This window comes from Fringilla coelebs (genome assembly GCF_963513975.1).
Source record: "Fringilla coelebs genome assembly, chromosome: 14".
In the NCBI taxonomy this organism is placed as follows: domain Eukaryota; kingdom Metazoa; phylum Chordata; class Aves; order Passeriformes; family Fringillidae; genus Fringilla; species Fringilla coelebs.
The window spans coordinates 19,744,551-19,869,758 of NC_140040.1; the positions used below are offsets into that span (position 1 = coordinate 19,744,551).

Here is a 125,208-nt window from a genome sequence, read left to right on the forward strand (position 1 = left end):
GTTTATCTGCCGCTGAGTGTTTGCCTGAGGAAAGGGAAAACAGAGGCTGGTGAGCAGAGGTGCTTCCCAAGGGCCAGCTTGCACCTGAGAAAGGATCCCACCCCGCTCTTGTTGGGAGGGAGTGTGGGGTCCTCCTGCCTGGCTGCTCAGTGCCTGTGACACCTCCTGCTCTCTTAGCCAGGACCTCATCTCCAGAGAAGTAACTCCAGCATCTCTGCCTGCCCAGACACTGTTAGCAAAGCTGATCTGGCCAGGCAGACAGACAAACCAGGAACCTTCCAGAGCTCCAGATACCTGCCTGCGCCCAGCCTGTACCAAGGCAGCTTGGACAAAAACTGTCTGGAAAGGGAACTGGGACCAAGCTGGTGCCTCTTGGAGATGAGCAGTGCCAGCACAGCCCCGGGGCACAATCAGACAGCTGCTGTTAAAGTCTGTAAATCTGGCAGGGCTTGGGCTGGGACCGATGAAATCCCCAGCAATGACCTGCATCTCCTTCAAAGCACCATCAACTCCATCCCTGGAGCATGGCCTTCAGGATCTCTCCCTGGGGTAGCCAGGAAGCTGGTGCAGCCCCAGAGGAGACCATGACCAGAGTGGCAGCCCTAGGGGCAATGCTGAGGTGACACCTGGTTGTCAGTGGGCAGGGAGGTCCCAGGTGCCATCAGGGCACCGGGGAGCTGCTGTGGGCTGCAAGGGGCTCAGGTGACATGGAGAGAGGATGGCATGTGCCAAAGAGGGCTGCAGCTGTTCTTACTGCAATGCCAGACTCAAGCACATCGGGACTCAGATTCTCAGTCTTCGGAATCGGACTCTTTGATTTTCGGGTCTTCAAGGTCCCAGTCTTCAGGCTCTGACTCCTCTTCCGAGCAGCTGATTTATTCCTCCGATTCTTTTGTTGCAGGCGTTTTACAAACGGTGTCAGAGGCTTCTCATCTTTTTCATTTTCTGAAGGAAGAAAACACAAAGAGAAGTGTGAACAAAGTGCCAGTCTTATTTAAGCTGGGAAGTCCCCGCCTCCCAACACTGGTTTCTTCCAGAAAGAAATCTCTCAAGCCATCTATGGAAAGTGGATGCAGCTGCTCCTCTCTGAATATCTTCATGTTCACGCCCACCCATCTCCCTCCCCACTGAGGAGCAGCTCATCCCCTGCAATGTCACACAAATCCAACCCTGCCAGAAGCCCTGCCAGCCTCTCTTACAGCCTTCCCAAGCCTTTCAGTCCAGCCATCACCCTTCAGGACTCTGCCAGATGTGCTGGCAAGCTGGTTCCTGGGACAAAGCCCACATGGGACCCTCTGCTCAAGACTCATGAAGCAACCACAGGGCTTGAGTTGGTCTGGGAGTCCTGCAACCCTCCAGGCTCAGTGGAGGTTGGCATGAGCTGCCCTATGGGTACATGGTAGGGAACAAAACCAGAGGGGCCCTTCCTGGGGGCAGACAGGCAGTGCCCACCTTTGATGTTCCAGGGCAGGTTTATACTGATCATTGGAAAGGATGCTTCTCCTTTCAGGCAGATATTTTCTGGGTCCAGGTCACCCACTTTAAGCTGATAAATCCTGCTGAAGGCTCCTGGTAATCCTGGCATGTAAGAGAATTCCAGCACTTGCATCCCACCAGGTGCAATGGAGCCCTGCAGGGACAGGAGAAGAGGGAGGGAATGCAGCAGAGTGTTTGATGGGGGATGGCTCAGGGGACAGGAGAGGAGACAGGTTCTCATCTAGAGGAGAGGAGACAGGTTCTCATCTAGAAGAAACCATCAGACAAGATCACCCTTGTGATAAACATATTACAGTGCTGGCTTTCACAACTGTTAGAGTAAATACTATGTGTTTTATAATGTTGACTTTTGTAAAAGAAGTTTTGCTAAAGTTTAGAGTTCTTTTAATGCAAATGTTGTGTTGTGATACCAATGCTAGTGAAGAGTTGTTGTAATATTAACATTTAACCAGTGAAGGAATGGAAACCTGTTGAATGTGTCAAACAGTAACAAATGACCAGGACTAGGACAACTGCACATGCTCCAAAAAGGCGGGATGGAGGAGGAACTGTGTTAAAATGTTTCAAAATGTAAAAGCATTTGTAGATATGGATTAGACTGATGCAATACCCAGGGTATATAAGGGGTGTTCCTGTGTTGACTGGTCTGTGCCTCAGGCTAAGCACCCAAGCCTAGCACCCAGCGCTGTTACTTCTGCTTTGTTGACTTCGTCCCCTATTGTCTCTTATTAAATTTTCTTTAAATTTTAACTGAGGAGTGGCCTTCATTTTTCATACCTTCTACCTTCCTTGTGCCCAAAAAGTCGAGCCCCTGACCCCGGGGTGCCGTGTGTCCTCCCCAGGGCTCATAAGGCTGCAGCCCCAGCACAGCCCAAAGTGAGCACAGCCCGATGTGAGCACAGCTCTGCTGCTGCTGCTGGGGTTTGCCCTCTGCCAAAAAGAGCCTGCTTCATCAAAAAAAGGCTCTTCTGCTGCCACTGTGGAAGGGAAGTCCCTGCACCAAGCAGGACCAGCAGCTCCTCTCATCCCTTGCAGGAGACAGGCATGAAGAAATGGGAAAGACAAACACTTCCTCTTCCCATTGCAAGGAGGGACAAAGGCAGGAGTGCTGTTTTGGCTCAAAGACATGCAGGCAGGACCGAGAAGCTTGGACAGTGGTGGGATGCTGCCAATTTTTCTCCCTGCTCTTCCAGCCCCGCTGCTCCCTGGCCCCCTCACTGCCCCACAAAGCCGCTGCACAGCAACAAAGCTGGAGGAGGCAGGGAGCAGCAAGCCTACGTAAGGGATATGTGACCACACAGCCCGGGTAAGGTGACCCTCAGGAACGCTGCAGTGCCAGCACAGCCTGAGATCTCAGCCGTCGGGGTCCCCAGAGTGACTGTGAACAATCAATTAAATTTTAAGTTATGCCACAACATATGTTATAAATCCACTTTCTGACATGGGGTGAAAAATTACTATAGGGGTTGTAGACGTGCTGGGAGCCTTAACACATGCCAAGTGTAAAGGAGATCGCTAGGAGCAAGGCAGGCAAGCTCCGTGTCTGCGGGGCTGCAAGCGACCACCCCCTTGGAGGTGGGCAGACCCCGAAGCCCGGGTAAATTTTTCCCGTCTGACCAACAGACTTCCTAAACGGGCTGTTATGGGAGGAATCTTAGCGTATACAAGCAGTTAACACTGCCAGTTTTTCCCTGCCATTTTTGTTATTTTGTTGGGCTGGGAGCACCCGCAGGGTCCGGCTCCCTGCAGAGCCACTTCCTCCCTGTCTAAGCTGCCGTCGCCGCTTCCCCGCTCACCACGGCAGCCCAGCGCTCCGCTGCTTGCCCGAGGGAGCAGCCGCCGCGCCCCGACCCTGGCAAGCCGCGGCTGCTGAGCCCGGCCCGGCCGCGGCCCGCGGGACAGCCGGCCCGGGGACAGCCGGCCCCAGCGCCGGCCCGGGGACAGCCGGCCCGGGGACAGCCGGCCCGGGGACAGCCGGCCCCACCGCCGGCCGATGGAGCCCGGCCGGCCCGGCGGGCACACACCCTGGTGCGGCTGGCAGCATCCTTGCTCCGTCTGCCGAGCCGGACTTGGCAGAGCTCCCCAGGGCTCTAGCAGTGACGCTCTGTCCCTGTCCTCTGTTGCTCTCTCCGTTTCTCATTTTCTCTCTCTGCTCTGTTTTCTATCCCCACTCTGGTCGGGACCATGCCTTTTCTTTATCAATAAACAGTTTTCAGATACAATACTTGCTCTGTTTGTGCCTTATTTTCATCTGAGAAATCTATCAAAAAGAATTCTCCTCTGCTCCCCCTACAGCAGGACGGACAGTGACCCACACACCTGTGCCTCCCAGCGGTGTCTGCCCTGTGACAGAGAGCCACCCACCAGCCAAGGCCGTGGGGGAGTCTCTCAGGAGAGCACTTGTTTGACCTTCTCTGCCCCCAGCAGAAATGGCTTACAGCTCTGTCTCTCTCATGGCTGGGTTTGGGCTTTTCCCCTCCCCTTCTTTCCCCCTTCCCCACCCCAGATTTTTTCCCTTTAACACTCTCCTGGGCCACCTGACTCAGGGCTGGGGTCAGTCACTTGTACTACTTACAGTGGTGGGGTTGACCACAAACACACCAGGCAGATGCTGGTCTTCAGGGCGAAGGTTTAGCACCCAGTTGAATTCAGCCTTGCTAGTGTTCTCCAGGGTGATCTTACTGTGATGAATTTCATTAAACATCTGGAGAGAAGGCACAGGAGAGGGAAGTTACAGAGCCAGGCCTGCTGCTGGGAATCTCCTTCCTCTCTCCTGGGGTTGAAAGCAGACACATCATGGGAGCAGGGACCAGAGAAGAGATATGAGTATTTGGGAACCTGGGGAGACCCAGGCACAGGGCACCTGCACAGGACCAGGGAGCTCTGGCAGCACACAGAGGTGTGGTAGCAACCATGTGAGGGCCAGCAATAAATGAAGCAGGGGACACAGGCCCTCTGCACTCTGAGGGGTCACCAACAGCCAGGAGAAACTGAGACAGCACTGAGGCATTCCAGGAGAAAAGGCACCTGCATGCAAGTATTGGCAAACAACATGCATGCAACAAGGGAACCACACAGGGCAACACAGACAGGGCCAGCAGCTGGAAATATCTGTGGGCTTTCAACTGGAAAAGATGAAGTGGGGATTATTCTGGGACAGTCTCTCCAAGTATAGTGACTGGAAGCCCAACTTCTTCCCTTGATTATTGTGTGGATTAAGCAAGAGCTTTAGACAAGAGCATCTCCTTGGAGGTCAGGCTTTAGGAGTGGATCAGCAGAGCGATGTCTCAGGGACACATCCCTCAGAGCAGCCCCACTGGGACCCTGCCTGCCCCAGGAGGCAGTGTCAGGTATCCTGAAAAAGAGGCATTCCCAGCATTGTGGAGAGGGTTGGAGATGGCCATTTTAAACCAGCCTGGATGCCAGATGTGTCCCTCAAAGGTTGTACTTCCAAGCCCCAGAGCCAACAAAGGGGCTGGGAAGGGAAGGGAGCCCTGAGCGAGGTGGGCAGGAACCCACCAAGGCAAGGAGCTGTGCCAGGGGACGTGTGTGGTACCTGAGAGCCACAGTTGATCTCCCTGGGGCTCAGGGAGTAGCTGATGCATGAGATCTCCCCAGTCATCACCACCTCGTAGGTGGGGCCTCCCTCCACGTGGCACAGCGCCGTGACATTCGAGGTGGTGTTGAAGCGGCTAGAGAAGGTGAAGGAGACCTGCTGGCTCTCTCCTGGCTGCAGCACACCTGACAGGGGCATGATACTGAAAACCTGGAGGACGGGAGAGATTGAGATGTTGAGCATGGAAATGGATGCAGAAGAGCATCTAGGAGCTGCAGCTGTAGCCAGAGGGGCCTATTCCCCAAACACTGCCAGAATCATCCTAATCTCATCCTGCATCTGTGCCACTGACCAATGAAGGGACCATGGGGAAAATCTTCTCCCATACTCACAGATCAACGCATTAATTAATACACTACACTAAAGTAAAAGTCTCCTGGCAGTAGAAATTCTCTCTGATGCACAATTTGCCTTTGAAAAGCCTTTCTTACTGCTTTTAGAAGGTGGACACTCAGAGTGAGAGCTCTTGGAGCTCAGGGAGCTCAGAGAAGAACTCCAGCCCAGCTCATCTGACTCCTGAGGCTTTCCCCCTTTCTCTCTGATATATATCTTGCGGTGCCTCAGCAAAAGCTCCTGCAAAAATTTCCTACGAGATGAGGTCCAGGGGAAGCAGTGCCCTCCATAGGTGCTGCACAGCGTCCTTGGGCAGCCCTACAATGTATTCTGCACAGCCTCTCCAACAACCAGTTGCGTCAGCAGCACTTTGGGATGGGCCTGGAGGGATGGGAGGTCCCTCTGTGGCCAGTGCTGAGGGCCCCCAGTAGCACTGGGAGCTACAGCCACACTGACAATGTGCAAGTGAGACAGATTCCCTCTTACCTCCTCCGCATCCAGGGGAGTGTGCATTACATCCGTGGCGGTTTTGACTCCCACTAACCCTAGCGGGATGTAATAATGTCCACGACTTTCTGGTGGTACCTGAAAATAAAGCCATTTTCTATGCTAGGAGGAAGAGACAGCCACTTTGCAAAGTCCAAGTTTATAAGACAGCTCCAAGGCCACCAATACCAGCTCTTGGGTGAAAGCAGAGACCTGCAAACAGGTAGTCTGGGTTGGGTTGGGAAGAGGCTACATGGAGATCAGGATTCATCCCAGCTTGCTCTGGGAAGGAAGCTGGAATTCTTACCATCATGCTGCAGATAAAAGCCTCATCTTACACTGGGAAGGAAACAAGGCAAAAAAATCCCACACTCAACAGAGGTCTGTAGGAGCGAGCTTCTCCAAGGAAAATTCTCCTATTTCTCCCTGCCACACACCCCATATCCAGCCACCGGTCCTGCTGCCCAACCAACTCTCAGGGCACAGGACAGCAGGGCAGCAAAAAGAGAGGTCAGCAGCATGAGCACGACTTGGTGCTGGCAGGCTGGGGAGGCAACACAAGCACAAGGTGTACAAGAAAATCTACCTCTGCTCCTAAAGATTGGGCACGATCCCGTGATTCTTTCAGGGCTGTGACTGGCTCCTCTTTTCTGATCTTGAAGCGTCTCCTTTGAGCTGTCGAGGAATCCAAACTGATTCTCCTCTCCTTTGGTGGTTTGGGTTGCAATTTAGGTGGTTGAAGCTCATATCTGGAATATAACAAAACTATGAACAGGGACCTACAGTGGGAGGGAGGAACACCTGCACGAGCAGCTCCTGGTCAGGATGCAGCCCCTGGGTGGGTGCTGATACATTGAACTGAGAAATGGTTTGATCCAGCCCTTTCCAATCCAGGCCAGAGCAGGTCTGTTCTAAAGGCAGCCCAGGGATGACACTGAGGTAGCAGTGGTGCAGCAGCTGCAACTGCTTCCACTGAGGAACTACAGAGGACAGGCATTAATACCTTGTGGGGAGGCAAAAAGCACAGTGGGAGCAGAAAAGACAGAGAAGGCAGCAAAAAGGTGAGAGCGAGGGGCAGACCTGGCCACTGATGAGCCAGCACAGCTCCCAGCCCCAGTGCCCAGCACCAGAAACTCTGCAGCTCTACCAGGTATTTATCAGGAATGTTTCCCTGACAGTGTTGGGGGACTTGGTTGACATTTTCCAACACTCCCAGGTCACTCAGGTCACCTTCCCCATTTTAAATTGAAGCAGGTGCTCATGTTTCTAATGCCACCTGAGTGAGCCATGCCTGCCTGTCACCCTGCAGAGCTGCAAGTGCTCCCCACACCACCTGGATGCTCCATTCCCAGACAGGCATTCAGGGCCTGCAATGACCTGCTCCCCAAAGAATCACTGCCTTCAGCTTTGTAGCTTGTTACCTAAGGCTGGGTTTCATTTCTGGATGAGGTGCTCTCTCATCATAACCCCCAAGAGATCCCTAATCATCTATTCCACTGTCTTTAGTTTTAATGAATGGTTTGAGGCAACTTCCCAGGACCATGGTGCCCAGACAATGACATTTTTCACTCTAAAGTAGAAACTCTGTAGGAGGCAGGGATAGGAGATGATGTGATGAACGAGTCCTGCTGCCAAGCTGTACAGAACCCATAGGGGACATGTTGCAGTGAGGAAAAGTCCAATGAGTAACAAGTGTCACAAAAAAAGGGAGTGAAGAATCCAAGGTGTCCACGGAAAGCTGACCCCTGGGAAAGAAATCGTCCTGGCAGTAAAGGAGTTGTCTCAGAAAAGAAGGAAAGGGAAGGCTGTTCAGCTGGCTGTTCAGCATCAGCTCAGCACTAAGTAGCTCTTTGCCTGGTTGGGACTTTCTGGGCATCCTCCAGCACAATGCCAGGGAGGAAAGCAAGGAGCAGAGAGGACCCAACCCAAAGCAGAGGGGCCAGAAGGGCCTCCAGCACTACTGTGGGAGCTGGGACTGGAGCCCTTCATCAAGGTGGACATTGCCTCAGGCCACAGAGGTCTGAGAAAGCAGCTTCCACCCCAGCTTTCCTTCCCAGGGGAAACCACAGTGGGGGCTATGCAGCACCAAATTGGCAGAAAACCTATTCCCTGAGCATCCAGCCTGAGCACAGCTGCTCAGTGTTATTTGTCAGATCCCAGGCAAAGAGCTTTCTTCTTTGCCAAGTACAAACAGGACACCAGCAAGAAGAGCTTCAAGGAGAGGGCAAAGGAGCACAAACCTCAGCCTGTGAACCTGGCTCTTGGAATGGAATGCCCAGCGGTACTCCACGGGAAGTGGGCTGCAGTTGGTCATCTCTAGAGAACGCACTTCTTCAATGCCAGCCAGGATGTGGCCAAACTCCAGGGAGCTGGGCTGGATTTGGAGATTTGGGAAGTGCACTTCTCCCCGAAGGACAATACGCTCCACAAAAGGATGGCCCCTGACCATGTCTATGGTCATAATCTTCTCTTTTTTCCAGCTCTTAAAATCCAGTTCATAAGCTGGGTCAAATGCGATGTAGAGATGACGGGTCTCCCCTACATCCACTCTCACAGGCTGCAAGGACATGAGCAGTAATTAATCACCTGTAGCATGATGTCCCAAGGTCTGACAGCATGAAACAGTAAATGCTCAAAGTGACCCCAGCATGGGCTTCTCAGTTCATGGCTCATTTCTCTACAGCAGGGGTCTGACTGCAGGCACCACAGTCCAGTCCAGGATTCCCCTCAGGCTCAGGTTTCTGTGCTCAGCTCAATACAAGGTGGCTGTGGAGAGCTGGCATGCTTTCCAGGAGACACCTTTACTGCATGGCATTCCCAGACCCAGCTGCCTGCTCCCTTCTCCCTGTGCCTTAAAGCCAGGATGGATCTTGTCAATTCAGATACTATTTGGATTCCTTCAGCAGCTTTGCTGATGCAGCTCAGGCCAGCCCACTGCTGCTGCTACAGAATAAACTTCTTGACTCAAGGAGCTCCCAACAGAAAGGCACCACCACATCCCTCCTCTTCAGACCCCACTGGAGGAGCCCAGGGCTGCTCACCTGGCCATCTGGGAGGGGCTGCTGGTTCTCATCACAGACCAGGAATGGCAGCTCCCAGTCCAGCATAAGGTCCAGTGGCAGCAGGCAGGTGTTTTTTAAAGTCAAAGGCTGGTACTGCATTGTCAGGACATCACTGGGTTTCTGTGGAAACAGGAGAAAAGGAAAACCAGCCTCAACTAGCCATAGACCTTCTTCTGCTTCTGCTGCATCTCACATTCTTCAGCCCCAAAAGTGCATACATCTCTATTTACCCTTTCTATTTGTTTCTACCCTTCCAAGAGATTTTTCTTTATATCAGATGCTTTTCATGTTTAGAAACCACAGCATCATCTGGGGGACAGGGAAACACTCCCACGTACAGATGAGGGAATAGGCTCCTGAGAGAAGGTGGCTGCTGAACAAGATCTAAAGCAGAAAATGAATCCAGACCATTTGTCTCCAGTTTTGTCTTTCTGTTGGGCCGAACAGCACTAGATGGTCCTCACTCACATACAGTCATCTCTCACAACCTTATTTGCTCTAGCAGCCTCATAAAAGCCCAGGCTCTTCCTTCCTGTCTATGCATTGTGCTGGGCTTCCTGCATGGTTTAGAGAAACCAGAGACTTTGCTAAGCTAGTTCTGCATGTACTGATATCAAACAGGTGCTGTGCCATAGTATGCCATAAATCAGTTTGTGTGTGTGGCATCGAGCAGAATTCAGGCAGAATCAGGGAGAGCTGAAAAGCTCCTAAATTACATCTGAACTGCCTGTTCCAGGGATTCTGTACTTCAGTGGAAGCCTGGGAACCAGAGGAGAGGCCTGAAACTACAGAAACCAAAGGATGAAACATCTTCTCTTTTCCAGACAACTTGCAGGGGAGGGAAAGGTAATGCTGGAGTTGGGATCCAGAGACTAAAGGGCACCTGCTCTGCCTCAGTGTTACCACTGCAGCTGCAGGATGTCTGAGGGTCCTTTGAAGCAGAGGAGGCTTAGGGAAATGCACAGGGCTGTACCATATAGCTATACCATAAAGCATCCATGCCAACAGCAGAAGAGACAAAGAGACACAGGAGATGATGAGTTTTTCCTTGTCAGCCTGAGGAACTCACAGGAATCTCTAGTTTTCCCAGCTTCCCCACAGCATCAGTGTACAGACATCACTGTGCCTTGGAGCATCCTCCAAAACGTCCCTTTACAGTGAGCAGAGAAATTGGCATTTCTCTGGAAGTGGCCATGATCCTCCTTGGCAGTGCAGCTGTAACTGCAATTTTACTTTGGGGAAATTAAATACCAGTCTCATCTCTAAAAGCATCTTCACTCACTTTACAAAGTGCCTCAGGAAGGGTAAAGAGGGCCTTTAACACAAGCACACACACCCCTCAGCCATGCTGTTAAATGCCAGGATGCAATCCAGACTTACCTTGTTCACCCGGAAAGAGAATTGTCTGGCTGACACTTCTATAGAGGGGTGAATAAACTCGCAGGTAATGATTGTTTCTAGTATCTTCTCTGTCCTGACGGTTACCCCACTGACAGCTTCACACATCACATAATCCTGCACCACCTGCATGCAAGAGTCACTTGTCACCAGTAGGTGGTGGCAGGGCATCCAGCAAATGCCCTGCTTTGGCTCAGCACCCACCACCCACCCCAGGCCCTATTCCTGCCACAGAGTTATGGTCACTGCCCCCTTTTCTTCCAGTGATGCAGCTTATCTACTCTGTGCTCAATTGTCTGTAACACTGCACCCCAATAACCACAAAAGGCACTTGTGAGATACTCCCGCCCTTCACATGGCTTTTGTTTTACTCCGTGTTTACTCCAGATAAATCCCTCGGCACTTGTTTAATTCACTTTCTTTTTGGGCTCTTAGTCTAAGTGTAACTTATTTTTCTGCCCTTCTTTGCTGACTAAGCATGCAGTACTGTTTGCCCCAAAAGAGCAATATTTCCTCTCATCCCTGCTTTGGGATCAGCACTGCATTTTGGTAACTGTGGAATCACAATAAAGCCTTAGCTGGTCTGTTGGTGGCCAGCAAGGAAAGCAATTGGTGCTGCCACAGTTTTGGTCTTACATCAGTTTCTTGACGGCCTCTGCTCATTTCCCCAGGCAAATGCCAAGGGACTGTGGAAGAAGCCCAGGGGAGGGGATCTGATGGCTCCCCAGGCTCAGCCCGTGGTGGGGACCTCACCTGTGGGATGTGGGAGAAGCCTCGCAGCACCATGTCCTCAGACTGGCCCGGCTTCAGGTCCATAGTCAGGGGCTCCAGCCCAAACACGGGGCTGTCACGTCCGGGGCTCTGGGAATCATCCTTGGGGCTGCTGAGGGCTGAGACACTCTGGCCCTCCTCCTCAGCTGGGCTGTGGCATTCCACACTCCAGAAGAGCCGATAGAACTGGGTGCCCTTGTTTGTTACTCGGAACTGACGATTACAGGGAACGAGGCTAGAATAGAAGGCAGGATGGAAAATCTGCTATTTCCCTGGTCATCAGATTGCTCCCAGTGAGCAACCTGAGGTGTTAATTGCTTGGAGACTGTCTACATTTCCAGCTCTTAATGTGGGCCAGAAATAGTGTCTGACAAGGTGCCCTTTTGATGTCATTATTGCAAAGGGAAATATGTTTATAATGGTAATGTAACATTTGCCAGGTGAGGCTAACAGGAGGTGGTGTTTCCTCCAAAATGTTTGTTCTGGGGTGATTCATACTCTTACTGTATTTTGTATAAATCTGTGCCTGAAACTGCTACTGAATCTTTGAGATGCTGCCCTTGGGGACCTTGTGTGTGGGGGTATGATTGCAGACATTTCTAAAAGCCAGCTCAGAGGCAGTTCCTGGATGATCCCAGCAAGATGGTAAAAATCATCTGCCTGCCCCAGGAGAGGACACCAGGGGAGCAGAGCCTCTCTCGTTCGTAGGAGCTTTAGTTTTGCACTGATAGCCATTTGTAGAAACTTCATTTTGCATTAGAAACTGTTTGGAAGTGAACTTTGCAAACTCTGCTGGCAGTCGAGCGAGGTCCTGGGCAGAGCAGGGCAGCAGCAGAGCCCACGAACAGCACAAGAAGGCGGCGGCAGCAGCAGTGCAGACCCCGCACAAGCCAGAGAGTTTCCATCTGCCTCTGGAACTGCTCTGTGGGCTCCTGCCTTACCGGTGGGGGTTGTCACCCTCGTGTCTCTTTGTTCCCAGAGCCCCTGCTTGCCATTTTGGAAGGGAAGGGTGTGATGCCATCTTCCCTTGGTCCCTCAGCCCAAGGAGGGACTGCCACATCTGAGCACCATTTCAGGAACCTTTTGTTCTGGGGCAGCCGGTGAGATCATTACTTGGTCAAGTGAGGACATCAATGTATTAGAACTAAAGACAATTCAGTGGCAATTTAGCAATTGATTTCCCTGTCAGTGGCTTTTGAGGGTGGCTAACAACTCTCAACTGGCCGTCACATGTTTCTAAAGGAATCTCTGCCTTCAGGGAAGGAGTCAGGGCTTTGGACACTGAAGAAGAATTTGCCTGAAGGACTGCAGCAAAACTGTGTTGAGACAGGGGGAGAGGCAGGAGTGGAGGGATCTCCTACCTGAATCGAATACCAGGTTGAGCTCTGGGGCGAATGGCTTGTCTATGACAACTGTGGTGCCAGTGCCCAAAGCCACCAGCCCAAAGGCACTCCGAAGGCTGTTCCCAATGAACAGCTGGACAGGGACAGCAAAAAACCCTGTGTCATCCAGGGTTGCTGTGACAGACACAGGCATCTCACTCCTAGGAGGGATCACTCCTTCTCTGGGTTCAATGGCACAGCAGTGGGGTTTGCGAGCCTGTAGGACAAGCATAATATGCATTTAGGAAACCATACACCCTGGTCTCTTGTGGGGTACAAGAAAAGAAAGACTAAAGAGGGGATGATAAAAATCATAAAGGCTTAAAATCCCTAAAATATAGTATTGGGCAACAGTGGAGGTCATACAACCTGTATTTTCCCTTCCTTTAATGGACTCACCTAATTAACCCAGTTTTGCCCAACCCAAGGATGCTTATCCTCAGGTGAGTGTTCCTTCCCCAGCCTTTCTCTGGAGTGTGTGCCAAGGAAAGCTGCTTTCTCTCTCCTGGCTTCTCACAAAGGCTCAAGGCCAGAGGAAGCCAGGACTGCTCAAATCCCACTGCAGAAACCATGCAGCTGGAGGATACTGCTGAGAGCCTGAAGAATTACTCTGCAAAACCAGCAACACCAAACTATTCTTTCCCAAGGTGCCATCAGTGCTTCTCCACATCCCCTGAAGGACTGAAGCTCTCAATCCCCACTGATCATCAGTTTTGAAGAGGTGCCCCAGTGCCCTCTGCTTTGGAAAAGTCACCTCCAAATGGTTAGAGCAGAGCAGGAAAGCAGGAAGCAGAAAGAAAACTGGACAACGTGTGCTCTGTGGTCATGGCCCACTCTTCCCAAGAACTCTTGTCATCTGCTTTCTCATGGACTTCAGAGACTGGGCAAGAGAGCTGGAAGCTGCCCAAAGGAGGGAGGAAAGGCCTTGCACCAGCACAGCTGTACAGGCACAGCTCTGCACATCTGGCCCTGGTAGGAGCATGTGAAACCCAACCTTTACACACCATGACCACCCAGCCAAGGTGCATTGCTCCCTGCAGAGGCTGAAAGCAGAACTCCATTGCGGAGTCAGGAAAAGCTGCCCTGCTAATCCTACACTTTCGGATAACGTTTATCCCCTAAACAGCTGGAAAAGCAGCAAGAGGAAAATTCACACCCCTCCTCCTCGGCCCAAGAGGCTGTGGCTGGACTCTCACACAACACCTGATGATCTATCCACAAATACAAACAAGTCCACAATGTCAGGGTTGGCTTTAACCAGCTCCACAAGTTGAACCCACCCAATATACAGAAGATCAAATCTCTTTTCAAAGCTTTTTTCAAGCCTTTCACAGATGCCCCCTTCAGCAGGGAGCACATCCCACTCAGCCCCAAGCCACGTACCCTTCCTGGCTGCTCCTCCTGCCAGAGGAGCAGCTGCAGCTCCAGCCCTGTGGCTTGTCCCCCTCTGTAACCTCCACGAATGAAACAACCTTCCTCTGCAGGTGTGGTCTCCAGAGACATTCTGCAATGCTACAGAGACCACAACAGGCTCTGGGAGTGCCCAACCCCCCCAGGTGCATTTGTTTGCAACAGCACTACAGTTTGACGGCAGATCTCACACCCTGGTTTCTGCCATTAACACAAGTTTGGCACAAAGCAAAGGCAGATGGAATGGGGAAATCCATGCCCTCTGAGGAGCAAAGGGCCACAGGCTTCTCTTGATCTCAGAGCTTCAAAAACATGACTTGCACAGCTAAGTATCTTCCACAAAATAAAGAGAGAACTTGGAAACATGATCCAGACTCATTTCTGCTCCAATCTCTCTGCATACTATTTCACAGAGGCGTGCCTGAGATCCTGGCTCCTTTTGCTTGCACTTGGATGGAATATCTTGCTCCCACTCACACAGAACAATACAGAAACTCTGCATACAAAAAACAAGTCAAGGGCTGCTAGCAACCAGCACTTGTCCCTGGAAAACAGCCCCACAGACACTTACCATCTCTACCTGGAAGTTTGCAGGAATGTCACTCTGATTGGCAAGGTAGAGAGTTTGGAAACAATCTTCTAAGACTGGGATAGAGCCAAACTTCATCTCCCTGGGATGGATGTAGATAATGGGTCCCTGGCCAATGAACTGTAAACAGATTTCCTGTTCCAGGAAGAAAATAGGAAAGGTCAAAAAAAAAGATGCAACAAAGGCAATTTTAAAAACACAGCCAGCTCTAAGAGCATTCCTAGACTGGGGATAATGATGGCCCTTTGAAGTAGTCAGTGATGCAGCCAGAAACAGAAGGCCTGGAGCAAGTGTGGGGTCTGCAGTGATCCCACCTGAAAGCCACAAGCTCCCATTATCAGAGGACAAGGAACTGCTGTTTGCCATGCTTGCTTCTTCACACCTCTTCCACATGGCTATTTCCTTTACCTCCTGCCTGTTTCTTGGCTCCATCTTGGCCCAAACCCCCTTCCTAACTTTTGCTGCTGCACAGCCATCCTTGAACATTAAGTTCTTGAAAATTCAAAAAGCTACACTGGTGAAAGCAGCACGAGTCAGAAGCAAAGCAGGCTCTTCAGAGGGGGGAGGCAAGTTAGCTGCCTTCAATTTGTGCTTTTGTGTAATCTTCATATATATGAGTAAGGGGCGTTAATTAGTAATTGCATCAGTCAAGCAGTATTTTTTCCTTAAAAAAAAATCTGAACTGACTTAATAGTAGTCTAAAACTCAAAAGGATTGTCCTTGCAGAACTGGCACATATGGTGGGACAAGGAACATGGATCACTTTGCTAAACTACCTACTCACACCAGTGGAAGCCGGGACAATTTATTGGATTTCACTGCTCCTACATACCTCTTACACAGGACTTGAATGCATAAAACTCACAACATCAGTAAGAGTCACGGGAGGGCTTGGAATATGATTTAACTACAGAAGAAACCAGCCTCTATGATGTAAAACCTTTAATGGGATGGCAGTCACAGCTGCCAGAATTACCTTCAGTCAGAAGGAGCAGCATCCAGAAATGCACATCATCACTTTGGGACATACCTGACTGTGCAAACAAGAGCCAGAAACTCTGTACCATGGCTGGTGCCTCAAGAATAAGGAACTAAAGCCCTTCATGATGATGACAGATCTTTTATTCCTCTGGGAGAAGGGAGGCCCAGGGGACTGCAGCCTGGCTGATGCTGCCCAAGGCTCCCTGGAGGAAGAAACTGGAGGGAGGAGCTGTGCCTCCCCAGCTTTGCTTCTAGGTGACAGTGGGGCAGAAGCAGCAGAGGCAGGGCAGAGCCCTCTGGAGAGGGCAGAACAGCACCTGGAGGATGCCTGACCGGGCTTGTGACAATGGGATAGATCCTCACTGAGGAAAAGGCTTATAAAACTGCTTTTAAGGAGGGGTTAACAGCTGGATGTGGGAGGAAGGGGTTTGAAACTTGGCAGAAAAGCAGCTAAGTAGCAAAGAGAAAAACCGACACCTGGCTCAAGTGAATAACAAAGGCAGGTCTGTGTCCCTCTAACACAGGGGGAGAAAAAACCCCAAAAGGACAAATCAAACAACATCCTGCAAAATAAAAACACAATGCAACATCTGCCAGGTTTTTTTTACAAAAGTAAGGGAAAAAGTGTCGAAGTTTAAATGAACTTGCGAAAGATTAATACTTCACAATGTAAGATGCAAACAAGTAAAAGATTTTAAAACTATTGAGAAAGGAACAAATTATTTCAATGTGTCCAATTTTGATAACTGCTGGGAAAATAATTCAATGAACCTTTTGTAAAACAAAGTAAAGTTTCTAGGTAACTGGTTACAAAAGAAAATGAATTGAAATTTTTCTAAAACTTGAAGCTGCTTTGGGGGGTCAATTGTTCTTACAGTTAACTTAAAAAATTGGCTCTGAAAAGTCTAAAAGCAATAAACTTAAAAAGAGTTAATCTTTCATAGTATCCATGAGTTAAATATATAAAACAAATAAATTTTTTTAATATTAAACAGTCCCTAATTTTCTTTTAATTTTGAGTTGAATTTATGATTTAAAACCAAAACATGTAGTATTAATGTGACTAAAAATAAACTGGCTCCTGGTTACTATTTTTTTAACAACTTAACCTTTCTTCATTGTTAATACAATTACAGATTATTTTTTAATACAAAGTAAAACAGCGAGGTGTTCATCACATTAATTTGGCTGATATTTCTTGGCTGATTTTCTGGACAATTATCTTCATGTGCACTTCAAAAACTTCAGGTACCTTTTTCATCCCTGGGAAAACATTGAGTTTGAAGGTTGTTTTCTTCAAAGAGTTCAGTTCAGTGGATGGTCAAGATTAAGTTCTTTCTGTAATATATAATTCAACAACTGGGTTAATTTCACAATTACTCCAAATATGACAGGCAATTGTTTTTAAAACAATATAAAAACATAAATTTGGGATAAGAAAATTGCTTAATTAATAGCTAAATCAAATTTAATAAAGCATGTAACATTTTAGTTTTGAGATTAAAGGAATGTATAATTTTTCAAAATTTAAAACATTATTAATAATCAAATTTTTTATAAATTTTATCAAATTAACAATTTAATTTTTATAAAAACACACTGTTCAAAAATCCTAAAAGCATTATGTAACTCGAAATGAAATTGGCAGCTCTTCAAATTAACAACTTTTTACTGAAGGGATTAACTGTTATAGAATTTATGTTCAATTTTAAAATATAAGACTTAATTTTTAAGTTCACCTTTTATTATCCCAACCATGAGAATGGCCTTTCTGCAGGGCCCTTTGCAAAAAAGGCAATGCTCAGGGTATAAAAGGCAATTCTGTAACTTAATTTTTGAACTCATCAAACTTATATAAACAAAATTGATATGAATGTCTTTGCCAATTCATAGTAATATGAAAATTAAAAGGGAAACTGGGTATGGAATGAACAGGGAGATGGACAGGGAACCTGAGCAGTCACTTTTACAATTAAAAGGTTAAAACACTTGAATTATTAAAAACATGTAAAAAAATCACTAAAAAGATGATAAACACTCTTTGTTTAATCTGTCTCTTTTCTTTTAATCAAAGCTTACAAATCTATAATTTAGAACAATTAGATGTCAATCAAATCTGAGTTAGTTCTAATTCACGTGAAATGATGGCACAGATTGATGACTGCTGCAGGTGACAAGGGGAGCAGGTAGGGGATGGATCCAGGCACCCCCATCTCATGGGGCAAGGCGGCGGTTTCTGGATCTGGGTCTCCAGCCCCCTCCCCCAAGGGAAAGAGAGCCCCTCCAGGACGAGGGGCATTCCCTCGAGGAGGAACGTCTGCCACTGGACACCCTCTCCCCAGAGGAGGGACTGGGAGAAGGATTAGGATTGCTGCAGTCCCGGAGGTCTGGCCTAGCACCCGTACTGTGGGTGGTGGCCCTTGCAGAAGGGGTGGGCTGGGGGCAAGATCGGGACCGGAAAAGAACGGGGGGGTGAGGGAAGTGTTATGAATGAACAAGGCCAGATTTCAGAAAGAAAATGAAAAAGGCTCCAGTTTTATTCAAAAACAAACCAGACGGAACGGAGGGTCCCAGATAAGCTTGGACCCCCCTCACAACAGCTCAAAAATATCAGCGTGTAATGAAACACACTGGGTTCTTTCCCACACCGGCCGACACCCTTTCCACAGAACAGAACAGAACCCTGCCCCCCCAGAAACCCTCCCTTTATAGCACCCCTTGGCCCAGGATTGGTGGGATTTGGATCCTTGCCCCCATTGGCGGGATTTCGGGGCTCCGATTGGCCCTTTTCGGGGCTCATCCTGCGCCAATCATTTCCCCAGGATGTCGAATGATTGGACGATATCTCCGCCCAATCACCCTTCAGCCGGGTCCGCTCACCCGCCCCCACCAAACCCTGGACCTCCTCCCCACCCACAACAAACGAAACCAACAGAACCGAGTCCATAACAGAAAGCATGGTCCAAGCAGCCTGGCCATCACCATCTGGGACAAAAAAGGGTGTGGGGGGGCTCGGTACACTGCAGTTCACTAGTGAGGTCTGAACAATGTCCGATTGGGCACCCGGAGCAGCGCAGCCAAGACTGGCCCCAAGGGAGGACAGGGAAGGGCTTCAGGAAGTCTGAAGGACAGAGGGTATAGGAATTTAAAGGTGTTGCTGCTTGATGGAAAATTTTTTTGCCCTGCTTTGGTGTTCTCTGCTCCCTCCTCCTCAAGGGATGCACCAGGTCTCTGGGAGAGAGCCCTGACTTTGGGGAGGAAAAAACAGAGCAGACGGAACACCTCTCTGATAAGTGAGGGACGGGAATGACCCGACGTGGAGGTACCTGTGGGCTTGGCCCACAGCCCTCAGGGACAAATCCCACCTGCCAGGGAAGAAAAAAAACCCAAAGAAAACAAAGAAATCCCCTCTCTGACTCGCTTACCCTCCAAGTTTGGGTGTGTGGTCTTCCATCTGACCGGCAATCTGCCTTCACCTGCCCCTCTCTATACCAGGACTCGCAAAATGGGTCTGATGGTTGCTGGTAGGCTGGGGACTTTCTCGGCACACCAGTGCCAGGGACTTGGGTGTTCCCGGTGCTTCAGGGCTCATCCTCGAAGCCCTGGGCATGGCCACCGTGGGCCCCTGGTGTGCCCATCCCAGTGCAGGCACCTTCCCCTGCTTGCAGCGGCCACACAGCTCTCTGCTGCTGTCAGCTCCGGGTCTTCTGGTGAGCTTTCTCTCTCTGCCTCTGGGTAAGCGTCCCAACACCAGGAAGGGTGGGAGAGAGCCCAGGAGCCTTTTAAATTTGCCACTCAGCTCCTCTTAGAGTCACAGGCAGTCCCCACGTTGGTGACGCCAACTGTTGCACAGCCCGGCACGATGGTGACAGTGGGGAGGCGACAGTCCCCCTTTTCTGGGGGGAGCTGGCAGGGAGTCCTCACATACCAGTGCTAGCCTGTTCCAGTGCCACGTAGGAGATGCAGTCCCTGGCTTGGCTGGGCCAAGGCTGCCAGCCTTGCAGAAAAGGCTTCATATTATGGGAGGTGGCACCTTCTGTTCATACCAGTCCTGGAACTGGCTCACACTGTGGTGGAGAAGAGCAGCCAGGAAGCCAAGGTGTTCCTCAGTGCCATCGTTACTTTTGCCCAGTTCAAACTAAGCCTGATCGTGGTTCAATTCAAGGATACCTTGACAAGGTATCCTTCAAGGATTCCAGACAAGGATAGCCACGTGAGTGCTGGAGGCCAGGCAGGGCCCTGCCGAGCGGGGGCTGCCTTTGCCCAGGGCTGGCCCAGTGCCTGCTTCCCAGAACTCTGCCCCAGCCCAAACCAGCACAGGCCCATTTATGTGCACACAAGGCCAAGCAGGACATGGTGGTCAGGAGAGCCTCAGTGCTGCCACACCTTTCTGCTGGGTTTGCTCTCACTGCACGTCACCTGCCCTCATCTGCTCAAGAATAAGTTTGCAGTCAAACCAAGACCTAATGTCCAAAGTAAGCCCCTTAACTTCAGTGTCCTGGGCACCACGTTGGCCCTTTCCTCTCTAACTTCCAGGCTTTAAAATACTTTCTTGGGCCACCTGGGACAGCAGTCTGAGCATGGCAGGGTTGCCTGGGGAAGAAGATGCTCCTCAGCAGAAAGTGGTACCAGGAGTCCATCAGACAACATTACTCTACTATTTGCTTTCTATTTATTGGACTTTTTTTTTTATTCCTCCTCCTTGCTTTTCAGTTTCAGGCTATCCAACACAGGGAAGGTGGCCCTGGAATACTCCTGGGAGGAAGCTGCAGACAGCGATACAGTGAAGAAGCAATACGCAACTACTGTGATGCGTAAGGGCGTTTCGCTTGGTAGCTGAGGGCCTGGGGAGAAGACCCTGCCACTTCACTCCAAAACATGAATTGCTTTTTCATCCTTGTCCACACGTCCACTTTCATCACCATCTTCCCAGCTGCAGCTGGAGAGTTTTCTCCTTGTCCCCCTCTGCCTTTCAGCCCCTTCTGTTCTTGCTCTGCCACTTCTGCTCTGCAAAGGAGCTGAGCCAGGCTCTGTGGAGAGGCACGTGCTGGGTCAGGACTTCTCTCTGAGAAGTCTGAGACTGGGAAAAGCAATGGTGTAACTAGTGAGCTGCCCTGCAGCCACTGCCTTGTGTGCAGTTCCCCACTCCAGGGCAAATGCAAAGTCACCCTCTAAAACCAACTCTCCTGCTTTGGCACAGGAGTTTGTGCTGCAGGCAGAGACCCTGCTCGCAGATGCTCCTGCTAAAAATAATTGGCCAGAGATGCTGCAAGTGCATCCCAGCTGTCTTCCAGCTACTGCAGCAGGGGGCAGAGCTGCTGGGAACACAGGATTTTGTCTTTGAAAGGTGTCCTCTTCCTCCCTGCAGGTCATTTCCTCTCCTCTGCTCTGCTCTGAAACTTCAAGGTGTTGCAGAAAGCTGCTGCATCATTCTGGGTGGCAGCAAGAGCATCCTTTTGAAACTTATCCTTCTGGGCTGCAGCAGCTGGCCAAGCAGCAGCAGGATTCTGAGCAGTGGCTGCAGCAGCCCATGCAGTAGGACTGTTCCAAGAAGCTCTGCCACTCAAACGATGGTGGTTCCTGCCCAGAGATCTTCCCAGATGCCATCTGTGACCTGTCATTGTTCTCCATCAAGCCCTATCACATCACCATCCACCCTGGCCAGAAGCAGACCTTTCACAAGCAGTTCTCCCCAAAGTGCACAGGGATGTTTCAGACCACCTTGGTGTGCAGGTGGGAAACGTCAATGCGCTTGCCAACTCATGCTTCTGATGGGTACCACTGGGTGATCACAAGGTGGGACAGGGTGGAAGGGACCGCCTCCCTCCTCAGCTGGGGTCATCCCAGAGCACATGGCACAGGGTTGTGTCCAGAGGGCTCTGGAATAATTCCAGTGAGGGACACTACACACCCTCTCTGGGCAACCTGGCACCTGCACAGGAAAGTTCTTCCTCAGGTTCAGGTGGAATTTCCTGTTCAGGTTCTGCCCATTGCCTCTTGTCCTATTGCTGGGCATGGCCAAGCACAGCCTGGTTCATCCCCTAACACCCTCCCTTCAGTCCCTCTGACTGGGATGGGGCGGTGGGCCTGGAGACAGGCAGCCCCAGAGATGCAGCAAAAACACCCCCAGGAGCACAGACAGATCATCAGCTGGCCTTGGTAGGGAGACACTGGGAAAAGACACTGTATGAAACATCACACTCCTGGAAGGTTGCAAAATCTGGAAGAAGAGATCCAGGAACCAGCAGGTCCCTAGCTCTGCTTCCTTTTGAGACAAGCAAGGCCAGCTTCTCTACATGGAACCCTGTGTGCTGTAGTTGGTCCCCAGGCCCTTAACTGGTCATGTTCCTGCCCTTGCACCTCTGCAGCCTCCATGCAGCCAGGGCACTTGTTTAATTTGCTGCTCGCTGCTTGCACAGAGAGAGGATGCAACACTGTGCAACTGGCTGGGACTGTTTGTCTGGCTAATACCAGTCCCTTTCTTCCCAGGATTCCTAACATGAAGCCATCTCAGAAGATGAGGCAGGTGATTGTGAAAGGTAGAGCCTTTGAGCAGAACACTCTTGATAAAGAAGAAAAAGAAAGGCCAGGGAGCCAAGAAGCAGGTGCTCAGGAAACCAGCACCTGAGGGGCAGCATTTGTGTCAGCTGGAGCCTCCTGCAGGAGCCTTGCAACATCAGCAGCAGCTGCAGCAACATCAGCAGCTTTCTGCTGCTGATGGTCTCCCACCCTTCACCACAGACCTCAGCAGCCCTCACCTCCCGGCCCACGCCAGGAGTGGCTGCCCCCTCTCCGCCCCACAGGCCGGTCTGGGGGGCAGCAGAGCAGGGCTGCCCAACTCCCACAGGCAGCAAAGCTGCTCTGTGCGGCTGCTGATACGAACCCCGAGTCAAGGAAGCGAGAACAAAGGAGACAAGGGGCCCCTTGTATTGTTCTCAAGAACATTTAACCTCCAAGAGACTCCACAGACAAGAGACAAAGCCCCAACAGCGTAACAGCAACTTCAGAACAGGGGAGGGCACGAAGGGAGGGTAACCAATAGTAGAACAGCAGGGAGGAACGCAGGGCGGGGAACAGATTCTGGGGAACCAATAGGGGATAACAGGGGAGGGAATTGGGCTGGGCACACCAATGGAACTTCGAGAGAAGGGTGAAGGACAAGGAAGGTTCTAGAGAAAGGGGTGGGGATACATTTGATGAACAAGGGAAGCGGGCAGTACTTCCAGGATGGGCAGGGAAGGGTCTGGAAATCAGGGAGCTGCAGGGGAGATTGACATGGGGGCTGACAAGATTATGTGGAAAAATATTAGTAAACAACTTCAGGGCAAAACCACTGGGGAAACCCAACAGGGTACATGGAAAAAACCACTATAAACTCACAATAAGGAACACCTTAAGATTACAACAGAAAAAATTTTACATTCTATGGGTTGTATTAGACATAAATTGGAAATTCCATACCCCGTGGCACCCTCAAAGCTCTGGATGTGTGGAGAGAATGAATGCTATCCTTAAGAACCATATTACCAAATTAATGATTGAAACCAGATTAGCATTATTACGGATCAGAACTGCTCCAAGAAAGGACAGAGGAGTTCCTCCCAATGAAATGTTAGTTGGGTTACTTTATCTGGAAAGGGAGGAACTGAAATGAATTGCTAACATCTCAGAAATTATTTGCAGGCAACTACAGCTGGTGCTTTGAACAGTTGTTTTTTCATAAGAAGTTTACCAAAGGGTGTCTTCTTAATTAGCAGATGTTGTGAAAAGATGTTGATTAAATGACCAGTCAGGTCCACCTGTATCAGAATGGTGTATAAAAGAATGGGTTTCTAATAAACTCAGATATTAGCCTTCTGAAGAGATCTAGAATCTACGTGTCACCTCACTTCCATTCCTGACTCAACTGTGACATGGAGAGAGAGAGAAAGGGCTGCAACACAGAGATAGCAGGACTCGTGGGGGAGATTTGGGAATGTTAGCCCTTTTGCAGTCCAGTTCATTTTTGCTCATTTGTGCAAGCTAAGAGCAAACCAACCACAGTCAGCAGCAGACAGAACAGCCAGGGTCAGAAACAGCTACTGACTCTAGTGTGAGGAGATCCAGTCCTCACAAGATCCTGTGGGATGAAATGAAATCATCTCCCCCATACTCTGTATCCAGCTCTCTGCAATGAGGCTCAAGGGTCATTTGCATCTTGCTTACCTTCATCAGGCATCAGCTCCCCTATTGACAGAACTGGGCAAAAGTTATGGCCATGAGGATACCAAGGAGCAAGTATTCCTGACATAATTTAGAAACACAGCCAACAAAGTGAGAAAAGCTGGCAATTTTGTGACCAAGTCTCTCAAAGCACCGTTCACCTGCACTTTTGGTAAATGCTGTGTGCAACGAGGCTGCAATCTATTTCAAGTCCCATGGTACAGTTATCCCCTATAGCCAAACGTTCTTTTGTCCACTGGTGCCTTAACTGCCATCATTAAATTATTTGATTTTGGAAGAATTGATCTGATTAAAAGCAGCCTCCCACCCCAAGGAAGACAGAAAAATTACTGCTAATTGAATTGCCTCATTTTTCCACTAACACCTATTGCAGGAAGAAACCCAAATATCATCAAATCTTAACATACATTACTTTTTAGTGATGGTGTAACAGCTGAAATCAAACAGCAGTAACTATTCTAATAAATCCAGTCTGTTAGGTCAAAGCAACCATTACTCCATCTCTGTGCTGAAAAATTCTGTACAGAGTCAGCAGCTTACAAGCTCCATCTTTCCCTCTGTCACTGCACCCAGGCTCTATTTCATCTACTTCAGTATTTAATTCCTGAAGTTCAGAAACTCTTTAAATCCCTATCAAGCAGGTCCAACATGCTCTGTAGGACTCTGGCAACAGAGAACAGCTGGCAAGCACATTGCAAAAGGATACCAGACTTTACTAGATATTTATTTTGGTAGTGTTGGTAGAGACACAACCAGGTCTGGAAATCCCAGAGAAAAACTGTGTGTGGATTTACAATTTCCTGCCTACATATTTGCACAGTCAAAAGCAGCAGCCTGTTTGAAAATCATCAGAGGAGACTGCTTAAATAGCTTTGGCAGGCTTTGGTGGAAGCTCCTCTCAGACCTTGCATTTTACAGAAGAAAAGTCAATTTGCCTTTTGACCTCTGTTTTTCCAGGGAAAAAATCAAAGCCACTCAGCTGCCCCAGGTTAGACAGCAGGTCTGTGCTGCATTCCTGACCTCAGCTCCTACACCAAGACCTCTGGGATCAAGTAACCCTCAATTCACCACCACCCAGCTGAACTGGTTTCCTTGCAGATACGGTGTCAAAAATGCATTAGCCTCTCCAGTTACTAACATTGCAAACCAGCAGTCTTCTGGGTGCTGTAGTTGACTGGACACACTGGGAACTCCAGCTGGTCAGGGAAGTCCAGGATAGCTTGGGCACTGGTGGCCCAAATTGGCACAATGAACTCTTCCCTGAGCTGGTGGAAATAATCCTGCAGTGAAAGAAACTGTCTCAGCACAGAGCATTTATCCCCATCTTCAGCATGCGCAAAGAGTATCTCCCAGTTCTAGATTCAGTGCAACTCCACCAAAACCAGCAGAGGTCCTCCAAATCCAGGCCAGATGGCCTGAATCCAGCCTTGCAGGTCCACTTTCCACTGAAGACACCAATCTCTTGGGCCCTCCAGACTCACCTTTTTCTGCCCAGGGGTGAAGAGGACACGGACAGTCGTGTAGAGGCCTGGTGGCACCTTGCAGCACACGTCATTGGGGCCCACCAGCTGGAAGTAAGGTGAGATCTCCAAGGTGACCTTCAGCAGGTGATGAACCTGCAGGAGAGACGTGGAATGATGGTTTTGCCACTTGTGGAGACAGGTGGACATGCCCTGGTGCCATCCTTAACCACCCTTCTCTGCTCCCCTCTTCCAGCGCAGCGTTAAACCTCCACGTCCCAGCACTCACCTTGTCCCTGTTCCTCAGAACCACCGGCACTTCACAGACCTCACCAGGGCTGTAGTTCTGAAACACCACCTCTGGTGGGCAAGGCTGAAATGAGCTCTGCTCTGGGTCAGCTGCCGAGACCTGCAAGGAGAGGCCAGAGAGAGCAGAGCCAGGTTCAGCTGCTGGGAGGAAGATTCATGAAGGAGAATCTTACACTGATCCCCAGTGAAGTTCAGACTCTGGGTGAGTACATCTGCCCAGCCCACACTGGGCAAACAGCGGCTGATCAAATGCTCCTGGACCACACAGAGCAGCAAACCTGCTCTTTTGGCATCCTCCTCAATTAATGCTTGTCTTGAGGCTGGAAAACCTGAGGCAGACTCAGCTTCTTAGCTCTGGCCAGCCTCTGCTTGTTGCTGAGAGACATCTCCTTCTGGAAGGCAGAGAGAGTCAGCATCAAAAAAAACCCCAAAAAAACCAGCAAGAGCCTCAGAAATGCCCTTGTTCATGGAGGCTTTTCTTGCTCATTTGCTACTGATGAGTAATTTCATCATCACAGCCACTAGGACAGTTCTGGAAGCCCTGGAAGTTTCCTACTGAAAGACTTAGCATCAATAAATTAATAATACAGAGTGTAATACACATACTCCAGCCACATGGCTCTGTCCTATTGGCTTCTCCATGATTTGATGTAACATGTATGGGGATTTCAGCTCTTTGGGCATTTGTTTCCTCTTATGTTTCATTGGATTGAGGCAGTTGTTGCATATAAGTTTTATGGGTAATTTTTTTTCCTCCATAGGGAGAGTAGAAAAGAATACAGGGAAAGTTGAAGCAACAACTAAGCAGCATGCTTAGTTGGTTTATTAAAATCAGCGAGTTAGAAAGCAGTAAGCAGCTATGGAACTGAGGAAAAGAGAATATTAACAGAACATGATAAAACACTGTGGATGTGACAGGATGGTCAGAGAGCGGTAAGTTTTCCCAGAATTGGTCTGAGAGACTTTAGGGAGTTGAAGATAAAAAATGACAGCTTATTATCATAAACAACCTGCAGGTGGTGTTTTCCTAGCCTCTGTTTTTCTTGTTTTTCTCAAAGATTGTTTATAAGAAAGGCGTCTTGTTAATTAGCCAGTCAGGTGAAATGTATTGACCAACCAGGTCTATCTGTATCAGAACAATGTATAAGAAAAGGATCCGAAGTTAAGATGCGCACTTTATGCAAACCAGCCTTCTGGAGAGTCTGTGTCATTTCAATAGCGACAAAACACTCCACAAAAAACCACAACTATGCTAAAGAGTATCCTTCTCCTTTCTGCAAAAGGCCCATCACAGAGGGCATAACAGAAAGCTGCATCAAGAGCTTGTAGGGGAAAACAGACTTCTTTGTGTTGTAATGCCTATGGAAATTCTGTGCAGTGACAGAGCTCTTGTAAGAGCTGTAAATTGGTACAATGCCTTCAGGCTTAAATTCAAGCTAGAAGCATCACTGCTCCCAGAGCAGCAACCTTTCTGTCACTGCTCTTGGACTGAAGCTTCAGAAACAGGCAAAACAGACTTCAGCTTAGAAAACCTACAAGTTCATTTTGGGTTCCTTGAGCAGATTCAGGAGCCACCTCTATTATACATGTAAATACTTAACACGAAAAAAGCAAGAGCCTCATAAAGAGAAAACAGCTTGGTAATTTGTAGAAAGTAACTTTTACCAAAACATAAAATGTGTTACTAGATCGGTCTGAAGATGACATTCACAATTTCCCTGGTGATATCGTGCACTGTACTGTAACAGTGGATAGTAACTGGATATGCTTTTCAAACTTGTTCTTGGTATTCATTGAATTATTAGTTGAAATCTCATCCTTCTGTACACTTCAGCTCTGCTGTAAATTTCAGAGACATTTTTTCACAATCTTCCAACAAGTTACTCTGGATCCATAATTACTGAGACCAAAGGGAGTCCAAATGCCAGGTGGGATTACTCTTTCTCAAAGCCTGGAGTCACACAGAATAGAGCAGTACTTAAATCATCCTGTGCATCCCATACACGTAACAGTCCAGTTAATGACCATCTGCAATAATTTTTTGACTTTTGTTACAAATTACCTTCAAGAATAAGCTACAAATAATACCTTCAACCTGTTCAAATTCAGGGATGGCATTGCAATAGCCTAAAAAATCCCAAGGGTACCTAGTGCTGTTGCAGTGATACAAGAAAACTGTAAGTGTATATTACCAGTGTTATTCATATTAGGTAATAATGGCTCAACTCAGCTTTACAAAGCAGGAATCAAGTCATGGAGAGTTGAAATGTTGGAGTTGGGACAGTGTAGCCAGTCTGCTTTTTGTGAGAGATGCTCTTAAGCAGTAGCAGTAGTAATGTACTCATCTCCTGTAACTTTGCTCCTTGTGATCTACTATCCATCTCTGCAATTTTTTCTCCTATTTTTTTTCTTTATTTCTTCAGCTGAGTACCAAAGGGAAACTCAGAACTGCCGTGTTACTACTAAAATAATATATATTTTTTCAAACTAAAAAATACTCAGAGCTTTTAGAAAACACAACAGAAGTGTTGGAATGTATAAACAATACAAGATATTGAACAGTATTTTTACATTAAACTACACCAGCCAAACAAATGGGTAGTAGGACTTGAGGAACAAGGATATCAATGAAGTTTTATTAAAGGGGCTTATTTTGGTCTCTAGGTGGTAACTGTCATCACCGTGATGTAAATACTTCACAATCTATTTAAATTTTCCTAAGCTGTATTATTTTGCAATCAGCTATGATTTTTTAAATTTCTCTTGTACCCACCACTGAATTATCTGAGCACAATCTCCAAACAAGACAAATGTTAAAGTAGCAAAGGACTGCAATAACTGAGCAGCCAACAGGATAAGCCCCATTGGCATCTCTTGGCTTTGCCAAATCCTCTGTGAGTGCTTTTGTTTCTTTCCTATTTCGTTTGAAGTGTAACTCGTTTTTATTACTTCTGATGATCCACCTCTGAAAGAAAAAGGCAGTAGCTGTTTTTGGCAGGATAAGTTGCATTTGCAAATTGGCTCACCTCGTTGGGAGCATAACTGCAAATTTTTTTACTAAAAGCTGCTCATCAGCTTGAGAGGGGAGAAGGGACAAGAGGATGAGAGAGAGGCTGGTGGACCTCTGATGGTCTGGGGATCCAATGGCGCAAAGAGCTGGAATATAAAATACCTTTTATTGAGTTCAGGGTCATTAGGGAAAGGGAGTGTGTTCCTGAAAGCTCAGTTCTGTCAGCCAGATTCACCTAGTAAAAGGTTTTTTCCCTGCACCTGTGTGTGTGTGGCCAATGCCAAGGGATGGCAGCTCTTTGTGTTGTGGGGGCATTGCAGCCTCCAACTGCAGAGCATGCAAAATGAGCTGCACTGAAATGTGTTCTCCAGGGCTCCGTTTTGGGGCTGGTCCTGGTTAACATCTTTTTTCATGATATGGAAGGAGGGATTGAGAGCACCCTCAGTAAATTTGCAGATGCCCAGTTGGGTGGGAGCGTGGATCTGCTGGAGGACGGGAAGGCTCCGCAGTGAGACTTGGACAGACTCGATCAATGGGCCAAGGACAAGGGCGTGAGGCTCCACAAGGCCAAGTGCCACATGCTGCAGGTCACCAGCCGCCCCAGTGTGAGCCCAGGTGTGCCCAAGGGGGCAAGAGGCCGATGGCACCTGGCCCGGATCAGCAGCAGTGTGGGCAGCGGGACCAGGGCAGCGCCTGCCCCTCTGCGCTGGGCACTGCTGAGGCCACAGCTCGAGCGCTGTGTCAGCTCTGGGCCCCTCAGAAAAAGGACATTGAGGGGCTGAGTGTGTCCAGAGAAGGGCAGCAAGGCTCACGAAGGCTCCTCATGCCCTGTGAGGAGTAGCTGGGGGAGCTGGGTTTGTTCAGTCTGGAGAACTGAACAAAAAAGGCTCCGGAGGGACCTCACCGCTCTCTCCAACTCCCTGACAGGAGCGAGCACTGAGGGGGGGCTGCTCTCTTTGCTGGGCCTGCACTGAGAGCCAGAGGAAGTGTCCTCACATTGAGAGGAAGTTCAGGTTAGACTTTAGAAAAAAAATTTCACTGTTCAGGTGTTCAGGCCTGGGAATAGGTTGGCCAGAGAGGTGGTGGAGTTGCCATCCCTGGAGCTGTTAAAGAGGCCTCTGGATCTGACACTGGGAATGGTTTGGTGGTTTAGGGTTTGCAGTGTCAGTGCTGGGCTGACGTTGAACTGATGGTCTTAAAGATCTCTTTCACCCCTGACAGTTCTACAATTCCAAGTGCTTCCCGCCCGGGCCGAGGGGAAGGCTCAGGGCTGTCCCGACCGGCGGGACAGCTCTGAGGGCGGCCGCGCCCTGAGGCGCTCGGGCGGCGCTGCGGCTGCGGCGTTTCCTGAGGGGCCGGGCCGGGCTCTGCCCTCAGCTCCGCGAGATCCCAGCCCTCAGTCCAGCGGGGCCTCCGCTGTCCTTCAGCCCGCAGATCCCATCCCTCAGGCCAGCGATCCCATCCTTTAGCCCGCAGATCCCACCCCTCCGCCCGCAGATCCCACCCCTCAGCCCGGCGGGGTATCCGCTGTCCCTGAGCCCGGCGATCCGTCTTTCAGCCCGCAGATCCCTCCCATCCCTCAGCCGGACAGCGCTCGGCAGCGGGCACCCGCCTCGCCTCAGGGTCTGCCCGGAGCCGCCCGCGCCAGTGGATCACAGGTACCCGAGCCGTGCCCCATTTCCCCCTCGGGACTCCCCAGCCTTCCCACAGAAGAATGCAGCTGCTGTTTCGTCTTTAGACTTCTGCCTTTCAACCTCCCAACCTCCCCCCCTTTTTTTTTAAATTTTTATATGTTCTTTCCCTTTTATATTTGGGCAGATCTGGAGTGCTTGGTAAGATTTCCAGAGTGGAGCTCTGATAACGAGCTGTAAATCCCACACGGCTCACATGAGGGAGGAGGGTGCGAGGCAGCTGGAATAGGGCAGGACAGCCCCGAGTCCTGTTCCACAGCTCAGGTTCTCACGGCCTCAGCTGCTGCTGTGGGGTTTGGTTTCCATAGGACACCAACAACCCGCACTTCTCCCCTCTGGGCTTTGCTCCCTGGGTTTCGAAGGGTAAGTCCTGCCCAGGCTGGCTGGTCTGCTCCCCGTGCCAGCCATGTGCTCTAGTGCTGCTGAGCACACACGTTGGCAGATCTGCACTTCTCCAGGAGTCGTTTCTGATGTTTGAAGTGATGTTACTGGGTTATTTTCCATAATTGGAGGAGAAGAGTTTTATATGCAACATTTACTAGCTGTTTGTTGAAGCAAATACAGTTGCTTGTCTTTCCACCTTGCTCTGTGATGCAACAACTGAGGTGAGCTGTTTGCATCTAATTAATAGATGGCTGGCTTATAAATACTATTTTGTGTACTTCTGTATGTGGCAAAAGTCAAAAAGATCCAGGTAAAGGTCAAGATGTGTCCTTGTATACATACAGTTTTAAACCCCTTGTGCTTCCCATATTGTGTAATTGTATAAACGTGTATGAAATTAAGCTCTTCTGAAAAGCAATTAGCTCCAGAGCAAACTCATTTTTACAGCCTTCCTTTTGTTTGGGTGTGTTTTGTTTTTTCTTAGGCTGGTGGGGTGGTGTCAGTAGGACAAAAAGAGGTGAGGAAGGCTTGCAAGCTTTTCCTTGTTGTGGCAGGGTTGGATTTGCAGGAAAATGAAATGCATGTCTGTTATCACTTCTGAAAGGCTGCAGGGAGATGAACTCTGTCAATTCTCCCTCTCTAAGGGAAGCAGCAAAGGAATGGGGGCGATCAGTAACTCCCAAGAGAAAGCAGGGTTGGCTGTCTTCATTAAGATGACAGTGATTCTGCTTTGAGCCTTTGCTCCACTTGGAGAAGGAAAACGAATCCGTTATTAAGCTGCATTCGCCACTGATTTAAAGTTTCTACATGGAGTGAAGTAATTTTTTGAGAAATTGTAAGAGGTTACTGTGATCAACCTTCTGTGTTTGGGACTTGGGGCACGTTTGCGGGAGCATCTTTCTGCCTCCAAAGCGGAATGTCACTCTGCTGCTCTGCTCTCAGAGGCTGCCCCGTGGGGTTTGTGAAGAAGCAATGCTGGGGGGTTTTGTGGGTTACACGGTTCATGGAATGTGGCAATGTCTGTGGTGAATTTCAGGGAGTTCTCACTGTAGGAACATGTCTCTGTGCTCACTGCCCTTGGTTTGATCAGTGCTGCCAGAGCAATGCCGATGGTTTAGTGGCTCCTTGAGCAGCAGAAGGCCGAGTGTTTTAGAGTGTTCACCACCTAAGTGACATGACTTGGTCTTAGTGCCCGTTGTTGGCTGGTGCCAAAGTTGGCCGCTCTTGTAAGGAGAGTTGGATCAGCTTTGTTGTGATCAGTGAGACAGAGCAGGGGATTTTCTTTACTCACAGTGCCCCTCAGTGGTAACATGGAACAACCTGATTTCTGCAGAATGTCCACTCTCAAAAGATGATCACCTGGTAGTTACAAATGCAGAGCTATTATTAAATACTGTATTTCCAAAGGAAAACTTTGCCATACAAGAGTAGATTAAACTGTGTGTGAGAGAGATGACAGAGTGAAAGCAGAGAACTGGAAAAAGTGCATCATTTAAGAGAAATGATGTCATTTCTACTGCATATATTATAAACACTGCTAATCTGAACAGAACTGAAAACACTTTTTCTTTGCTGTTGTAGAACAAGAACAGAAATAAAACAAAAATGAACATTCAAAAGGTGCAGATGAATCAGTGTGGTAAGATATCTAATATAATTTGTTGTTATAATCTGCATCAATTTTATAAAGTTTTAGTAGACTTTAGTGACAGGCCTTTTTGTGGGGTGGTGAGCAGTTGGGAAAACGTGCTTTCTCCTAGTTGCCAAATTTTGGATACTGTATTGGATATGCAAAGGGTAAATCCAATGCCAAACCTACACACATAGTAAAACACACCACCACAAAGTCCCTTTTTTAAATTAAAATTTGCTAATATTTATCCACATTTTTATTATATTTTAACTTCTTTAAGAACCCTCAAACCTTGTAAGGGTTTACAGTACAGCAACACCTTCTGTCACTGTTAGAAATAATTATCAAGTAAGTCTTTCAATAATACCCCAGAGACTAAGAACAGATTTTCCAGGTCTGTTTACCCACCTAGGGCTGTTTGTAGGTGTCCAGAGAATATTTTGTGTTATGTCTCCAACCACCTGACTGAGGGCTCTGCTGCTGTGCTGCGTGGTTTATGTCCCCTGTACCTCAGTACCACAGAGCAGCCTTGTGCTCTTGGACTCTTTCCTTACTACTCCATAGATTTTCAACTGCACTCTGAATTTTATTTGCACTCTGAATACTTGAACGGCTCTGTATTATTTACCCTTAATGCACCTTGCAATTATGAATTTAATATTTAGTAGTTTACATCAGACTTAGTAAGAATTACTAGTAATTCTTGGCCAGAAATATTAAAAGGAGGCTGTTACTCTGCAAAGGAAATCATGCTCAAATAAACTATGGACAGAAATATTTCTAGGTTTGTTGTTTGTGGCTGAATAGAAGCGATGTAACTCCATTTTGGCTCACTTTTCCCCCTTTTTTAAAATACATATACATACTGCATTTTGGACAGGCTTATTCTAATACTGACTAGATTAAGATATAGAAAATATACCAACTTTAATGAAGTTTTTTGTGTTTGCTCCTAGATATGAAAACAGATCTGAACTTACTGCTTGAATGCCTTAAATATCAGATGGACTGCCCTCTGTCTCAGAAGGAGGCTTTGATCACTATCTATTCCATTTGCCAACAAAACAGTAAGAAAGGCCTTTTCTTAGAAACAATGCAGTCATTTCTGTTCACCATATGTGCCAAGGACTGGTGGCCACTGCAAAAATATCTAAAGGACATGAGGCTTGAGATGTTGGAAAATCTTAGAAGCCTTTCATTTTGCAGAGAAACAGAAGGAAAAGTTTCTGTTCTTTTTTCCTTTTGTAGGTGAAGCGAGCGAATACTTTCGAGAAATTGGTGGTTTGATGTTTATAAATGACCTTGCCAAGTCGAGTGCTCATTGCATCGTAAAGGAAGCAGCTTTATTTACATTGGGGATTATTATAGAGAGTAATGGTAATAAAAATAATATTCTTTCTATTTCTGAGTGTGCTATGGCCCGCTGTCATTACTTGTGCTCCTGCTTTGTCTCCATTTTCTTTTGGTCTCACAAAATGCGATGACAAGTTTGTCAGTTGGAGCAAGGGCAGTGAGGGTGCCCCAGTTGCCCTGTCCATGCCCAGATTTGATCAGTGCCTTGCTGACTTGTGCACACAGGGTGTCTTTAAGTTACCAGACACCTGCACTCCCCCTCTCCCTCAGCAGCAAGTGTTCAATAACTCCTGGATTGTTCCAAAGCTTGCCAGGGTCCTGCTTGGTGCAGAACTCACTGCAGGGGGAAGCCCTCAGGCACTTCATAGTCCTGCCCTGTCTCTGCTCCCCACATACTGGCCACAACTGAGACTTAATAATTTAGGATGATGAGTGGCTTACTTTAGGACTTAATGCTTTTCACTTTCTGTTTTCAGTGTATTGTCAACAGACTTTGTGTACTTCTGCATTGTTTGAAGACCTCATTTTATTTTTAATTAAAAAGGATTCTGGTGTGAACTTGAAAAGAATGTCTGTTTATGTCATCTTAGTACTGGTGTCAAATAATAGTAAGTTGGTTTTTTTTCTGTGTTACAACAAGACTCCTTTTCTATTTGCCAGTCTGCAATCCAAAATTTGGAACAGTTATTAAGCAGCTGGACATTCAATAAGCAGATTTGGACATTCATTAAGCAATGTTTTGGCGAAGTTAATTTATAAAGATGAATGTTTACATGGAACTGAACCTGAATTGTTGAAGTAGGTCATTGCTCACTGGGATTTCCTAAACAGCAGAATGTGGTTTAGTTCTAAAAAGATTGTTTGCAAATGCAAACCCATTGTTTCTGAGAGTGTCTAGAGAGGCATAGAAAGGTTATTTACCAATATGTTGATCTGATTTTTTATTTCCTTCTGGGGAGGATATGTGCTCAGGAAAGGGAATGAATGTATGTATGTAAATTAAACTTGATGTTAAGAGTTTGTCTGCAATTGCATTTGTCTCTGGAGTTTTTTGTGTGTTCTCTTTTAGAAAATGGGCAAAGCTATGTCAGAGACACGGGCTGCATCAGCCTGCTGCTGCAGTTATTCAGGTAAACCGGGTTGCAATTCAAACAGACAAAGAATAGACTGGTTAGCAGCTATGTTTCCTTGACTATTTGGGACTTGTTTGCATTGTCCTTAACAGAACAACTCTCTCCACGTCTGAGAAGAATCTGTCAGGTGAAAACACTGATCCCTGCTATCAACTCTGGTCCTCAGTGTGCAGCACTCTCTGTGCCTGTGTCAACAACCCCCAGAATGGTATGTGTTGCTCTGAAAATTGTGAAAGAAGTTCAAAGATATTCTCCAAATTGGTAACACTTTGGTTTCATTTTTTACTGTTCAGCTGAAGTTGATTTAATTTTGTTTGATTTGGGGTAATTTGTTTTTACTTTTCCAGAAGATAATCAAAACATTTGCTGTTCCGTTTTCCCCTATGCCAAAGAGTGGCTGGAGAGTTGCACGGAGCCTGAGATAGTTCGTCCCATCTGTTCATTTCTTGGTCTCACAGTTGCAAACAACTGTAAGTGCAGCTCAAGCTTTACACAGTTTTGCATTTGATTAAAGGTGTTTAATTAGAGAGCTCAATGGTTTTTTCTTTCTTGTCAATCCCTACAAAGTCATTTGCTGTTCTTCCCACTTTTACTCTGACCACTGTATTCCACCATCTTTACTTACACTACGCTGTGCTCAAGCCCACAGATAGCCACAATCTGGTTACATTTCATAGGGTCAGTAAAACCATTTGGAGCTGTTCTGATTAAAAGTGTGTCTAAATTAAAGTCCTTATTACATGACTGAAAACAATGACTTAGGTAGAACTCGGGCATGATGTTTGCCATTTGTGTGCACATACTAGGGTCTTGTTTTCCTGTAACTATTTTATATGCAGTTACTGCATTTTTTGAGATTAATGTAATTCCAGCTTCTGTTGTATAAGAAATGTAATGCCTAACACATGCACAGAAAAACTCTGATGGACTAACTTAGTGAAATGCTAAAATACTTTGCAAACTCTGTCGATTAAATCACTGTTTTTCTTTTTTCCACTAAGCATATGTGCAGAAATATTTTGTTTCTATTGGAGGATTGGATACATTAGCCAAAGTTCTCCTTGAGCTTATGCATGATTCTTGTTTGAGTGACTCCAGCATGAAACTTGCCGTGGTAGTAACAAAGACTCTGGATGCCTGTATTGCTACTAACTGTGAGTGGAAAGACATTTTTGATCTATGGTAATTTTAAAATGGAATTTTTAAAGTCTTGTGCTGGTGGAAATGTTGCAGAAATGAATGCTTAAAGGCAGTTAAGTTATATACATCCCAGTGGATGTTGCAGTGTTTTTAAAACTCAGAGTTGTAAGTGGGGAGTGATTCAGTTCATCTGAGGTGGATTACTGTCCCATTGTTGCTGAAATAAATACAATGAAATTTAAACCCAACTGAAAATTAAAAATAAGACGCTCCAGCCCGTGCTGGGCAAGTAAAGCTGAGCTCTGGGCCTGGATTTGACCAGTCAGTTTGGATCCTGGAGTTAGGCCTATGCCTGAATAATGAATTGTGTAGCTTGAGGAAGCTTTAGTCATTCAGAGGTGGAGCTGAATGAATGTGGTGTTTCTGCACAGCACACTCTGCTCTGGTTTGCTGGCTGGGTGCTGCTCTCCTGATGAGGTTTTGTGTTTTCCACAGAAGGTTTGCAGAAACCTGTGATCCTGATGAACTGTGCCGTGGCCATGGCTGGTGTATCTCACACTTCTGCCATAAGAGCTTCAAATGGGAGTTCCCAAAAGTTTAAAAGCAAAAGTGCAAACCTGCCCCGGTTGTGAGGGTATTTTCAGATCAGTTGGGTGTGACAGGACTGGGCCTCAGCGTGGATGGACTAGCAGCGGTGTTGCCAGTGCCAGGAAGGGCTTGCCCCCTGCTCTTTTTATGGCAGATACTCTGTTGTCTCATTCCACTCTCTCTGGCTCCATGCTGGAGCTGATAAAGGACGTGGAGAAACTGAGCAGGGATCTCCAAAACTTGCACAGTGCAAAGCCCTCATTCATCAGATCTTCTGCCTCCTCTCCATGGAGCACAGGCTGGGAGGATGGGCAGGGCTGGATTTGGGAGCAGCGCAGGAGGCAGGGGGTAATCTGAGCTGTTAAAGATGGAGCAGGGCAGGGCTGAGCAGGCCCAAGGCTTTGAGGGGTTTGTAGAGTTCCCTCAACACCCAGATTTGATCCTTGGATAGTTCCTGTTCACTCATGATCTAGTTTATTTTCCTTGCAATTATTTTCACAAACAGCTGCCATGGGTGCTGTCTTGGCAAAGTATCACACTGTGTCAGAGCTGCTGAAGCTGCTGTCCAATGAGACACTGAGCACAGGAGAAAAAATCAGTATTATTCTAACAATTGGACACTGTACTGAAGTTTGTGGTAAGATTTGCTTTTTCTCTTTCCTGTCTGTCAGCTTCTCCTAAATTCTCATCCACTGACTCCTCCAGTGGTGTCACTTCATCAAGGCTGGGACACAAGAGAGAGTTCTATTAAATAATACAATGTCAGAATTTGGACAAAAAGTTTTCTATAATGTTCCATCTTTAGATTTTCAAGGTTGTTAGCAGGAAGTGTCTTTAGTAGCTTTGAAAAAGTAGACTAAATATGCAAGAATTGAGAGCTGGGCTTAGGTGTCCCAGGGAGTAATTAATCCAGACCTGAAAGCTACTACAATGCAGACACAGCAAATGAGTTCTCTTGAGCTCTCTTCTTCATGGTCCTTGGCACATACAGCTTCTGTCCACTGCTTGCAGGGCCAGTACTATTTGTAAAAACCATGTCAGTGCATTGGTTTCAAGACACAGAAGCAGTTGGTAGCCCTGAAATGTTTTTGTCATGTTCCTCAGGGCGTGTCCAAGCATATCTGGTACAAATACAGCACTTCAGTTGGTGTTTTGTGGTAGTGCAAGAAAAGAGAAAGGGAAATTCATTTGTACTTCTGGTTTTTCTCATGTATGTTTAGATAAACAAGAAAAAGGCCTTATGTTCAAAAATCCTGGTTGATTTTCATCCTCTGAGTGCCAATAACATGTCCAGTAATTAGCTCAATAGGTCATAAATTTATTTGAACAGACATTTTTTCAGTAAGAATTAGTGAAACAAGACTTAATGGAAAATGTCTTTTGAATAGAAGAATGATTACACCAACAGAAAAAATGTTTCTCCTAAAATGTCAACACTGTCAAAATAATTTTTTTAAATTAAGTTTAAAGAAGAAAGAACTATGTTTAGCAAATTATCAGTTACATGAATACATATGTGAATAAGATCACAATAAAAATTCAGCTAATTACATAATAAATGAGGAGGAGCAGATTGGCCAGACCAGGATTAAACTACTAATTTTATTTTGCTAATTATAAACCTTGAGATTTTGATATTTCTGCATCTCAGACCTCACAGAAATGTCACCTATCTACTCCAAGAGCAGGTAATGGAAGAGAAGAAATACAGGAGTCATTATTCAAATGTTTTAGGCCACAATTAAATGAGCTTGGAATTCCTTTGTATGATTTGTCTTAGTCATCCTTCAGTTTTCTTACAGCAATCGGAGTTCTGGTCAAATCATCCTGTGGGATGTAAAGCTCTCCTGCTGTCACTGCAGCAGGCTCGGGTCTGCAATGAAAATCTCTCTTTCTACAGAAACTTGCAGACAGCTGCCAGTACTGGCCCCTAAAATGAGTGTAAGGTTAAGGTGTGTGGGGCTGAAACCAAACCTTTTCCTTCACCTTGTCCTGTTGTAGAAGAGAACCAGTGTGAGCTGCTTCAGAAGAATGGTCTGCCACTTATGATTCAGGTGTTGACAGAATCTCAGGACGAGGAACTCATCAAAGCTGCCACTTTTGTGCTGCAGAACTGCAGACAAATGAGTAAGCTTGCTGTTACTGCTTTAAAAATGAGAGTGATTGTCTCCATCTCTGTGTTCTGCTGATTCCACAAGGGATTTTAACTGTGGTGGCTTTGTAATTCTGTGTACTCCAAAAGATGTTTGTTTTCTGCACAGAAAGTTGCTTATTTGTCATCAAGAACTGACTTAGGCAGAAAAAAGGGAAGTAAAAATTCCAACAATGTTGCAAAAATGCATTTGGAACCTCTCCGTGTAGGGCCAGTTCTTAAAGCTTTCCCATCTATAAATTGTGTGGAAAATACGAACATTGTCATTTAACACCAGTGGATGCTCTCTTCCTAGGGATGTACCGCTAGAGGGAGAGAATAAACCAGGAGATAATCAAGCCCAAAATCACTGTGTCTGCATTAATTTCTAATATTAAGAAATCTTGATCTTTTTTTTCTAAAATAGGATGTATTTTTAGGTCCCCAGTTTTAGTTTTTTATTACTTATGTGTACAGTCCTTCCCATGAAACAGAGAGACCTTGTCCTCTAATCTCTAGAGCATGGAGGGTGTGCAGTTGCTAATTAGGAAAAAACAAACCAGTATCTACATTTCTGTGCTGCAGGCACAACTGAGATGTTTGTGTAAGATTGATGAGGTGTGGAGATTTGTAGTGTCCATTAATATGGGATTGTTTTTTTAAAAAAGCAGGGACTCATACTGGTGAAGAACCCAGAGTTAATTCAATGAAAAAGCTTTTTTTTTTTTACAGCATCATTGTGAAAACAGTTTATAGGAACTATAGTTGCAAGCTCACCTCTTGTAACTGCAGAGTATATTTCAACTGTGTTAACATTTATGTATAAATCTAAGTTTTATAAAAATTGTTATTTTGCATTAAATTATTTGAGCTGTCCGTCAGCATACTAAAATATAATAAATACTTCTAAAATGCTACTTGATAAAATTGTAAATATTAATGTTGTTTTATATTTTATAAAGCTGAACAGTTGTCTCTGAAATTATATGATAACTCATTAAATGTGAAGAATGCAGAAGAATTGGATGTGCAAGTCAAAAAAAGATGTCTGCAAGACTACTGGAAGAAAGCAAAAGAAATTTTACACAGAATAAACTCAATTGAAAAACAGCACAATGAGGTTGGCCTACTTACCAAAATAGTATAAAACTAACCACATCTTTCCAGAATTAAAGGAGAAGGTGAAAGTAAATCCTTAAGATAATTTCCATGTGAGGAAAAAACCCAGGAAAAAATGTTGGATTTGTGTGAAACTACAACCTGCAACTTTTATCAGTACTGTAGATCAGACTGAGTTACGGGTGTGCAGAGAATGGAGGCATCTGTATTGTATGAAGTATTCTTGTTTATTGTAACCCCAGATTTTCTATGAGATAGAAAAAGAAGTTAATTTTTAATTGCTCGGCATTCAAACCTATAATTTTAATATTTGCATGCATGAAATGCTCAGGGTTGTGCAGCTGTTGTGGGATAGATGATAAAGGAGAATGCGAACATAAGCTGAGATAAAGTTGTTTCATTTTCTCCTTGTGCTTTAGAGCTGCTATGTATCTGTGGGTTTGGAACAGCAAGTTTAGGAGTTGTTTAGATGGCTGTTACTTTCTAGCAGTGCCTTAGTAGCAAATTCCATGCTTCAGCCTGAAATTAGCACTTAGGAGGTACCCCTCAACACCTTCAGTGGCATTGCTGTCTTGCTGGCTCTCAGCTCAGTCAGGGGGTTTTCTGAAGCTTCTCTGGAATTTGCTTAACTGTCAGAGTTAGACTGTCTAGTTAGTGATGGCACTGGATTTATTTAGCATTTTTATGGAGCTCACACAGTCACTAACCAGTATTTTTCAATACAGGAAAGAGTGCAAGGAGAAGGATTTGTAGATGAATCTTCAGTAGCCAATTCTGAAGCATTAAAATCCCATGAAGTGAAACCTGTTGATCCAAAGAAGTACACAGAAGCAACACAGAAAGATGTCTGTTGTCCACAGTTGACCTCAAAGTTGAATAATCGGGTTCTTGCTCCATCTGTAACTTCTGTTCCACAAAAAAATGAAACAGTGAACACTATGGATGCAGCTTCTACCAGACAAACTGAACAGAGGAACATTCCATGTTTAGTTACTGAGCTGCAAACAGACAGTGTACCTCAAAGTCACAATACAAATGGGAAAACTGCTTGTGGAAAAAGTCGGTCTGGTCTTCAGGCAGGGTGAGAATTTTACACCTAAGCAGAAATACTAAGTTGCTTTTCTTTACTCATTCCAGATTGACAGGCTTTTAAATTATCTGTAATTTACTATGGGTGCTTTTTCTAGTGGAAAGATGTAGCCCTTTGGTGGCCCATCAGAAATTGTTTTTGAGGTCACAGATCAAAGATTACAGTCATTGTAAAGCTGTTCCTCTCTGAGTACTGGTGTTGTACAGTGTGCCTCTTTCAGGGCACATTTGAATGCCTTCAGCATAGTGCTGAAAATCATCCATGGCTTTTGCCCCAAAGTTCTCACTGATCAAGATTTAAGCGGTTGGTTTGGACAAAACTACAATGGTTTTTGTAATGTGCACTTACTAGGGAAACAACAGGTAGAGAACTGCTTGGAAAAATACTAAACTGGAGTGTCTGCAAAGTAGGGGGGAAGGTTTCTGCACCTCTGCTGTTCTGCCCTCATGTTCCAGTGCTGCCCTGCATGGGAAGGGAAAGGAACAGCCCTATTTGGAACTGTTCTCTTGTTTGTTGCTCTCACACAGATGCTGATTTTCCTCTTTTGCTGCTTGTGTTTATCTTTCCTATTGATAAACCCAAAATTATTTATACCTAACTTGCAATGATAAATACAGATTCCATTTTCTTGAGTTTATATCTGGAATATCCCTGAAGACAGTCAATGGAAAAGTATAAGTAAAACTACATTTGGGGGGGGGGTTATGTTTTGTTTTGGACTTTTTGAGTTCCACATTTTTATTGTGCCTTTTTTATGTGTCTGACTGCACCTTGCTCTGTGCAGTTTCCTGGTACTATATTGTTACTTTGCAACTACCACAGAAATCATGAAGAGCCTGGATATTTTCCATGGTACATTCAGGTAAATTTTGCTTTCCTACTGGTTAGCATAATTTCACAGCTTCTTTAGTCGTTGTTCTGGGCTCTGATGCACAAAATTCTTAAAATATGAATTTTTATAAAAAATCTGGTTTTGAATATGTGTTTGTGTGAACACAGGAGTTCCTGGAAGGTAACCATGGATCAGGCTTCTTGCTCCCGTGGCTTTCAGAGGGAGTCAGGGACACAAAAATGCTCCATCAGGGTATCATAGCAGTGTGTTGGTTGCACAGAAGTTAATGAGTCTAAGGAAAGAAGAAGACCAATTACCTTTTAGAGTATTTGCTGCAAATGGTGAAGGGTACAGTATTCTGAAGACTTTGTGAGAGCTTTATGTGCGCTTGGTAATCTTTATGTGAATCTGCATTGCAAATTACTCTGGAAACCAGTGACAGCTCTGCACTCCCTGCTGAACAGACTGCACAGAATGCCAATCACAGATCTCTGGGAAACAGGTTTTAACATGCACTGATTACATGCTGGGTGCCATAAGTCCAGTAACTTGGGAAAATTAGAATAATTTTTTTAGAGTTTTCTCTTTAATATGGGTTTTTGTTGTGCCCTTGGAATGTGTGTATTCATTTGCAGGTAAATGTACATTTTTTAAATTGTTTTATTGGTTTTAATTTGTTTACATTTTGATCTTCCCAGTGAACAGTTATTTAAACAACCAGCAGAGACTGTTAGAAATATGAAACAGACATGCACATCAGGTACAAATAGCTACACATATTCGTTTCTGAGCTTTTGTTCTTAATGAGATTTTAATTAGTTTTGTGTACATTTATCACTATTTTCTATCACTTGTTATGTCTCATTAGATGACAGAGGTGCCTTATGTGTAATATCCTTCAACTGGTTTGCATTGTGTTGGATTTTTATATTGTACACAATTTTACTAGGAGAACATTTATCCTACTTTTCTTCTAATACATATTTTAGCTTTGTTTTTTTAAATTGATTTTAACTGCACTAATGAGCGCACCAGAGATTTAGTTTAGTGTTTAATCTGTACTGAGCAGTGAAAGCCACTAATAGAAAATGGAGGTTCGGTCCTGTGCCAGTAAGGCTGAGATAGAACCTGCGTGGGAGAGTGACTTTTGCCTGATGCTGTTCCTACATGATAAACATGTGTTTAAGAGAAAAGTTTTTCAGATTTGCATTAATCCTTATGTGAGAACTAGGATCAGTTCAATTAAATCTTTATTCATTGTTTACTTTCCTGTTAATTTATAATATTGTTAAGTATTCATTAGATTAGAATTTGCCAGAATGGGAGCTTTACAGGTGACCAGCTGATCTCCAGGTTACACCTGTTTAAACTGAGAATATGTATTATTCCAATACATTACAATTTTTCAGCACCTGATTCTAAACAAAAATAAAGTTTATAGGACTTAGTTAAGCAATATGGGTTTACTGGCTTCATTTGATATGTTCAAGTTGAAGTAATATCCTTTGGGAGAGTGACGAAAAAGCATTGAATTGAAGACGGTTATTCTGGAATTACAGAAATGTGAATGTGAGACATTTAACTTGAGATATTTCATTTGGATTTCTGCTGGTATGTTAATTATCCTTTAATAATCAACAAATAGAAAATGCAGTTGGATGTAGTTATGCTGATGCATGATTACCATGGCAAGATAGGTTATATTTCTTAGTGACTTTTTTTCCTCTCTCATTTAGGTCAACATTCATTCTGCTCAGAGAAAACTGAGAGAGTCAAAAGTACTTCAGCTATATCTTCCTCTCGTAAAATGGCAGATTTAAGGTGTTTAGGTAAGTATTATCTTAGATCTTTCCTTCCAGTGTACATAAAGAAGCCTTAAAGAGTCAGCAGGGCAGTAAGTGGATTACTTGACAGAAATTGTAACACATCTCTTCTATTACCTCTTACGTAATAACAAAACCTCAGCCTTTTCCTTTCTCTTTCTCTTTCCCTTTCCCTTCCTTTTTTCTACCTCAAATATAAAAGAAAAGTATTGAAATGAAGCTGAAAAATTGCAGTTTTGGTCCATGTAATAATGTGGGTTTGCTGACAAACAGAACATACAGTAACTTGAATTAATTAGAAGAATAATTGGAAGAATACTTGAGCAGGTGTTTTCCTCCTTTCTCTTCCTTCAGAGAGGGAGGAAGAACACCTCCCTGCTCATTTCTCTCATTTATTCGCCTGCTAAACCTCCTCAGTGTTCTGCAGCCCTTCTCTCTCTCTCACTGCTGAGAAGTACAGGCAGGCAGTTTCATGGTAATCCACGACTACAGCCCTCTCTTACCCCAGGCTCTACTTCCTCAGCCTGCTCCATCAGTAGGTCATGAGAATGCTGCTGGTACTCTGGATTTGTGAGTGGATTTTGTAATCAAGCCAATGTTGCTTTATTTAAAAACCTCCAACAAAATAAAAACCCACTGAAAACAAAAGAACCCCTAAAGCAGCCTATAACCCACGTTTGAACATTGTTTTTATCCCAGTTGTCAAACTAAATTCAAGCTGAGCTTTAGCACTGCTTTATCTTAAGGCAGAATGTTACAGATACGGACTTGTGTCCTTCTTGTGATTCCTCACGCAAGTTCTTCAGCTGATGTAACTTAACCATGAGAGCATCCAAGGATATCTAAACCATAAATTACCCTAGGGAATGTCCTCAAAAATGAACAGCAAGGCTTCCTGTGAGACCCTTCATGCCTAAACTAGATTTACCATTGATTCAGATTAATACAGGTAACTGTAACCACACAAAGTTTAAAAATAAAATATTTAGCACATAATATATATATTTTGGCTCCTGGATAAATGTGCAAATGGAACTGAGGCCTGTGTCTTCCCATCCCACCAATATTTGTAGTTCTCTAGAGGATCCATGCCTCACTCAGTACTTCTGGAGTGGAAGTGCAGTATAACTTAGTCCCACAAAATGTTGAAAACAATTTTTTTTTTAAGAGAACAAATACAAAGTATTTCAAGAAGGCACATAAGAATGCCATGAGTATGGAAAACCTGAAGTCAAATTGATCCTAGTGAGCAAAATAAAACCCTGAACTTTGTGGTGGCTCCTTTAGAAGCCGTGATTGCTATTTCTGCAATATCCTATTTTTCCCAGGTTGTACAGCAGGAGGACTGTCCTTGAACAGCAAAACCTTCACCAAGATGTTGCAGCGTTGCCTGCATAGGTGTGAGCACCACAGAGTCATTCTGGAGGCTGAAGAAAGATACCGAGGGGAGCTCCGCAGGGTGGCTGCTGGTAACAACAACAGATCTGCAACTCACCAGAGTATGGAGTTTGTGTTCAATACTTACAACTGTTGCTTTAGAATTGCATTTAAAATTCTGAGCTTTTGTTTATTTGCTTCTGATTGTTTTGCTGTTTTAAACTCACTCATTGAATTTGATTTACAATGATTTGTACTAAGTGAGATCAGAACTGGCCACTCCTGTTTCGAAGGAGTGTTTTTGTGTGTTTCTTGCCATGGTGACAGATGCTCATTATAGGCTTTCATAAGACTCTCACATTTGCCAGAAATAGCCAAGTCCTAAGAGAAAGGAATGTATTAAGTTGAAATATATGTGAGTAAATGTCTGACATCAGACCAAAGTAATTTCATTCAATATTCACAGAATCACAGAATGACTGGGTTGGAAGAGACCTTTAAGATCATCGAGTCCAACCCATGCCCCAACACCTCAACTAAACCATGGCATTGAGTGCCACATCCAGTCTTGTTTTAAATGCATCCAGGGATGGTGACTCACCACCTCCCCAGGTAGACAATTCCATTCCCAGCTCCCTCAGGGGTTCCTCTCAGGGTTTGTGTTCCAGCCCCTCTCCAGCCTCGCTGCCTCCTCTGGACGCTCTCGAGCGTCTCAACGTCCTTCCCACCCTGAGGGGCCAGACTGGACTCAGCACTCGAGGTGTGCCTGCCCCAGTGCAGAGTGCAGGGGCAGAGTGACCTCCCTGCTCCTGCTGGCCACACCATTTCTGATACACTTATGGGTCTAGGCTACTTAGAGATCTTAATGAATTAAATAGAAGCACATCCAATATTTTTTTCTGGTTTAAAGAATGAATTAATTAAACAGTTATTACTTACTGGCATTTGTACTGGTGTTCATGTTATATTTTCCAGAAATGCTGCTGGCCTCAGTGAAGAAAGACAGGCTGCATAAAGAAATACCAACTTTTAGGAGCAAGAAGGATAGCTTGCAAAGTAAGGGCTTGGGTAGGAAACTAGTGTGAAAAGCCCTTACTGTCTGTTAATTCATTTGCAGAACTTTATCATGGGAGACTGTGAATAGAATATTATTTTCTTTTTTTTTTTTTTTCTCTAGATTCTGAGAACAATCTGTAAATTATTAGGCCAGGAAATGCATACTCTATAATCATGAGATTGTGTAATGCACATTATTTCCCTGCAAAGTTATCTGGCACTTGCTATATTGATCCTGTTTCAAATCCTGTCAGGGTTACTTCCATGGCATTTGCTATTTCTCAGTTTTTTGTGACATTGTTTTCTAAAATGGAGAGGTTTAGTCAGGCTCAGAGCAGAGCTTAGCTGCCTGAACCTGGATTCAGCACCACTCCTTATGCAGTTCCAATCATATTATTCCATTAGATTCATTTCTGTTCCTGCTGGGAGCTCTGCTAAGGACTTGGAGCTTGTGATAAACAGTTACAAGGGGAATCCTTAAGAATGAATTCTTTGAAATGAGAATTGAAATTTGAAATTTCAATTTGAAATTCCCACCAAAAATTTATTTTGAGTACTCTTATTTCCAAAAGCCTTGTTCACATGGTTATTTTATTTAATTAATGCCCAGTAAAAGCTAGTAGGTTGATTTTAAAATTTGTTTACAATTTTCCCCATCAGATTCAGTAATTGAGTAATTCGTCTTATGAAAGCCACAAAGGTATTTTAAAACATAAAAAAAACAACCAAAGCAACTGTATTTCATCTTGAAAGCCCATTAGAACAATATATTAACTTTAGCAAGTACACATTTCTTGTAAGCTGAAGTAAACTGAATTTTCCAGTCTTTCTTCCAAGACCAGGTTAGTGGTATGGCTCAAAAAATAGCTCTCGCTTAAATTTTAATTCCTAAAACATAACCTGTGTTTTATGATCTGGGTTTTTTCTAATAAAGGTGTGTAATGTTTTATTGTTTGGGTTTTTATTGTTTATTTTTTAAGGCATTCTTTTGACTCCAAATAGAAAAGACAAACCTAATACTTCAAAGCGAGATGAACATAGTAGAAATACTAGGTGGACTAGCAGCTATAACTTGACACCTGCTTATGAAAGCTGTGAGTATTATCAGAAAATGAATTCTCTGATATGCACAACTGAAAGATCAGTATTTGGATTTAGGTCAGGGCATTGAGAGAAGCACCTCTCCTTGCTATAGGAGATAAATGGCTATGAATTAAAATAAACTGTTACACTTTCTGTCACAGAAATCAACTTGAACATTAATAATATTATTATTTGCTTCTGGTTCATCAATAGTCCCTATGTCTTAATGTGGATTATGAGGAAAAGATCTAAGGAGAATGAGATATTGCTAACAAAGCAACATTTACATATTCAGAATCATTAGAATAAATGCTCCTTTACAGTTTTATATCCAGTTTTTCAGTAGATTTTAGTTAGCTTAAAGTGACTAAGTGGCCTCCTTGTTCACAATTTTGTAGCTTTACAAAAATCCCAAGATGCTAACGAGAAGAGACAGAGAGTCAAAGAGATGTGCAGCCAGAAATGTCAGCATTTAAAAGAAAATTGCACACAGTCACTTGACAAAGATGAGGTTAGTTATGCAAAGCCTAAGCATGCACTGACATGTTTATAAATGGCCAAATAAAAGCAGTAGGAATTGTGTAGTTTCTTTTTTAGTCACCTTTTACAGGACCCCAGTAGCAAAATGAACCTTATTAAAAAAATATACCTGTGTTGATTCTATTCCAGTCACACTGATTTAGCCCTGAGTTGAGTCCAGCATTTTTCAGCTGACATATTTTCAGAATGGTGGATCTGAAGGTCTGATTTTTTCTGTATTGATGAAGATTTGCACAGTATGGAAGTAATAGAAACCTAAAGGAATAAACCTGCTAAAAGAATAAACTATGTAGGCATAACAGAAACGAAGATCACAGAAAAATACTGTATTTTAGTAAGTAGTGACAGTGAAGAAGCCTTGGAGAAGCATTGTTCCCTTGCCAGTGGGACCATTTCTTTACAAATATTAAATGTTGAATTGCCAGTAATATGTTACTTCCACGTGCAAAACAGTATGTACATTTACATAATTCTTTATGACAACAAAATAATTATTTGCAGGGCAAGGAAATGCGTTCCCTGGCCATGAGCATGAAACCTTTGAACAAGAGAAGAGTCCGAAAAGATTTCACAACTGAAGAAATCAACTGCCTTTTGAAAGGTGTCCAAAAAATGGGCAACCACTGGAATTTGATTTTGTGGTCTTACCCTTTCCAGAAAGGACGGACAAGCGTTGACCTTTCCAAGAAGTACTACAGGTTACAGGTGCAGGTACTCATCACCGAATTTTCTATTGATGATAAATGCTGGGAGTTTTCATCGTTAGCCCCTGAGCTGACTTGCAGAAATAAAGACAGGCTTTCAGAGTGTGCAGCCATGGGATTGTGCCTTGTGTCACTGCAGTGCCCATGAGAATGGCCTCTGTTGTAATTCCATCAGGGCTGGTGCTTGGAGAGAGAGAGAGAACTAAAGTAGGGAAAAGACTGGAGAGCCTTGGAACCCACCACTGCCACCTGACAGGGTACAAAGAGAATGAGAGTGTCATTAAGGACTCTGAATTAATCCCCGTGTTTATCAGGAAATTGGTCTCCTCTCTGCTCAGCCTCTGTTTTGATGCTGGTCTGTGAGAGCCTCTGCAGCAGTTTCCCAGGGATAAATCCATGCATCCCTCACACAGGGAGCATTGCTCCTGTGCTTTGGAGACCATGGGAGCAATTAAGTGACAAGTCTTTGTCTACAGAAAGCTGGTCTGTAATTGTGCAGTGGTTTGAGGCAACATTTATTTTGATATTTTCTCTTTTATCTCCATTTTATAGATGAAAAAAGCCCACAAAGGACATCAATAACATCATCTGCGAGTGCTTTGTTGCAGAATGTTCAAGAATAGCCTTTGTAACAGTGAGGTATTACCAGAACAACTCCAGCCCTTGGAGAATTTAGGTTGGCTTGGACTCCTGTTTTTCAGTGACAACTGACTGAATTGTTATGCATTGTAATGTTAATTTACCATAACTTGACAGTTTATTTAAGTAATGCTATCATAGGCAACAAAATCTCTATCAGTAAAAATTGCATTAATTTGGAACTTAATTTAACCTTCTTGAGCATTTGATCTATGCAATTGAGTTAACTTTTTGTTGCTTGCTCAATATATTTGTAAGAAAAGGATATATTGCTAAAATGAATACTTTATGTCTGAAAGTGCTGTTAATGTTGTTGTGTCTGAATCTGTTTCCTCTTAATTAGTGAAATGTTTAAAGCAGGTGGAATATTTTGTCACGTGTTGAATATGCTGCACGTGCAGAAAAATGTCTCTGTGACAGAAAACACTGAATGTATGGTTAAACAGTGCTGCACAGAGGAGGCAAATCTTTCACTGCTACAGAAATTCTGTACTCACTGTTGAACTGAGCAGGTACTGGTAGAATTTGAATTCTGTTTATAGTTGGACAGTTTTCTGGTGTATTTTTCAAATAAGTGAGCAGAACCAGCATTTCTGCTAATTACACATTTTTTATAGGAAGCTTTACTGAAAACCTTGGTAAATTGCTTTTTCAGTGATAGCCTTAGTATTTCAGTTGTATTTTTTACTTGTTCTGATAAAGGATGGATGAATCAATAGTTATTTTATTATGTAAAAGGTTTTGTTATTGTATTAACACTAGGTTTTCACTATGATGTGACTTAAATGCTTGAAAACAGGCAAGGTAACCAAAACCTGAGAGACTTGCAATAAAGATGATGCCAATGATGCACTAAATATGCCTTCCAATATTTTCAGGTGTTGTAATTTGGGGGATTCATTTTTAAAATATTGAAACATCTATAAAAGATGTCTCTGAGCGGAGCTGTTGCCAGTAGCAGGGTTGAGTATCCGTGGAACTGTTGGCAGAGTGGGAGCCCAAAGGGCTCCTAGGGTGGAGCGTCCCCAAGGAGGACACTGGGGTCCCTTACACACTCCAGGTGTTTTCCCCAGGACATCAGCCTAGTCCAGACAATCTGTCACTTCATCCTTTGAATGTGTATTAGTTATCCCCATTGTCAAGATCTGAAATATGGCTCAAGTGGCTAAAATATGTAAGATGTAAATCTTTACTTGCCACAAGGTGAGAATGTTGCAATACTGACAATTTACCTCACCGTAGGTATAGTTCAGGTTGGAAAGGCCCTGTGGAGCCTCTGGTCTCCTCTCCTCTTTGGAGCAGGACTGAGGTCAAAGTTATTCAAGTTGTTCAGTGCCTTGTGAAGTTCTGAGGCTCTTCAAGGAAGGAATTCCTGCTGCCTTTTTGGGCAGCCTCTGCTCGTGCTTCACCTCCTCTGGGAAGGCAGGGGCTGGAACCACATCACTGGAACATTCTGGTGGGATCTGTCCAGGAACAGGCAGAAACCTGAGGTGTGAATTTGTGCAAGTCAGTCTTTTGCTCTCCTTTGGCCTGACTGCACAGTTTTGATCAGTTTAATTTTCCTGCACAAGTGCTTTGAAATTCACACGTAACAGGCACCACAAAACCAAAATTGCATGAGGACAGTTGATGTAACTTTTAGGCTGGTTGGGCCACCCAGGGCAGTATTTCAGCACTTTGAAAGGCTGGAATGACTGACAAACCATCAAGGAAAGTCCATTTGTAAAAACCCTGATGTGGTCTCCTGGTTCTGTTGGTCAAACAGAGGGTGTTAGGGGTGTGAGGATGGGGGTAATGACAGCTTGATCAGTCAGCAACCATTTACACATGGTGTGCTCATCCAGATCTGCCCCCGGCACTGCCCGCACCGCGGCTGCCCTGGCGGGGGCACGGCAGGGCGGGGACCGTGCCTGTGGAGAGGTACCAGGGCAGGTGCCAGGGGTGCAGGGAGGTGTCGGGGCAGGAACCGAAGATCAGGAGAAGGAACCTGAGCAAGTCCCCGGGAAGGTACTCAGGATAAAGGAGAAGGTACCTGAGCAGGTACGAGGCAGGTAAGGAAGGTCAGGAGGAGGTTCCCGAGCAGTGCCGGCGGTGCAACCGGAGGTTCCCGAGCCGGTGCCGGGGGTGCAGGGTTCCCGGGCAGGTACCGGGGGTGCAGGGGGAGGTTCCCGAGCGGGTGCCGAGGGTGCAGGAGGAGGTTCCCGAGCGGGTGCCGGGGGTGCCGCCGGGGGTTCCCGAGCGGGTGCCGGGGGTGCAGGGGGAGGTTCCCGAGCAGGGGCCGGGGGTTCCCGAGCGGGTACCGGGGTGCAGGAGGAGGTTCCCGAGCGGGTGCCGGCGGTGCCGCCGGGGGTTCCCGAGCGGGTGCCGGGGGTGCCGCCGGGGGTTCCCGAGCGGGTGCCGGCGGTGCAGGGGGAGGTTCCCGAGCGGGTGCCGGGGTGCAGCCGGGGGTTCCCGAGCGGGTGCCGGGGTGCAGCCGGGGGTTCCCGAGCGGGTGCCGGGGGTAGAGGGTTCCCGGGCAGGTACCGGGGGTGCAGCCGGGGGTTCCCGAGCAGTGCCGGGGGTGCAGGGGGAGGTTCCCGAGCAGTGCCGAGGGTGCAGGAGGAGGTTCCCGGGCGGGTGCCGGGGTGCAGGGGGAGGTTCCCGAGCGGGTGCCGGGGTGCAGGGGGAGGTTCCCGGGCGGGTGCCGGGGTGCAGGGGGAGGTTCCCGGGCGGGTGCCGGGGTGCAGCCGGGGGTTCCCGGGCGGGTGCCGCTCCCGTGGGCAGCAGGGGGCGCTGGCGGCCCAGGACGGCGCGCGCAGGGCGGGCCGCGGCCGGGGCTGCCCGGGCACCGCCTGATCGCGGGGCGGGCGCGGCGCGCGCGGGGCTGGCGGGGCGGCCGCGGGGCGCAGGGGCCGGCGGGGCCGGCGGCGCGCGCGGGCGGGCGGGGCGGGGCGGGGTCCTCGCGGCCCGGTGAGGTCACTCTTTGTGGCGGCGGCTCCAAGATGGCGCCGGTGCTGGCGGAGAAGAAGCTGCTGGGGCCGGACGGGCCCGGCGGGGCCGAGCTGCCCGGCGAGGAGGACGAGGGGCAGAACCTTTGGTGAGCGCCTGCGGCCGCTCGGGGCCTGCACGGCCGGGTGAGCCCGGGCTCCGCTGGGTTGAAGCGGAGCGCGGGCTGTCGGCCGATCGGGGCCGCGCTTGGGTCCCGCGGGCGGCGGCGGCGGGGCCCGGGGGCAGCGCCGGGAGACCCGGGCGGGCGTGACGGGAACGCCGCGGGCGCAGGGACGGGAGTGCGGGGGTGAGGCAGAGCGCGGCAGCGGGGCCCGGGACCGCGGCTCTGCGGGACGTCCGCGGGGCCGGCTCCGGCAAAGGCGATCTCGTGTGTTTTCGGCTTTTATTTCTAAAGAACGCTTTTAAAAATACCTATCGTGGCAGAAAGAGGTATATCTAAAACAGCAATCGGTTGTGATGAGAGTTAGTTGAAAAGTAATATTCTGCAGTATTGCGTCCTCTTGCAAGGAAGGAGAACTTTAAATGTCCCTGCCTATGGTTTAGAAATCATAAAAGCTCTTCTGTAGAAGGTGGCAGGCGTGTGGTGCTTCTGGGGGCAGTTGGCCTGTGGCTGTGACAGCCCTGCTCGTCCGCAGCCCGCATGTGCCGGCCGTGGGTGCGGATGTGCTGAGCTCATGGTGCTGTCACAGCTGGCTCGCTCCGTGCCGCGGGGTAACGCGGCCGCTCTGCTGCTTCCCCAGGTCCTCCATCCTCAGCGAAGTCTCCACACGGTCCAGATCTAAATTGCCATCGGGCAAGAATATTCTTGTTTTTGGTAAGTAACACACGCAACCAGTCGGGTGTTGGTTTGTTGCTTTTTTATTTATAGAAACAAAGTGTATTTCAAACAGCGATTGGTGCAAACTGACACATGGGTTCGTTACAGTTGGGTTATGTAATTTGATTTATGGTCTTGTCTTGTTCTCTCTTTGATTTCCGCTGTTAGATTTATAGCCTATTTTAAGTAATAATAGAGAATAAGATAGTTCTTCATTCTTATTGTTCTGGTATAAGCCACTGGATTTAGCTGAAATACTTGAAGGAGAATAATAGCAAATAACAAATAACAGCAAATACTTAAAGAAGAGTAACAGCAAATAACTGTGATTCAGAAGTGCACAAGGATGCTTCTCATTAATTAGGCAAGTTGTGAAAAAATCTTTTCTGTGAAGTCAGATGTAATTCTGAAGGTGTCTTTTTTCCCTCTACAAACTTACTGGCAGGTGATGATGGTTCAGGCAAAACCACACTCATGGCTAAAATACAGGGAGCAGAGCATGGCAAGAAAGGAAGAGGACTGGAATACTTGTATCTGAATATTCATGATGAAGACAGAGATGGTAAGTTTGTTTCAAATGCAATCTCTTTAATTAAGCATCTGCCATGCTGTTTTAATAATTGTGGTTTGATGAGTGTGTTCTGGGCTACGCCCCAGTAGCTGGTTCAGCTGGTGGTGCTGGGAGTTTTGGAGCTGTGTCCATTTTTGTGGAGGGAATGTTTCATATGAGTGTATGTTCTCCTTGCTGCCCCTCTGGGAGCCTGTCCTGTGCCTGGGGCAGGGCAGCTCTGGGGATCCCTTCTGGGCTAGGGGAGATCCCTTGGCTGATGGTGACTTTGTAGCAGCTGCAGTGGCGTTGCTGTGGCTACTGTGTGACTAGAGAAAGGGAGGGATACATCCCTGAGAATTTCATGCTCGGCATGGATTTCTGGGCGTAGGGTGTTTCTCATGGGGGCTGTGTGTGGAATTTTGGTTAGCTATAAGAGATGTTTTGCTTTAGTTGACTGAGTGAAGAACAGAATTTAAAGTCAGAATTAATGTTTGCTTTTCTCAAGCTGGAGCTGATCTCTTTGCTCTTTGCCCCTTGTATTTTTGTTGCTGCTGCTGATCTCTTCCCTCTACTGTATGGAGGGAGACTATGCCAAGAGACCATTTAAAAGCAGGCCTCATGACCAGATTACTTGTATTTTTGAGAAGGTTGGGGACAGAAGGAGATGGGGAGTGAGTTCATTATCTTTGCTCCTAAATGTCTTCTCCTGATCTCATTTTGGGTAAGCTGCTAGACCTCCTTGTCTTTAAAAATGGGGAAAGTAAGTATTCCTATTCATGACTTCCTTCAGAGCTCAGTGGTGGTGGTTCACCCCTGTTCCTGGGAACAAGTAGGAAGATCCTCTAATGGTATTTTGAAACTGGAGATGCACTGAAGCCTTACAGGAGTGATTAAGTGCCATATGTGACTGGTTGTTATGGAGATTGGGCCTGCACTCACGTGGCAGGAAGCTGCCTTTGGATACTAAGTTAGGCACAATGAAAGGATGAGTACATTGCCATATCTTCCAGGGGCCTCCCTGCAGTTCCTAAAAATCTTTTGGGCTGTAATTTTAAGTGCTTCTTCAGGTTCTGCCTGTAAGTGCTTTTCCACCATGCACAATCTGCTTTAGTTCTGCATAAACACTTCAGGGTGGAAAAAGCCCCTATGATTAGGAGGGCTGAGACAGCCTGTGTCATCAGGCCTCTTGCAGCTTCAAAGGAGATGCTATTACAAGCAGAAAAATGTTTGCTGTGCTATTTTTCCTGGTGTTATCTATCAAAGCTGAAGTGTATCCCTACACTGGAAATATTTTGGGGCTATTCCTGAGTGGCTGAAAGTGATAAGTATTTGAAGTGATTAGGAGAGGCCTGTCATAAGAACTCAGGCAGCACTAGCAGGAAAAAAAGAGATCTTTTTGACTGACTACAGGCTCAGCTGGCCAATTCAGGTCTTCATGCATCCTCTAATGGGTGTGTTAGGAGCTAATAATACGTGCCTTTTTCCTTTCTGTCTCATTAGTGTCATCCACAAGCAAAATAAATAGCAAAGTGGGTCAGGACCTCCCAGCAGGCAGAGATAACGTTCTTTCTTCTCTAGGACAGGTTTGGATTTGGTTTTTAAACTCTCTGTATGTTTCATATGAGTGTATGTTCATAACCAGATTGTGGAACAAAGGCTTTATAACTGACCCACAATTCTGGGAGCCATAAAGAACCTTAGGGTACTCATTCAGGAGCTCAGGAGCAGATGAGTGGTTCTGAGGGTCTCTGCTTTTTATTAGACTTCAACCTAGCCAAGACCAGATCACAAGGATTTCCAGGGATTCCAGGTCAACTGGTAACTGAAACTCTGCAGTGGAGTGAGATGATCTCAGCTTCTTTCCCGGGTGATAGAAGATTTACTTGCTTTCTTAATCTTGTTCTTCTTCATATCAGATAAATTTACTCTGTCCAGGAGAAATATTTTCCTCATAATGCTGAGTCATTCATTATCTACTTCCCACTTCCCCTTGGAAACCTTAAGGAAAATCTGTTTTGTTTCCTATGCCGTGGTCTCCCCTCCCTGTTCCTCTTCAAGGGATGTTTGGACCTGGCTGCTCCTACATCTAAAGTAGAATTTTTCTGGACTGCTGGTTGCAATCTTAGTTTACCGTTACTTTCCTCCTTAAGATTAGCTCAGCAATTAAATTGTGCTTTTCAGTTTGTAGGAAAGTCCAGGAAATATCTCTGCCTTGCAGGCCCCCTGTGGCTCACAGAGGAGCCCAGGGACTGTGTGGTTTTCCATGTCCACTGCTGGTTTCTTGGCAGCTGGAGGCACATGGGCACTGTGCTCTGTCCAGCTGCTCCAGCTCTGCCAGGTGTCACTGCTCAGTGTGACATGTGGGCTTTGGTTCCCAGGGCTCAGGATACTTAGATTCCAAGTCTGCTTCTGAATCTCTGTCTGAAAAGTCTGTTTCCTTCAAAATAAAAAGGTATCTAAAAAGATACCTTTTTATTTTAAAGTTATATTTTATCACTATCCCAAATGCTGCCTAGGCCAAGGCATTTGCTCAAGAAGAGGTTTGGAGAGACCTGAGAAGCAATCCTGGGCAAGAGAGGATTCTCCTAAATCCCCAGCTACATTATCCTTAGAGCATATGGCTGCTCCTGCATATGTGACACCATAGTTCATCTGGATGAAAGCATTTATAGCACTGCCTGCAAAGTTAGCTTTGAACATTAACTGATCCTGGAGCTGAGCCCCCAGAGTCCTCCATTAGTGGAATGTCTCAGGGACTGTGGCAAATTTCAGTCTTTTGCCTGTCTTTATGATGAACAGATGGTTTTTGTCTCTACTGGTTAGTCTGCTTTTGAGGACTGAGAATCTGAATTCATAGGAGGTAGAAGAGAAGCTGTGCACAGTTTTCCTAAAGGATCTGTGTTTCCAGAGCAGCTTTCAGAGGCCCTTGCAGGGTCAGGGCAGAGTTACAGTGGGGATGTAGAGCAGAACAGGGAGCCTGACTGCATGGCCTGCTCTGTGCTGTGTCAGCTGGAGGCACAAGCACCACAGGGGCATTTCTCACCTGCCAGACTACAGATGCACCTCAGTGGGCAGGGAAGAGGAGCCATTCTGGGGTTGCATTCTTGCTTGTAACAAAACAAAGCAGTCTTGGGTTTTGCCTCAGGTTTGGACTGGCTTCAGCCATATCATATGCATATTCCAGCTGAACTGGTTGTTCCAGATTGAGCCAAGTCTTGCTGCTGCACTAGTTTCTAATGAGAAAATGTTTTGGTTTTTTTTTTGTCAACATCTTTAAAATGGTTATCTTGAAAGTTTTCTCCTTTTTTGCTTCTCTTCACAGCTTGAGCAAGGGATATGTAATTGCCACTGATATCTTTTGAATAGATGCAGATGTAGTTGCAGTTCACAGAATCAACCATGTGCAATAAAATTCATCAAAGCTGGAAAATCTTTTTCAGGACTAAAGGGATAATGGAATATTGACAGGATTTAGAGATGTGATTTTAGCAGCTTTTGTAGTAGCCTGTGATAAGTTGCTCCTGCTTTTCCAACAGGACCTGGTAATTGTTTGCTCTGTTTTTGTATGTCGTGTCATGGCCAGTAAGAAGGGCCCAGTTAACATTCATGACTAACGAGCTTGATGTGGTGCTGACAAAGCTGAATTTACCACCAAGTCCTTGCCAAATTATGAGCACCCAGCGCTGTATTTTTGTTTTATGTTTTAGCGAATTTGAATCAGAAGACATTCCTCTGTCCTGTTGGAAAGGAGCAAAAGCTTTCCTTTACATATAATTTTACATTTTTTTTTGCTAGAGTACATTTTAATGTGACTGCAAGGCTTCCAGGCTTCCTAGCAGATTGACTGTGAGGGGTAGTTCCACCTGTATTCTAGTTCCAGTCTACATTCTACATGTTAAGCAGAAATTAAATCCTTAAGGGGAACAAAGGTGCATAGCAAACAAAGCAATTTTAACCTTAGATATTGGCTTTAAAACAAGACTTAGAAGCAATGAATTTGGATATTATAAATTTTTCTAACTTGCCAAGGTGTAAAAGTCTTTTCTGCAGAGTATTCCCCACAGGAGGATCCATCAGTGCTGTGGAGAGCTGTAAACTTGCAGAAAGTATGGATAGATTTGCATTAGGTTTTCAAAACTTCCATTCATGCTCCAAGGAGACAGTTGTACATACACACAGTCCCTGTCTATTAATAACCTTTAGCTCATAGAAAGCTCACGGGGTTTTTATTTACTGGGAGGCTGCTGCTTTAGGGCATGTACACAGGATGTTTCTAGGATGAAGGGAGTCCTGCACAGATATTTCATTTGTGCATTTCTGAGCTCCACAGGGCTTACCCTCACTGTAGAGTGAATTGAGGGGTGCAGCTGGCAGTGAGCTGTAAGTTCACAGCCTGGCTGCTGGCCTGTTTGTGTGATGGCTGATGTTGCAATGTCTTAGGACAGCCCAACGGAACTTACAACAAATGCTAAACATAGACTGCCACATAGAGCACCTTGATGACATGTCTGAAACTGGGCTGCTCAGTAATTTTGTCCAAGGCCTGATTAAACAGGTAGGATGTATATAGCTGTCATCTTTTCTTCCTCCAGATTTCTTAGCCAAGCTTTTGCCTTTTTCTGCAGTCAGGAGGGGTGGATTCCTTCCCAGAATAAAGTTATGATAGCCATAGTAACTGGATTTATTTTGCGAAGCTGAAAGATTCAGGACACAGAAGTAGAGTGAGGCAGGGTAATTATGAAGCTCAGTAGCTGCTTTGAAAATCTGGGTTCTGCAGTGGCTGGTTTGCAGATCTCTGTGTTTCAGAAGTGACATATTGTGTATGTAGTGCAAGAGAGACTCACTGATCCCTCTGGATATCTGTAGTAAAATAGGGAATACTTAGGGAGGGGTACTAGGAAGAATCTAGAAGACAGAAACAATGAAATTGATCCTCTTCAGCAGGAAGTTCTGAGGATAATGTTCCCTCTCTCCTTCTCTCTTTTTTTTCCTTTTTTTTTTTTTTTAATTTGGAAGAACTGCTTGTTCATGCTACCTGATACATCATTTCTGGAGGAAACTTCTTTTTCAGTTCTTATACTCCTGCTAAGAGTTCAGTTTTGGGGTAAAATGCCAGCTGTCTGACCCAGCTGATCCCCCTCTACTCTGCCTTGCATTCCAACAAAGCATCCTGCCACTATCAGAAGCACTTGTGGAAGAAACACAAAAGCTGCAATACCAGGTCATTTCCCCAGTGCTCATTTGGTCAGGAGCCTGCAGAAGGAGCTGGTGTTAAGTCAGTGTGAGTTAAGAGCAGGTGGCACAACCTTGTTGGGAAGGTGGGGAGTTCATCCTGTATTTGCTCCTCCCACTCCTGTGCTAGAAACTTAAGCTGCTTATTGCTGGTATCTTGTTTGCAGCTTATTTCTGCTGGGAAGTTTCTTGAGTGTGTGAAACCAGCTTATGTGTCTGGGAGGCACCAAGGGCAGCGTTCATCCCCTTTGGGCCTTACTTACACATCCCCTGTGTTCTGGGTTCACTGTGCTTGTTTCTAATGCAGGAATGTTGTGCAGCGATTAAAAACTGTCCTGACAGCTGTTCTGAGTAAAAGCTCAAGAACAGAAGTTATTTTTTTAAGGAAAATGTTCTGAACCCAGAAATGAAAGCATTTCTGACTAATATAGGCATTTAAACAGGAACCTGTCTTATTTATAAGCAGACAAAGTGTGCTGGTAGCTGGGTCTGCTCCTTCCACTGAACACTGATGCTCTCACCTGGTCATTCCCAGCCTGGCAAAGCAAGCCCTGGCATCTGCTGGCTTCCAACTGTGCCTTTTCCTTTCAGATCACACTCGCTGCAACGTCTGGATCCTGGATGGAGACTTGTACCACAAAGGGCTGCTGAAGTTTGCAGTTTCTGCCGAATCCCTGCAAGACACCATCGTGGTCTTTGTTGCAGATATGTCTAGACCTTGGACTGTTATGGAGTCTTTACAGAAGTGGGCCAGTGTCTTGCAAGAACACATTGATAAGATGAAAATTCCTCCAGAAGAGATGAGGCACATGGAGCAGAAGTGTAAGTCTTTGTGCATCCATACATTGCTGTTGGTTTTTTAATTAGCTCTCACAACATTTGATGGATTTCTTTCGGTCGGTGTTTTGAGAATGGGCTGGAGAGAAATTACTCTTAAGTTGTGGTTGCAACACTAATTCAAATATACTGTGTTAGGCTTTAAAACAACTCCTTCTAGTTTTGCTGTGCTGACAAAACATCAGGTGAATTATTGGTCTAGATCTTGGGCAATAATGAGATTTTGATAATTTGATTTTTAAAAAATAATTCAATGAAATGACAGATACTGTGTGACAAAATTCAGTGATGAAGTGAGCTGTCTGCTTTGCTGTGATATCTCAGGTCCCATTCCCACACTATGCTTGTCTTACAGAAAGTCTCTCTGCCCTTGTTTTTCTGGTGGCTCAGCACCGGTTCTGATTTCTTTGAACCTGGTGCAGCTAATTGTGTCTACAGCCATTCCTGCCTTGTGACTTTAGGAATGTTGTATAAATTAACCTTCTTTCCTGGCATATCCATGGCAGGATGGAATCTAGCACTGGCAGGCATTGTTGCAGTATTGGATCCTGCAGTGCTTTCCTAAAGTAGCATTGAATGTTTCTTGAGATTTTTTTTTTTTTTTTTTGTTTCCATGTTGAATTACTCCAAAATAAATTTCTTTAGTGGAAAAGACCTTAGCAACTTCCAGTCCTTTCAGATGAAGTGGATTCAGACTGATCCTTTGCTCCTGGTGGCTCTCTGTGCTGGAGTGTAGAACCCTTGCAAATATGGTCTGGTAGGTTCCTGAGCTACCACAGGGAGCAGTGTGATCTGTTTGACCTGTAACCACTCAGGTGTATTTGTGTAGCTGATAATCCTTTCTGAATGTTAAATATTATTTAACAGAATAATATTCCCAGAAGCCTTGTGCCTACAGCATACCAGCTGCAGTTTAGACTTAATGATTGAAACCACCCGGGTTTGATCACCAGCTTACATTTAAACAAAAATTAAAATATGAGAGTTTTTAAGGGGAAAAAAAGTGTGTCAGAGATTTTTTGGAAAGGCAGTTCTACTATCAAAATCCAGCACTTAACCCAATTTGCACGTTTGTGAGACACAGCAAATGTTATGACAATCCAAATAAAGGGCGGGTTTGTGCACTTAAGTTTTCCTTTTGGAAAGAGAAGCTTTTCAGCCTTCCCTTCAGAGTGCACTCTGTGAAGGAGCTATGGCAAAGCTTGAGTGCCCTGTCTGAGGAACTTGGAAGGCTTTCCAGTAGTGGTATCTCAGGGAATTCTAAAGTATCATAGAAACTCCTGGTTTGTTCTGAGCTCTCCTGGAGTCTAGGGAAGAAGAGATGAGGGAGGGGCTGAGTTCCCCCGTGCCTGGCTCCAGTGCCATCCCCTGGCTCAGCTGTGACACACAGGCCCTTGATGTCTTCAAATTTCCATCTCCTATTCTCAGGCCTTGTGCAGGACCCTTGTATCACCTGGACACATCTCTGGCTTCTTGCAGCCTGTCCCTAGGGCCAGCTGTGTGCTCAGAACTTTGGCCACCATGTCCTGTAATTCTCTTAGCAGCCCCTCCTGAGGAAAGGCCCATTGTAACTGTGCCAGGGTAATGCACTGGCCAGGGTACTGCACACGTGGGACTGCTGCCCATCCTGAAGCTACACAGCAAAGCTCTCCTTACTGAAATCTTGCTGCCTGTGCCTCCTGGGGTAGGCTGCCATTTAGAAAATGAAGTCACTGGCTTGCAACAGCCCAAATATGTAAAAAAACAGGATAATAAAGTTCACATGAGGACAGTTGAAACATAGAAATGGAGTGCAGAGTGATGGGATGTGCTAAATTGAAGCCCCCCTGCAGGATAAGACCACATGGATGGATGTGTTTCCTGACTTCTCTGGCAGAGTATTCCCTTACTCCTGCTCCTCCATGCCAAGCTGAATGTCCACAGTGCTTTCCCTGGCTGTCACACTGCCCAGTCCTGCCCCAGTGCTGCAAGGTTGTTCCTTCTCCATTGCTAAGGTGCTAAGAGTTTCCAGAGATGCCTTTTTTAGCTCACCCTTGTCAGTGCAGTTGGACTTTGGACTGCCTTGTCTCTGCTGGCAGGGTTTGAGAGGCCTTCCTGCACCCAGCCCTTGCTCCTGTGTTTGCTGGTTGAGATTCTGACTCTTGGCTTGCCTGGCTGGGTGAGAAACTTCCCTTTGGAGTTAAAGAGCTTCCAGAGTGGGCAGCTGGACACACATGGAAGCCACAGGCTGCCTTCTTGGGAATGTACCCAGAGCATTGCCTGCCTGCACTCACTCCATCACTGAGCTCCTCTGGGGCTTCCTCCTAAGAGCTTGGCTAATGTGGAGTCAGGTATGTAATGTCAACTATGTCCATTTAATTCAGGCTCAGTTGTGGTAATTCATTATTTGAATAACACATATTTGAATAATTATTTCAGGGATGTTGCATCCCTTTTTAAGACAGCAGAGCAGATAAAGTGGCTGTCAGGAATCAAGAACTGCAGAAAGGAGGTGTACTGGTAAAATGGCAATTACACCAATGACCTGTGGGGTGTTTGAAGCTAAAGAATTGAAACACAATAACATATTTTTGCAAATTGTGTACTGTCCCATTCAAGCTGAATTAGTTTCAGATTGTCTGCCTTTTTGCTTTTCTGATTTGACATAGAGCTGAAAGATTTCTTAACCTAAAAGATTTTTAAAAAATAGTTTATCCAGGTATCTTTTCTCTAGGAATTCTTTTCACAAGACTAAAATTTTTAATGAGCAGTAAATATAGGGAACAAAAACAGCTAAAAGTGATTGTGAAACTTTGAAGAGTGTAAATATGGAATGATTGTCTCAGAAAAATAATCTTCATTTTTCTCATTTTGCTGTTCAGGGCGTTTGGGATTTACCCATTAAGTTGTAGCATTTGCCTGCATTTCCACATTGCAGTTTAAGAGCACTCCAGGCCTAAGCAGATTACTGTTGCTGGAACAACCAAACCTAAAATAATTGTGGATTGCTGTCTCAGTGGTGCTTCTAGTCAATGCATGTCCTGAGTGATGCAGCAGTTTTTGAGGGAGTTGCCTTGCAGTGCCTCGTGTGAGCAACAGCAACAAAACAGTTTGCTGGAACCTCGCTTTCATTTGCTGTGTTCAATGAAGAGCCACAAATTTGGTAGATAAATCAGCACTCTGGAGTGGAGGTGGGATTTTAATAGCACATCATCACTTGGTGAGAATTTTATTAACATAATTGGCCATTCTGAGTACTCAACCTTAGTGATGGGTGGCAGAATGTTACAGATTTCCAGAGGAACTGTTGTTTTTCTGGCTTCCTATTTTATGTGCATCATCTTAGGGGGCGTTTCCTGTTGAAAAACCTTAAACTAAAGTAATTTTTACTATTTCTTAATAAATAAAATAGTAGTTTTCCATACCATATAGAAGGTGATTCCTCAATTAGAACTGTGGGGAGGAGATAATATTCGATAATATTCATAGCTCATTAGGAAAAAAAGGAATAATAAAAGATTTTATGAGCTGTTCAGACACACAACTTCATATCCATTAAAAGCCTGGGAATAGAGCCCAAATGAGACATAGCAGAGGGAGGTAAGAAAAAGTATGAAATTGCTGTGTGTCAAAGAAAGTTTTAACTGCAGTGAGCTGCTTTATGATTTTGTGAGAGTGCAGTTTTGTTCATCGGGGCATCTGACAGTGCTTGGGGTTCAGGTTCACTTGGATTTCTTAGGACTGAATTCTGAAGGGGATGGGGGTTGAGTGGAAGCCTGGAGCAGTGTTGAAGAGCCTGTTGCTGTCAGGAACTCCCTCTTGTTCCTGAGTTCAGGTGGTGTCTGTGTGCTCAGGGTGCTGTAGTCAACGGTTCTTGCTCTGGCTGCTACCTTCTGTTAACTCAGCAGTTGTTTGTTCAGAGCTGCCCCTGTTGGCCCCAGTGTTGTGTCCCATTGCTCCCTGTCTGGCAGGGGTTAATGCCAGGCCAGGTGCATCCCTGGGAATCCACACAGAGCTCATCTCCACATGAAGGGAAGGGTGTTCTCCCTCGTGTGTCAGGTGTGGTCTTGGTGCTGCTGCTGGGTCTGCTGACTCCTGGGGAGAGGGGGGCTGGGAGCTCTGGCTCTCTGGGATTCTGCCCTTCATTCCCATTCAGCAGAAATTAATGAGGATGAAACCATCAAACTTCTGAAATGTCCATTTTGCATTTGCTCTTATTTACATTTCTAAAATTCTTAGAGCATCTTGTGTTTTCTCATGTTGTTGACTGTTACTCTTTTCAGGAGAGGCCTTTTTTCCCCAAATATGAAGGGGTTTATGCTTTGATAGGAACAAAACCCAGGAAAGGAATCCTGTCTGATTATAATGCTGTGGTAAACGGAGAGCTGTATTGTCAAATAGTCTTTTCTGTGTGATGAAGTCAGAGAGACTCATCTGAACCACTCTAATACACTTGGCCTCAAAAGTAAATAGTAATGGGAAAGCTAATAAAGGAAAGTGACACTTCAAAAAACTCCTTTTCTAGTTAAATGCTTTTGGTGAGATAATGAACATGTTGAATGTGCAGAATGTATGATGGAATTTTGATTTGCTGTAGCTGACTAAGAAACAGTCCTGGAGACAGCATCCTTTGGAGCACTGCTGTTTCTTCTCCACAAGAAGGCACTGTCTTCCCATGTTAAAAGAAACTGTATTTAATTTTCATTTGTTTGTATTTCCTTGCACCCTGGCATATATTGAATTGGTGATTGGAAGTCTTATGGTCTATATTTAGTTTGGGGTTTTTAGGCTTTTCTCTGGAATGGAGTTCCTCCACAAGAATCACCAATTTTATATTTCAGCTAAGCATTGTAAATTGTGCAGCTTTAAACAGAAGAGTTTTCCGATTTGTTCTTCCTTCCACGCACCCATGCCATTGCAGGAATGGTTCCTGTTTTGAAAAGGTACCATGACTTCATTTTGCAAGGCTTGTATAAGAACCTTCCCTGAGGTTTTACCACTTCCTAAAGCTCAAGAGGCTCATTGCAGTTCCTTCCCTGGTACAGAGGGTGTTCTGAGCAGCCTCTCTGTGTGGCTGGGCTGGAGACTGGTGGCTTTTCTAAAGAGTTTTCCTGACTGTCCCTACAGTCACTCTGCTCCCACTGTTTCTGAAATGAAGGAGCCTTTGTGGGAGCAGATGATGGAGTTTGCTTGGCTCTTTCGTGAGGGCTCCTTACGGCTGAGTGAGGAGGAGGAGAGCCCAGGGCAGTGAGTGCCTGGAGCAGCCACATCCAGGACACAGACTTAGCTGGTCTCTGGCTTTGGTCTTGAATAAAAGACATTAAAGTGTAGATTGCAGCCCACATTTGATAAAGCACTTGTGGGTTCACAGAGCATTTCCAAAATGGCCTTAATACTATTGCAATAAATACTGTTGCCATAAAATTAAAATACTAATACATAAAAAGCATTGAGTTTCCTCTGGACCCCACTGTAGTTTTCCAGAATGCAGCTGAGTCTCTTCAGGTAGCCTGCAGATGCCCTTGAGTCTGTGTTTATGCAGATAGGTTTTATATTTCTAGTGCTGGATGCCTGCAACAGAAATGTAGAGTAATATGAACTAAGGTAATTGTTCATAAGAAAAAGTGGCTGTTGCAGGTTGGTGTTTCTGTTTACATTTACATTTTCACCATGCTTTCTTCCACAATAGGTACAAATTAGGTATAGGCTGTGTTGCTAAACCACATTTATGTTTTCTGTTGTCAGCTGCCCTATAATGAAACGTTCAGGAGTATGTGTTTTTGTAAATAATTGTGATTATTTATAATGACTCCAGATCCCACTTGATTTAGCTTCCTGTAAGTTTTGGTGGAGGAGTATTGTGCTGTTGGAAAGGGCAACAAGGCTTAACTTGCATTCAATTCTCAGGTAGTATAAAAATAAAAAAAAAAAACCTTTAAGATTTCTAGTTAGTTGTAGATTAATTATGGTTTAAAAAGAGCTAGTTCCTTTGTTGCAGCCTAAGACTCTCTCTCTTTTAATAGTTATAAAGGAGTTTCAGGAGTATGTAGAACCTGAAGAAGGTTACCAAGGATCGCCACAGAGGAGAGGCCCCTCGTCTGGCCAGGAGGATGAACACGTTTCCCTGCCCCTTGGAGACAACGTGCTGACTCACAACCTGGGCATTCCCGTGCTCGTGGTGTGCACTAAAGTGAGGCCCTGCTTCTCTTTGCTGCCATGCTGGCTTTCATTGCTGCTCTGTTAAAGACTTGCTTTCTGCAGGCATGCAAAATGAATTCTGGATTAGCAGTGGAGGGATTTGTTCTGCAAGTGAGCTTCTGCCATTGACATCAATTTTTACCTTGATGGAATAGTAATAACTTTATCAATTATATGTTAATTACTTTAGTGTTTGATTTATCAGTGCTATTTTAGAACCAGAGACTCAAAGTAAATGTGATGGGAGTGTGTAAGATTAAGGAAGGTGTTTTAAGATGTGCTGGGATTAAATGCCTGGGTTTTTCTGGTTTGTTTCATGCCTCTCCCAGTGTGATGCAGTGAGTGTCCTGGAGAAGGAGCACGACTACAGGGAAGAACACTTTGACTTCATTCAGTCACACATCCGCAGATTCTGCTTACAGTGTATCCTTTTCTGTGCTGAGGAGATTGCCTCTAATCTGGAAGCAAGAAGAGATGTTTTCATGTTCACATAACATTCCTCCAATAAATTGCTCTGCAAGATTGCTTGGTATTTAGGTATTGGTTAGGGTATATGCTACACACACCTAACCTTAGGTAAGTATGTATATAGATTGTTTTCTTGAAAATGTTGACAGATGTATAAAATACTTTATAGTTTTTAAGTTGTGCATGGGACTTGGACCTTTTGTTCTTTTACAAAGGGTTGCCTTACATTTTGTGAAGTGTTCTTTCTTGGTTTTCCCCTCAGAAATTGCATTTTCCATGTATGCCTGAGATCTCATGTGTATATTATGCTTTTGACTTTTTCCAAGTGAAGTAGGACACATTTTCTACATAAGCCTGGGAGGATGGATAACTTCTGTGTATGTCACTGAAAAGTGCCACGAGCCTTGCCCTGTTATATCACCTTCACCCCTGTATACAAAATGTCTCTAGTTTTGCCTTGTTAGTAGCTATAAATCTATTTATTCATGTTTTGAAATTCTTACTGCAATTTAGAAACTGTATATTACCTAATTTTCCTTAACCAGAAGCCCAGATGGGGCTGCCTTGATTTATACATCAGTTAAGGAGGAGAAGAACCTCGACCTGTTGTATAAGTACATTGTACATAAAACCTACGGTTTCCAGTTTACCACGCCTGCCTTAGTGGTAGAGAAGGATGCAGTTTTTATGTGAGTCACTGGGACAAGCAGCATGGTGCCAGGGGGGGTTTATTTAGCACTGCACTGCATGTAACATGGATATAAAAGTAAATTGAATGGTATGTTGTTCAGAAACTTAGTATGCAAGTCTTGTGGAATCCCAAATTTAAACAGCAATTTAGTGCCTATTACTTGACTCAGACTACACCACTCCCGTTTTTGTATCCTTGGAATTTAGCTGAGTAATAGGGCTGATCTGTAAGAAAATTGCCTCATTTAAGTAGAGGGCAGTAAATAAATGTTCTCTGTAGAAGCTGCAGAAAAGGTAAAGCTCTGTTCTCTTTACAGACCTGCTGGTTGGGACAATGAGAAGAAAATTGCCATTTTACATGAAAACTTCACAACAGTAAAACCCGAAGATGCATATGAGGACTTCATTGTAAAGCCTCCTGTAAGAAAGGTAAAAAGGGGTTATTTCTTTCTGTACCCCACCAAATAAGTAGAGTTTGCTCCAATGGCTGCTAAGGACTATTAATATTGAAGAACTCCAAATATAAATGTAACTCTTTTTTTAAATCTAAATATGTGAAATGACAGGCTTTCATTTATTAGTTATTTAAAATACTGCAAGCAAACCTAGAAACCATTCATCTTATTGAATGAAAGGCAGTGCAGGAATAGCTGTTTTTACATTTCCCATTTTTGCATGCATGGGGCAGAAACACACCCAGAAAATGGAGAATTCTCTTGTAGGACATTTCCATTTGTACTCACATGGCTTTGAGGTTGCCATGCAAAGGCAAAGTTCAAGCAAGTTCATCTCAGCTCATTGAAGAGATGCTGATGAGATCAATATCCAAACTTAAAAAGAGGAATGTGGCTACTTACCAAGTGCTCATGTCTGTAGGACAATGCTAGCATCACGGTTCATCTGCTCCAATATTTTTTATTTTACAGTATTTTTAATGGCAACTTCTTTAATGGTACTATTATTTTAAATGTGAAAGAACAGTTTAAAAAAAAGTGAACAGTAGTCTTAAAGATTTTCCTCTCTCTCTTCCCTTTTGATCACCAAAGCATAAAAACCAGTTACAGTAATTTCAGCTTTTACTTATAACAACAAAATGTTTTGTTCAACAGTTAGTCCATGATAAAGAGCTGGCAGCAGAAGATGAGCAAGTATTTCTTATGAAGCAGCAGGTAAGAATGGAAGAATGAAAATAAGTCCGTACTATGTAAGATTTCACTTTAATTTCTCCCTTGTTATTGCCTTTAGTTTTTCATTCGTAATTTAAATCACCAAAGCTGTTTCTCAGCTTTGCAAATTCAGATGTAATTGTGAAGTAAGCCTTTATCTAACAAATGCAAGTAGGAAATATGGTCACTTAACTTGGCAAGTTGAAGGGAAGATATGCTGAAAACAGAAAAAATGTACACATCAAAGGAGAAGAGGAAGAAGAGACTTTGTATTTCACACCAAGAGACAGTTGTATTATCTGTGAAAAAGAAATACTTTTAAAACCTAAATCTGAGCATTGCCATTTCCTTACAGCCAGAGGTTTCAAAGACTTTAATGTGTCAAATTTGGCTATGCTCTATAGTTTAAAAAATATAGCAATAGTTTCCTATCCAGGTGATTATAAATGTCCTAGAGGTTACAGACTGGGGTGTCTGTGGTTCTGGCTTTGAGTTCTGGGCTGGCTGTGTGAGACAAAGGCCCAAAGTTTATTTACTCCTTGCAGTCAGTCCTCTACAGGCAGAGTGGGGAAGTATGGAAATATCAAAGAGGAATCCTGGAAATATCAGGAAAAAAATCAAGTAAATTTATGGTTACTCAGCTTCACTGTATTTTATTCCTCTGTATTCTTTGAAATATATTTAATACGCTAATATGTTGTTTTTGCAGTCATTCCTTGCCAAACAGCCAGCAACGCCTACAAGAGCATCAGTAAGTAGATCCAGGGAAAAGAGTAGGAGGTGTTTTGTTTCCTTGAAGGGAAAAGGGAATGATTCTAACCTGCAGAGATCCATTTTTTATATTTAAATGTAACCTACATAATCTCTGCAAACTGCAGAAAGGAAATAAATAATGAGGCAATATTTTAAAATGTTGCTTATGAATTCACTGTGGAAACATTGGATTATTGAACTGAAAATTTCCTGCTGTGATTCAGCCTTTTTCTGTAGTGGAGGCACATTCCCAAAATAACTGATGTTTGGGTGCTTGTTTTCTTTCTCCAGTGTGCATCACTACAGTGTCAGTAGAAAGGCTGAAAAAGTATGTGATGTTAAACTTGCTTAATGTAACTAATACTTTGAAATTTTTTTCTGATGTGTGTGATTTGGACTTTCTAAGGAATCTCCTGCAAGAGGCCCTGCAGGATCCCCAAGGACTCAAGGCAGAGCTGGTCCCGCCAATGTACCCAGTGCCTCACCAATCACATCAGTTAAGAAACCAGATCCAAATATTAAAAGTATGAATGAGCATTTTACTGTCCTGTCATGTGTTATTTCCCTTAACATGAATCCTCTTCTGTAGAAAGATTTGGGTATTTATTCACTAATTGTATAGCTAGTGTAATAACAGAAATGTATTTATGACATAACTTTGGATTGTTTTTTTCTTTTCTGGTCATTTGTGTGACTTGGAATAGAGTTCTGTTACTGCCAAGCAGTCAGACAGAGGTCAAATGCATCCTAATTTCCTTAAGTTACCTCAATACATTTATTATGAATCAGGTGGATTATTAGGGTGGAGACTGCTCTAAACTATGAGCAGTTTTATACTTCATATCACTTATTCTGGAATCCACAGCAAGCCCTGTTCCACTAAGCCCTCTCTGGAATGTCATTTGCTGTAGCAGATGGAGTCACTTGGAAATGAGATCTTTCCCTGATCCCTGCAGATCCATGGTATTGAGGGGCTTCTTTACCCTCTGGGCATTAAGAAGGTCTGCAGGGCCAGTGTTGTTTTTTGTTGTGCACTGTAGGGCCATGCCTTACTTCCAGGGGCTAAAATACCCTTCTGGATCCTGTCTCATTGCTAATTGCCAAGTTTGGATTTGTTAAAAGCAATGTGGCATGAAAGGCTGTACTAGAACATCTGTGCAGGTTGTTAATGGGCTTATCAGTCTTTGAATTTCATGTCTGTACTTAATAATCTTGCTCTTGGCTTTTGCATTTATTAAAAACTTTAAAGCGTACAAATATTTAGATGAAAATTTCATTACACCCCCACCCCCCCCCCCCATCATTTCAAAAAAGCAGGAATGTGCATCCAGCCATCTCTGCCTAAGCCAAGGTATGCAAAGGACTGTGGTACTCAAACTGAACCAAGGACAGACTTCCCCAGAGCTGAGGTTTATTTCCTTGATTGAAAAGAGATTTGTATCTATGTGAAAATAGGTTATAATTTACCATCCCTCAGTGTTCTGTGTAATCTATATTTGTTTTTTTCTTTAGATAATGCTGCAAGTGAAGGTGTCTTGGCTAGTTTCTTTAACAGTCTCTTGAGCAAAAAGACTGGCTCTCCTGGAAGTCCTGGTGCTGGAGGAGTGCAAAGCACAGCCAAGAAATCAGGTAATGGGCTTGTTATTGCAGCTTGTTTTTAATAGTTTATTTGGCTCCTTGGTCCTTGGGTGTTTCTCTTACACTGGTCAGGAAAGTGACAGACCTTGACAGATGACAGTACAAAATGTCTTTAAAAGAAGAACTAAATTACTGCTACATCACAACTCCAGGGCTTCTGGTAAATTCTGTTAATTTTTACTGAAGTTGCACTGCTGGGATTTCAGTGACATTTGAGTCTTGATCACTATGCTGAAAGTGCTGATTTATTTTTCAGCTTCTGAATTCCTTCCTTTCTTTTCTCGATGCTTCACTGTTGCAAAGGAGATGCAATTCTTTGGGTTTGGGCTGGAGTTAGCAGTGAAACTATTGAAATCTCCCCAGAGTTCAGGCTGAAATGAATCACTGCTTGTGACAGCTTGAAGTTGTTCACTCATTAATTATTTAGAATTTTATTGCAATCCAACACAGCTGATAGCACTGACAAATGGGTGCCTTCTGTGTGTGTGCTGTGACTGCACTGTGGGAGATCCTTGCTGATAAATAATGCAGCAGTTCAGTGAAAATGCAAGAAACCTGACAGAGTGGTTGGTACCTACCCAGACCTTGGTGGTTGGTGGTGCAAAATGCATTGTCCACCTGACAGATGGAATTTACTGCTTTGACTCTTTGACTGTTTCTGTTCAATACTGGCACTCCCATCACACTGAATGTTCAGGAGCTTTCCTTCCAGAATTCTTTTACTATTAAATTATTGATAGATACACTACTTCTGATCCCAAGCTTGTGCAATCTTGTGGGTGTTAATGGTGGTGCCAAGCCCACAGTTCCTCAAACCCACTGAGGGGAAGCTGAGAGGGGAAGATAAGGCTTTCTGAACTGGAAATGAGAAATATCTGCTCCCAGCCACACTGATGGTTCTGTCAGTCAGAGAACCAAGGCAGTTGGTGTCTGGGTATTTTTAAATTTCTTTTTCACTGGGAGGGTTTATATATGACATTTCATGTTCTAAAAGTTCAAAAATGCCTAGGATTGGACTTACAGCAAGCCAGGTGTGATTTTTATGTGTTTTGTTTCAGCATGATGAATCCTGTAATTTTGTCTTTATTAAATTTAATTATGAAGATAACAAAAGGGATTTGTATTAGATATTATTTCCATAATAGTATTGTTTCCATGTTATAAAAACACTGAACTAATTCTTTCATAATCCAGAATGCCCTCTTCAGTTAAACACTGAAAGATGTCCCCTGATTCATCAAATGCAGCCTCATGTTTTGCTCACAAAGTCAAAATAACTTTTATAGAACTAGAACCTAAATTATTTTTAGGTGCTATTTCATCCATGCTTTCTACCTGTAGCAAAGTCAGCTGGGGAGTACCTGGCTAGTGATTAGAAATCAAACTCAGAAATAAAAGCTGTAATGTCACCTTTCCAGGAAGCCTATTCCAGTACTTTATTTCTCAGTTACTTTTTTCCTTTGCCCAGTCTGAATCCCAGTACTCTTGGTCTTGTTTGGGGGGCAGTGGAGCTCAGTGTAGCCCCTTTGTGTTTGCAGCAGTGTTTGGGTTTGAAAGCTGTTCCCCTTTGCCTGTCACTTGTGTGTGGCCTGCAAGAACAGATTTGTGTGCAGGCCATGTTGTCTGGCTGTGACAGTTCTGTCCCCCTGGCCCTCTGCTCAAAAACAGGGGGTGGCAGACAAGGCCCTGCCTGCCCTGGGAAGGGGTGAGCTGATCTGTGCTATAGATGTGTTCTGTTCAAATCTCTCAGGGGTCACAGGGTTGATTTCATCTCTGTGACACTGAGCAGGATCTTTTATAACAATTCAGCCAGTTTAATACATTTTATTCCTCCTGGAAGGAGGGTTTCTAGTCTGTATCAAATTCAGTGTCTCAAAAGCTTGTGTGCTTGCTTAATCATAGTTTTCCATTCTATCATCATGCATTGCTTTGGTAATTTATGTAAATAACTTTTTCCCCAATCCTATCTTTCCAAATCAATTGTTGTCTCCTTAGGCCCACTTACCTACATATCTGCTCTCTTCAACAGTGGGACATGGTAGATTGCTGAATAAAAGTTCTGACCAGTGCTAGGGATAATTAATGGGTAATTTTATGAATTAAAAAATCCATACATTTTCTCTGAAATATCAAGGCTTTTTTTTTTATTTCCATGAAGGTGATGTGAGATGTGATATCGACCATTTCTCCCTTCTGCACAGGACCTGTTATCCTTTCATAGAAGTGTGGGTGGCTTGGCAGAACTTGTCAGGACAGACCCTGTTGGTTGTTGAGCTTGTAGGCTGTTCTAAGCACTTAAAACATAACTGCATTTTCTGGAAAAACTGCTAAACTAGTCTGTAATGGGCTGTACTCTGAGTCTTCTAGAACACTCTATGCCTTCCAGGACTTTCAAAGATAACAAGCTTTTTTTGTTTTTTTTTTTTTTTCCTTGTGTCAGCATTAACTTCTTATTGGAATAGATAATTTCTGTCCTGAAACATGTAGAGACAGCAATCATACATCCTTCCTTAACTTTGATTTTGATGGACTAAATTAGACAAGTTCTCTTCTGGTCTCCTGCTAGAGGCTGAGCTCTGTTTCCCCACTAGTTTCTTCATTAGTTCCCATCACTGGCTTATTCCTGTCCTGAACACAAATGATCAGAATATTGTACTGAGCTCTGCAGATCTCCCTTGCTGTAGTGCCTGCTGCAGCAGTTCTCTTTCTTGGGTGGAAGTGCATCTCCTGAATGATCTCAAGGTTGGCTTTTCTTGGCTACACTGAGCTGGCAGCTCCTATTCCTTTCTTGGCTTTCACTCACAGGAGAAGGTGCCTGTTCTTGTCACCTGCTGTGCTCACACCTTACGTGAACCAGTGTAAGATTAAACTGTGCTGAGGAGGTAAGGGCTCCTCATGCTGCTCCCTGAAAAGTTCTTGTTGGGTTTGTGAGGTACCTGGTGATGACCTATTCCTTTGTGGAAGAGTTGAGCAGAACATCTTGGAGAAAGCATTATTTCCAGCAGCATCCTCTGTGCAAGTAAATGTGCTAAAATTATCTTTGTAAGCATTTCAAATGTCTAAACTGTTTAAAGAGCCTGACGTTTTCAGAAGGTTGATGACAAAAATATTTAGCTTTAAAGAGACCATCTGTTTCTCTCATAGCTAGGAATAGCCTGAGGTTGAAATGTTGAGATTCTGTCCCAGCATGAGAGTGACATTGTGGGTCTCAACAATACTGGTCAGCCTCATTGATGGATTGGTTTCTACTGTGACAGTTCTTACCTGAGAAAAATCTCTCTCCTGGGCAGTGTCACGTCCATTTTTCCTGCTATGCCATGCTTCTTGTTTGCCTTTGTTTCTGGACTCTCTTTGATGTCTAGACTGTGATATTTCAAAAAACTTCAATTGGTTATTTCTGTGGTGGATTATTTTTCTACATCTGAGCTTCTATAGTCACAGTTATTTCATTTATATTCACAAGAAGATTCTTGCAAATTCTAAGGCTGCCCTCCCTCTCTATTCCTGTACAGAGGATAAAGAACTCAGGTTCCCTGCTCTCACTCTGTTTTAGCAAGGGGAGTTGTACAGAACTGGGGGCATGTAATTGTCCAGAACACATCTCACTGAATGAGGCCATCACTCCCTGATATTTATAGGGAAACTGAAAGCAAGTATCATTCTCATTCATAATTGAGGGGAAACTCTTATTTTCTTTAAAACCTCTCCCTGTATTTCTTCTCCTTTGGAAGGTGCTCCCCATGGTGGTAAAGGGGAGTATGTTCCCCTGAATTGGGAGAGATTCCCTGTCCACATGAGGTATCTGCAGGACACTGCTTGGAGTTATTTTGGAGCACTAAGGAGCCAGTTCATCCAGAATAAAAAACAAAGTCATGGTCTTTGTTTAGATCTGCTCTTGTTTAAGTGAGGATTTTGTGTGGCCTTTATTGTTTTAGGGTTTAGGCTTTTTAAACTCCCAGGTCTACACAAACTCCCATTAGTCTACACGTGAAATGTTTTGTATTTCAAGTTCTGTTGCAGTGCATTAGTTAATGTACTAACTCCTAAATTTTGTTTAAATACTCCTACTTTGAGTAGATGCTGTGTAGATTGCTGTGGCTTATGACTAGTGTTAAAACCTTCCTAGTGATTAAAGGTAACCTTTTAACTTGGTTATGTCTTTGTACTTTGGAAAAAAACACTTGAATCTCTACCAGTCAAATCTTGCCTTCTTAATGTTTTCAGCATGTACCCTGGAAAAAATCCACCTAATATTTCACACACATTTGAGCTGGAAAACAGATGCTTGTTAAATTCTTTGGCTATGTAAGGAAGCTGTACATGGTTATATAATCTACTTTTTGTCTAAAAATATAGCTTTTTAATCTTAAATGGTTGTATGCTCCATGCATTAGGATACATTGTTCCAATTTTGGTGATGAATTTGTCTGTGGGTTTGTAATTTTCAGAAACACTGAAGTAAGCTGATGGTTCAATTAGGGAATTGTTAAAAAGTTTAGAGTCTAATATAGAAATGGAAGATATGCCTTCCCATGAAATACTTGAGTGTGTCTGGTTCCAATTGAAGAAGTGCTTTGAAATGCCTGCTTGGAGATATTACATGAGTATGCAATTCCTGTCCCCTTTTGAAGGGAAGTGTTGTCTGCAGATATGAGAGTTCTTCCTGTTACTTATTGCATATTCAAATGCGCTGGGTGCAAGTGTGACCCAATAAATGGGATTTCTTTTTTAGCAAGTGTCCTACATACCTTGTGCTTAAAAGTTGAGTTTAAATAAAGTCCTTGCTATCAATGCCAATAATAAATGTGTATGGTTGATTTTTATGGAAGATTAAATATAGTTATTTTTAAATGTTAGTTGCTATAAATATATCACTGTGCTTTTTCCTGCTGTATAATTCAGCTTTACATCTCTTTTAAGTGAATCAAACCTGAGTATCAGTCTTTACACAAAAAATACCCTGCATTGTGCCAGGCTCTGTGGCCCTGGGAAAGTGGCAAAATAATGAGAAATAAATAATATATTGTCATCTAAAGGTGATTTATTGAACACTTGTGCTTCTTGGTTAAAACATTTCATTGAAACTCAATTGCTTTTTGTTCTTTTTCTCTCCAGGACAAAAGACAGTTTTGGCAAATGCTCAGGAGGAGCTGGACAGGATCACTCGCAAGCCTGACCCCATGGTAACAACAAACTCTCCTCCAACAGAGAATGAGGCTTGATGGGCAGAACAATGCAGATGTAAATGACCAAATAACTATGTATAGTGATCTGATAAGACCAGGAATTTTCTGCTATGGCAGATGCTATCAGTTTTCTCGGGGCAGGGGAAATGAGCTTACCACATCATTGCCTTGTCCCAGTAAAAAGTGCACATTCAGGAAGTTTGCATATAAAATCCCTCTGTATAAGATAACCATTTAGAGTTTATATAGGGCAATTCTTTTGGTTTGGAGGCAAAGCAGGTGCAGCTGCATTTCCTGTTGTGAAGAACACAGAGAAGCAAAATGGAGAATTCTCTTAAAAGTACTACTGACTGCACACGAGGCAAGGAAGAGAACTGAAACCCTCTTTCAGAGTTTCTGGAATTGGCTACTTGTATGTTTGCAATGCATTATATTCTTGGAGTGGTGGTGGTGGAACAGCATTAACTGGGGGAAAGAAGCCAAGGTGGGGAATGGAGCCCTGAAAGGGGAAACGGATTTGGGACAGCGAGAAACCAGAATGTTGGATTGACTGGAGAGGAGCAATGTTGTCAAATCCTGTGTTTCACAGGGGGTAAATAGTCACTGTTTTTAAAAGACTACTTTACATTGGAGAATTCCAGGCCAAACACTAAGAACCATGGGAATTTATTCTTGTTATAAATCTTGTTTTAGTTTATAAAGAAGTCTTAAGAGTGTGGATGCCCTTTCTGGTGTAGCTGACAAAGGGAGAAACTAAACTTGTTTAGCTCCAAGTGCCTGGCACAGTATGTGATGTGTCTTTAGAAGGTGCTTGAACTTATTGTGCACTGTAGTACAAACAGTCACTGTTTGGTTTTATTTGAAAAACAGTAGTTTGGCAATTTGTATTTAATTTTAAATCCTGTTTTCTGATAGCTTCTGCCTTTTTTATGCCAAGAGGCTGGCCTATGAAGAATGGTGGGTGATGGATCATTTTCCCATAATGAAATGTGCTACAGAACACTCTCAGTATTTTTCTTTCTTACTTTTTTGTAACTAAATATTAGCTACCAAGCTAAAATGGATTCCTGCCTTACACCTATGGAGGTTTTTTAAAAAAAACTTTCAAGGCCCTAGTTCCAACCACATCTGCTGCAGGTGCAGCCAACTCCAATTCTGAAGGTAACCTAAAAAGTATGAATGTGTACACGATGGACATCCTGAAGAAGTTGTTTTGTGTTTTCTTTCATGTAGCATTTCATTTGGAAAGATGGGTTGTGGTTGTCCCCGTTGCTCTAAGGGAGCCCTGTCCATGGTCACATAAACCCTCATTCTGTACAAACAAACACAGCTGCAGTGGTTACTGAAATGGCACTTTGATTTTATACACAGTATGCTTGTTTTACATGGACACACTACCAGAAATTAAAAATACCAAGCATATTCTGTGCTCTTAATGCTGAAGGGAAAAACCACAATTTGAATTATACAGAGTTTACTTTTTATTGATATGAACTTGTTGTACTAAATCTGATGTCTGGATATAACTTCCCTAATATATATTGTTACTTTAAGATATGGAATTAGACTGACCACTAACACAGTGCTGGGTGTTAACCTCAACTCCTATGTTACAGTAAGAGGCTGTCCATGTGAGTCTGTCTAGACATCTAGAAAGCTAAGAGTATTTACTTGCCTCTTTGACAAACATTATCATGAGTATGTTACTTGTGCCAGTTTTGTTTTTTGTTTTTTTTTTTTTGTTGAAAATACTCTATTTTTGGTTTGTTTTTTTTTTTTTTTTTTTAATTTTTTTGGTTTTTTGGTTTTTTTGTTTTTTACTTTTTTAAGAAATGGTATGACCTGAAGTTATACAGTTGTCTAGATAACAGTTAGACTAAGACTGTGGCTGGCTGACGGTGACGTGGATGCACTTTCTGGTGTAGTGGGTGCCAGTTGCAAGTTACCACACCAGAAGTAATTACACACTGTCCTCCTGACACTGAGAAGTGAGATTGGAGACTAAACCATCAAAAATTGGACTAGAAAAGTAAAGTGTGTGATTGTAATGGCATAGTTTGAAAACCTCAGTCTGAAACTGCCTTTTTTTGTCATCTAACCTGATAAGCACTTTTCTAGCAATATGGCTAAAACTTACAATGGAAATATTTTCCATATGTATAAAAATGTTGAGTATACTAAAACTGATCAAAACTGTTACTGTGTCATAACTTACCAGCTTTGAAGAAAGACAAGACAGGGACAGATTTCCAGTTTCTAATTGCAAGTGAATGCTCCTAGTTTACTGAAGAGAGCTCTAAGTAATGTAGCATCCTGTGGGTGCCAAAGTCTGCTGGCTTTGGTGAGCTGCACAGTTGTTATTCTGGTGTCTTCAAGCATTGGAACCAAAGGCCAAATGCAAACAGCCTTTACATTTTCAAGTGAAACTTCATTTTATTTGCAGATACACTTGTATGGTAGACTGTTTAAACTATTATATGCCTATATTTATATGCATTATAGTGACTGCATCTACTGTTCATGTTTAAACTAAGAAAACAAAAAATGAAAGCATTCAACTTGAAGCAAATAGAAAACTTTAAAGATTGGCCCTCCATAAAAATGCTGTGGTTATGCTGCTTGATTTTAAGTTTGCACTTTTTTTTATTGGCATTAAAAAAAAAACAAACCTGTTTAAACTGAACAGAATTTCGTATTTTATTTAATTTAACTACGTTGAAAGTGACTGCTCTGTACATCGTGAACTTAACAATATACATGCTGTAAATGAAAGTTCACTGTCCTGTATACTAAGTTTATTGGTTTTTCTTCCAACTTACAATTAGGACTGCAAATGTATGAAACAAACCTTAGTCCACTTGTATGGCTTTAACCAGGTGCAGTATGCAGTCATGTGGAACCTTGCTTTCTAGTGCTGGCAAAATGAGGACGTCTTTAATTACTGGCTTCAATAAACATGAATCCAGACTGCTTTCTGCTGTGCTTTTGTCTGGGAGATGCCCTCCTGGAACTGTTTGTGTGGGAGCAGGGTGTGGGCAAGCTTTGTGAGCAGGAGGAGCAGCTTGGCTGTGAGCTGTGTCCCTGGGTTAGTGACAGCTGCCAGGCAGGGGCTTGGCCCAGCCCCTGCCAGTGCCAGTCCTCTGGAGCTGGGAGCTGTGTCCTGTGCCAGTGGGACAGCTCACAGCACAACTGCTTTGGTACAAAATACTGTATTTCATGGGGCTGGGGAGACAGCTGTGTGCTTCACCAGCTTCAGATGTATTTTGTGGAATACTGTTCCCAAGCACAGCACTGATCCTGAATTAGCAGGATTCAAATCCAGGCTATGGGAAGTTTAAGGAGTGAATTGCTGAAGTGTTGAAAATCCCTCTTCTCTGCCAACAGTCAAGTGTTCTCACTTGGCTGGGTGTAAGAAGAACTTCCCAGTAAGCACAGAAGGAGTGGGCTGCTTGTTTTCATTGTTTGTTTCATTTCATATCAACTGGATGCCTCTGTTCCCCTGCACAGACTGAAGTTCTAAGTATGAATGTGGAGTCACCCTGCCTCTGAAATATAAATCAGCTAAGCTTTGACTTTCTGGAATATAATTTCTCCAGAAGGGAATCTCTATGAGACCATGAAACAATTATCATTTTAGAATTGCCATAATGTTTTCATTAGCTCATTTATGTGAATAATCAATTTTAACCCTTTAAGATGTGCTTTAGAAAATATTTTTTGAGTATATGAAGAGAATTCTATTCTATTAGTTTGGGAGAAAAGCAAGTGAAGACTTCATCTTCAGATGATGTGAAGTTGAAAGTGACTTTGGAAAGATGGTGACAGTAGATGGAAGTGAAAGAACTTATAACTCTTACATTTACTTTGCTGCTCCTCGGCTGTAATTCTTTTTTTTTCAAAGCAAAACGTCCCTAAGTTAGGGGAAAAAAATTAGGATAATAAGGCTTTGGTGCAGAAAAATCTTTCTTAAGGCTGCTCTGAAGGCTGATTTAAGCTTTCTAAGCTGCTCTTAGAAGAGGAGTCTTTCATGCCTGTGCTGTTCCAAATGGTGGCATTAACCCCTCTGGCTTTTCAGGTGTGGCAGGGTTTTGTTAGAGAATGAACTGCTCAGGTAAGAGCCTCTGCTTGAACAGAACAGTGAATTTCTGAGTCAATGCAGTTCAAATACCTGCACAGGAGAAGCTGGAGGTTAAGAGGTTGTTACTGACAACCTGAAGGAGATTCTGCTTGTCTGGGTTTGTGTTTAGAGCTAAATGGACTGTTTGGTACCAACCCAAGCTTGTCTATTATATGGTCTTTTTCATTTAAAAATAAATAATGTATTCATAGGATAGATACAGTTTCATTCCAAAGGCACGCTTTTGCTGGAATTCAGTTTCCCTTCAAGGAATTGACATTAAAATTCCAGCCTGACATGCTACAGCCTTTGTAATAATTAATTTCTCCTTCACTGACCCACTCAGATTGTGTGGAGAAGACAACAAGCACAAATAATCACAAAAGCCAACAGTCTGAGCTGCTGCTTTGGGACACCGCTGGCTCCTGTGAGATTCCTGCACTCCCTGTAAGTGGTTTATCAGCAGCTCCATGGAATGGGCACTGCAGGCTGCAGGTGAGCACAGGGTGGGATTGAGTGGGATTTCTGCTCCCTGGAAGAGCGAAAAGAAGTGATCTCTGCTTCCACATGTACCTCAGTGAAATTCAAATGTTTAGAAAAAAGCTCAAGGAATTTTCTCCAATTAATTTCTTGACAAGTGGTAGTATAAATAAACTGCTACAATGCTTCCAAATCAGGCATGTCTCCAAAAACCTGAAGGACAGGGCACCTAATTCTGCTTTGGTTGTCTTAAAAGAATAAAAAGGCTTGCAGTATCAGCACCACAGACACGCTGCAGTGTCAGCCCCACAGCTGTGGCTGTGCTGAGTGCAGCAGTGCCCCGAAGCGCGGTGCTGCTGTGGCCAGCAGTGACTGATGCCAGCGCTGGGACCTGGCAGTGTGAGTGCATCTGGAGCACCGTCACTCTCTGAAAGAGCTGGGTAGTCCCTGATTTGTTCCAGGAGTCAGAGCCCCTGGCTGTGAGTTCCTGGAGGGCTTTATGGGAAGCACCTTAGTAATTACATGTAGGAGGTCTGTGAGGTTATGTCAGAACCAAGGGAAGCAATTAATTTTCTCTGTTGCCTTTGGTAGCAGAAGCAACACTTTGAGTATGCTTTGTACAGCAGAACCAACACTATGAGTAGTAACGCTTTATCTGAAGGAAAAGATCCCTCATACCCATTTCCCTGACACTTAATTACATTTATGTTTTGCTGAACATTTCTGGAGCTGAAATATTCCAAGCCTGGGAGGTGGCAGGTGTGGGATCAGTGCCTGAAGGTGACAATGCTGGATATGTCTACAAAGGCACTGGCAAAAGGCAAAGGCACTGCTTGTCAGCTTCCCTCAGCAATTCCTGTTTGGCAGATTATTTTTGTCATCCAGGTATCTTCCAAAGAGTGAGCTGCTGATTTTTTCCCAAAGAAAAGCGATTCCGTTCAGTTTTGTGAATTTTAATATGAGTTAAGCTGTTCTCCTTTTAACTTTTGAGTTGACTAAATTGATGCTGGTTTGACTGGTTTGTTTCTTTCAGAACACAAGCTGAAATTGCAGTGTCCTGCACTGAAAGCCAGCAGTTTTATCTGTCCACAAGAAAGCTGAATTAGCTTGCACAAGCTGCCTTTGACAAGTGTCTGAGTTTTCAGTACAAATGTTTTGTATGTAACATGCAATGTAGCTTTATGACATAAAAATGTCATCTTTAACTTGGGCTTGCCCAAAACAATCCCTCAAAACATGCCAGAAGTGGAGCTGCAACTACTGCAAGCATGTGCAGTGAAATATTGAAGTTGAGGAAAGGAAAATGCCATTGTAGATCTCTGGCACTCACCTGACCAGTCTGACAGCATTCCAAAAGCCAAGGACTTGCCTTTTAGAGAGGGAATGGAATGGACTTCATTGACAGAAAAGAGGGAGTGAGACCCCTGAGGATGGATGGATGGATGGATGGATGGATGGATGGATGGATGGATGGATGGATGGATGGATGGATGGATGGAGAGGGCTGCTGAGATCAGATCTGCTTTGTATGTTGTCCATGGCCTCAGTTAGAGGGACTGCAGGACACTGCTGTGCCCTGAGGGCACCAAGTTAAAACCTCTCCTTTGCAGAGGAGGAAAATTATTACCCACAAAGGACTTGGTATACTGATGATACTCTGGAGATTATTAGAAAATGAAGATGTTCCAAATTTTCTGATATTCTGAAAGAGTTCAGTTACTGTGCCTACAGACAGAGAGGGAGAAGTAGGAGAGAATTCCATTTCATTAAAGACCAGTCACTGACTGCACAGAAAATCTCTTGAATGCAAAACAACGGCAGAAGTCCTGGAGGGAGAGCTCTGGGCACTTCCAACCAAAGCCACAAGTGGCTCTTTCTCACTCAGTTGTGGAGGTCAGTGATGGGGACTGACCTCCACAGCTGGACTCCGGCTTTGGTAAGAGTTGGGAGCTCCTGTGGTGATAGGCTGGTTTGGAACCAAGCAATGGAATATCAGCCTTTGATCTGTGCAAGAGATGGGGGATACTGAATTCATACTGGCATTTGTTTATGCTGTGAACCTGAATTATTACTTGCAGGTTTGTTTTCTTGGGAAGAGCACACATGCCCCAGGACAACACTGGATTGTCAGTAGGTGACTAATTAGCTGTGCTTAACTGGCTGAATCAGGATGTTTTGACCAATATCTTGCAATGCTGAGAAACTGCCAGAGAAACTGGCAGGATCTGAAATACTTAAAACAGCAAAATCCTGTCAAAATCTTTCCCAAGTCACCTTTCAGCTGAACAGAAGTGCAACACAACTATTAAGAGAATGCTGTCATATTTCAAATATTTTTAGCATGGTTTCCACTGCTTTTGCATTTGTGCTCTGTCCTGTTCTATCTCCTCCTCAAAAATACCTTAAATCTTTTGGCCAGTTTCAGTGACAAGAAAGATCTCGCAGACAGCTGACTTAATCCCAGTTGCATGAAAATTAAGGGCTTGGTGGAGACGATAAATCCAAAGATTTCCTCTGCTTTAGGCAGGGATTGCCAAGGAAGTTTGGCCGGTTCCTAGGCGAGCCCAGCCAAACAAAGATCTGTGGTCTGCACACACAGAACCTGGCGCAGCGCTGGCTTCCTTCTGCTCGAGCAGGAGTTGGAGGACAGAAATAGGAGCTAAGCTGCTCCCTGTGCAAGGGGACCCTGGGGAGGGGGCTGGGGCAGTGGCCTCGCTGGGAGGGGTGAGGTGGGGAAGGTGGGAAGAGAAGACAAGCCTGCAAGGAATCAGGATTTATTAGTTCCTCTGTGTATGGCTGTGTAGAGCTGGGGCCATATGCCTGCCTTGGGTTTATAGCCAGTGATGGAAGACTTGAAATTATTTTTCCTGTTGAAAAAAAGCAAAAAAGCCAAAACTTTCCCTTCCATGTGGAAGACCCATGTAACCAAAGAAATACTCTGTGAGGGAATGAGCCAGATGAGCTGAATACAGAGTTCTATCGTATGGAGAAATTAGGTGCTGTTGCAAAAGGGAATATTCTTTGAACTGCTGTTATGGTTGCTGATGTTAGCAGTCAGCTGCAGGTTAGCTGTAAGTAAAATAAATTCAGGAGGGTAATTAACAAATGAACTTCTCTACCATGTGCAGTTCCCCAGGAGAAGTGCAGGGGACTGGCTGGGTTGTTGCATAACAACACACACAGGATTCAAACAGTTGAGGTCAGTTGTTTTCGCTGGCCCGTTCAGTCCGAGGAAAGAAAGAATGTAGTGAGTGTACTTCATCTTTTTTTTAGGCCTGCTAAGGGACCTTTAAAACTTTTCCTATAAAACATGGTTTTAAAATTTTTTTCATCCTCCCCTTCAGCTTCCCACCTCCTCAAAAAAATAAACCCCAGCTCTTTCCCTCCCAGCTCTGCTGTACCCTGCATGCTCCATCACTTGCTATAAAACTACTGATGTTGCAGAGGAAGCATCCCCATGTCCATGCAGAGGGAACTTGTTTTCTGGCCTTCTGCTCTAGGTCTGTGTGGTTTTATGGTGTTATTGGAAGACCACCACCTTTTTTCTCAGTTCAGTGCTTTTTTTCCTCTCAGTTCCCTGGATAAATGTAGTGCCATGAATAAAATAAACACTGCTGTCAGTCTCTCTGCATATTTTTTGAGTGTGCTTCATTATACAGGATTCTTTCAAAAGAAATGTAACTCACAGTCTTGGCTGGTTCCCAGCACCATTAAAGGTCTGCTGGCACTTTTCTTAAGAATCTGGCATTTTGCTTTTCTTTTTTATAGAAATTCATTTCACCTTCTGCTCTGTAGAATGTCTGCTGCCCTTTAGCCCAGCTGTGGCTGCACAGTAACCCCTCTCTGGCACTTGCAGATTGCAGATGCCCTTAGAAGTTTTTGGAGGTGAAAGGAGCCAGTGACTTCCTCATTCACTACCAAACTGGCCCAGTAGAGATGTCAGTCCCTAATTCTGGAGTAAAAAAAATAATAAAATGGTTCTGTGAATGGCTCATTGTTAAAAGCACATGAAGTTGTGTTCCTGTCTGCAAGGTAAGGCTCTGACTGACCCGTTTGGCAACATTCCCTTTCTTGGTTTTGTTTCTGGGGGGGGGGGGGGGGGGGGGGGGCGGATTTTTTTTTTTCCTTTTTGGTTTGTTTTTGAAAGGGAAACACTGTTTCCTGATAGTGATGGTGAAGTTCAGCAGTGGCACTTTTACCTGTCCCCTTAATCCTGTACAGCTCCTTGGCAGGGTCCTGTGGGGACTTCAGCTGCTGCTGCCTCTGGTCCAGCTGTGAGAGCTGGTGCCACCCCTGGGGCTGGGGACTGTCACCAGAGGCTGAAGCCTGGGGGGCTCCAGGGCTGCTCTGTTTGTTTTCCAAGGCCTCAGGGCTGGAATCCAGGTGGAGGTGGTGCAAGTCTGCATGGGCTAATGTAGCTGAGGAGAGGAGTAGGACTCACTACCACTTTTGGCTACTGAAGCTGCACTTTTTAAACCAGATGAAAAGCCCAGGAGTCCCTTGCTGTGCTGTGTGCCCAAGAGACCCTGGCCAAATGGGCATGGTGTTCTTGGCCAGTGGAACTTGCCAGAAGCTTTTAGAGACTGCCCTTCATCTCAGCTTCTTTCTGTTCTCTCTGCTTCTCTCTGAACTTTGCTCAGCTGGCAGGGCTGTGCTTTGACCCCTTTGCTAAGCTGGCAGGGCTGGTTTTTGACTCCCAGCTGTGGAACCCCGGTCTGCTCACTGTTCCCGAGGTGCCTTTCCTGGTGGTGTCCTGCTGGGAGGCTGCAGTGCCCAGCTGTGGTTGGGTGTGGTGACATGGGATTGTCACACTCTTCTGCAGCATTACAGAGAACTGACCTCATGACTCCCCACCATCCCAGACAGTCTTCCTGCCGCTTAAAGTCTGTCAGAACTCACAGCTTCTTCTTTTATTAATTCCTACTTCTGACTCAGCAAAATTATTTGTCCACCTCCCATGCAGCTCATGGCTTCAGAACCACTGTGCACATCACACTCCCACTCTGGGAAAATGCACAATTCCCTGCACTGAGGCACTCAAAGCTACCAGATGTTTTCCTAAAGCAAGTTCTTTATTAGCTTTTGAGGGTAGGACTTGGCTTTTTTCTTTTCCCCCAACTGAAAAGCCGAGAAAAAGCTTCAGCACTTTTTACATTGAGAATTTCAAGGGGAAAAAAGCCTCCTGTCTGATGCCAAAGTTAAACTCTAATCGCTGCTCAGCTCTCCTGGAATTTGGCAGCATACCAGCGCTCCTTCCCTTTGGTAGGTCACGTGGAAATACCGCAGCCTTTTCTTAAAGAACCTCTCAGCTCTTTTCAGGTACTTGCACAGATGGAACTTTCCTGTTAGGATTCTAATGCCTTTTACACTCTTGACTGCATTAATGCACCATTCCTAATAAGCACCATTCAGATCTACAAAATTTTATGTTTAAGCATTAAAATACTTTTAAGTGTGTTTACATAAATGCACTTTAAAATCTGGTTTTAAATTGATATTCCTATTCTACTGGAATTGAATCACAGTTTTAATCTTGGAAATAGCACTTAAATGTGCTTAATGAAAAGAACTCAAATTGGTTCACAAGTTTATGAGAGGTTGTAGGAATCGCTGAGATGAAGGTTGAGAGATGAGGGTCTCTTTGTTCAGTTTGTCCACTGAGAATATTTAAGATTCTCTTTCAACTGCTTTTTACACCTAACTCACCAGCTGGTTTTAATTTATGACCAGTGTCCCGGAGATTCTTTCTGATGGGGAGTTTTTAATTCTGTCAAAGCTGACCCAACTGTTCTGTAACAATCAGATTATTTAATTACAGTGTCTATGAACAGCATACTTGGTTTTTCCCTCAGTGCTGCTGCTTCCTTGTTTTCACTCTTCAGTCCCATTTTAGCTGGATGTGAAGAACTCAGTGATGAATTCCCTGATGTGATTAGCTCGATACTATGGTGGTGTCTTGAGTGCTGATCAGTGACCCAGTTCCCCATTTTCCTGGTCCCGGTGAGCAGGCACACAATGGAATGGCAGGCTGTGCTGGAAACTGCAAAGCCAAAGTTATCTGAGAGCGATCTGATCCGCGGGGATGAATGCAGTGACCTTTTTCCTGGATCACTCCTTCTATTTACATATTAAACCTAGACTTTTTTTTCCTTCCTGCGCTGCAGAGCTGAAAAGGTGCCGTATCAGGCAAGAATGTGTGTAAAGGATTCCTTTGTTAAATGCTGGCAGCAGCCTCAGCCAGCCTTGCCAAGTCAGTCCAGCCCACCCACCCACCCAGGAGCGTGCCAGGGATCCCAGCACAGCCTGGGCTGGGTGTGGGCTCTCCTGGCAGGGCTGTGCTCTGGGAGCTGGGACACTCAGGACAGGCTGGGACACTCAGGACAGGCTGGCACCAGCCCTCCTCTTGCCCCAGAACACCTTGCTGGAGCAGAGCTCGCTCGCTGTGCTCTCCCTACCCCAGGAACTGGCTGCCCAAAACCAGACGGGTTCGCTGTGTCTGCACCTCCCAGCACCCCCAAACTACTCTCGTGATTTAAATACATTTACACTTCATGTTCTCCACTCCAGGGGAGAAGGAAGTTATTAAGAAGTTTGCAGAAGGGTGTGCTGGAGGAACTAAGCAAACAGCCAGAATAAACATCTCCTACCACCTCACCTTTTGCTAAACCACTCAACCATCTTCCCCCTTTGTCCTTCTTCAACACACCTTTAGATTCTCTTTCAACACACTGATGTGTTTCGGTTAGAATTGCAAAAGATTGACCAAAATAATACTCACTGGATGTTTCAGAAATGTTTTCCTTGCTTTGCTCAGGATAGTTTTCCAGAATTGCAACAGTAGTCCTTCAAAATAAAGATTAAATGTCACTTCAGGTAAATATGCATAACTTGTGTTCCTGAAACAGCCAGGGAGCCTTCAGTTACAATCCAGAGACAGCCTCTCCTAAATGACAACCTCATATTGTGAGAGTTCTAATTTCCCTAGAGTTGTACAAGAACTAAGAGACTGTAAACACCTATTAGTCCAGCCCTGTGCCATAGTGGGATTTTCCCCTTACATGATTTCCTATTGTTAGGCCAGGTTCATGTGACCTAAGCAAGAGTTACCCTCTTTCTCCATGCTTTGCTTATGTTTTCTTATTTTTTTCTTTCCCTGCCACTCACACTTTGCCAAAGGGCAATGACTTACTTTTACACATCTCCCAACTCTTCACCTTGCTTGAGAATACTGTCCTCATCCTGCTACACAGGGTGTAGCAGAGAAACTCTGACTTTTGCACAGTCAGGTGCCCCAGTTAACCAAGCTGCAACTGTTAGCAGTGAACAAACCCCTGACTCTTTCCCTGGTTCTCTCTCCTTGACCCTCCTTCTTTGGAGATGTTTATTCAGAGGCCAAACGAAAGAAGAAAAATATCTTGAAATTAAAAATCTCGTGTACAGGGTAGAACCTATGAAAAGAGGGATCAAAGGAGTTTCAAGGGAACTGAAAGGGAGACATGAGTAGAACACACAGGTAACTGGAAAGGAAATCCCCAGGTGGATAATCCGCAGTGTTCATGGAAAACAGAAGAACTGTAGCAGTCAGACTCTTGGAGGCCAGAGGAAGATGCTGGAATTGTTAATGTGTTAAAGTCCTGTAATGTGGAGCAGGTGACAGTGTAGACTACCAGAGACACGAACAGGAGCACGGGTCTATCAGAGCCTGGCTTATAACCACGGCAGATCACAGGATGCAACACGGAACAACTGAACTTCACCGTGGTACACAGAAGTACGGCTTCTGTGTTAAAAAAAATAACACAGCTGCATTTCACTCATCTGGATTTGTCAGGTTATGTTGCAATTTGTCCTTAATTGTCGTGACATAGCAGAAGGAAAAGCACCCCCAAAACCTGATTCAGAGCCAGTCAAGGCTACGTTGGAAAACGTCACTGTTTCAAAAGACAACACTCGTGGAAGAACGGCGCGGAGGTTTCCGGAGCCGCTCGGGCTCAGTGTCAGCGCAGGAGCTCGGCCGTGAGCCCGGGGCAGGTCCCGGAGCCCGGAGCCTGCTCCGAGCCCGCCCTGCGAGGGCCGAGCTGGGGCCGTGGGCGCACCTCGGTGCCAGCAGCGGCGGCAGAAAGCCGAGCGGCCGCGGGCCGGGCCGGGCAGCAGCGGCGCGGGTCGGGGCGGGCGCGGCGCCCGGGGCAGGTGCGCGGCCCTCCCCGCGGGGCGGGCGCGGCGCAGGCACCGCCCGGCTGCGCGCCCTCCGGGGCGGGCCTGCCCGCCCTTTCCGCTCCGCGCAGGGGGAGGAGCGGCTGCGGCGGCGCCGCTCGGAGCTGGGCTGCTGTGCTGGGACCGGGACCGGGACCGGGATCGGATCGGTACCAGAACCAGAATCAGAACCGGCATCGGGACCGGCATCGGGATCAGAACCAGGACAGCGGAGGCGGGAGCGCGCCCCCGAGCGTTGGGGCGGGCTGTAGCGCTCAGGGCTGCGCGCCCCCGGCCGGGGCACGGCTCCGCATCGGGACAGCGCAGCTCCGCTCCGCTCCGCTCACCCTGCGCGGCACCGGGGCAGCGCTCCGCGCCTCTCCGCACCGCACCGCGCCGGGGCAGCGCTCCGCGCCTCTCCGCACGACAGCGTGGCCCCGCTCCGCGCGATGCTGCCCGGGCGCTCCCCGCACCGCTGCGCCTGAGGCGGGCGCGGAGCGGCCATGCAGCCCTCGCTGCCTTAGCTGAGCTCGGCCCGGAGCCCACGGCCAGCCCCCGGCAGCACCGGCACCATGAGGAACGGCGATGACCTGGAAGGCTTCGACGGCGAGGCGTCCAGCGCCTCCATGATCTCGGCGGCCAGCAGCCCCTACCAGCCCACCACGGAGCCCGTCAGCCAGCGCCGCGGGCTGGGCGGCCTGCGCTGCGACCTGGACTACCTGCGGGGCACCTTGGGCAGGCTGAAGCTGGCCGAGGTGGTGAGTACCGCGGCGGGGAACGGGGCTGCGGCCGGGCGGTGTGAGGGCGGGCCCGGCCGGGGCCGCGGGAGCGCGATCCCCCTGGGCCGTGTGCCCGGGAGCGCCGGCGTGCCCAGCAGACCGCTGCTCGGTACCGGCACCGCACCTTCCGACCCCGCTCACAGCGTGCCGCTGCCCGGCGGCGCCTCCCGGCCGTGCTCGGGGGAGGCTCCGCCGTTCCCCCGTGGGACCCGCCCGGTGCCCGGTGCGGAGCGCGCCGGGCCCGGGATCCGCCCGGAGCTCGCAGAGCCCTCGCTCGCCTGCTTGCCCTTAGCGGCCTGAACTTCTCCTAAGTGCACCGAGTAAAAAGAAAGAAACCCTTAAAAAACCCCCGAACACCAAATGTCGGGTTTTGTATTGTGAAATTAAACGTGAGCCGGGTTCGTTCGTGTACTTTGGACACCTGAGCTGGTTCAGTTTGATGGAGCCCGTGCAAGGCTTGGACCACCCCAGCAGTGAAACACGTAATAAACACCAAAGCATTTCAGCAGTTTCTGTGGTGCTACTGCTGATGTTTGCCTTCATCTGATCTCCTTTCCAAGTCACTATGATATTTATATTTTTCAAATCAACAAATGTGTTTTTCAGGATATTAGGAAAAGAGGTGTTTTATGAAAGTGGCAGTCACCTTGAAATGGATTTTAAAGTAATTTCTTACAGGGTGCTGCAAATTCTTGTAGCTTAAACAAGTTCTTTGTGAAGTGTGATGCCAGAAACATTTTAATATTTCGTATTTATAACTTTGGCATTTAAAACCACTGCTGGTTAGTACAAGGCAAAACTTGCACATACAGGTTTCATGAGAAACACATTGGAAGTGTCCTGGCTTCAGCTGCACACAAGTTTATAGAGGATTCCGGTGATGAATTCATTTTTTATGAATGCCCAGTAAAATGCAGGATTTGGGAGTGTGATTTGTTTTCATCTCATCTCCTCAGTGCAGGGTAGGATCTGTGCTCTGCAAGTGGTAGCAGTGAGCGTGTTAGCCCAGTAGAACAACAGGGACCAGCAGTGTGTGCGTTGTGTGTGTTCAGGACTGGAGCCAAGGGATCTGTCATCACTGTGCAACATCTACCTGTCTTCGAGCTGTTAAAAGCTGTCCATGTGGTGGAAATCCTGGGGTGGTGCTGCCTGATACACTGAAATAATCCGCCCTCGGGATTTCTGTTTCGGTTCCTACTGCAGATCCTTTCGGCACTACGCTAATAACCGTGGCAAGTCTTGTTAAAAACTTGTCATTAAAATGACTAATTACTGATTGTAACCGAATCCTGTAGTATTAAATCTGGCTTGCTTGGAACAAATCCCAAAGATACATGGAGTACACCTCGTAAGTTTTTCAGTCATGTAAGGAAAGATGGGGGAAAACCACGCTCTGCTGGAGTTAGAGAGGTTTCCATGTCCCTGGACCGAGACGCTGCTGCTCTCTTGGGCAGATTGATACTTGCAGAGCAGTGTCTTGGGAGGAGCTGAGCCGTGCTTTGTGCCCTTTTCACAAGAATGATCTGAGCTATTGCATGTGGTTCCCAGGAGTGTATGAATGCAGAAGAGCAGCAGTTAAAAAGAAATTAAATTAGCTAGTGTAGGGTGGAAGGCTGTGCACCACCTCAGCCTGGTTACTTCTGCTCAAAAAAACTCCTCATTCATGGTAATGGAAGAGGAGACTACTGACATTTGCAAACCAATGGAAAACTGAGCAGTGTTGGAAAAGAAAGGAGAGAGAGCACATTCCACTGTGTACTTAGGTTGCTTATTTGCCAAGTATAATTATTGCAATTACAATATTCAATAATGCCTTTACAAAAATACTCTAGGAACTCAAACGTATCAAAGTCTGTGGTGTTGAACTCTATCTCTTAAAAACAAGAAGCAACTCCTGGCACTAAAACATTACAAAAAGGAAAAAGGCAAGTATTGGTTAAGATAAAAGTCTCTTAAGTGTATTACAGTAAAAAAGAATGTTACAGGAAAGATTACAATGCATGTGCTTCATTTAGCATCAGGATTTATCTTAAAATACATTCGTGATTGACAGGCAAAATATCAGCTCGAGGCAAACATTGCTGCTGCTTGTTCTAATCTTTGGTTGAAGGGCTGCCCACAAACTGCCCTGTGGTGCTGAGGGAAGGAAAACTGCTGCTCTCTGTGGCTGGGATGGCCCTGCTTCCAAATGCCCATTTTTGACTCAAAAACAGAAGGAACAGGGAACAGGGAAAACCCCACATCACTTAAAATAGGTGTAAGGCTCTGTTAATTTGTTGTAGATTTATCTTTATGGATTCAAATAATGGGGTTTGTACAAGAGGGAAACTGTGATGACATTGTAGGCATATGGAGTAATGTAAGTGCTGCTAGAGGGGACAATAGTTTTAACTCATTAATATTTCAAGACACCATGCCCCAAAGTGTCCTTTGAAGGGACACCAGTATAATGGGTTATAATGATGTTTCGTGTATGGTGTTGTGCAGCTTATTTCTCAGCCTTGTTTTGGTTTTTGCTAAGTTTAGATTTGGTTGCAGACTGGAAGATTACAATATAGGGGTTACATCTCCTCTTTATGGCCAAGCTGTAGAGTTCCTAGTCCTTGGCCAGTGGTCAGTAACAGCAGTGTGAGGGAAAGGGCCCCTGTGGAGCAGCTTAGCATTGAAATGACCTCCCTGACTTTGACAATGTTATTGCCAGGTCGGTGAGCTTTTCAGAAAGGAGTCCCTTACCTGTGTGTCAGTGCTCTGTTGGAATAGTTGTGTGTGTTTGGTGGGATCTGTGAGGGAACATCTGCTGTGCTGGGGCTGCAGCCGTGGCCTCCTTCCAGCAGCAGCTTGGAGGAAGGTGGGGAGTGTTGGACCGCGGAGAAAAGGAGTGTGCAGGGCTCCTGGCACCTGAGGTGTCACCAGGCAGGTGGGAAGTGACACACGAAGGGCATGAAGGGAAATGGAAGGGGAGAGTGCTTAAGGTAGCTTGGAGCTTTCATGTTTGGTTTGTGCTTTTGGTTTTTGTTGCAATGGGACTTTGATCTCGAAAGGGAAGTCAGGGAGAAGGCAGTGCATTTGTGTGCTAACCAAAGAAATGTTTTTCCTTTGGAGGGGTTGTCTTCGTTGACCTTCTGGCATTTAAAAGGAGCAGTACCTTTTCTCATGGAAGGAGTGAGAGGTGGCTGCCCTTGGAGAGCAGAGCAGGAATGTTCTTTAGAGTTTATTCTCGTTTCTTTCTGGCATGAGTTTGTTTCTCATGCTTTTGAGGGCTTTAATACTTCCCACAGAGACTGCTGTACAGTGACGAAATGGATATCACTGGAAAACTTTGCTATGGATGTCCTCAAATGATTTGTTTTATTTCAGTACTTTCTCCCCATTCCCTTGAATTTCCTAAGGACGGTCTCTCCTTTTCCTGAGTGTGCTTTGTGAAAAGAGGTGTTTACTGTGGGGAGTCAGGAGGGGCCCATTCTGTCATGGCAGGGAGATGAGCTGCTTAGGAGGTACCCCCTCTTAGCTGGAAATAGTTTCTTTTTAGATGAGACTGTCTGCTTTTTTTCCTGCCTCTTCATTTTAGTTTTCAGCTTTTCAAAATGCATTATTATTATTAATATTATTTTTCCTTGGTTACTGTGATTCTGCACCTTCAAGGATCTTACTGTCATTAAAGCTGGGCATAGACACGTTTCCTACTGAAATTCCCATGGCCAGTTGCGGCTGCCCTTTGTCTGCTGCTCGGTTTTTTCAGGAGTGTGGCTCCAGGTGGGCTGTTCATGGGCTTGAAGGAAAGGAAAACCAGGCAGGATCCTGTTGGGAGCCTGGTTGGTTCTCACTGGACTCCTGCCAGGTTTGCACAGGCACTTGATTTAAAGTCACATGTATCACCTTTAGCAGCTGGGCCGGTGGGTGTGAAGAATTGTGCCTGATCAGTTCCTGTGACACTGGCAGCAGTTAGGAATGCTTTACCTGGGATCACAGAGCAGCAAGAGGCAGAAACCCCTTAGCATGTGCTGGCTGAGAGGGTGGGGGGCATTTGTGGTGGTTGGTGATGGCTTCTGTGGCTCAGACAGACCTAGACATTCTTCTCCTCATGTGTTTGTTCCAAATGCTACAAAAATCCATCAGAGATTCCTTTTAAAGAAGATAATACTTCTGCTTGGGAGGTCTCTGAGCTGGAGATGCTGATGAGTGCACTGGGAAGTATCAGTCCTTGCTTGCTCTTGTCTTCTTGTCTGTAGCATTTGATATTGCCAGGGGAGGCAGCAGTTTGAGCTAAATGAAATCTGGTGGGAAGAGCAGTTCAGATGTGCGCAGTTTTCGGAATAAAAAGTTCCATCTTCATTGGTGGAGAGTAGCTGTGCATTGAAAAAAAGTTGTTTTGTGGCTTCCTGTCATGATACATTTCCAGATTCAGAAGTGGGTTGCAGAGGCCAGGACTAGAGTGGAAATCTGGGCTGTCACGTTCTGTTGCGATGAAGAAAACAAAATTCAAAAGCCAGGAATGCGTGCCTGCATGGGAAATAAGACTATTGAGAATTCTCGTTGTTAATTATATTAGAAAATTAAAGTAATAACATTTATGTTCCAAGGAATAAGCTAATTGCTGACTATCAGAATCTGGTTGAAAGCTATTCTGAGGTGTTCATTAATCTCATATTTAGTTATTGCTTTCTTTCTGTGTCTTGAGCTCAGCACCTCAGCTGGAAGGGGGGATCAGATGGAGCCCCCAACCTCCCACCTGTGTGTGGTGTGTCACATCTGAGGGCCTGTCTGCCTCGGCTGCTCCTTTGCCCCTGCAGTGCTCTGGCTGTGATTCCTGGCTGGAGCAGGGAGCCGGGTGCTCCCCAGGCAGCTGCCCTCTGTGAGGCAGGGAACTTCCAGGGAACTGCTGGATGGTGTGAGTGGAGATTGCTTTGGCACTGGTTGTGGTGGAGTTTGGATTTCTGTCAGTGGGGTGTTAATTCAGTGCCAGGGCAGCGGGGGGATGTTCTGGGGAGGGCACAGCAGCCAGGCCATCAGTCCTGGTGGGAAGCACTCGGTGCTCCTGGTGCAGAGCACTGCAGGAGACACTCAGAGGGAACTTCAGGTCCCTGGCAGCCCTGCACCTGCCTTTTTTATTCACAGGCGGTGGTTTCACCTTCAGGTTTAGTTCTCTTCATTTATTCTGCACTTTGGAGGGATAGAAGCCTTCCTCCTTTTTTCTTGTGGATTTAGTTGGAGCAATTTATAGCTCTTGGTTCCTGTGCTAACACTGCCCCTTGCTGTAACTCCTCCTGACCCTTTTGCCCTCAGTGCTCTTAGTGCTGCACGAGGCAGGACAGAAGGGTTTGGGCAGTGCTGGACAAGGGGCTCTCAGAGCCACAGCCTGAGCAGTGCTGGCCTTTGGGCTGGGTCCCACCACTCTGCAGTGCCACTTTTCCAGACACTTCTTCTCTTTCATCCCAGGATCACACTGGCAGTTTGTAGTCACTCTGTGATGATCTGCATCGTCCACCTTTTTATTCTCCTATATTCTCTGAACAATGAATGTGGGCTACTGTAAGAAATTGTGATTTTTTTTTCTGTCATGTGCTGAGCTTTGATTTTCAGTGGCGTTTGTAGCTGCTTGTTCAGAAGATGTTGAGTATCACAGCAGATACTGGTGATCTCTGGTATTTGGACTTAGAAAAAGGCTGTTATATCATATTGAGAGGATCAAATTTGTAATGCACAAATATGCTTAGAAATAGTTTTCAGTGCCTCTGAAACTCTTGACTTTTCTTCGAAAAGATTTCTCTTTAAATGTTGTGCATCTGTGTTGGTGTGCGGTGATATTTTTATGCTAATATTTACTGTGGAAGAATAATAAGATAATTCTGTTTAGCTTTGCTTTTTATTGTTTCTGTGAACAACTAAAGAAATGACTGTATCTGTCTTCCCACAGAAAGGTGAATGGGTTTTGGTTTCTTTCATGGTGTCTCTTAACTACCATCTGGTCATGGTCATAAACTCCAAATTCCTGTTAATTTCCCTCTTAAGATGGTAGATAATTTTAAAATTCTGATTTCAGAAGAAATTCCTACTATGTCTCTACCAAGTATGCTCTGTTTTTTTCCCTTCCATAATGAACAGTGCAATAGTAATAGATGCACTACACTAATGTAGTTCTCATGGTATTAATAATTGGAAAGCTATCTTTACTTCTTGTAATGTTTCTGGTAATATCTTTTGTTGATGAGGCTCCCTAGTGATTTAATTGTCATCTTGAGATAAGAAAGTCAAGGACTAGAAATTTAAGAGGTTGTAACATAATCAGTGTTGGAGGAATCTGTTACTTCTGGTGAGAGTTAGTGCATCGTTTTGCAAAATCAACTTGCACGCTTTCCAGTAGCCATCATCATCCCGTGCTCAAAGTTGCATTTTTGCATTTCATCAAAATCTCTCTTGCTTCAGAACCTCGGTAAATAATTTTGTACTGAAATTTTTGCATGCAAAGAAAACTAAATGTACAGTGAAGACGCATCTTGATGCCTTAGGATTTTAGCTTTTATATTTTTCAAATCCTGTACTGCATTAGTGTATAAACTTCACATAGAGTGTTAGTTAACTCTCTTCACATTTTGGTCAGACAAACAATTCCTTTAAGCCTGAAATTCAGGGACACCCTGCAGCCTTCAGGCCCCGAAAAAAAAAAAAGTGAGTTGGAGGGGAGAAAGCTGGGGGAATATGACTTTATTACCTGAAGCTGTAATTGGAGGATTACACCAATACATAAATGGACCAAACTTATAATTGTCTGGAAAACTCCATTATCCATTTTGGGAGTAGCCCCTCCCAGAGGCTTTTGACTGCCCAAAATGTGCCTTTTGAAGGTCTTTAATAAATACCTACTTAATAAATACCTACTTTTATTCTCTTAACCTTGTCCAGCCTCTGTTCTAGGTAGCCACTCCAAGGCATCATCTTAGCAATGGGTCAGCTGCTGTTGTTCTGCAGTGCTAAAGTCACCACTTACTTGAGCTGCAATTAAGAATACATTCTTATTTAAATAAAAACGTCACCTAATTCTCAAATGATTTGCATAGTTGCTTCCAAAACACAGAAGTGATGCTTAGGTATCCCTGGAACTTGTGCCATCAACTCCAGAATATGGGAGGAGGGAAGCAAAAGCCTGACAACACCAAACTGCTGTAGAATAGGTGTGAAAACACCCGGCCATGAGAAGAGAAAAGATGGGTCAGAAGTATTGCTGGCAATAGGGCAGAGAGGTCCTAGAGCTGGTGTAGCTCTCCCCCACAGTGGGAGGCACTCACAGTCCGCAGTGGGTGCTCAGGTGAGCAGAGATCCTCTGATGTTTTAATCTCACTGTGTGCAAATTAAACTGGGAACTATAACTCAGAGTATCAGATTGCTGACTGTGGTGTCTAATGAACTGTAGTGAAGGCTCTGGGGTGTAATGCCTTAGCTTGTGGAAGAATATGGGCATTTTTACCCAGACAAGCGTTCCAGCATCCAGTTAAGCTTCTGGTAATGTGTAACTTGATATTCAGGTGGTGATGCTTGCATGTCTTTAAATTTTCTTTAGTATCTACATTCCCAAAGTGTTCAGGTTGGATGTGAGCTGACCTGGCTGGGGTTGTTTGCTTCATTCAGGAGGGCCTGAAAGCTCAGCAGTGCCAGTGAGCAGGAACACGTCCTGTGCTGTGTCTGAGTTGCACGAGGTGCTGCTTCTGCTGTGACTTTCACTAAACTAACCCAGGGCGTTTTCAAATGCTGCAAATCTGCCAGTGATACAGCATTGCTCAAAACAGGTCTGGCAGTTTTTTTCCACATTATTTTATGAATTGACTACAACCATTTCCATATTAGGAATTTTCTGTACTTTTGTACATTTTTGAACTGAAATACTTGTGGCAAGAAAGCAATGAGCATGGTTGGGAATATTATTAAATGCTTAAGTTCTCCAAGTCTTTAACAATCTGTTGTATCTTCTGTCTCAGGAAATTATTTTCATTCTAGAAATTACTTTCATTCTAGAAACTGATACTGCCACTTGAATGTTGTGAACAGATTAATTAGCTGTTTGATGACAAGCTCTACTGAAAGAAACTAATTGTTGCATGTAATGCTTAGAAACATTTTTATCTAATGTAGATGAAACCTTTTGTTAAGCACAGTGATATTTAAAGTAGAGATGGTGTTGTAACATTTTGAATTGCTCTGGAGCAGCTGTGCAGCTCATGGTGGGCAGGGGGTGCTGAGGTGAGCTCTGCTGCTCACAGCATCTCCAGGGGCACGGCTGCTCTGCGCTGCAAAACCCCAGCATGTGCAGCTGGGCAGTGCCACCCGGGGCTCTGTGCTGCTCTGGGCAGTTACTGCTGCACCCCAGTGTCAGCCTGTCCTGCACCCCTATGTCAGTCTGTCCGTCCTGCACCTCCTGTGTCAGCCTGTCCTGCACCCCCTGTGTCAGCCTGTCCATCCTGCAGCCCTGTGTCAGCCTGTCCTGCACCCCTGTGTCAGTCTGTCCTGCACCTCCTGTGTCAGCCTGTCCTGCAGCCCTGTGTCAGCCTGTCCTGCACCCCCTGTGTCAGCCTGTCCTGCACCCCCTGTGTCAGCCTGTCTGTCCTGCACCCCCTGTGTCAGCCTGTCCTGCACCCCTGTGTCAGCCTGTCCTGCACCCCTGTGTCAGTCTGTCCTGCACTCCTGTGTCAGCCTGTCCTGCAGCCCTGTGTCAGCCTGTCCTGCACCCCTGTGTCAGTCTGTCCTGCACCCCTGTGTCAGCCTGTCCTGCACCCCCTGTGTCACTCTGTCCTGCACCCCTGTGTCAGCCTGTCCTGCACCCCCTGTGTCACTCTGTCCTGCACCCCTGTGTCAGTCTGTCCTGCACCCCCTGTGTCACTCTGTCCTGCACCCCTGTGTCAGTCTGTCCTGCACCCCTGTGTCAGCCTGTCCTGCACCCCTGTGTCAGCCTGTCCTGCAGCCCTGTGTCAGCCTGTCCTGCACCCCTGTGTCAGTCTGTCCTGCAGCCCTGTGTCAGCCTGTCCTGCAGCCCTGTGTCAGCCTGTCCTGCAGCCCTGTGTCAGCCTGTCCTGCACCCCTGTGTCAGCCAGCCTGACCAGCTCAGCCGCTCCTGCGTTCCCCAGTGCAGCTGGCAGGGCTCTGCATGTCCTGGCCACATCTCTTGTTTTAATGTTCTCCTTCACCAGGATGTCTGGACTCTTTTTGCCTTTTATGGCATGGCATCTAAGGGGGCCTTCGGGTTACAGTCTTGGGAACGTTGGGATTGCAGGGACATTTTGCACCATTTCCTTTAAACAAAAACAAACCCAAAAAACTTCAATGGATTCTGTAGGACTACTTTAAGTTCTTGACTGTTTCCTCATTAAAATTCCTTTCTTCTCTTAGTATTTGTGGGATGTTTGATGTTTACTCATAGTTGGGATTAAACAGGATTTTAAAGGATACAGGCAGATTCTGATAGTGATGAAATAGAACTTTCACTTTTTAAAATAGCCAAATAGGCTAGTTAAACTAGAGGCTGTGCAGACCAGATACTTGACAAATTTTATAATTATACCTTTACTTCTTAAAGCTAATAAATTACTTAATTTATCTGTTTGTTACCAGATTTACAGTACTGTGTTTTAATGTTGTTCTGACTAGCCAGGTTTTCAGTACAGGCTGGCCTGTGAACATGGATGGGAACATGAAGCCAGTTCAGAAGTATTGATCTTTTTCTTTTTTAAAAGCTGAACAGAGAATTCTCATGAGTGAAGCAATAGGGATTGTTTGTACTTTATTTAAAAATCACACGAGCAGGATCTCAGTAATGTCCTGTATTCCAGCAGAGTGTGTGTGTGCAGCCCCAAGACAAGAACAGGGCAGTTATATCTGCCCATTTTGTTTAAATTGCAAAGATATGATAAGCTCTGTGTCCTTACAGCTTGACTTAATGGAAAGTGCCAAGAAGGAGAGTGGAGAGGGCCCTGCACCCTTGCTGGGAGGCTGGGGAGGGAAAGGTGGGAGCTGTACTGGGAGTGACCCTCACAGGTGTTACTGACAACTCATGAATGCTGGTACAAAACTGGTGACTCTGCTGACTTCAGTGACACTAGATATTAAATTAGTCTGTAAGACCAACAGGATTTGGCAGTGATTTTTAAGGAAGGTTTTCTTTCCCTGCTTTGGTGCCTGAAAGTGAGGCTTGCTAACGCAGCAGCTAAGCTGGATTTAGTCTCCATTTTGTTACCTGTAGACGGTTTTTACTTTATGTTACTATTGTGGTAAAGCCTGCATGAGTAGGACTGTAGCAGCAAATGGGACTAATGGGAAAATATCTTATTCTGCCTTCTGCCCCCACTACTTGCAGCTGGCAGTGGCTGAGGAAGATGCAGATGACTCAGTGCATACAAAATTACATTCAGTGAGGCACCAAAGAAATGTATGATGGTTTCTTTGACCTATTTTTGCCCGTCTTGTTGAACAACGTGAAATGCAAATGCTGATCAGATTGTGATAAAATTAGACTTGAAGAAACCTAGCAGGGTAGTCCTGCTGTTGAAGAATTTCCACTCACTGTTGTGTGAGCACTTCAATTATGGTTTTTATCAGCCCCCTGGAGCCCTGTTCTGAGGTCTGGCCGCCCTGCAGTGGTTTGTGTGCTGAGCTCCCTGGGCTGGTGGCCGGTCCCTCTCTGCTCCCTGGGGCAGGCAGGGGCACCCTGAGGCTTCTTGAGAGAGTGTGACTGCCTGACCTTGGTGGGCTGCAGCTGCCTCTGAGGAACCTGCCCTGCCCCAGGGAGCATCCTTAGCACACCAACTGGTGGGGCTTGCGAATCAGAACGGCTGCAAAATCTGCTTGCAGGTGCTGCCAGAGTGACCACGAGACAATGAATGGGAAAATTGAGCCTCAGTTACTGGGATATGGTGGAAAAGGGGTGAAGAACTATCTACCTCCTTTAGTTTTCCTGTTTGATGACACTCACTGTCACAATTGGCACAATTCATGTACTGTAGATACAAAATAAACCTTTCCATTAATGAGTTGTTCACTTGGCTGGGTTGCTTGGGAATTAAGTGATTAATGCAGAATATGAATGGGAAAGTTAAAAATATGAGACTCTGTGTTGGGATTTTGTTCATTATTGTCTTGAAGGACCTGTTGCTTATGAAAATATTTTGATTTGTGCTACACAAGAATTACAATTTCTGGGTACTGGAGACGCAGGTTCATGTGAGGAGGAATTTGTGGGAGAAACCAGTTAGGTTTTGTTTAAAACATGGCTCTCTGGTCTTCAAATGAACCTTCCTGGAGGGTGGGGTTGCTAAAATATGATTGGCTTTTGTTTATGGGACAGGTGGCACACTGCATTCATTTTTGTCTACACTACATTCATTTTTGTCTAATCTGGAAGGTTTGGTTGAATCTCATTCAGATTTCAGTGGGGAAATGGCATGTGTCTAAAACAAAAACTTCCTTGCTATGTGCCTTGGCTTCAGATGCTGTTCAGTGGTTTGTTTGGTCAACTGCTTGTTGAATAAAACCTAAAATACATGAAATCAGATTTTTTTTTTTGGGGGGGGGGGGTCATTGTTTTTGTTTTCTTAGGAAGAACTATATTTATTTTATCTGTCAAAACCTACTGTGTGTTTAATGGTACTTGAACTAGAATTGGTTTTGCATTTATCTAGCAGATAAGAATGTTTGTTGTATAAGTGTTCCAAGCAATAACAAAACTGTACTAATGCAGTTAGCAGGAAATAAGTCACCACATCATGTCTGTAGCTTTTTTTGTTCTAGATTCTGTGATTAAGTTCACTTTTAAAATTGATGCATATCTGGTTTAGCCAGTTGAGAATTTCTTATCTTCACTGTAGTTCAATTCATTTTTTTTTAGAATAAGCCTTAGTTTTGATGCCATAATGCTTTGAAAAAAACATCATTCTGTTGTTGATTTTGAGTGTTGATTACCCTCAGTCTTAAATATGACCCTTTCTCCTAATACACCATCAAAATGTTTCAGGCCTCAGCAATATGTTCTGTATTTAGAATTGGTCTTCTGCCTAAATTGAGAAGGGGAAGTCAGCAGTAGCTGAATCTTAGGGTTATAGAAAAATGCTGGAAGTGGCAAAAGATCAGCTTATTTAGTAAAGATTCCACAATATTTAATGCACTGGAGTTTTGCCACATCACAGCCAAAAGTGAACTAAGAAATAATGAAAACTTTGCAGCTCCGCGTGGAACACTAGAGGTGCAGTGATGATCTGGAACTCATATTTTCTGCTTTTATTTCTACCATCACCAGCAAAACCAGATCAGAGGTGAATTGGGAGGCCTGGTTGAATTTCTCTGGGTTGGTTTGATTGTTTGTGCCATTAGAGCACAGTTTAGTTTACCCAGGGTGCTGAATCACTGGTGGTGCTTAAGCTTCCCTCTCTGGTAAGTGTTGTTTTCCTAAACCTTCCATCTTGCAGGGAAATTTTAATGCTACTTTGTGATTTAAGGCCCCTTGCAGCCTCTTAGCAGAGTTAATAACACTTTTCATGGAGTCTTGAGGATGCAGAGCAGGAGGGAAATCAGTCATTTTTTGCTTAGGGTAAAAGATGGTTTCCTGCTGGAGGAGCAGGACTGTGTTTGAGCCATATGATCCCAAATATTCATATCTGTGCCAGCTGTTTCAGATGTGGGAAATTCATGTGCTTTGCAAGGAATGAGACCCACTTCGTTTCATGCATAAAGTTGGGACTGCTGGGCCAAGGAAATGAGGACAATAAATCTAGATTTTAATTCCAGAAAGTTCAAAGTCTTCAGATACTTTAGGCGGTGTAAAAGCAATATATTCCTCCCTATTTTGTGCATGTGTATTCTGCTGTACCATTAATTTAAACAGTCTGGATATAAAAATGTCTTGCTAGTGTGACATTCTTACTAAAATTCTGTGGGTATTTTTCAGGCAGAAAAAATGCTGACCATTTTGTGGTTTTTTGGAAATCATGCGTAATTATGTCATTTAACCGCACAATAAGGCTTTCTGTGGTGATGTTTTAGATAAACAGGAAAAGTCATTTTTTACTTTGTTTTCATTGCAGAACTGTCTTTTTTTTTTATTTTTAGTGCAAAGTTCTTTGATTATTTTCCTCAAAAATATAACACAACATATTCTGACAGGAAAAATACGCCATTAGCAGCCTCCTAAAAGTTCTTTTTCAGCGTTGGTACCTGTCACAGCAGGTCTTCTCCATTTTGGGAAATACAGTGTTTTATGTCTGATGTGCCTGTGCTGCCAAGAAAGTGATGTAAATATGAGCCATTTACATAGCCCAAAAGCAGATGATTTCTTCATTAAGGGCCCTTCTCCTTTTGCAGGAAAGTGGAGATGGATTGCAGTAATGGTGGGAGGCTGCTGTGGCTGACTCCAAGGACATTGGATCCGGGAGCAGGGGCTCTCCCAGGAATTCGTGGTGGCTCCATGGAGCTGCTCTGGGCAGTAACACTTGTCACTTCATTCTGGGCTAAAAGCACAAAATGGCATTACTGGGAAGCACATCCCTTGTTTAACCCTCTGCTTGGGGCTTTTTCCTCCTGCCTGTGAGGTGTGGTGGTGGCAGGTGGGGGATGCAGGGCAGGGATGCTCTGTCACAGCAAGGGAGCTGCCAGAGCCAGACCTTTCCTCAGCTCATCTGAGCACAGCTCATCCCTTCTGAGCCTGCTTTGTACACCAGATCCTAACAAGAGAAAGGTGTTACTGCAGCTGGGATACCTCTGCATTGACCTGAGCATCCAGAATTAGCAGATGTTTCTGTCATGACAAAGTTGCATTTTACTGCAATATTCACTGTACTTACTCTAAGAAGAGTGGAAGTAGAAGAGAAACCAAAAGCGACTGCTAAAAAAAGAGAAGGATTAGTAGTAAAAGAGGTCTATACAAATTTTAGGGTGTTGGATGAATTACAGTGGAATAGAAAAGTCTCCAAGTACTTGGTGCAGAATAAAATAGATGGAAAGGTTTGTTTTGTCCATCAGAGAAAACTTTCTCTCTTGCCTCGGCCCAAGAAAGCTGTAGCTGTGTTATTTGTGGGGGAGAGCAGTAATTCATGTAAGAGGAGATTTCCACCACATTCAACTTCTCATTTTTCCTTGGTAAACCAGCCTTGAAACTTTTGCTTGTGGAAAAACTTGTCAAATCTCATCACCCTAAACTATGAAAAGATGTGTGATCTGGAAGTGGGGGTTCCCTCCTGTGTTGGACAAATGTCCCGGTGTATTTTGTTGGCCAAGACCTGTGCTCTGATACTGTGCTGTTCCCCTGGTTTTCTGGGTTTTTTAGCTAGTCTTGGAACTGCAGTTGTGGGAGGCAGAAGCAGGATCCTGGGTTTTGAGTGCTACACAGCAAGGACTGAGCTGTAGCAGTTGGGGACTTGGGTTTTTCCTCTGCAGCTTCGTGTGTCAGTCACCTGGAGCAGTGCAAACTTGGATGGAGCATGGAGGCTTCCCAGGAGCCTTGGAGGCTCTTGATCCTTGCTTCCTCTTCCCAGGAGAGTGTGTAGTCAGCATGGAAGGGCAAGGCAGCAGTTCTGTCTGGGCTGTGAGCGGTGGCAGCAGGCAGAGCCAAGGACTCGCTGTGCCTCACAGCCCTGCCAGCCAGGGCTGTTCCCTGTTAATTCACAGCTTCATTTGGGTACCCTGCCTCATCAGTTACTTATTCCATCAATTAAAAACCACAAGGATAATGAATGTTAGCACATGGTTGGGCCTTTTTAACGAACCCTCTCGCTGGATGAGCCTTTGAGAAGCAGCTTTGGTTCATGTGGCAGCATTTGCACAACACTTTGAAGATCTCTGAGTAAGTCATGGGGCTGTGGAATCAACCTTGTGTATTTTACTTTCATTTCTTGTATTCTGAGTAGTTTGCTTTTTTATTGAAAACAAAATTAGATTCCTTTCTGGGTGAATGGCCAGTGAAAGTGATAGTACGTGTGTTTTATTGAAGTTTCATATAACTTGTAACTACAAGTTGGGAGGATGCTTCTGGCAAGTTTATAAATGTGTGGGAAGACAAGATTATCCTGATGTTTTAAAGAGAATGTCTTTTGTATTGAGGATTGAGATTTCTATTGTGATCAGGAAAAAGGAAGTTTCTGTGGGACAGCTTTTTTTCTGATGAAGTGAATAATGTGGATTTCATGTTTTGTCATGGCTTTGCTGTGAGACAGGAGTGGCAGGAGGGAGTATCTGTCGCACTGGCACCATGGACAGTCTCTGAGAAGGGGAACATATATTTTTATTGCAAGAAAAATGCTAACAGATCTAGTTGTAAACTATTTCAAGTACCAAAGAGATAGAAATAAACAGTGTGTATGGGACTATTGTCCTTTTCCTATGTCCCTCCATCAGACAGGGAAGCAGCTGAGGTTTTCTCCCAGCCTCTCTGATGAATTTATCAGTAGACTTGGGCTGCCACACCCCAGGCCGCTGCTGCTGCACATCCTGAACTGATGGCACATCTTTACTTGCAGTTGAAATGCTTTGGGTTAAGTCAGGCCTAAGTGTACACAGCTAAGGCTTTTTTTCTTATAAGAGTGTGTCACAGGTTTATAGTTTCTTAAGGGATAAAATGAAATCTAAATGTAGAGTTGCTCTGGAGTTTATTAATTCTGGGCTTGGGAATATATAAGTAACACAGGATTATTGGAGTTCATTGCTCCAAGTGTCTCTTCAGTACATAATTAATTTCTAATGGGGCATGCAGGAAACTCTTTGGTCTCTTTTGAGCTTTGCCAGCCAAGATGGGTGTGCTGGCCTTGAAGAAGCAATGCTGCCTGGTGTGGAGAAGAGTCAGAGTAAAAGTTTATCAGCAAAACCCCAGAGTTGTTGCCCAGTGCAGCACCTGATGTGCCAGAGATTTTGGCTCCTTCAGCCTAATGTTGGTGGCACAGTTCAGAGTTGTTCAAATGAACCTAATATTTGGGGCTTGTACTGCAGTATTTCTAGAGAATATTGCAGAACCTTATCTTAAAAAAAAAAAAAATTACAAGTGTCATAATATATTAAAAATAGTGTCAAGAAAAATAGAAACTTTATTATACTGGAGAATCTAGAAGTAGAAATTTTGCTGGCTAACATTTAGCATTAATGTGTGATGTTGGTCCCTCTTGAAAGAGCAAAGATTGGTTTTTTAAGCTTTTTATAAAATTGCATTCAGTGTCATCTTCAGTTTTGAGGCTTGTGTTTACAGAGAAGATGAACTTCATTACATGCTAATACTTTAAAATGAGGCTTTGTCTGGACAGTAATTTTTTTGGTATGTGTGTCATTGCTGAAATCATAGTTTGACTTTGATTCTGCTTTGATTCTGAATATTCCATTTCACGCATGATCTTTCTTTCTGAAGCTATTCAATGTCATAGATAAAATCTGAAGTGTTTAATCACTGAGTATCCATTGAGAATTTGTTTGATGTGAATTGGCCTGCTCTGTTAGCTGACAAAAATTAGTGTGGCATCTGCTGTCTTTAATGAACATGTGCTAAGTGAACTGTGAGAGGCTTTCCAACCAAGTGTGAGTTTTTTAATTAAAGTAGTTTGGTTGAGTTTTAATCTGATTTTAAATTCACATTTTCTGTTTTATTCCGAAGTAAGTGGCAAATGTGCATGAGGGGTATTGTCCTTTTCTTAGAATTACTGCTCATGTTAGTGGCAAAAATGCTTTCTTGGTTACTTCTTTCAAAATCCTCTTTCTTCATTTTGCAATTTTGTTGTGGGAGGCGAAGACAAACCAATGGATGAAGCATAAAGAGTGCTTGAAGGAAGAGTATCTGCAAAACACTGAAATTGGCAAAGAAGGATTTAGCAGAAATCGGTTTTTATCCTGGCCTCTGTCAATCTTCTAAGCTTATGTTTGTGCAAAACATAAGCTTAGAAGATTGTTGAATATTTGTCTCTGAGGAAAGAATCTCCCTTAGTTCCTCATCCTCAGATTGAAGTGCTTACTGCAGCCTCGATAGAATTTTGTGGCACAGCAAGAAGAGAATTCTTTCTAAAAAATGTCAGTGGGTGGATGGGGGTGGTTGTCCTGAAAACCAAAGCAAAACATTCTTAAGGCCTTCCTTGCTTGTCCTGGAAAATGCAGAAACCCCAACAAAACAACAAAAAAACCCCAAAACCATCCATGCAACTGCTTCAGCGTGGTGTGAGAGCTGTGTGCCCGTGGGGTGCCAGTGGTGTCCCATGGTGGTGGCAGCTGTCCCTGCTGGCTGGTACTGGCCTCTGGGGGGGAGATATTTCAGTTTTGTCCACTGGGCAGACAGACTTTATTTACAAGTACAGCGAGTGTTAGGGTTTTATCCTAAATGGTGAATTCAGCTCTTGTTGAACTCAGAGTGCACGTGTGTTAACTCTTCCAGTGCATCCTCTGAATTTAGAGTGACCTGTCATTATCCCAGTTCCATGTTTGTGATTGCAGCAGCAGGGATTTTCCTTCATCTCTTAGCTGCTTGTTTTATTGTGCTATAAGGGAATGATAAAATATGTTTTTATATGAAATATAGTGTGCTGATGATGATAAATGTGAAAAAGGCAGGCATTTTTGGAGACTGGTAGAAATCCTGAATCTGTTCTATTTTAAATTGATTTAGATCTCAATTGGTAGTGAATTTTAAGTAATAATCTTTATTGACATTGTCTTTCACAATCACACAGCATTAATACTCTGTAATTGTGCTTGAGGTTGACAAATGCACTCCATCTTCTAGTTTTGGAATAGTGTATAATGAGTAAAAATGCAATAAAATGTTTGAGGTGCTGTTTGCATGTTAAGCCAGTGGCCTGCAAGGGTTTCATGCTTTTTGGAGTGTCTTGGTCATTTTGATGTTAGAGTCCTTGTAATTGTGCTCAAGTGTTCTTTGTTGAATGGCACAAATCCAGAAAATCTTACATTACTTTGCTTTTGTTTTTGCTCCCTACACAGTGCCCTGTTGTAAACTAAAATCACACATTCCTGAGTGCAAACCGATCATGTTCCCAATGGAAATTTCAGGAATACTTGTGGCTACTTTCAAAATGTGGAAATCTATTTATTTTTTTTTCCCCCACTTGTTTTTCTTCCCAGCTCTTGGCGCTGACCGCGTTCATCTGCATAGAGACCATCATGGAATGCTCCCCTTGCGAGGGCCTGTATTTCTTTGAGTTCGTCAGCTGCAGTGCTCTGGTGGTCACCGGGGCTCTCCTGCTTTTGTTCAGTCTCAACCTTCACACAAGAATACCCCAGATCAACTGGAATCTTACTGTAAGTTCATTTGAATCCTCGCCGTGTTAAAAATAGCTGCCGATCTGGTTTAAGTTTGGTCTTTGCTCTTTGCTTTCTCCTGTTGTTTAGTATTGTGTATGAGTGTTCTTTATGCTGAGTGAAATATACATTTTACTTACATTTATTTGGAATGCTAGCAGCAGAATGAGCTGTGAAATGTGGCAAGATTAAACTGCACTAATAGAACTAAAATCGTGTTCTGGTAGATTGTCTTTGGGAGGACAAACTTCCTGCTTAATGCCAGCAGTTAGGCTTTGTGGGTGAAGTGGATAAAAATGCAGCCTGTAGTTATTTAACTTTGACAGATGCTGTATTTACAGCAGCCTGCTGTTTCTCTTAACCTGGGGGTTTTTTATATTAGGACAAATTTGCTACATGTATTTCCTTACATAGACTGATACAATCATTGGGCAGTAGTGTAGAAAATTAAGTGCTTTCTGTGAAAATTGGGTGTTTTGTATTGCCTACACACCTAACTATTAAACATTGACTGGCAATGCTTAACGTGTTCTCAGATATGAGGAGTTTTAGGAAGAGAACTGCTGCCAGTGCACATTCCTTTTGTACGTGTCTCTATTTTCCTGCTGTATTCTGAGTTAAACTTTCAGACTGGGTTGCATAAACACAGGTCACAAAATCAACATGTTAAGTCACTCTAGCAAAAGATCTGTCAGCTTCAAGGGCAATATTTATACCAACTTCTTTAGACAGTACAGATACAATTGTTCTGTGTTATAACAGTAATTTTGCAAGTACTGTCAGAGTCCCAGAGGTTTTTAGGCTTCTGTGTGATTTAAAAAAAAATAAATTACAACGTAATTTATTAGCAGTTTGCTTTGTTTCTCAGCCTAAATGACTTGGTTAAATTGAGACTGGAACATGGAATTAGGTGATCCTTTCTACCCTGGGGCTGCATAGTTAGTTGATGATCTCCTTTTAGGAGTGCTTGGTAGATAGGTAAGGTGTTGTGTGGCTGAGCTGTCCAGAAATTATCCCTTTGTGGTGGCATCAATTGTGCCTTCATAGCATCTATTAGGAGATATTTTGGGGAAGGGGCTGGGGTTAAAAATCCAACCAGTTGTGCTTTGGGATTTCTTTGTTTTGTTTTATAAAGGCATTTCAGTTTTTGAGCAGTGGTCACGCTCTGCAGCCCCTGCCTAAATGGCACTGGAGCGATGTGAGCGGGTTGGAGATCAGCCAAAGGGCACCTGGAGTACCCTGCAGTGCTTTGCTGCAGCTCACACTGCCACATCCAGAGGCAGGAGGAGTCTGCCGTGGTGTCCCAAGGCTCCTTCTGTTAGTTGTGTGCTGGAGATGAAATGCTTCTCCCATCCTTGTGCCAGAGCTCTCCAGAAGTGAGAAGGGAACCGGCAGCTTGTGTCTCCCATGAACTGATGAGACCATCCTACTTCCTGGTGTTTCTTACAGATTTCAGCAATCTGATTATGTTTGATTTTTATTTCTGATTATTTGATCTTAACAAACAGTTGGGACTGTTTCTCTGACAGGAGTGAGAGATTACCTTCAGTATTCAGAGTGTTTGGGACCATTCTGTGATTCTACAGCTGTTTCTGCTCCTGCAAGTACAGAGTGTGAGATCAAAGCTTGCTGATAAAACACCTGTGGGACATTACTTTGGCCAAGTTAGTAAGAAATTTAAGAATGTAGGGTTCTGGCTGACTTTTTTTTTCTTTTTGCTTTTTTTGGCATTTTATTTTTTGCAATTTAAATGTATGTTCGTACATTATTTGCCTCTTTCAATATTTATTACTTCCCTGTGTTTTGATGGTTATTTTTATACTTTTGCAGCCTCTGTATATGACAGAGTTACTACAGGAGTTGCTTTCTGAACAACAGTCCTTCACATCCCTGAGTGCCTTTGGAGGAAGTCACTCCTGCTTATGTATAAAGTCATCAAGATAAATGCTTTTAAAAATATATATGACTTTATAATGCATATTTCCCTCATGGAAAGTCTCAAGCATTGCTTTTAGAAGCTGTGTGAGAAGAAGAGGCTGTTGCAGTGCTTGAAGGAATTTAATCAACTTAAATTTGGGAAGAAATCTTTCTTTAAAAATACCACTTCTTCCTAGGAACCATTGAAAATATTTGCTTTCAAAGGATCCTATGTAATAGAAAGTACCTGGCCATCAACTGCTACTGTCCAACACAGGATTGTTTCCTTTAAAAGTTTCTTAAAATTAGAATTCTTTCCAATGTGTTGTTGATATTGGCAGATGTCCCTTGTTCCTGGCTGGATTGAAATGTGGATGAGTATGGACTAGGATCCAACAGATATGCAAAGGTGCTAAATTTTAAAAAAATTTATCTTTTTAGCCTTTTGGGAAAAGATATTTGTTTTGATACTAATTAGAGACTTGCCAGTCATTTTCATATTTTCCTGAGGTAAACATGCAAGAACCATGGAGCTGGTGAGGGCAGAAAAGAGCCTTGTCTGGGTGTGTTGGAGAGAGGCTGGTTTGTTCCAGCAAGATGAAAGAACAGTCCCCTGTCTGTGTTGTGCAGCACTATCAATATTATGCAAAAATGCAAAAGCTGGGGAACCTGTCAGTGAAAATTTCCATTTCCTTTATGTCTCAGCTCAAAGGGAGCCCATTCTGCAGGGAGACAGGAGTGGCCCAGGGGAATGGGGAGCACGGCAGCTCCTGCTCCACCAGGAGCTCGGTTTGCTTTCAGAGAGAGCTAATGAATTCTGCTGTAGTTTTGTCTTTGCCTAAATTATCCTTTTTTCTTTTTTCTAAAATTCATGATTTGCATCTCATGTGACGTACAGGGAGATCTGAAGGTCTGGTATCCAAAGGGTGAGCGTGAGCTGGCCTGCAGGAGCAGGAAAGGTGCTGGACTCCTGGGGGTGTGACTGGGATCCTGCCCTGGGGTTGCTGCCCAGGGCTGGGCTGTGACTGGGTTCCTCTGTCCTGCTCAGGGAGACACCTCAGTGGTGCCAGGGAGCTGGGAACACTGGAATTTGGCAATGTCCCTTGGATGGAAGTTTGTGTGACAAGGAAACCTGATGACCTGAGTACCAGTGTATTTCATCATCAGCCAGTAGAATGAGCTGTTTGTCAGTGTGTAGGGAAAAAAATCTTCCAAGACATTTTGACCACTGATTTTTTTGTTTTAAATTCTTTTCTTGAAGCACTCACTGGAGTTATGGTAGTGTATTTTTGGGAGTCCAGTTCTGACTGCAGTTTTTCAGCTTAGAGCAGCTCAGAACTGAGGCACAGAACTGAGCATAGCACAAAATCAGAGTTCCACTGGACTCAGTCCCAGGGAAGCACCAGGGAGCAAACAGGGACGCAGGTGTGTGTGTTAGAACACACAGAGCAGCTGGGGAGTTCTGTGCTGCCTGAACACTGATTTCATCATCTCTGCAGAGCTGGTTGGTTTTTTTTTTTTTTGCAGCAGTGAAACCTCGTGTAGCAAAGCAACTGACACTTGAAGGAGTTGGCAGAAAATGTCATGTGCCTGAATGACAAAACTATCCTGTGCCAGCCTTGCCTCTGTATAATTACAAAGCTATAGCTCAAAGTCCTTCACAGGGCAATCTTGATTTTTATTTATATTTTTAATTCATTTTTCCCCTTCTGTTTTGAAAAAAAATTTTGCTTTCCTTAGCTGTTGAATGAAAAATTAAGTCAGTCATCCTTGACCTTTATTCTTACTGCTCTCAAAATAGCAGTACCTATGAAGGATAAAAATAAACATTTTATAAGTTTAAAAACAATTGTAAGAATTAATTTTCTCTCAGCTCTTCATGAACTGTTCTCATTTGCATGGTGTAAATGTTACTCTGTAATAAATATAGTCTCGAGTTTTAAATAGAAGAAACATCATGTATTTTGGTAGTTATTGCAGGTGTGGTCTGTTGCTTTGTGACAGTAACTTTCTGAAATTTCTATTCGTGGGCTCTTCTATTGGGGAAGCAATGCTTATGTGTATCTTGTGTTTACCTAGGTATCTCTAAATACACAGGGAAAAAAGAGATGGCAATTAATGCTCATAGGGTTGATTTGCTTCTTTCTACCTAGCACTGATTTTATCTTGTTGAACCATGTTTCCATTTTTAATTGTAGTGCAAAATACTCAAACAGAGTTTAATAACAGAACAAAATTCTGGGAGTTTGACCAGAGGTGCTTGGTTTAGAGTACTGGTATGTTTGTAACCTTCAACTTGAGAGCTTCATATAGAAGAAGCAAGGGAAGATGTTCCCAAACCTTGCAAATAAAGAACTGGCTGGAGGAAAAATTAAGGTCATTGTAAAAAAAAAAATTAAAATAATAATTAAAAAATATTAATAACCCACTCCCCCTCCCTTCCCCTGACAAACAAACAAACCAGCAAACCTAAACAAAATGCAAAGAAAATGTTACTTTGAGCTCTGTCTTCTGTGGAAGATAAATCAGACACCAGCAGGCCACTGACTTCTGTCACCTTTTGTGGCAAAGTCAGGCTGTTGAAATGTGCAGGCTTTGCTTCCAGAGTACATTAGTTTAGCCGCTTTAATCTCTATCAAGATGTAAACTTTTGGATTTGAGAAATCAAATGACAAGAGCAAGCACCATTTTAAATGTCATACCCTGTTTACAGGAGTTTCAGCTGCAATATGGCACTGTCTGCCTTTTAAAGAGTGCCTGGGCACTAGTGCAGGATGATGTACAGGATAGACAGGCAGGGCAGGAATTTCGATTGGATGATCCCTAAAAGCGTGTGTGAGGTTGTGGGGAGCTGTGGATAAAGACGTGTGGATGCTCCTGGAGCCTCTGAGGCAGCTCCTGGTGATGTCCCAGCCTGAAAGGCTGAGCAGCAAGGTGGAAGATTTCAGGAGTCACTTGGTGGCAGTTGCCACATCTGTTACAGAGCTCTCATTTGTAGCACCAGTTCAGCTTTTCCATCCTCTTTAATCCAGGATCTATACCTGCCTGGACCCTCAAAAACAGGAGTGTGGGGTGGTTACAGAATCATGGAATGGGGCTTCCTGCCTTCACAGCAGAATCAGCAGAACAAAAGCGTTGCCCTCTTCTAGCATGAAATATTTTTCTTGGCATAAGCCCATCTTCATCCATGAGTTACAACATCTCCTCTGCCTTGTCCTCCCCTGAGTGGGACAGAGAGCAAATCCACAAATCCACGGCCTTGGATACTCTCCCTTGGACTGACAGGACCACTGGGGACTGAGCAGAATCACTTGCAAATAAACTAGCAAGTGACCAGAAGTCATTTGTTCGCTTGAATTATTTTGCAAAGGAGAAAGGAAGCAGCAGCAGCCTGAAGTGGGTTTGATTCAGCTCTAAGATTTGATTCTGTTGTGGATGGCAGCTCTGCACAGTATTTTATGGCACAGCATACTGTCTCATGAGGTTGCTGTAATTTCAGCAGAAATTCTTCTACCTCTGTGATGTGGTTTTACTTTGTCTATAAATATAATAGCAAGAACTTCAGCTCCATCATGGACAGATTTGAAGCAGCTCATCTTTTTTCAATTAGTTTATTCTTCTTATTGTCACGATTATTCATTTTCTTTTACGTGGAAAAATCTTGCAGTATTTTAGGGAGTGTCCTCTGCTTCTTGCTGTAGTTTGTTTTCTTCTGTTTCTCCTCTTACTTTGCCCAAAACTATTGAGGTTTTTTGCTTTTCTTTCTGCTCTAAGTAGTAGCTCCCATATTTTGGATTAAGGACCTCCATTGCTATTTGCATCTGTGATGTTACCATTACATGTGTATATGACAGTGTTGCTGCTGTCATTGCTCCTAAAGCTCCAAAGTCTGCTCTGGGAGTAAAAAATAATTTTTGTTTTAGTTTTTCAAAACCCAGCCTTATTATGTGAATGTGAATCAGTTGTCAATTGTATTAGAAGGGAAAATGGAGTTGCAAAGATGAACAAATTGAAGCTTCAAGATAGAATCACTTCCTTAGATTTAAATTGTTGAATTTTCTGTGTGGAATTTGATATTCTTTGTAAATTTAAACTAGAATAAAATGCCAGTGATGATGACAAGTTGCTGCCTTACTTACATCAAAGTCCATTAGAAAAGGCATCAGCAGTTTAATTTCAGCAGGATTTTTTATTTTGCAGCTTGGAAGAAACCTTCCGGTCCATTTGTAGCATGGAGCTAGGTGGTCAGTGTGTCATGTTGTGGGCAGGCCTGGCCCTCTTGCTTACACTGTGCTCCTTTGGAAAGGTCCCCAGGATGACAGATTCCAAACCTCAGATGTCAGCAGGATTAATTAATGAGTACATCTGACCCCAGAAATCATAGACCATCATGTAGTCTTTAAGTATGGTACTAAGGAAGTACAAAATGTGTGTGTGTGTGTCTGAAAAATCAAAACCTGGATTAGATGAAGTGAAAGGGTAGAACATTAAATACATCTTCAGCTGTTAGTTCTGGTGGTTAGGTCTCCTAAAGTTAAAATTAGCTTCATTTTGAATATGACTTCTACCTTAACTTGGCAGCTGTTGGTTTTGTTTTGCTGTCAGTTTTGTTGGCTTTCTGATGATAAGCTTTTAAAACAACCAGTGTTTTTAATTGTTTGAACACTGGAGTCTTCCTGTACACAGCTCAATCTTTTTAATATTCAAAGCAGTTTAGGTTCTTTTGATTCATACTGTGAGAAATTTTCTCCTCCTTTCAATAACTTCTGAGGCTCTTCTCTGTATCCTGTCCAATTTTTCAACATCCTTTTAAAAATGTGGATAGTGGAACAGGGTGCAGCATTCCAGTGTCCCTTGCAAAGGTAAGATTACCACCTGTCGTGTCCATGAGTCCAAAGGAGTGCAGAAGTGATTCTTGTCCCTATTTTTGGTGATGGCAGCACCTCTTGAGCTTGCTGCAGTAATTACTAAATTCTTCTGAATTATTTCTTCTGGGATTTTGTCTGTGTTCTGCAGGTCCTTCCCGTAGGTGCCAGATGTACTCTGGTAGTAAAATATACAACTTGACCTTGAGTTGAATTCATTTCTATTTTTTTAATTACCCAGGGGCTGCCCTCTCCTCAATATTTAGTTTCCCCATTCTTGGTGACACACATATATTTACACAGTAACTTGGTGGAAGTGTTGAAGCTGGGTCTGTTGCAGATACAGTGAGATTTCCCCTCTAGTGGGAAAAAGGTTCATGCGGATGAGAACCACAGCTCGTGTTGGCAGCTGCAGGAGCACAGCTGGAGGTGTAAACTCAGAGCTGCAGAGGGGCACGCTTGAAAAACTGTGTAATGCCATTTATTTTCTAATACTGCTATTTATATAAAGTTTAAATTTCATCTCTGCAAAGAAAAGGTTATATAATTAAATCTGCTGTAGCTAGTTAATAGAATTTGGATTTGTTTGATGTCCTAGGTCTCAGGTAGCATCTATCTCAGAGAGCTTGAGCAGGGGTAGAAGAACTATCTCTGTACACAGGCAGGTGAAAAATTGGTAGGAATTTGTAAGACCCACAATTTGCTTTTGTTTCTTTTCTGTTTGATTAGTTTGGGTCTTACTGGGCTCGTGACATCTGGGTATGAGTGTGGAAGTGGCCGTGAGCCATGGGAACCTCTGATTCCTTGGGAAAGTCCCTGTTTGAGGTGAGGCTCAGGCCACGGAGATGCCTGGTGCAGTCTGGACACTCAGTTTGGATAACCAGCTGTTGCTGAGTCAGTACTCTCAAAATAGATTGTTTGATGTGAGTAGCACAGTGCCAGAACCTTCCATTTCTGCAGTTACTTTCTGCAGCATTCTGTGGTCGTGGCTGGGAAAGGAGATGTTCTGGGGCTCTTCTCATTGCACTTCACAAGATGCACTTTGGGGAAAAAATAAAATAATTATTTAAAAAATTGAAAAAGTGAAGGAGCTGTAACAGGAAGTGAGCCTGCCTTGCACGTGGGAGAAGGGAGTCAAGTAGAACAAATTGTCTTTAAATTCTAATTGTTGTGATTGCTTTTATATGGTGGGAGTTGTCTTGTTCACTGTGGTTTTGTGGGTTTTTTTGGGTTTTGTGTGGGTTTTTGGGTTTTTTTCTTTACCTCAAGCCTGTAAGTAGCACAGCAGTCTTGAAGGTTTTCTGTCAATCCCTTCTGTCTGTGGTAGTATTCACTTCTCACAGATTTGATGTTTGTGCTGAATTGTCCTTTCTTGATCCCTCCACCCTGACCTCACCTCTTCATTTGTGGTAGCTTTGTGGTTGGGGAATGGTGTTCCCCAGTTTAGTGGGAGCATGCAGACAATGCAGAGTCCATCCACATCAGATGTGAAAGGTGTCCTGATAACACACTGAACACCTTGTCCTGAGCGAATCTAGACTTTGTTTCTTCTGTTATTTACACCTTTGAATATTTTTTCGCTCAGTTAGTCTTGTATTGATGTAATCATTCTTGTGCACATACCTGCCATTCAGAATTCTTCCTCTGGTTCCAGTGCCATGTTAATGGCCCTGTTTGAGGTGAGGCACGGCAGCATCGCCATCTGAACACCAGTGACAGGAATTGTGTGGAGCAAGTTGTTTTTCTTTGCTTGGAGCAAAGCAGTTTTCCCTGAGTGTGTTGCAGTGTGTATGTTCTAAAATGTCTGCTTGAAATATCAGTTTTATGCAATAAATAGGTAAAAATCTCTGTTCTTACCCTGCTGGCAGCTGTTACTCCCAGAAGGGGCACAGGACATGCAGCTTTGTTCACTGCAGGCCTCAAGGAAGGGGTGGGAAGGCTCCTGGCTGGTGTTGGGCAGGGCAGGGGCTCTGCTGGGATGAGAGGAGCAGGGGTTCTGCAGTGCCGCCAGCCAGGCTGGGTCAGCCCTGCTGAGCAGGGTGAGCCCTGTGCTGACAGCTCTGCCCGCAGCAGCCCGAGCTGAGGCCGTGTTCCAGGGCTGCAAGGTGCCCTGGGACTGCAGCTCCCACTCCTGCTGCTCCTGGGGGACAGCCTCTGCCTTCCTGGGCCGCCTGGGCGACTGCAGGGGAACTGGCAGAGGGTTGCTGCACTTCTTGTTCAAGCCTTCTGTGTCATCACTGCTCATAAAGCAAACAATCATCATTTAGTAATGCTGCTGAATTTATTTTTTTAGGATCTGGTCAACACTGGACTCAGCACTTTCTTCTTTTTCATTGCCTCTGTAGTACTGGCTGCTTTAAACCATAAAACTGGAGCAGAAATTGCTGCTGTGGTAAGAATTTAAACTTGTTTCTATCTAATTCCTACCTTGTATTAAAGTTAACTTTTACTCATTGATTGAATACACCTGTTGCCTTTGCCATCACTATTTATTTCTACTTTTGCAATTTGCTGTGAGATAGTTCTTATTTTACAAGTGCTAACATCCTTGGAGCTTAGTCTGAAGGCATGAGGCAAGAGCAGCAGAAAAAAGACGTGCAGAGAACACTTTACAGCTGAACTCGCTTTTCTCTTTGGTGCCTTCTCTTTGGTGCTCTATGTTGCAAGCCTGTGGAAACGACAGAGCCAAAAAGTAAAAAATTGAAGCTGCTTATGCATAATTTGCTCAGTTCTTGCTCAGCGCAGATGATTTTTTGTTCTTTGGAGTGAGTGTAGTAGCACTTCAGGGTTTTAAATCTACAACGGTCAGTTCAAACAAATTACTTTTGTGTGTGAGTTGATGACCTCTTATTTTCTTGTTTATTTTCTTTTTAACCTGGTTTTTAAAATCACGTGAGTTCTGCAGAAGCATAGAGGCTGACGCTCTGGACGTGGCACTTTTTGTGTGCACTCCAAGGAATGAATGAGCTTTTTGGATGAAGAGCTGATTTCTTTACAAGGGGGTTCTTTACACTGGCCTGCACTGCAGGATTTAATTGTCATGTTGGCAGTCAGAGAGCTCTGTTTTCCGGGCTCATTGATCTTAGCCACTTCTGCAGATTCTCTAGTTCATTGAGAACAAAAACATAATTTCCCAGGCCCCGATGATTTGTCAGCGCAAATAACGTGGGAAGCGGAGCTTTGCCGTGAAGCCGCTTTCCTTGTTCTCAGCGCTGGGCGGTGTGTGTGTGCCCGCAGGTGTTCGGCTTCCTGGCCACGGCGGTGTACGCTGCCAACGCGCTGCTGGCCGTGCAGCGCTGGCGCCTCAGCAGCCGGCAGCAGAGCGGCCGCCAGAGCAGCGACTACATCCGCGCCCGGAGCGAGTCCCGGGAGGTGGTGCACCGGCCCGAGATCCAGCGCCTGGACGCGTGAGAGCCACCCCGGCGGCACCCACAGGGAAAGCGGCGCTCAGCTCCCTCGTGGAACAAGGGTTTTGCTTTATTTAAGGAGGAGAAGGTGGATCCGAGGGTGGCGAGGATGCCCAGCCCTGCGCGTGTGCAGAGATGTGGAGCCAGAAGCTGCTGTCGTGGAGGCAGAAAACGGTGGTGGTTCAAAAGGAAGATCCCCTCAAGGCCTCCACACAGACATGGGCATATATTATATAGCTCCCAGAATATATAATGTATGTCTGTTCTGAAGTGTGTCATTGCTTTGGATTAACTGCACAGCAGTTCCTTCCCTCTCTGAAGATTCGCTGTTCTGCAGCCGCCCCGGGAGGAGCGGCCCTGCCTGGCTGTGAGGGAGGAGGGAGCCCTCGGGAGCCACGGAGCGCCCGGCCGTGCCGAGGAGCCGGGGCACTCAGCAATAACTCAGCCAGCGGGGCCTGTCCATCCCACACTCTGTCTGTCTGTCTGTCTGTCTGTCTGTCCTCCTCCTGCCCTGGGCCTCTGCGCAGTGCCTGCCTGCTGGCCAGCCGTGCCACCCGTGAGTTCTCCCGGGGGCTGGCAGGGCCCTGGCGGCTCTGGCTGAGCCTGGGGGGCACCCAGGGCAGGAGGGGCTGTCTGCAAAGTGGGAAAATAAATGTGTGTAGGAGGTGGGGGAGAAAAGGGGAGTAAGGGGCACAGTAGAGAATGAAAGGGTTGTCATCCTACAGACTTACATTCCAGCCATGGCTTTCTTTTCCTTTTTGTTTTTTCCCCCTTTTTTCTTTTTTTTTTTTTTAAGGTTCAACATTTCTAGAAGTTTTTGCTAGAACTTGCTTTCCCTCTAAGCCCAGGGTAAGCAAGAACCAGCAAAAATTTATGTGCTTTTAAAGTGTTCCTAAGGTTGCAATGTTGTTATTCATGTAAGGTAAATATTTCTTTTTGGAAGGATGGTTGTTCTAAAATTATACCTTAATTGGTAGTAGGTGAACCTGATTTTTATCTGGGTGTTTCTGCAGATTTATTCCCGTTAGGATTTTTTGAAAAATGAATTTAGCTAACTGGAAAATAATATGATTGTATTGATTTGTTTAGAAATAGTTTTACTTAGCTGAAGGTTTTTTTAAATTTTCCTTGTACTTCCAGTGAATGAATTACATTTTCTCTACTCAGAACTCAAATTCAGCAGTAATTGGCTAGATAATGTCACAATATTTTTAGGAAGATGTCTCTTGATATTTTCCTGTTTCTTTGGTGTTTTCATCTCTTTAGTGCATTATTTGGCATTTGTGTGCCTGTGTGAAGACAGTGTGTGTGGGAGGAGATCTCTAGAACTGAACTCCTTTGTGGTGTGAGGAAAATGAAAATCTGTGCAATTAGTGGGATGGTTTGCCATGTAGGACTGAGTTTGTGTGTCCTGCTGGAGCTGCACTGCTCAGGGTGAGTGCAGCACCTGCAGCCTTCAGAACAATGGGCAGTGTGTTCTGGGTGAGGTATTTCACATGAAAACCAAGTTACACCAAACAGGAGATCAGGAGAAGTGCCTGGGCTTTTGTAATACTGGAGGGAGCTGGGATGGTGAAAGTGTGATGCTGCAATATTCAAATTGGGCAGCAGAGAATTGTTTTGATGAGTGAAAAAAAGGTGATGCCTTTCCATTTTAATGTATTGACATCTATAGTGCATTTCACCTCAGTGGCTAAGGTGGAGATTAAAACTCGGAGTTACTGATGAGGTTAAGGAAAATTTGCATATTCTTAGTGATTGATGGTTTACCAGTTCCCACAGTGACATTTTATTGTGCTTTACTGGATGCTATGCCAAAGGGAACACCAGTTTAAAAGAAGATGGCACCAGCTCTTGGTGCTGGGTTAGAGCAGACATTCCACACAGGGTTGTCTCACCTGGGTGCATTCCCTGAGCAGTTCCATGGCCAGTGTGGTAAGAAATAACAATTTGTTATTGCCAGAACTGCTGTGACAGCCCTGCTGTTTGCCAGCGCTGCCCAGGACTGGCAGAGTTTGCAACGTCAATTATTAAAAGACTTTTTAAAAGTGGCACAGGCATACCCAGTCAGGAATTTTAAACTGCCATCAAAGCAGTTTGGATAAAGATTGTATAAAACCCCAAGCAAACCCAAACCAGACAAAACAAAAAAAAACCACCCCAAACATCCCACACCAAAATCAAGCCAAACCCACCTACTGAAATACAAAATAGAGTTCTCCAGAAGATCCATGCTTTTAGAGTGGAGCTGCCCTCTGAAATCAGGGAACAGGATGGTGTCACAAGGGGGTTTTGTCAGAGTGTGTCCTGTCACTAGCCAGGGCTGAAGGAGCATTCCCAGATCCTCTCCTCTGCTCCCTGAGCTCACTGAGGTTGGGGCAGAGCTCTGGGAGCTCTTGTGCCTCTCTAGGTTTATGAATTTGGTACCTTTCAAACCCTGCACCTTTCCTGGCCTAGAAGAAGGGTGGCTGGGTGTTTTGCTGTGGAATGAGGTGTCCCAGCCCGTGGAGCTGCAGTGACAGGAGCAGAGTGGGGCAGCCACCCCTCCTGTGGGGCATGGGGCTGCTGCAGGAGGGGGGAGTTTCCTGCAGCTGGGAATGCCAGTATTCATTACTCACATCATGCCCTGAGCCTGGCACAGCTCTCAGGGTGGAATCCAAAAGAGAACAGTAATTTTAAAAACACTATCTGATTCACTTCGTGAAACAAAAGCAAATGTAAATGTGTAATTTCCTTACTTTTGGGACCAAAGATGATTTTAGTATTGTATAGTATATACTTTCTAAAAAATCTTAAGCACTTATTGCTCTGCAGAGACATTATTTACTATTTGGATTATATAGAAGGATATAAAGTAGCTGTGAGAGACAGCTACATTTGAAATATTAAGATCATTTGATGTATCCATGGCTCATTTCCCGAGTTAATTTTACACAGTGTATTCAAGAGGTACTTTTAAGACTGTTACCTAAACTGCAGTCACACACAAAAGCCCTGAAGGAAGAAAAGAGGGTAGAAAGCTTAATTTTTTTTTAAACTTGCTTAGAGAAGTGACATTAAATTGCTTCTCTCAGCCAGTTAGTCTTGCTTATAATTGCTAACACACAGGGATAATTTCTTTTTGTCCTTAAGGGTGCTGTTTAGCTCCATAAAGGGACCCAAACCTCACTGTAAGTAGAACTAAATGAAAGCAAACAGTTGAGCTTGGATGCTTGAAACAGTAAGGGTTTGGATGAGTCCCCTTTGGTCAAAGAGCCCTCAGACCTGGGGTCTGTGTGTATTTCTGGCTGTAGACATGACTGAATTCTGCAGTGTTACACAGTAAGCTCTGCCTGGAGCAGCAGCATGGGAGCTGTTGCTCACTCAGAGCTGGAGGAGCCTCTTTGCCTGTCCTGCTCAGTTTGTCAGCCTCAGCTGAGGGTGGTGCCACGTCCTTGAGCTGTGCAAACCCCCCCAGCAGGAGCTCCTGAAGCCACAGAGGAACTCACTCACATGTCTGAGTAAAGCCAATTCCTTCTTTTCCCCCTTTTCCTTTCATTTGGAATATTCATGCCTCATGGATCAAATGCTTTAATATTTAATTCTTGCTAAGCTTCTGTTGCTCTGTGCAGTGCCAGAAGATCAGATTGTGTCCAGCATCCCTTGATTTCAGCTGTGGTGCTCTTCCCTTTCCTGCTGGCTTAGGAGGTTAGCTGGGTGTTCTTTCCCGTGGGACTGTGAGAAGCTGGTGCTGCTGTGAGATTCCTGGTAGGAGCTTGGGAGGGGTACAGAATGACCTCCCTGTGCCTTCTGAGAGACAGGCTCTGGCTCCAGAGATCTGAGATTGCAGTGTGTGCTGCTCACTGGATTCAGGAGCACAGCATCAGCAAAGATCTGTGCCTTGGCAGCAGCTCCTCATCTTTCAGTTATAAGGGGTCTTTTAGATGGGATTTCAGTAAAGGAGCAGCGTGTGCTGCTCTTTCCTTGGCTTTGTCACTGCTGTGACAGACACTTCCCAGTGTTTGTTCGTCACTCTGCTCTCATGGCACGCTCTGGCATTGTTTCAGCTCTCTCTATTTCATTGCTGCTTCCAGAAAGAGGAGGGAAAGGTTCCCACTCCTCCCTGAGGTAGCAGTTTATGTTCCCCTGTGAATTATTCTGTCCATGTGCTGATTGTCCCCTCCCACCAGGGCAGAGCCAGTGGTTCTCTGTGCACGCAGCAGAGAGAGGATCTGCTGCAGGCTGCCCTGGACTGTTCTGGCTCAGTTAACCACCAGCTTTTCATGAGCTTTAAGGTCCCTAAATGACTTTGGTCACCTCTCTGCTATTTTGGGGATGTGCAGGCACAGCAAATGCTTACCTAATCTGTGGCTTTATTCATGCAATTCTTTCTTCCTCCCTCTTCCTTAGGCCTCTTTCTGTATCTGTTATTTTCTTGTCTCATGTCATGTTGTAATAATTTCTACTTGTTTTCTTTCACAAGGGAAAAAATCTCACCAAAAATCTAAAATAAGCAAGAATAATGGTTTTAGGGCATAATTAAAAAATGAAAACAAACTTAATAGCAGTTCAGATAGTGTAGGAAGTAATATTGTCTCTCCTACTCAGCTGGGATACTGATCAGCTTTGTCCATGGAGGAGCATGAAGAACAGAACTGTCCTGAAAGCTCTGGAGCCAAAACTCTGCAGGAGGCATTCAGGATAATAAAAAGGCACAGTCTGATAAGGGATTGGAGATGTGAGAAGGACACTTTGACAATCCAGAGCTTTCAAAGTGGAACCCACAGTGGCCACAGCAGTGCTGGGGATCTCAGGGGGCTGGGAAGGGCTGGGACTGCCCAGGCTCAGCTTCCAGAGGGGGATCCAGGCTGCTCCCTGCTCAGTCCCACGGGGAGGAGGAAAGCCAGTCTGGCACTTCTGAAAATCAGGCACTTGGGTTGTGTTGTTTGTAGCATGAAATAATGGATTGTTCATTGTCTGGAGGGCCAGCAAAGCTCAGAATTACTGTGCAGGTACAGATGTCCTGTGTGTGAGTTTTAATGGCAACAAAAGCATTTAAAGTGATCCTGAAATCAGTACAAAAATGCACAGAATGTGTGAAAATACTTTGTAGAAATTATGCCCTGTTCCTCTCTTTATTTTGACAGAGGGAGTTGGTTAAAATGAATTTAAACACATACTCAGGAAATCTCTGAATGACATTTTAGAGTGTTTTCCTGGTATATTAATTTCCCTATTAGCCACTTGGCCACCTTGATAGATCTGCTTGACCAAGTCAGAGTGGTGCTGTCCAACCTGAAAGGGTTCCCTTGTTTTGGTTTTTTTTGGGGGGGGGGTTGTATTTTAAAAATAAGTCTATAATTTAACCATTTGTATGCTAAAAATAATCTTAAAAAAAAAATCTGCTTACACTGTGATTTCTGGTAGCCTTTAATTTAGAGTATACAACACAATCTGATTTTCTTTTGGGATATGCAGCTTTCAGAAGTGTTCTTATATATGCCCAGAAATGAAAGTTGTCTATTTATCATAGGAATGTGATTAGATAAAGTAACCTATCCAGAATCCCAGTGCAGCTCTTTCATATGTGCTGGATGGACTAGTTGATGAAATTGCCTTTTAATCTCTATGGGTTAATAAATATTTTTTTATAACTAGCCACAGATATTCCTTTTTAAATTATACTTGGCAAACAGAAGATATTTAATTTTATATACAATATACATAGTTACCTTGATTGACATATTTATAACATAGAGCTTTGTGTTTACTATGAAGGTTTTATCTGTATCCCATGGACTTCATGGGTAAAACTTTAAAAAGTCAGTTAGCATTTATGGAAGGTTAGGGGAACTTTCTTCATGGCTTCACAGTGAGGACATAGGAGCATTTAAAAGGCAATAGCCAGATTGTTTGTTACAGAGTATCTGGGGGAGGGTGTCTTATTTTTTGATTGGGGCTGGTCCCTGCAGCTATTTTAAAAACATCTGGATGTGAGTAACAGAATGGAATATGAGCATCTGCCTCTTCTGACTGTCACAGGCTATTGTCTAGAGCACAGGAAATTTCAGGGTATTGTATTGTTTCGCTTCGGACAAATGTCTCAATAGACCTATTTAATTAAAACCTTCATGTATCTGAAAAAAAAACCATCCTCTCTTAACTAGGCTGATTTATCACTTTTGGTACCCTTTTAATCCCAAAAGTAGTGTTGTCTAAGTATTTTTAGTGATGTTCCAGCTATCCTGATGTCTGCAGGTTAAAGTGGTCCTGGCTAGCACCCTTTTATTACAACAAATGCTACCTTCATTTTTCTACTGTTTCTACTTTAATCTTGAATGTTTACCAGTTTCTATTGTTGGATCTTGTGGAGGGAGAGTGTCTTAGCACTACAGCTCATCCAGCTTTAACTCATACATCACAGTCCTGAGTAAGAAAATATTTTGAATTATATATTGTGGCCAATTTATTGCATTTTAAAATGACTTCTATACTTAAGACACAACATTTATGACATAATAGGACGAATGACTTAGCTAATCATTGTATCTGTCTAGACTTACTCTCTTTTGTGTTAGTGTCATTTTGAAACTATTTGTATATGTTGAAGTTTGTAAGGGTTCAGGAACCCACAATAAAATAGTAAAGTATGTATTTATTTCTCATTATAATGCTCAAATTTGATTTGGAAGTTGACACTTTGTATGTCTTTTCACAGAATTGTAAACAAATACCGAAAAACTGCTTCACCTAGGGTGCCTTCCATGTGTGGTACTAACACTTGTCATTCACAGGAATAGAGATGTAAATTTATGAATCCAGTAAACACTATTTTTGTAATGTGAGTCACTAACGCAGCTCTGGCCTCGTTGTGCTTTGTTCCCACCAACACCAGGTTAATGGCTGCTGTGGTCACTGCCTTCCCTCCCTGTGTGCACTGGATCTGACCCCTGGGCAATCACAGGTTGTGTCTCCTTTGCTCTGCCCTCAGCTGCCCCCCAAGCACACTCCTGCTGCTCCAGGCTCCCTTCCTTGGGCCTTGTGGAGGGATGCTCACTGTGGGGTGTCTGTGTCATCAGGGCTGACCCTGGCTCCTCCAGACCGACTCTGAAGCTCAATCCAAACATTCCAATTCTAGCTCATCATTTATGATTTACAGCTTCTGAGGAGGGAGCATCCAGGCCTGACCAAAAGACTTTATCTCTCTGGGTTACAGGTGCTGTATTGACAGGTTTGTAATTGCAAACAGCTCAGAGGTATTATGGAAACTCCAAGTTAGAATTCTATTCAGGCTGAGCAGAGGGGATGCGATTTTCCTTTTATCATGAGCACAAGTCTGCTGTGCAATTCCCTTGGGTACTTTGCTTTTGGAGTACAACCTGCTGTGTTCTGTCCTGGAGAGCCCTTGGTGCATCTCTGTGTGCTGTGAGGGCAGCACCCGGCTGCTGTCCTGCCCTGGGCAGCGCCCGCTCACCCAGGGCCGGGCCAGGGCTGCCCTGAGCAGCAGAGCCTGCGGCAGGACTGCAGGGTTCCAGCAGGCACACATTCCCCTGCAGACAGTTCACAGCCCTGGAGGATTTCCCATTGTTCTGCAGAGCCTGGAGCTGCAGCAGCTGCTCCAAGGTGGTGCCTCCAGCTGGGAGCACCTTCCTGCTGTGCCCACAGCTGGAAATCACTGCTGGCAGAGCAGCAGCTGCCAGCTCTGGGTGGGAAAGGTGTCCTGGGAATGCTTGACCAAGCTCAAAGACAAGGTACTCTACAAGAAAACACAACCTCCTTGCGTGCTACACCAGTAACCATCTTTCAGTTGTTCAGTTCTTTCTTTGGTGTCTGTGCTAATCAAAAAACACAAGCTGAAGAATTGCAAAGTTTTG

General features: G+C 44.5%; 3 protein-coding genes across 3 annotated transcripts; all 3 read left to right on the top strand.

Annotated features, from left to right (window-relative positions):
- Nucleotides 1-33,193: 33,193 nt before the first annotated feature.
- TERB1 (telomere repeat binding bouquet formation protein 1) lies at nucleotides 33,194-51,678 on the top strand (the record flags this gene model as incomplete). The annotated part of the gene is made up of 22 exons (XM_084215307.1): nucleotides 33,194-33,302; nucleotides 33,484-33,612; nucleotides 34,065-34,196; nucleotides 34,658-34,718; nucleotides 34,814-34,929; nucleotides 35,069-35,191; nucleotides 35,723-35,875; nucleotides 36,955-37,086; nucleotides 38,451-38,576; nucleotides 39,543-39,700; nucleotides 40,425-40,780; nucleotides 41,574-41,641; nucleotides 43,358-43,450; nucleotides 44,773-44,950; nucleotides 45,750-45,877; nucleotides 46,858-46,971; nucleotides 47,359-47,471; nucleotides 48,002-48,211; nucleotides 49,245-49,275; nucleotides 50,688-50,850; nucleotides 50,974-51,139; nucleotides 51,538-51,678. 22 exons carry the CDS (start codon nucleotides 33,194-33,196, stop codon nucleotides 51,676-51,678), a joined length of 3,000 nt encoding a protein of 999 aa, XP_084071433.1.
- Nucleotides 51,679-51,798: 120 nt separating this feature from the next.
- On the top strand, nucleotides 51,799-78,316 carry DYNC1LI2 (dynein cytoplasmic 1 light intermediate chain 2). Its single transcript, XM_084215131.1, has 13 exons — nucleotides 51,799-51,919; nucleotides 52,572-52,645; nucleotides 53,094-53,210; nucleotides 59,022-59,252; nucleotides 65,270-65,436; nucleotides 65,774-65,867; nucleotides 66,466-66,601; nucleotides 66,920-67,031; nucleotides 67,712-67,771; nucleotides 68,478-68,519; nucleotides 68,928-69,045; nucleotides 70,034-70,150; nucleotides 75,275-78,316. The coding sequence occupies exons 1-13, from the start codon at nucleotides 51,825-51,827 to the stop codon at nucleotides 75,379-75,381; spliced, it is 1,470 nt and encodes a 489-aa protein (XP_084071257.1). The 5' UTR covers nucleotides 51,799-51,824; the 3' UTR covers nucleotides 75,382-78,316.
- A 9,970-nt stretch (nucleotides 78,317-88,286) lies between these two features.
- CMTM4 (CKLF like MARVEL transmembrane domain containing 4) lies at nucleotides 88,287-117,359 on the top strand (the record flags this gene model as incomplete). The annotated part of the gene is made up of 4 exons (XM_084214922.1): nucleotides 88,287-88,893; nucleotides 106,990-107,166; nucleotides 116,242-116,340; nucleotides 117,186-117,359. The coding sequence occupies exons 1-4, from the start codon at nucleotides 88,708-88,710 to the stop codon at nucleotides 117,357-117,359; spliced, it is 636 nt and encodes a 211-aa protein (XP_084071048.1). The 5' UTR covers nucleotides 88,287-88,707.
- Between the last annotated feature and the right edge of the window lie 7,849 nt (nucleotides 117,360-125,208).

Excerpts from the sequence above, each read along its gene's own strand:
- DYNC1LI2 (XM_084215131.1), top strand. The coding sequence starts at position 51,825 with ATGGCGCCGGTGCTGGCGGAGAAGAAGCTGCTGGGGCCGGACGGGCCC. Across the intron at positions 51,920-52,571 it reads GACGAGGGGCAGAACCTTTG|GTCCTCCATCCTCAGCGAAG; the intron begins GTGAGCGCCTGC and ends CTGCTTCCCCAG. Across the intron at positions 65,437-65,773 it reads TGCTCGTGGTGTGCACTAAA|TGTGATGCAGTGAGTGTCCT; the intron begins GTGAGGCCCTGC and ends TGCCTCTCCCAG.